Source organism: Natrix helvetica (genome assembly GCF_964273705.1).
Source record: "Natrix helvetica genome assembly, chromosome: W".
Classification (NCBI taxonomy): Eukaryota; Metazoa; Chordata; class Lepidosauria; order Squamata; family Natricidae; genus Natrix; species Natrix helvetica.
The window spans coordinates 38,732,105-38,876,283 of record NC_138555.1 but is presented as its reverse complement, the minus strand read 5'-3'; the positions used below and the strand labels follow the sequence as shown (position 1 = coordinate 38,876,283).

Sequence of the window (144,179 nt, the reverse complement as noted above, 5' to 3'; positions counted from 1 at the left end):
GGAGGGTGGGGAAATATATATGCATAATAAATTTAGAAGATGGGATTAATGAGATATTGCTACTTTAAGAGAAACCTGTTGTGGCCCAGCCAGTGCCGCTGTCACCAGACTCCGAGAGTGATACTCCATGCGAGTCAGCTACAGAAGGGATGTGCGATCCTGGACAGGATTCGGAGGCTGAGCAGGAATCCGAGAGTCTGGTCGGCCACCAGGTGGCGCCAGAGGCATGGAGCAGCGGTGAGAGCGAGAGGAGGAGGACTCCCGTTGCCCTGCCTTGGAGCAGCGGAGAGGATAGTGACTCAGGACTTAGTAGGGCGTTTCGGGATGCTCGTTTCCGGCGCGCCCACAAACGCCAGGAGCGTGGGCGTAATTATAGGCAGTAAAGAGCTCTCAGGTGCTGTTGGGAGACGCCCTTTTTAGGTTATAAAAGGGTTGACTCTGGACAGGCTCTGCGTAGCAATCAACAAAGGACTTTGGACAGCAACTCTAGTCTGAGATCCTGGCAAGCTGGATTGCTGCTTTTGTGTGTTCTGTCTTTGTGAGTTCTGTCTTGGTGGCTTGCTGCCACAAAGCCTCTTGTCTGTTGGTGTAATAAACCTTGTTCCCTTGTACTGTTCCGGAGTGTGTGTACTGTGTGGGCAACGGAGGAAGGGGGGGGTCAGAACAGAAACCTATATTATGATTTATATATGTTTAATTAATTTAGATGATGGGGTTATTGGGCTATTGTTACTTTAAGAGAAACTTATACTATGATTGTTGGGAGGTGAGGGGGCACAATATTTGAATGAGAAATCTATTTTAAGACGGGGGAGGGGAGGGGGCACAGTGTTTGTATGTGATTTACATTATATGGCGGGGGGGGGGGGGGAAGGGGGAAAATTTGTTTGTATAAAACTTTTTCAAAAAAAAAAAGATGTATAGAGACAATGTATAGAGATGTTTGTCCACACATTGTTTGCATTCGGCCAGGGTTCTAGGTTGGATCTCCCAGCAGCGCTGGCATATTTTTAAAGATCCAGATGTATGGAGACTTTCATTAACACATCGTTTGCATCTGGGTGGGGCTCTTGATTCATCTGATGGTGGCCAGAATCTGAGGCTCTATTCAAAGGCACCCCAAACCTTGGCACAATGTCTTTTAGTACACATAAAACCAAGAGATCTCTAAATCTCACTTTCTGGGAAAATTGTGGGGACATCTATTTGCCACACAGCACCTGGGAGCCCTGTAGAAGGACTTCCAAAGGAAGTTTCTATCCTGTCTTTGGGTTGTTTTGTCACAACAGAGACAGGCTGCAGCAACCTGATTAACAACAGCATGTGTGCCTCTAACTACCGATCCCCGCAAACAACCTCCTCGACAATTCTTCCGGCAGGTCCCCTTGCCTCCCACTCTATCTAAGAGCCTTGGCGAGAAAAAATGTGTTTCCTCTTGCCTTTTGAAGTTCCTTCTTTTCTGAGGTTTTGAGCCCTTGTATGCTCATTCCACAAGTTCAGAGATGCCTTTCCTGGCCCCCATTTTTTTCCTAATGTCATCTGCAGAGTGACCAATGAAGATACAATACAATAGCAGAGTTGGAAGGGACCTTGGAGGTCTTCTAGTCCAACCCCCTGCCCAGGCAGGAAACCCTATACCGTTTCAGACAAATGACTATCCAACATCTTCTTAAAGACTTCCAGTTTTGGGGCATTCACAACTTCTGGAGGCAAGCTGTTCCACTGATTAATTGTTCTAACTGTCAGGAAGTTTCTCCTCAGTTCTAAGTTGCTTTAGTTTCCACCCATTGCTTCTTGTTCTACCCTCAGGTGCCTTGGAAAATAGTTTTTAACTCCCTCTTCTTTGTTGCTCTTTTCTGCACTCTTTCTAGAGTCTCCACATCTTTTCTACATCGTGGTGACTAAAACTGAATGCAAATATTCCAAGTGTGGCCTTACCAAGGCCTTATAAAGTGGTATTAACACTTCACATGATCTTGATTCTATCCCTCTGTTGATGCAGCCTAGGACTGTGTTGGCTTTTTTGGCAGCTGCTGCACACTGCTGGCTCATATTTAAATGGTTGTCCACTAGGACTCCAAGATCCCTTTCACAGTTACTACTGTTGAGCAAGGTACCACCCTATACTGTACCTGTGCATTTCATTTTTGTTGCCTAAATGTAGAATCTTACTCTTTTCACCATTGAATTTCATTTTATTAGATAGTGCCCAATGTTCAAGTTTGTCAAGATCCTTCTGTATCTTTAGCCTATCTTCTGGAGATCATATTGACCATTCTCTTATTTTCTTCAACCTCAGGATCTAATGTGGTATATTGCCTAAAGGTTTAGTAAATGCATTCTAGGAATTCCCCTGGATTTTCATCCTGTTTCTGTTGAATTTAATAGACCTTCCCTAAATTCTTAACTTTTGTTTGAATCCTAACAAAACTAAGGTCCAATAGTTTTGCAGCTGAATGTACTAGGTTCCTAATCTGGTTTCTTCAGTAACCATGTCCAGTCTGGATTTTTATTTTTTTATTTTTTACATGATCCGTCTGCAAAGGCTTATTCATGGTTACCTTTACCAGCCTTTTTTTCTCTGTGGTTAATAAAATTTCCATCAGACTTTTTATGTCAGCCCAAGCAGACTGGTGAGTTCAGAAAAATGGATGCAAAAAGGACATGCATCTCATCTGGATTTTCTCTATAAGCAGGAATTTTATTTTTCCAATTATATAAATCAGCCATTGAGAATGGAGCATATATCTACACCTTACGTAGCTCCCCCTCAGCTTCTGGCAATAAAATTCCCTTAGGGGCAACCTGAGTTTTTATCTCAACTGCTGCCTTGGACCAGGTTTGTGGTCCACTTGATCTATCCCTTAGATAACCTTTTTGGTTTTCTTTCTCCTGGCCCCACCTAATGGGACCGTTTGTTCTTTCTTTTTAACAAAACAAAAAAACACTTAAACACATCATCAAGGACAACCATGCAAGTTAAAACAGACAGGAACTAAATGTTTCGTTGAGACTCTCTCAAAGCTTTTTCTTTCCTCCTTGAGGCTTTTATAATAGGGGTGAGGATAATTTCTCTGCCAGAGACTTTTTACTAAAACTCTCTCAAAGCTTTTTTTTCCTCCTCAACATGTATTGGAGAGGCGTTCGAGGAACGCTCCCCACCTTCCCATGTTCTATTTCTAAGACACTGTCACCGACCTGGGGTGCCGGAATACCACGGTCGCCTTCAGGAACTGCGATGACTTAACCACCCAAACAAACCTAGAGCCTCATTAGGATACGCCGGTTCCATTTGGAAGGGACGCTATCCCGGGCTCAGGGGGGTGATCGGGCCCCTTCTTCCACTCAGGCGTCTTCTTTCTCAGCCGGCGTAATTTTTATTAACTTGTCCTGATCCTGGTCAGATTCTTGGATCGGTGGTGTCCTCCGGATGCCCAAGAGGGGTCATCGGCCCCCTTCCAGAGAAAGATCTCTGTGGCGCCTGAAGAAGGGCGAGATGGCCTCGATGGGGCACCGGTCGGTCCGTTCCGTCCTCAGCGAAACATCGCTCTAAGTCCTGCCGCCACGGTCGCCAGAATTGTTGCAGAAAATGACAGGCTTAGACTTCTCAGGATACAGGAAAAGTTTATTTGGCAGCCAGGTTCAGAAACGTTAGCCCATGGCTAACATTGCAAATTCTGAACAATCTTTATTATTGATGCACACATTCTTATACATTCTCAAAGACAGTGTAACACGGAAACACTTTACTCATTTCTTATTGGTTACCTTGAGGAAAAAGCCTTATAAGGAGATGGGGGTCTTACTTCTCCTTTAGTTACAGGTATGGACTACGTGCCATTAACAAACTTTAATTGAACCTTGTGGTTTTGGACTTTTGACATAGGGACATTTGCTGGAACATGTTGTGGTTGAAGGCTGATGACATTTCCCTGTCCCTTTAAGCAAGCTTCCAACTGTCCCTTTTATGCCACATCTCCATTCTTATATTTTAATCCATATTTTATTCTACTTTATGCCCACGACGCATTCTGACGTATTCCATTCCAGGCACTGAGGTATACAAAAAAACACGGACTTAAAATTCCAATTCTTAGCAAAGCAAGTCTTACAAAAGCAAAACAGCAAATTATGATCATGTCCCAATAAATCCACCTATTCCATTATTATGTCCCTACATATTTATATACTTTTAATACTCCATGTACTCTATGGCATACGTCAAATAAATAAATCCACCCATCTACCCATCTTTGCAGCCACAAACACCCCACCACACCACACCCAGCTCGACCGCAGCCTCCACCTTGGCGTGGAAGGCCATTCCCACAGTGCAGATGGTGGCAGCCCCTTCCCCTAGACCTCTTTTGCCAACACTCAAGATGGCTGCCCCACCCCTTCTTAAACAGCGGAGGGGGAGGAGGGGGAGTGCGTCACTTTCCCATCAGCCCTTCGGCAGCTGCAATCCGGATTGCGGGCAGCGGTTTCGGGCGGGGGTGGGTCGGCTGCCCGCCAGGACTCCCAGGCTTTCCGAGGGCAAGCCCAGGGCGATGGGCGCCAGGCCGCGGGGGGCATCCAGGGAAGGCGCGGGCTGTTGAACGGGGGTGCCACTGCCGAGCCCTGCCGCGTCCCCGGGCAGGAGTGCTGGAAAAGCGGGGTGACATGTGCAGGCGAGGCTTTATTGTGGAGTCCCGGCGGGTGAGCCTCGGCAGGGTGCTCCGCTGATTCTGCGGATGTCCCGGGCGAAAGAGGTGCTGGCCGGTTGCATCGGGGAGTTACGGGGCTGCAATGCCGCGGAAGAGAAATCGCCGGCCGGGTGGAGATAAAATGGGGGTTTCGGGGTCTCTTTGGCTGGCGGAGTTGCGGGTGTAGGCGTAGCGCGGCCAGTTTTGGAGGCAGAGCTAGATGGCATCATGTGGGATGCTCCCCATTTAGGGAGGGGTGACAGCTTCTTTTTCCTCTGGTGCAGTGGAGCTTTTTTGGGGGGGTGGGAGGAGGAGAAGGCGGGTCAATTTCTGATGTGCCAAGAGGCCTTGGGGAAATAGTTTTAATTAGCTGAGAAACAACAGCTGTTAATTGGGGTGCGGTGGTTTTCTCCAGAGGACGACCTAGCAATAGAAGGAATGCAGAGCAGAGGACGCAGTCGATCTGTGGCGGATCCACTTCAAGGCTTTTGTGGGTTAAAGGCTAGTGGGCATAGATATTCATTCTTCGTTACGATGGGTTTGTGGTTGGGAGGTGGGAGAGATAATCCTGTCCGTTTAGGTGCTTGTGAACCATGCCAGCTTTGTTTGTGAAAAATTAGGGCTTTTCAAATTTGACTTTAAAATGACAGTACCCTGTTATATATTTTTTGCGCTGCTGATGTCTCATATAATGCTTCATGTTCATTTAAATGGAGTGGAGATTTTGTAGTTTACAAAATCTATTCTCTTAATGTTATTTGGATAGTAAAAGACACTATATTGATTCCTATGTAAATATATTACTCATATGATTGTATGTTGATGTTTTTTCGATGGAAGCAACCTTTGAGTAGCTGGTTTGATTGTAAGCCTAAAGCAATTTATGACTGTTGAAGTGATTTATTATTGTTGAAAGTGTATCTATCCCTCCTATTCCATTATATTCAAACTGGGAAATGTATGAAAGACTTAATAATTGCTTCCCATTAATGATAACAATTTGATTGCAGAAACTTTATTTGCATTCCTGAGATATTACTTTTCTTGTTCTGGGAAAATATTTCTGTGGTGTGGAAGTGTGTGGGAAAATAGCTGTGGATACTCTCAGGAGATACCAAGTTTGAATAGTAGTCCTTAGGCTGAAAGATTTTGGGGTGGAACTATATAAGAAATCCTGGTCCCTTGCAGAATTACATGTCTGATTATTTAAAGGTCCTACTAAACTACTGAAAGAAACAATATTCCAATGCAAACATTCAACAGGGTAACTTTATTTCGTGAAGTGTTGTCAAATACTGGAGCAAAACTTATCAGGTTTTTTTAGGAATAACGCTCAACAAAGAGAGTGGTGGGTTTTTCCACCTTTAATGTTCCCCCAAGCCATGTCTGCTTTTGGGGATGCTCATGAATGGTATATGGGAGCTCTGAGTCGTCAGGAAGCAGCTGCATGTCTCCAGGGACACCGCCATGGAACCTTTCTGGTACGGGATAGTACTACATGCCCTGGTGACTATGTCCTCTCCGTCAGTGAAAACTCCAAGGTGATATTTTAAAATAATCCTAATATTTGGTGGGGAAAAAGAAACATAGAGACTCTTCTGGAGAGTTAGCAGGGAGTTCTGATACATTTAGAAGAGTGACTTTTAGACATTTGAACTTTAGTGTCCAGAATACTTGGCACTGGGGCATTCTGAAATTTGAAGTTGGCATACCTAGAGGGATGCATCCTAGTTGGTCAAGATTGATTGTTCTGTCATATGAATTTGATGAAGGTTTGGGATAGCAGGGTTATGTTTCTTTGCCATTCTGTCTCTTTCAGGTTTCACACTACATAATAAACAGCCTCCCTGGGCGCCTACGGATTGGGGAGCATGCATTTGATGGTTTTCCAGCTCTTTTAGACTTCTACCGCCTGCATTACCTGGACACTACCACCCTGGTAGCCCCCTTGGGACGCGTTGTAGCCCCTTCCTTTGCCCAGCCGTCTCCTGCTGGCGAGTGGGTCCGTGCCCTCTATGACTTTGTTGGCCGTGACCAGGAAGACCTTCCCTTCACCAAAGGGGAGGCTTTGCGAGTTTTGGCCAAGCCAGAAGAGCAGTGGTGGACAGCTCAACGTGCCGATGGGCGTGTGGGTATGATACCTGTGCCGTATGTCCAGCCTTGTCCATATGCTCATCCCAGCAGCCATGGCGCCCCCCAACATGCTCCCGTAATAGTCAGAGCAGTGCAAAGAAGGGTGCCTGGTGCCAGTGACAAGACAGCATTGGCTTTTGAGGCAAGTCACCAAAGGAGTAAAAATGAATGTCTTTAAAAAGGGTCAGGATAATCTTGATCATGGAGGGTGGTGGGGTGAATAAATATCTGGTTATTATGTATGTGAATGGGGATTTATGACCGTAGTGGTGATGTTATAGATCAGGGGAGTCAAACTCACGGCCCACGGTCCGGATGCATCACGCACTGGCCACCCCCACCCGTTTTAGCGAAGGGGGGGGACAGTTGCAATACATCATGTGATGATGTGACAATGTGAGTTTGACACCCCTGATATAGATTAATGATGAATCTTGAACAATGCTTTTGTTGCCAGGAGGCATGGAATTATGGCCTGCCTCCCCTTTACCTTTAAAAGTTATGTCAGGGGGAAGAATGCAAATTATGCTGATAGGATTATTCAGCAAAATGTTAAGTAGAACAGCTTTGCTGGTGAAAGAATCCAGGCTACAGACTTCTGCCCCTGCTGTTAAGAAGCCCATTGCAATTATCAAACTATTTCCTAGGACTGAGGGATGTGCAGGGTTAGGGTTAACCAAGGATTCTTTGCATTCATATGCAAAAATACTGGCATCATGCCAGTATTTTTGCATATTGGAAATGTGCTGGCCTAGAACCTATTCCTCATTTGAGATGACCACTAAAGGACCGTAAAATCCTCATCTGTCAGGTGTTGGGGAAAATAAGTCATTTTTTCACCAGCTTGATGCCCAGCAGTTGTGGAAGTTGTTTGGCTATGTATTACAGGAGTTATAATTCTAGCACAGAAGTTAGGAAAGTTTGAGATTATTTATTTATTTATTTATTTATTTGAACTTGTTAGTCGCCCCCTCTCCCCACAGGGACTTGGGGCGATGTACAGAAGCAACAATCAAAACAGTATCATATAGAGGAGGTAAAAATAAATAATTAAATTACAGTGCTTAGAAAAAGTTAAAACCCCAATAACATTAAAAATTTAAAAACTAAAATTAACAGTTAAAAAATGACCAAGGGGTGGAGAAGCTGTAGAGTTATGCCAGGCCGGCTAGTCGAAACAGGTAGGTCTTCAGTTTCATACGGAAGGAGCGGAGGTCGGTTGTTGTCCTAATGTCTGGGGGGAGGTCATTCCAAAGGGTAGGGCCCACCACAGAGAAGGCCCTACTCCTGGGCACCGCCCTCTGACACTCTCTGGAGGACGGCACCCGGAGGAGTCCCTCTCTGTGTGAGCGAATGGGTCGCAGGGATGTATGGGGCAGGACACGATCCCGCAGATAACTAGGCCCTGTGCCGTGGAGCGCTTTGAAGATGGTGACTAACACCTTGAAGCGCACCCGGTAGGCCACAGGAAGCCAGTGCAGCTCGCGCAGGAGAGGTGTTATATGGGAGAACCTCGATCTCCCCATAATTACCTGCGCGGCTGCATTCTGGACCAACTGCAGTCTCCGGGTGCACCTCAAGGGGAGCCCCATGTAGAGAGCATTACAGTAGTCCAGGCGAGACGTCACCAGCGCGTGAGTGACTGTGCGCAAGGCCTCCCGGTCCAAAAGGGGTCGCAATTAGCGCACCAGGCGAACCTGGTGGAATGTCCCCCTCGCCACGGCTGCCACATGATCTTCCATAGCCAGCCGGGCATCAAGGAGGACGCCCAAATTGCGCGCCCGTTCCACCGGGGCTAATTGCTCATCCCCGATGGCCAGCGATGGAATGTGCTGGTTGAACCGGGAAGCCGGAAGCCACAGCCATTCTGTCTTGGAGGGGTTGAGCTTGAGCCTGTTGTCACCCATCCAGACCCGTACGGCTTCCAGACACCGGGACATCACTTCGACGGCCTCGTTGGGGTGGTTTGGGGTGGAAATATACAGCTGAGTGTCATCAGCGTACAGATGGTATCCCACCCCGAAACCACGGATGATCTCGCCCAGCGGCTTCATATATGTGTTGAACAGGAGAGGCGAGAGGATCGACCCCTGTGGGACCCCACAAGTAAGGGGCCTCGGGGTCGACCTCTGCTCCCCTGCCAACACACATTGCGTCCGGCCAGAGAGGTAGGAGCGGAACCACCGTAACACGGTGCCTCCGACCCCCAACCCCTCCAGACGGCGCAATAGGATACCATGGTCGATGGTATCGAAAGCCGCCGAGAGGTCTAATAGGACAAGGATGGAGGAACAACCCCCATCCTTTGCCCTCCAGAGATCATCTACCAACGCGACCAAGGCCGTCTCCGTGCTGTGACCGGGTCGGAAGCCGGACTGGCGCGGGTCTAAATAATCAGCTTCCTCCAGGTGACGCGGGAACTGCTGAGCCACCACACTCTCAACAACCTTCGCTAAAAAAGGAAGGTTGGAGACAGGACGATAATTTGCTAGCTCCTTTGGGTCCAGAGAAGGCTTCTTGAGCAGGGGTCTCACCACCGCCTCTTTCAAGGCGGCTGGTAAAAGGCCCTCACTCAGCGAAGCGTTCACCAGTCCCAGTAGCCAGCCTCATGAGCCCTCCCAGGAAGCCAGTACCAACCAGGAGGGACACGGGTCCAATAAACATGTGGTGGCTCGCAGTCGCCCGCGCAACCTGTCCAAATCTTCGGTGACAACAGGGTCAAACTCCTCCCAGCGTGGTCTCTCAAGACTAGCCTCGGACGCCCCCCCGGAGCACTGGAGTGGGTCCATCCCCTCTGGATCTGATCAATTTTATCCTGCAGGTAATGAGATAATGGGAAAGTGCAGAAAAGTGGGCAGTCTTCTGATCTTGGCTTTGTGTCTTGTGATATTCCACAGGTGGGTGATCTCATTGCAGTCACCAAGATGAGTGTCAACGGGCAATGGGAGGGAGAGCTGAATGGGCACCGTGGACACTTCCCTTTCACCCATGTCAAAGTCCTAGACTCTGAGGAAACTAGCTGAACACCCAATGAAACACCTGAACTGCTGCTGACCCTCACAGGATCACAATGCTCTGAATTCCCTTTGAACTTCTTGAACTTTTTGATCTGAACATTAAATTATGACCTCCTCAGTAGACTCTTGTGATGATCCAGCTCAGTTCCTTGGATATGGGCGCTGTGACCATCTTCACCTCCTTGATTTAGGAAAGCTGCTCCTTGATAACATTCTTAAATGCTATTGTATTTGATTTGATATACTTTGATTTTTTCGGGCTTGTTCCTTTTTGCTTCCTAAGAACCTTACTGCTTTGGCCTTGTGATTTTCAATTATATGCCCTTGATGTTGCTTCATTTGCATCCTATGACCTATGAAACAAGAAGCTCTGAGCTTTCATGAGCAATCCTTTGCTTTCCTGTTTCCCTTGGGCCTTGCTTGATTGAAGAGAAGTGGCCATATGCTTGGCTTTGACCAGATAAACAGAACTGTGACACTTCTTATAAGACCCCTGCTCAACTTGTTGTCTGTTCCAAAACTGTCTTGTTAATTAAAATTTCCTGCTGATTATTTCTCAGCTGCTATGGAGTTCTGGGGAGGGGCTGGAGGATGCATCTGGGGAAAAAGTAACAGTGCTGCCATGGTAACTAGCATCACAACCCAGGCCTTGCAGGTTGCCATGGGGAACTGGATCACAGCCTATTGCTGCAGATAGGCTGAAGACTGTAGCAGTATGCACTACAGGTGTGGTTTGGGACCTCTTGCTCTCCACCTGTTGTTCCATCAAGCTTCCCTTTCCATGTGTAGGAACAGCTCCTCTGGCTCATTGGTGCAGTATTTTTCCTTACTAAATTATAAAGAAATATACCGGTGCTTGTGATCTCTGCTTAGCTCCCCCCTGCCCCCCCCCCCCAATATAATCGCAGCTTCCCTATATTGATTCATTTTCTGACAATATACATGGTGTAGCAGTTTCAAAATCCAGTGTTCTAGAACAGGGGTGTCATGTAACGTATCGGGACTTTTTCCCCCTTCACTAAACTGGGCATGGACATGGCCAGTGTGTGACGAATCCGGCCCACGGGCCATGAGGTTGACAGCCCTGTCCTAGAAGAAAGCTTCCCAATCTGGATCACAATTCTCAAAATGACTGCAGTGATCCCTTCAGTGTACATGGGTGGAGATGGCTGTATCATGTGGAATTAATATTTAGAAACTACCAGTAGACTGATCTGGTACATTGTAATAGATTGGTGATTACTTTGACACAAACCAGAGACAAATAACACATATATACAGATACATGTGTTCAAGGATGGGAGTAATTTAATGTGTTAGGCAGGATTTTTTCTGAATTCCTTTAGGTATATAAACATGTAAGCTGGTGGCAGGCATTTTGTGTGGCTGAGATAGCCTTTTAACACTTAAAAGAGGCCCAAGGACTCATTGCAGATGTACACTTAATACTCCTGTATTTTCTAGCTCACAATGATAGAAAACCTCAATTTTTCCCTCTGTAGGCCTAAGGAATGCGAAAGCAAAACTTTGAAGACAAATCTTCCTCTGACAGACAGGAAACAGATCAGAGGTTCAGTTTTTGATTTCAGGACTAGGAATAAGGGTTTGCTTATTTATTATATTTGTTTGCCACTGATCTCGTCACAAGGCGACTCTGGGTAGCTTACACCATTAAGGGTTGCTGGAAATTTAGATACTTCTCTTGTCCCTTCCATAAATTAAGGCTTCTCCAGACATATTAAGCAACACTGCATGGCCTGGTCTTATTTTTGGACATTGCTGCTCCTTGCTCATCTCTGAATGCATCCATTTCTCCTCTCATCCCCCGAGTTTGCACCAGTGTCTCTTGGGGAACCGCTCCAGAGAACTGACAAGTTTGCAGTGTCTTATGTAGTTCTGATAAAGCTATTGTGCATGTAGTATAAATCATACATTAATTTTGTCCAAGTTTGCTCCTTTCACTAAGCCACTAAGTAAATAAATCATTGCAATTGGTAAATCAATGTGCATGGTTTAGTACTTTATATTAACCCAAATGGCTTGTTTAAGCAATCATAGTTGAACAATTGAATAATATGATGAGTGAACCCCACCTGATAACACTAAGCCTGCACTGATTTGTCTTAAGAATACTGCACTTATATTAACAGGCAAAAATGTCCATGGCAAGTTTGTGCTTCCAACACGCAAAGCTAGCCTTTATTTATTTGCTGCAAAATTTAACATAGTCACATGTCTGGATAGTTTTACAAAATCCTGGGATCTACAGTCAAAATCTTAAGTAGAAAGACCTCAGATATGCATATTAAGGACAGAGCCAAGAATGGTCATCAAATGTTTAAAGAGTTATCCTGAAGGTGATTAGGATCAGATTCTCCCACTTGTTCCAGAAAATTACATTGTAGGTCAAAAATATAAATTAAAATGTTAGCTTAACATAGGAGTAATAACAACATAAGAATGAGTGTTTTAAAAACTGGAGAGCCTGAGGCTTTTGCCCAGAGTGCTATGCTTCAGTGAATCTAATATACAGAATATTTATTAGAAGTGAGTAACTTGTGGTATCAGAATTACACACATCCTAGGAGCTTTCTTGATGCTTAGAATGTCCTGATTCTTTGTGCCTGCCCTTCTTGTTGTGTTGCAGTTGGCAGCCTTGACCCATTTAACTCTCCGGTGGTTTAAAAATGCTGTTCCTCTCACAGGACAGTAGGTGGCATTGACAACCTTGGCATCCCCGGGCCAAGGAGCAGAAAATTGAAATACAGCAGAAACAGAAGTGATACTGAGAGAAGGTGATTTGGTAAGAGACCGTGGTGCCTTTAAGGCAGGACATACAGCGAGATTTGGACATAAGAGTGAACATGATACGGAGTCAGACTAGAAGATCTCCTGGGGTCCCCTTCTATCCCTTCTATCTCATTATACATTTTCTAGTCTTGAAGAACAGGAAATTCAAATGTCAAACCATGAAAGCTAACACCTGCTGTAAGTCAGTTGGAGGTCTCACTTGCTAGTCAGACATAGAGCTTAACCACACAAGTCAGTATGAAACTAGTGTTTCCTGCATGACACCTGCGGCCTAGACATGAAAGGGCAGCACGATATAATCTGCTTAGCCAATAGAAATGAGTTAACATATTTCCGTGTTTTGATGCTTTGAACATACTAGAAGAACGCATGTTTAGATTAGAACGCAGTTCAGATGTTAGAATTTGCTGTCTCTGTCTGAACTATTTGGCCAAATAAAGCTTCTCTTGATCTCGTAGTTCAAATCTCCTGATTTTCTGCAACATTTATGGTGAGCCAGCCAGGAGATTCAGGAGTGATATTTCGCTGAGGACGGCACGGACCGACCAGTGTCCAATTGAGGCCGTCTAGCGCTACCTTCAGGCGCCAACAGAGAGTTTTTCTCTGGAAGGAGACTCACAACCCCCTAGGGCACTTGGTGGACACCGACCGATCCAAGAACTACCACAAGATCAAGACAAGCCCATAAATAACACCGGCTGAGAAAAGAAGACGCCTGCAGGCAAGTATTGTGGGAATTGTAGACCCACTCTGTTGAGAGTGGAAGAGGGGGCCCGATCACCCCCCTGAGTCCAGGATAGCGTCCCTTCCTAACGGAACTGGCGTATCCTAATGAAGCTCTAGAATTGTTTGGGAGGTTAGGTCACCGCAGTTCCTGAAGGCGACCGTGGTATTCCGGCACCCCAGGCCATGCACAGTGTCTTAGAAATAGAGATGGGTGGTCAAGAGAGAGTTCTCCGAACGCCTCTTCAATGCATGTTGAGGAATTTTAAGAAAGGATTCAGTGGAGATTATGGGGATCCCAAGGCCAATCCCGGGGACTTAAAGAAATTCTGTGAGAATGAGTGGCCTACATTTAATGTCGGGTGGAAGCCTGAAGGCACTTTTGACCTAGACATCATTTCAAAGGTACACCATATCGTAACAGACCCAACAAGCGGCCATCCTGATCAGTACCAATATATTGACCAGTGGCAAATAGTAGTAAAGCAGAATCCTGACTGGCTTCGCAAATGCCGAGTAGAAGTCTTGCGAGTCTGTATGGCTCGAGTGAGAGGAAATCCCAAAGGTCGGGGCAGAAAAAGTCACCCTGAAAACAGACCTATCTTAAAGACTGTACCCTATGAAGATGAGAGTCCCCCTCCCTATGTCCCACTCTATCATCCAAGACAACAGCCAAATATTAACGATGACAATAGCCAACCCCGAGGTGCAGTAGGACATGAGGAACAGAGGGAAATACCTAAAATGGAAGGTGCCTCTCGTATGCCCCCTTCCCCTCCACCTCAGTGGACTTCTCCCATTGCTGCCCGGACCAGAAGTCAACTCTTGGCCCCACTCCGCCAAGTAGACCAAAGAGTTATAGATGCCCAGGGCCAGCCAGATATTCAGCCTCTGTTCCAATATGTCCCGTTTACAACAACTGACCTATTGAACTGGAAACAGCATTATGGACCGCTGTCAGCCAAACCTCAAGAGGTTGTGGACTTATTTAAAGTCATTATCAAGACCCACAACCCTACCTGGCAAGATTTGGAACAGTTGATGACCACTCTCCTTAATGATGAAGAGAGAGAGAGACTAAGTAGTGCCATTGGTAACATTCTGAAACCCACGGACGGGGGAAGCCTCCAGGCTGCACTGGACCAAAAGTTTCCAAGACGGGACCCACAGTGGGACCCTTACCAAGACATGACGTCCCTCCAAAATTAACAGGCATTGATTATCCAAGGGTTGGAACAGGCTGCTAAACCCCCAGTGAATATGTCTAAGCCTTCACTAGTAATACAGGGGGCTGACGAAAGCCCCGAGGCTTTCTTCCAAAGACTGGTTGAGACTTGTAAGACATACACCCCAATCAATCCGCTTGATCCTGAGAATGCATGCATGTTAGCTATGGCCTTCATATCACAAAGCGCCCTTGACATAAAGCGGAAACTCCAGAGGCAAGAGGGAGCCTTAGGCATGAATATGAGCCAATTAATGGAAATTGCACGAAAAGTATATGTGAATAGAGAGAGGCTGGAGGAAAGGAAGAAAGATGACAGGATGCAGCGTAAGGCTGAATTGCTGGCAGTTGCATTGTCAAACAATTCCAAACCCTGGGAAAAAGACCGATGTAATTGGTGTAAGGAAGAGGGTCATTGGCAACAAGAGTGCCCGAAGAGACTTGAAGCCGGTAGAAGGGGCCAGGGACGTGGACAAGATAGAGGAAGAGGCTGTGGCCATCTGACTCGAGAAGTCAAGATCTATGATTTTCAGGGAGAGAGAAGGGGAAGAGGAAAACGTCCCTATGGATTCCAAGGCAGAGGGCGAGGTCGCTACCAAGAACAGGCAGAAGCCATAGGCTTGGCCGCAGTTGACAAGTGGCCCGAAGACTGAAGGGGACCAGGGTTAAGCCAAGCCCCCCCCTGAACCCTTGGTCCGAATGAGAATAGGGAGCAATACTGTAACCTTCTTAGTATACACAGGGGCATCTAGATCTCTAATTACAAAGCCGCTGGCTCCCTTTTCCAATGATGTAATAAATATCCAAGGGGTTGATGGCTCCATAAATCGTCGCCCCATGCTGAAACCCCTGAAATGTTCCTTAGATGGAAGAGATATAGAACACCAGTTTCTCTACATGCCTGAGTGTCCAGTTCCTCTTTTGGGTCGTGACCTCCTATGTAAGATGGGAGCCACACTATCCTTTGATGAAGACCAGATGACGTTAGTAATGAGGCACCCCCCAGATGAAATGTGGCAAGTAATGTTGGCCCAAGAGGGTCAAGTCCCTGATACCTGGCAGGAGTTTGAAGTACAGGAGTTATGGGCAGAAGATAATCCACCAGGACATGCTAAACCGCCCCGAGTCCCTACGGGGAGAGGGGGCGGTCTATAAATTCAATAAACTTTAAACCTTAAACCTAAACACCATGTCAACGCCTAAGGCATTTCCATGACTACTATCAACTTGAGAAGGGGGGAAGAAATGCCATGCATACTTTTGGCCAGAGTAAAAGTCTCATATTTCTGTACTGGGATGTGAATGTGCATGTCCAGAACCCTGCCATAACGTCCTGTTGGAGAATGTGATTGATGACCTCAGCCAGAGGGGAGGGGGCACAGGGGTAAAGTTCAGACGCCATTAAGTGTGATTTAGTTTTCAGCTACACAGAAGTCGGTGCCAAGATGTTAGTCCTAATAAACGAATGTTGTTGTTTTTTTGAATTTCATCTCAGGGCTCGTAAATTAATTAGGCCAACTCTTGGAACCTTCACACACCATGCACCCATAATTATTCAAGTAAAACCTCTAGCAGTGCCTGTCCATCTCCGGCAGAGAAGCTATCCTCGCCCCATTGCACAGGCAATTCAAGATCACATTGTCAAATATTTAAAAGCGGACATTCTAAGAACCATTCAATCCCCTTGGAACACTTGAATTCTACCCATACCAAAACCTGATGGCTCCTTTAGACCAGTCCAGGATTTGAGGGTCGTTAATTTAGCCACAGTCATTGTCCATGCTGTGGTGCCCAATCCGTATACCCTTTTGAGCTTGATTCCAGCCTCAGCCAGCTGGTTCTCAGTGGTAGACTTGAAGGATGCTTTCTTTACTATCTCAATACATAGGGACAGTCAGAAATTGTTCACCTTTGAGTGGGAGGACCGAGCAACAGGTCGAAAGAGGCAATATGCTTGGACCAGGCTTCTCCAAGGATTTAAAAAGTCCCCTACCTTTTTTGGCGAAGCCTTAGCCTCAGACCTAGAAGACTTCCAACCTTGTGAAGAAGATGTATTACTCCAATATGTAGATGATATGTTAGTAACTGGACAGATGAGAGAGACTTGTTGGGACAATACCAATCAGCTACTCTTCCTGTTAATGGACAAAGGATATCGTGCCTCAAGGCAGAAAGCCCAGTTAGTGAAATCCCAGGTCAGGTACCTGGGTTACATTATAAATCAGGGCCAGAGATCTATCAGACATGAGAGGAAGGAAGCAGTTTGCCAAATTGCAGAGCCCAATAACAGGAAAGAACTGCGAGGCTTTTTGGGAACTGCGGGCTACTGCAGGATCTGGATCCCTAATTTTGCCTTGTTAGCCAAACCTCTTTATGAGCCTACCAAGGGGGGAGAAAAAGAACCCTTGGTCTGGGAGCGGGAACAGAAACAAGCATTTGAAACCTTAAAATCAACATTGTCTCAAGCTCCCGTCATGGGGCTTCCCTACCTCAAGAAACCTTTTAATCTCTTTGTTGACTCAAAGAGCAATACAACACTGGGAGTCCTAACACAGGAAAAGGGCAGTTGGCAGCAGCCCGTAGCTTATCTGTCAAAACAGCTGGACGGAGTGGCGAAAGGATGGCCTCATTGCCTTAAAATACTGGCTGCAACTGCTCTTCTAGTGGAGGAAGCTAATAAACTGACTTTCAGGCAGCCAACTACTATCTTTACCAGTCATGCCATTCGTGGAGTTTTAGAGACCAAGGGCCACGTGTGGTTGACGAACTCCAGGATTTACAAGTACCAAGCTCTCCTCACTCAGAACCCCCAAGTGACCCGAAACAAACAAATGCTCTAAACCCAGCCACCCTCTTGCCAGTAACTGGTCCTGAAATTGAACACAACTGTATGCAAACTATTGAGAGTCAGTTCTCATACAGACCTGATTTAACTGATGTACCACTGAAAATAGCAGACTATAATTTGTTTACTGATGGGTCAAGCTTCATCTCAACCAGAGAGCGTTATGCAGGCTATGAAGTAGTTACGCTTCACCAGGTCATTGAAAGTGGACCACTCCCAAAAGGCACTAGTGCTCAAGTAGCAGAGTTGTGGGCTTTGATTCGGGCACTAGAAAGGACAAAGAATGAAAGTGTAAACATTTAGACTGATTCTAAATATGCCTTCCTCACGCTGCATGTTTGTGCTGCTGTGTACAGGGAGAGAGGACTCTTAACAGCCTCAGGAAGGGAAATTAAACATCCCTTTCTAATTGAGAGACTAATAGCAGCCATTAAAATGCCAAAGAAAGTCGCAGTTATGCATTGTAAGGGACATCAGAAGGAGCAGGATGAAATAGCTCGAGGGAATAGAGCTGCTGACAAGGAAGCAAGGTTATCTGCAACCTGAGATGATCAAGCATACCCTGACATGACAGCTTACGTGGCCTTAGAAATGCCAAGGGGGCTGAGTCCCAGATATTCTAAGGCAGAGGAACTCCAGGCAGTGGTAGACTTGAAGGAGCATAAACAGGGAGAGTGGTACGCCCTACCAGATGGAAGGATTTTTGTACCAGCCAACTTAGCCTGGCCAGTAGTAAAAGAATCTCACTCAACAACTCACATGGGCAAGAGTGCATTGGCTGTAGCACTTCAGCGCATTGCGTACATCGACCGCCTCCATTCTCTATGTGCCCATGCCAGTGAGAGATGTAACACTGGTGCCCAAGTTAATTCCAGACAAGGACCTAGGCTCCCGCCTGGAAGTCAGCCCAAGGGATATTATCCTATGGACTCACTAGTCATTGATTTCACAGACATGCCCAAATGTGGACTCTACAAGGCAATGCTACTTAAGGTGTGCAATTATACGGGATGGCCTGAGTGTTTTCCCACTAAGACAAAACAGACACGTGAAGTGGCTAGAATCCTATTAAAGGAAATTGTGCCCCGATATGGAGTTCCCTCATTCATATCATCAGACAATGGACCTGAATTCGTACACCAAGTAATCCAAAAGCTAGCAAAGTCCTTAGGGACACACTGGAGATATCACTGTTCTCTTTGGCCGCAATCTGCGGACCGCGCTGAGAGACAAAATAGGACCATTAAGGAAAAGGTGACCAAGGTGTGTCTTGAAACCCACCTCAAATGGGTGGATGCGTTACCACTGGTGCTCTGGTCTGTGCGGTGTACTCCACACAAAGGAATTAAGTTATCTCCTTTTGAAATTATGTTTGGAAGGCCACCAGTCATAAGTACTAACTTGAGAAACCATGTAGGGGACCTAGGCCAAATAGGGGCCTCATGGGTGAGTCACATGGTGGGGGAACTGAATAAGCAGATGCAAGAAATTCAGCAATACTGTGTGTCCCTCAGCCCTCCATTTCTGACCACCTCTAGCCATAATATTCAAGTGGGAGACAGAGTTTGGGTGAAACACTGGAAAGGGGAAAACTTGAAACCTAGATGGAAGGGCCCGTATACTGTGGTCATGTGTTCTCCACTTGCAGTAAAAGTGTTGGAATCCAAGTCTTGGATTCACTGCACTCGAGTTAAGCCATCTGCTGACGAGTCTTGGGAGGCAAACCTAGATGAGGCCCGACCTCTAGTGGTATACTTGAAGAAGCGCCCCCTATACCTGTCCTACCGGCAACGGATAAGCTACACACGGGGCAGAAGAGGCCTTACTGGTGTCACCCCTGGAAGCTGACGTCTTTATGTATGGCCAAAGATTGGAGGAGGAAGACAACGTTTCATTTATTAGATATAAAATACATTAGAAAGTCTGGGCACCTGTCAGGGAATGGAAAGTCGAGCATACATAGCCATAACTGCATTATCTGTTGCTCTAGTGAGTATGCTTGCCCTTATTGTGATTTGCTGTGTTGGATAGTCATTCTACTGGAATTGCCCCCTCCCCAGAAAGGCAGGTGCTGAGTCAAAAATCATTGATTGTGACAGAGAGTCGTACGAAACTCCTGGAGATTCATAATCCAGACGGATGCCAGTGATGTAGCAATAGCTGCAGTGCTACTACAAAAAAATAGAGAGGGCCACCTCTTACCATGCGTTTACATCTCCAAGAAACTCACCACTACTGAAAGGAGGTGGGCCATTTGGGAGAAAGAAGCATTTGCAATCAGGTGGAGCATGCTCACCTGGAGACATCTCCTGGAAGGGGGGTGGTATGCCGTTCGAGGTCTGGACTGAACATAAAAACCTCGAGTTCGCTGGGCACAATACTTCTCCTCTTTCATTACTGTGGGTGCTCTTCTAACTCATTCAAGAACCGGACTTTTTTTTTTTAACTTGACATACAAAAAAGATACAAAAAGTAACAAAGAAGATTGCAACAATAACACTGCTACTTGGAGGATGGAGGTTTGTGAAACGAAACACTCTTACTTTTCTCACTGATTATCCTGGCTTGGCACTTCAAGGTCTCACTGCTTGTTTATAGAGAGTGATAAGAAGAACAGCATACAGATGTCCCTTTGAAGTATATCTTTAACCAGAGAAAGGTGAAAATAAAACATTATTGTGAATCTATGCTTAATCTTGTTAAAACCTTCCAAGCTAGAGCAGCAGTGTTAGTTAGCTGGAGATAATGGCACAATTTTAACAGCAGAAAGAAATTTTAAGTCTGCAAAACATATTCTCAGAAATACAGAAATTATCAAATACATATGAGAGGATAGAGAAGAAGTTGGAAGACTTAAAGTATTTAACAGTAAAATATGATGAAGTAGTTGGAGATGTTTATCAAATGGAAAAAGTGGTGGTTAAAATCCTAAACATTGAAGAGGAAAATGAATATAAAGAAATTAAAATTGCTGATATTTATGGTGATTGGTTTGTCTTTGAAAATGGAAAGAGTGGAATACTGAAAGAGGAATTAAATGGAGGGGAAATCTACCCCAGATGGCAAGATACAGAAGAAGAGAAAACAAAAGAATTTATGGATTTAAAGAGAGAAATTTTATTAGCAATATCATTGATAACACTACCGACAATCAAAGATAAGCTGATTAAGGAAACAGAAGAAGGGCATCGAAATTATATGAGAGATTTTATAAGCAAGGAGTTGCTAAGAGGAGTCCATACAAAGTTGATTAAGGACATGATTAGAGGACTGACACCACAAATGGCAGAAGATATGCGACTGTTTTGCTACTGGAAAGATACAGGTTGATAGATGGAAGAGTATAATTTAAAACTAGTTAAACTTAGTGAAATTTAGTGACAATAGATATAGTTAAATAAATAATTCATAATGATAATAATGTATACAATGTGTAGCGTTATGATAAGTAATAATTGGATATGAATATTGAATGGTATCCATGAAAGGAAGATTAGAAATCCTTTTGGATTATATATAAAGATTAATAAAAAAGAACTAAGTTAGATACAGTTAAGTCTTGATTATTAGGGGGGAAATGTTATGATGCAGGATATAGTTAAATGAAGGAGGGATAATGATAACAACGCATATACAGGTATGGGTACAACATAAGGAAACTCGATGTAAATTGTAAACAGTGATTTGGAAAGGAGGATTAGAAAACTTTGTTATTAAATATTATGGATGTTTAGCTAGAATAGGATATAAGGATCCAGTGTTATTGGAGGATTTTAGAAATAGTAAATGAAATGCCAGTATGTGGTTATGTATTAAATCTTGGTATATTTTATGATGAAGGACGTTTAAACAATTATAGTCAAATGAAAATGGAGGTATGATGATAGTAACAGGTATAAATATCTGAGTTAAAATACTTGAGTTAATATGAATTATTTTTGTTGACTGTGGAATAGATGCACGAAAGCCTTTTTGTAACCAACTGATACACTTTCTACAGTATGTAAAGAAGGATGTGTTGTGTTTGTTTTGAAAAAAAAAAACTTAAAAAAAAAAGAAAATTGATTATCGGCTTTGAGCCATTACCACCGGTGGAGGCAAAAGGCCACCCAGGAACAATTTAACCCAACAGCCCAGACCGTCTGGAACCTGCAGCACCTGCAGCAGACACCAAACCCCCAGGAATCCAACAAGTACCAAAAGACTACTGGGACTTAGCGGGGGTGTTCAGTGAGGAAGGTTGCAACTATCTTCCCCCTCACCGGCCCACAGATTGCACAATAGACTTCAAACCTAGGGCTACTTTACCAAAGCCGAAAATGTACTCCATGACTCCCAAAGAGATGGTTGAATTGAGGAACTACACCAACATCAATTTGAAATGGGGATTTATTGAACCAGCGAAGTCAAAAGTAGCAGCCCTGGTGCTCTTCAGAGAAAAGAAAGATGGCGCAGTTCATCTCTGTGTTGATCTGCGAGCCTTGAATGCGGTATGCGAAAGAACACTTATCCCCTTCCCCTCATGAAAGATATGTTGAACCACTTGGCAAAAGGCAGGATCTTCACCAAGCTGGACTTGAGAGAGGCATAGTGGAAGACCGCTTTTAATACCCCCCTTGGCAGCTTTCAGTACAAGGCCATGCCATTTGGGCTACAAGGAGCACCTGCAGTCTTCATGCAGTACATAAATGAGGTGCTACATGAGCACCTGTACCGCGGAGTGCTCGTTTATCTAGATGACATCTTAGAACAGGGATGGTAAACCTTTTTTTGGCTCGCGTGCCACAAGTGGGGGGAGCGCAGGGGGGTCGTGTGCAGGCGTGTCACACACATAATGCAATGCGTGACCCCCCCAGTGCGCATGCGCGCACTACAGGCGCTCCCCCCATTTTTACATGCTTTTTTCGCCCTCCCCAGGCTCCAGGGGCTTTATAGGAGCCTGGAGACGGCGAAAAGAGCCTCCCCCGCCCTCCTGGAGGCCCTCCGGAGGCATCAGGGACCGTCTGGAGGCTTCCCTGATGCCTTTCGAGCACTCAAAATGACCCTCCGTTCCCTGAAGCCTTCGGAACGCTTAAAACGACCCTCCGAGCAAACCGGAAGACACTTCCCATTTGCTCAGAGGGTCGTTTTGAGTGCTCTGAAGGCTTCAAGGAAGCCTCCGGACGGTCCCTGCTTCAAGGGCCTCCGGAGGGGCGGGGGAAGCTCTGTTCGCCCTCCCCAGGCTCCTATAATGCCTCTGGAGCCTGGGGAGGGCAAAAATCGCTTTAAAAAAGGGTGAAGTGCGCTGGCCAGCTGACAGGGCAGCGCCTCATGTGTCCTGACAAATGGCTCCGCTTGAAACCTGTGGCACGCGTGCCATAGGTTCACCATCACTGCCCTAGAAGAACATGTGAAGCTGGTACGGCAAGTCCTGAAAAAACTTTTGGCTGCCAAGCTATACGCAAAGTTGTCAAAGTGTGAGTTTCACAAGACCTTACTAGATTACTTGGGTTATCGCATATCCAACGAGGGGATAGAAATGGATCCAGGAAAAGTGAAAGCTGTGTTAGACTGGAAGCCTCCAAGCACTCACAGACAACTACAAAGCTTCCTTGGATTTGCCAATTTCTACAGGTAGTTCATTCCGACATTTGCGGAAATTGCCCTCCAATTGACTGAGCTCTTAAAAACGGGGCCTTCCCCAATGAAGCCAAAAGTAAACCAACCTCTGAAATGGACAATGGACTGTCAAAAAGCCTTTGAGAAATTAAAACGGCTCTTTGCCCAAGAGCCCATACTGCAACACCCTGACCCAAAGTGACCATTCATAATCCAGATGGATGCCAGTGATGTAGCAATAGCTGCAGTGCTACTACAAAAGAATAGAGAGGGCCACCTCTTACCATGCGTTTACATCTCCAAGAAACTCACCACTACTGAAAGGAGGTGGACCATTTGGGAGAAAGAAGCATTTGCGATCAGGTGGAGCATGCTCACCTGGAGACATCTCCTGGAAGGGGGGGGAATATACCGTTCGAGGTCTGGACTGATCATAAAAACCTCGAAGCTCTCAAAACCCATTGAAGGTTATCCCCCAAACAAGTTCGCTGGGCACAATACTTTCAAAGGTTTAAATTTGTAATTAAATACATCTCTGCAGGGAAGAACTTTTTGGCGGATGCTTTGTCGAGAAAACCGCAGTACGACAGTAAAAAGGAAGAAGTTGTTCTTCCTCCCACCAATAGATGGCCCAGGTCACCACCCGAAGTCAGGATAAGCTGACAACAGAGTTCAAAGCAGCACTCCCACCAGACCCGTTGTTCAACAATAACAAGGACATCCTAACGATGAGCGGTGACTTAGCTTGGAAGGGGTCCAAACTGTACGTCCCTGCGGGATTGAGGCTGGAAGTCCTACAGTGAAGCCATGATGCGAAACTAGGAGGCCACTTTGGATTCCTTAAAACACTCCACCTTGCCAGGCGTTAATTTTGGTGGCCAAATATGAGATTGGAGGTGGAAGATTACGTAAAAAGCTGTGCTACTTGCGCAACGATGAAAACACGGCAGGGGAAGCCCCCTGGACTACTACAACGAGTGGCCAGCCCTAGCCGACCATGGGAGGAGATTGCAATGGACTTTATCATTGAGCTCCCAGATAGCAGCTGGAATAAAGTGATTTGGACAGTTATTGAATTGTTTTCCAAGCAGGCGCATTTCATCGCTTGCTCAGGGTTGCTGTCCGCAAAGAAATTAGCGAAACTGTTTGTGAAACACATTTATCACCTGCACAGGGTACCCCAAAGGGTAATTTCAGACCATGGAGTTCTGTTCACCGCCATGTTCTGGACAGAGTTCCTGAGATCCATTGGGTCCACACAAGGACTCAGCTCAGCGTTTCATCCCAGTACGAACGGTGCAGTGGAGAGGGCCAATGCGATGGTGGAACAATACATCCGGTGTTACGTGGACTATCAGCAAGACAACTTACTACCCTTTGCCGAAGTGGTGTACAACAATGCGATCCACAGCAGCACTGGATTAATTCCTTTCCAGATTACCAGTGGCATGGAATTTGTTCCCATGCCTGAACTGCCTAGAGAACCTCCCTCCCCCATGTCTCTGAATGACTGGATGGGACACACTAAAGAAAGGATGGGAAAATATGAAGAAAGCTCTAGCAGACGCAGCAGAAGCCTACAAGAAGCAAGCTGATAAACACCGCTCGCTCAAACCCCCCTTTTGTGTGGGGGACAAAGTTTTTGTATCTACCAAAAACATGAGATTAAGAATGCCTAGTAAGGAATTTGGCCCAAAATTTCTAGGACCATTCCCAATAGTGAAGATAATTAACCCAGTTACAGTTCGACTCTGTCTACCCAGAATTCTAGGGAAAATTTACCCAGTATTTCATTGTACCTTGTTGAAACCAGTAATTGGGTCCAGCATAAGACCGTCCACCCAAGCTCCCCCTCCTCCTGTAGTGGTAGAAGGGGAAACACATTATGAGGTGAAAAAAATCTTAGACTCCAGGCTGTATAGAGGTCGCTTACACTATTTAGTGTATTGGAAGGGGTACCCTTTGTCTGAAGCCACTTGGGTGAAAAGTTGGGACCTAAAAGCGGATAGGTTAGTGAAACAATTCCTCGAGAAGTTTCCCGATAAGCCAAGTGGTCCCCCTGGGGTGGGGTGGGGGAGAGGAGGTTAATTTTGTTATGTTAACTTTTATGTTTGTCAGGGTGGAATTTCAGCCCTGTTCCCCTCCTAGGGTAATTGTATTTAATGAGGGATGAACCGTGGTTTTTCCTTGAAGTATACTTCAAAATTAAGAAAAAATAAACCCGAGATATATTCTAAGAAACACATTTTATTGTAAAGAAAATGAAAAGAAAACTTACTAGCTAATGATTACAGTTTGGCAGCCTTCCTACCTACCTTCTTGGTAGGCGAACAAAGAAGAATAATGTGAACATGCGTAGTGAGCTTAGTGATAAGAGTAAGATCAGTCTACCGTATGTCTCAGAGTTTAAGCACAGCTGGCAAACAAAAACCTCAATGACAATGTTATTCTCTTTTCAGGAAACATTTTTCTTCTGAGGAAAGGCCACCTGTCAGGCCTGCAGTTATATTCCTTTTAGGATCTTTGGCCTGCCACACACTCTATTATTTTTCTATGCTGTTTCATTAGTGGGGTAATTGGGAGGGGGAATAGTAAGGAGTAGAATTGTAGAATGTGTTGTTGTCAAAATAAAACATTCCTTTCTAGAAGCCCAAGGTCATCTTTTGTCTCCGCACCTCTGCACCTGACCGGAACTAGATGGGTGGAAATGCCAGCGTGGCAGACGAAGATTGGACCATGTAATGGACTTGTGGGTGTGGGGGCAAGGTTTTGAACTTTCAACTGGGTGGAAACCCAGGAAGCTTTCAGATTCGGGTTTCCACAGATTGTACCAACATGTCTCTCTTATTAAATTGGAACTTTGATGAAAGCTATGCCTTGAACTTTGATTTAATTCTGGATGATATTTTGAACACTGACAGCAGGAAGCTATGGATGCCTGTTAAGCTCATCAACAGATGAACAGAAGCAAATGGAAGGTCCAGTAGGTAAATATTAGGAATAATAATTGAAGCATGTGATCCAGTGGTGGGTTTCAAAATTTTTTACTACCTATTCTGTGGGTGTGGCCTATTTTGTGGGCATGGCTTGTTGGTCATGTGACTGGCCAGGAGTGGCTTGGCAGTCATGTGACCGGGTGGGAGTGGCCAAGTCGATGTCACTGAATTCTTTGCCCCAATGAATGACCTACAAAAAGAAGATATAAAAAAGGAAATTTATTATTTTGTGCACTTACTACTTAAATAAGAATAAAATAAGTACACAAAACAATAAAAGAGCTACTTACAGAAAGATGACTGTCCTTGCCTGTCTTCAACATCACTGACCACCTTGCTCCAATGACATGCACAAAGAAGAGACACAGAAATGAACACTTCAATTGCATGCACTGCATTAGGATGAAACCAGCACACAAAACAATAGAGAAGGAAGATGACTGTCCTTTTGTGTGTCTTCAACACCACCACCTCACCACTTTGCTCCAATGAATGGCCTCCACAAAGAAGAGACAGAGAAAGGAAGACTTTAATTGCATGCACTTACACCTTATATAAGAATAACACAATGAAAGAGATACACTCAAGTACTTACTTGTGTTATTGGTTTTTGTGGTTGAAGGTGTTTCCAGATTGTTCTTAGGCTTCTGGACTCCTCAGTTGCACTTCTCTTCCTCTTCACTCGTGGATCATCAGCCGTGTGATGGTGTGCTCTGAGCCACTTTTTGACTGTAGGAATTGGGTCCCATCTTTTAACAGGCATGCCAACAACGCTTATTGTCATCAGATTACTAATGTTTGGAACAGTTAGGTGGGTTCTTTGTTCTGAACATATGAGGTTCATGTTTCAGAACCCCCTTTCCACCTTTGCTGAACTTACAGCAATTGTCCTGACAATATCTGTAGCTTTTTTGATACTGTCAGGAATTTTGTAGTTCTTCGGATCTTTGAGTACATTTTCCAAAAAATCTCTGTAGTCGTTCAAATCAATTTCATAATTAAACATTTCATCAAATTCAATCAATCCTTCCTCTGCTTCTGCCCATGGAACGACTACAACTTCAATGTTCCAGTAATCCGGCTCCAAATATATGAGAAATTCTAATTTGTTTGCGTCTGGCAATTGGCTACCTGTTTTTAGATGTTCGCAATCCATCAGCCTTTTCTTTAAATTGGTGATGATGCTTGCCAAAAGATTTTCACAAGGAACGGCAACAAATTGTTGATTTTGAACTAATTTTATGTTTTGGAAGGCTTCTGAAGCTATCATTCCATCAACCATTTTTTCATAAGGGCCCTTTCTCCGTCTAAGCATTTCAAATGCTTTAATTGATTGCAATACCAATTTTTCGGCCTTGATGATGTCTGTGTTTCTCCCCTGCAGGGCATTTGACAGAAGAGAAATCTCATTTAGAATATCAATCTTGAGGGCCAAATCAGTCAAAAAAATTAAATTTTCAAAACGGGCAGCCATGCCTGGGAATGCCCAGAAAAACTGATGTAGCACTGGATAAGCACGCCACACAGCTGTGGTTGACCTTAAACTACAGGCAGCCCATCTTCATCCCAAAATTTTGCCAATCTTCACAATTTCAATGCCCAGTTGTTCAGAGATTTGGAAAAGTTCCATCTGGCTCTTGCAGGATTTATGGAAAGTGGTGTGTATCTTGTCAAGGGTCCCCCTGGGGAGGTGGGGGGAAGAGGTGGTTAATTTTGTTATGTTAACTTTTATGTTATTCTCTTTTCAGGAAACATTTTTCTTTTGAGGAGAGGCCGCCTGTCAGGCCTGCAGTTATATTCCTTTTTAGGATCTTTGGCCTGCCACACTCTCTCTTATTTCATTATGCTGTTTCATTAGTGTAGTATTTGGGAGGGGGAATAGAAGGAGTAGAATTGTGGAATGTGTTGTTGTCATTCCTTTCTAGAAGCCCAAGGTCATCTTTTGTCTCCGCACCTCTTCACCTGACTGGAACCAGCTGGGTGGGGATGCCAGTGTAGCCGAAGAAAATTGGACCATGTGATGGGTTTATGGGTGTGGGGAGAAGATCATGAACTTTCAACTGGGTGGAATCCCAGGAAGCTTTTAGAATTGGGATTCCACAGTTTGTTGAGAACATGTCTGACTTATTAAATTGGATCTTTAAGGATAGTTTTGCCTTGGACTCTGATTTAATTCTGCATGATATTTGGAACGCTGACATTATGTTTGAGGAAACCTGGGAGTGAGCTCTCTGTAGTGCTGTATTAGACATAGGACTGTGGACATTGTATGTTGCAAACAAGGGATGGTTTTGTGGAACACCTAAGACTGAAATTGCCCTTTCCCAAGTCACATATAACCCTAATCTTCTTCCTAACGTGGTGATTTTGTAGATTAAGGGAAGTGTGATTGTATAGATCCTGTGTAAAGGACCATTATGAGCTTTTTGTGGCTTTGGCTGTTATTGGCAAAGGGCCTGTTGAGTGATAACATCCTGACCAGTAGTTCCCAGTGTTGTGAGAATGCCCGAGTGACCCCCCTTGCCCTTAAGGGAGGATCCGGGGATGTTGAGAATCTCAAAGAGCAGGATAGGACCAGGGCACTGAGCATGGGAAGTCTGGAGTTGGTGGAAAAGGAAGTATTGGGCCAGGCTCGCTCCCGCCAAAGACGCATTATTGATCGGTGAGGTCGAGATCCTGGACCCAAGCCAACCCCAAGTCCTAAAGACAAGCACCTGACAATCCCATTAAAAATTGGGAGAGAACAAAGGGAGAATGGGTCCCTGCAACAATTGAGAAAAGTGAACTACATGTTAAAAATACTGGAATTGGGTCAAAGCCTAATTAATCAGACTGATGCTGACCTAGGTCAGAAGTGCTGGTTGTGCTTGTCTGCAACTCCTTCATCCTACAATGCTGTTCCAGTGGTGCCAGACCTTTGGGCAAAGACCAGGGCTACAATGGTCCTTGAGAAGGGTAGTAGAGGGAGAACCAAAACGGCAGGAGCCAAATTGCAAGGTGACTTTTATAATGCACTCAAAAGGCTGGGGATGAGCTGCCTCCCCATTGTTGGCCCCATTGCTGTGGGTGTGGAAATCATAGGGTCACCCTTCTTGTGCGCCAAACGCTATCAGGAACCTGGCATTCCTGTGTTTCCATCTGAAATGTACCTTAGCCCTAGAAAGACACTCATGGACGTAAAGTTAACCCACAGTATGTCTCCATCTGCCTACAACGTCTTCCAACAGAAGGTCACCTTCTCGCTTCTGCCCCCCCCCCCCCTCATTCTGCGTTGGAAGGGGAATTTGACTACTGAAAAATGCCCAAGGCCATTTCAGCCACCCCTATTCCCAATTTGGCTCTCGCTTCAGTTCACCACAGGATTATGTGTTCATTTTCCCCCTGGAAACACCAGTTCCCACTATCTTTTTGAAGGTCCAGTCCTCAGGGATAAGCGAAAGGACCCTAAACAAGAAGCACCATTACAACCACTTACTGGCATGTTCATGGCAGGGACCTTGCAGGCCTGGACTAATGAAAAGAACCTCCGAGCCCATGCCTTTTCCATGAACATAGGTGTGTGTGTGTGTAGGAGAAAATGGAGTCTTCTTCTTATGTGGGAAAAATGCATATTTATGCTTGCCTAGCAATTGGACTGGAACATGCACCCTGGTACACCTTTTTCCCAAGATGGGTGTGGTCAGTGGGGAACACACTATCTCTGTCCCTCTCATGAGGCATGTTCAGAAAAGAGTGCCACTCTTAATCCCATTATTAGTAATCCTGGGGATAGGAACAGCAGTGGGTACAGGGGTAGGTGGAATGGCACACTCCATGATACAGTTTAAACAATTATCTGAGGAATTCCAAGAAAGCCTGAATCAAATTGCTGGGTCCTTAGTGGAGGTGCAAGACCAAACTGATTCTTTGGCAGCAGTGGTCTTACAGAATCAGCGTGCCATAGACCTCTTGACAGCTGAGAAAGGTGGGCTGTGTGTACTCCTGGGTGAAAATTGTTGCTTCTACATGAATAAATTGGGGGTGGTTAGAGAGGTTGCCAGAGATTTGCAGGACTGGGCTTCCAAGATTGGACAGATGTTACAAGGAACGGACATGTGGTTTTCTTGGTTACCTGGAACTGGTTGGATTAAACAGATGTTATTTCTGCTGTTATGTGGACATGCAGGCCTAGCCTTTATCCCTTGTGCAATCCCCCTGCTCAGGCAGCTTGTTATGAGATCAGTAAAGGAGATAAGGGTTGAGAAGGAGTTGGTCCTGATGGAAAGCCTCATTGACCGTAAGATTGTCTCTGACCCCTTCAAAGAAGATGAAAATTCAGATACAGGAACGTATGTGCAACTTGCACCCTGGGGACTAGAGAAGGTGCCTTAACAGACTTAATTTTGATATAGGTTTTACTTGTCTTTTTCTTTTTACTGATATGTATCATTATCATAACCTGATTGTATTATGTGCTTGCATTAACTAATATGTACTGCTGAGATATTAACCTTGCCATATGCAATGCCAAATATAATAAGACACAATAAGAGGCAAGACTCAATTGTAGCTAAAAATAGAGTCTTTAAGGGGGGGGGGGGACTAAGGCAGGACATAAAGCGAGATTTGGACATAAGAGTGAACATGATACGGGGTCAGACTAGGAGATCTCCTGGGGGGGCCTTCTATCCCTTCTATCTCGTTATACATTTTCTAGTCTTGAAGAAGAACAGGAAATTCAAATGTCAAACCACGAAAGCTAACACCTGCTGTAAGTAGGTCAAGTCATTTGGAGGTCTCGCTTGCTAGTCAGACATAGAGCTTAACCACACAAGTCAGTATGAAACTAGTGCTTCCTGCATGACACCTGCGGCCGAGACATGAAAGGGCAGCACGATATAATCTGCTTAGCCAATAGAAATGAGTTAACATATTTCCATGTTTTGATGCTTTGAACATACTAGAAGAACGCGTGTTTAGATTAGAACGCAGTTCAGATATTAGAATTTGCTGTCTCTGTCTGAACTATTTGGCCAAATAAAGCTCCTCTTGATCTTGCAGTCCGAATCTCCTGATTTTCTGCAACACCTTCATAGTGGAAGGGTTTTTTGCACATGGCAGGGAAAACTTGGAACAGGAGGATCTGCTAACCAAGTTGAGAAGGAATGGAAAGTTTCCCTTCCCCCTCGATCGAGGTGCGGATCGCCAGCCCTCCTTGTTAGCATATCTCTTGATAAGAAATAAAACCCGATAACATGTTCTAATTAAAACAAACTTTAATATGAAAATAAAAATAAAACAAATCTATCTAATTGTTACATTTTGGCAAGAGCAATTGTCGCCCACCTTCTTGGCAGACGAACAGAAGATCAGAAGTCTCTGGAATGTGTGATGTATTAAGAAACGTGTTAAGAAGCATGCACAGTAAATCACTTGCTGATAAGGCCTATGACCTGCGCAGTAAATCTTCAGCTTGGCTAGCAAACAACGCAGTGACACAAGTGTCTCTGCATGGGGGGCCTAGAGGGCTCCAAGTAGGAAGGGGTCCAAAGAACATAAAGTGTTGCAACTGAGCGATGCCCCCTTGGTGAGGGGAGGCTGGCCCTCGGCCCTGTCACCCCCCTCGCCCCGTGATCCTCTTGCTGTTCCTTGCTTTGCAGGGAATGTCAAGAGCCTTGTGTTTCACCTGCGCAGGTCTATATTTAGCCTGCCCGGCAAAAGGTCAGGACTTGGGTAGAAGGTTAGCCTGGCCCCGCCCAGTGATTGCTCCCTCTTTTTATAGTCCTCATCTGGTCTTTGCCTCTTACCAGTCAGCAAGCACTCTCCGGAGCTGTCTTGTCTCACCAGAGCCCCCTGCTGTACCCATGGTAGGGGGGGAGGGGGAGGGGGGAAGCCGGGATTTCACATTACTGTATAGTTTTAGAGGGGAGCAAGGATGGTGAGAGCAGAGGCTGGCAAGAGAGAATTCGGCTTTCTGCTGGCATTTTTCTCCATAGGAATGAGCTGGGTGGGGGTTGGAGAAAGATGGTGGTACGTTGCAATCGGAGTCCTGGGGAGGTTATAGGTCACAATGGCTGTTCTGGAAAAATTGAATAGGTTAGCTGCAGATCCACTGTGCAAGTAAATTATTTCCAGCTCAAAACTATCCATCTCATATTTTGATTATCTTTTTTTAACAGGGCCCTAAAATGTAGAGGTTTTTTTTTAAAAAAATGTTATTTTTTGACAGCCAAAAGCTCTCTTTCAATCCTCTAGTCTAGGCCATTCATCTTTACTTCCCTTTTAGGGGTTTTAGATACAGTACTTTGCGTGTGTTGCCTATTTGAGAACATTTAAGTTCCTGTTTGGAATCTCATTTCTCTGCTCCTTTTGGGCCCAGAAGTTTATTGTTTGCACCTCAAACCATGCATTAGCTAACATTATCTAAGACAGTTGTTTATTCCTTTTGATTGGTATGACTGGAAAAAAGTACAAGTTGCTGGTTTGAGGAAATGCTGCTCACACAATTTCCTGCTCTGCAGACCATGAATGGTTGTGTCTCAATGTTTTCTCTGCATTCGTGAGGTATCTAATCTTTTTGTCTGTAAATGTATGTCACCTGCAACCTATTTTGCACTTTCTCTTTTTTTCCTTGTTTTTAAACATCTTCCATCCTTGTTTTGCCTGGATGGTTTCCATGTGGAATAATTTATATTGCTCCTTGTAGAGCATCTGTAACTCATTTGGAAAAAATATCTATAGGGCTGAACACACACCATTGAAATAAAGATAATTGATTTCACACTCTAAGTATGTCCATGCCTCAATCCAACCCTTAAATGCAATGCATATTGTCATTGTTTTAAATGTGCCCATAGCTTTCTATCCTACATTAAAATCCATTAATGTTCCAGACTATATTTTTAGATATCACTTGTACAAATGATTCATGAAAATGTGAGAAAGACTGTCTACATTTTTGGCTTACTAAACCATTAGCTTGGTGTTGTGGCCCAGCAGGAGCCGTTGGAGCTGCCACCAGACTCCGACAGCAAGGGTCCCTTTGAGTCGGCTCTGGAGGATGTGGAGGACCCTGGACAGGGTTCCGACTCTGAGCAGGGATCAGAGAGGCTGGTTGGCCACCAGGAGGCGCCTGAGGCATGGAGCAGTGGTGAAAGCCAAAGGGAGTGTGCTCCTGATGTCATGCCTTGGAGCAGTGGGGAGGAGACAAGGGAGTGGTTTCTGGATGCCAGGCAACAGAGAGCTGATAGACAGAGAGAACAGCTACGCATTTACAAGAGATAATTGGATGCAGGTGCTCGTAATCAGGCTCCTCTCAAGGCTATTTAAGGAGGAACTTTCCGACAGTTGTTTTGCAGGAATCAACTGATCATTAGAGTTGGAGACGCTCTCAGATCTGTGTTGTACCTCGGCAGGCAGGATTGCTGTCAAGGTGGTATCTGGACCTCGGCAGGCTGGATTGCTGCCAAAGTGTTTTCTGGATTTCGGCAGACTGGATTGCTGCCTAAGTATTCGCTGTACCTGGATTGCTGCCAATGTGCTATCTGGACCTTGGCAGGCTGGATTGCTGCCAAGGTTTAAACTGTCTGTAATAAAACATCTTGCAGAGACCTTGTTTCGGAGTGATTTGGTATATGAGAAGGGGGGAGTCAGAACAGCTTGGTATACCTTTATGGATGGCTTGCTAGCCTGTTATGTTAAAAAGACTTTGCAGTAGATCTTTCTAAATGATCTATGTTGCTTTTATTGGCTTTACTGAAGTATGAAAATCAGGAATAGTTTTGCATAAGAAGCTGCACAGGTAGCACCTTTCTTCAATTATCCTTGAGTCCCTGTCACAATCTTGGAGTAGAACTCTGTACTATAGTTTGTTGCAAGACAATCTTACAGCAACTTACTGTGTTACGTGTTTTTGGTGCCAGAGTCCATTTCATTCAAATGATAAAACTGTTTTTATTTCATGAATTTGATGTTCTTGCCAGTCTCCAGAGAAGCTCTGTTGAAGCTGAAGATGAATGCATTGGATTTATGTGTTTTCCTCCCCCAGTGCACTCACTCTGGAGCCCCCTACCTTTTATTGAAGCACTGGTGGGCTCAGCTGTTTACACTCTTGCTTAAGCCAAGCTATGAGAGGAACCTTGGGGGCTGGGAACAGTGAGTCAAGTTACTAGGTTTTATAAATCCTTAAACCAATCAGAAAATATTACAGCATTGTGGGTTGGTCAGATTGCTGACCTCTCTTGTAGGTCTCAGAAATCCATCACAGCAGGTGGTGTCCAAACTGTCTGTCTGCCTTACGCAGAGTTTATTTGGCTTTTATACAGTTTTAACAAGCAAAGCAAAAGCAGGGGTAGCAACAGCATCTTATTGGTACATTCACCTTGTCAATATCTAAGACCATCCCAGCCAGAGTAGAATCTTCACATTGTGAAGTTTCCAAGAGTTGGCCTAATTAATTTACGAGCCCCGAGACAAAGGTCAAAACAAAACCATTCATTTATTAGAAGTAACATCTTGGCACGGAGTTCTGTGTAGCTGAAACTAAATCACACTTAATGGCATCTGAACTTTACCCCTGTGCCCCATCCCCTCTGGTTGAGGTCATCAATCACATTCTCCAACAGGATGTTATGGCAGGGTTCTGGACATGCGCATTCACATCCCAGTACAGAAATATGAGACTTTTACTCTGGCCAAAAGTATGCATGGCATCCCCCCCCCCTCTTAAGTTGATAGTAGTCATGGAAATGCCTTAGGCATTGACATCCGGCTCCCCTCACTTCCTGAAAGCGACCTGTATAAAACAAAGCAATTTGAGTACAGGTGTATAACTTAGGGGTGTGTCCCTCCCACAGGCTTGCTTGGATTTTCTGCATGGAATTTTGCTATAAGGCGATCAGGCTCGATATTTCTACTTTTCACCCAAGATGCGTCTGACAAGGGGTAGCCCTTCCATTTGATTAAGTATTGGAGTTGTCTCCTGTGCCACCTTGAATCAAGGATACGCTGAACTTCATAATGGGTTTGGCCCCCTATGACCATAGGGCCCGGGGGCTCCTGGGGTAGTGGTCTCAAAGTGGATCCAATCACAGGTTTTAAGAGGCTGCTATGAAATGCTGGGTGTATCTTCCCCAACAATTGAGGCAGTTTCAATTGCACGGTGACTGGGTTGATGATCTTTACTATGGGAAATGGTCCCATAAACTTTGGCCCCAGTTTCTTGCTAGGCAGTTTTAATCTCAAATATTTTGTGGAGAGGTAAACCTTCTCTCCCACCCGGAATGGCCGTTGCAGAGCCCAGTGTTTGTCTGCCTGTTTCTTATAGGTTTGTGCCGCTTTAGCCAGTGCCTTTTTGACATTTTCCCAGGTCGCTTTCAGCATCGACATCCAGTCAGCCAAGCTGACTGAGGAGGGGGGATCCCTTGGATACTCAGGCATTGGGACAAAGTCCATACCGCTCACTATTTTGAATGGCGTGAGTCCTGTGCTACTGTGGACAGCATTATTGTACGCGACCTGAGCAAAAGATAAAAGGTCTGCCCAATTGGACTGCTGATAGTTCACGTAACACCTCAGGTACTGCTCTACCATGGCGTTCAGTCTCTCTGCTGCCCCCTCTGTTTGAGATAATTCTTTGAGGTACTCCATGCAGTCGGTAGATATGCTTCACAAACAGTTTAGCCAGCTTGTGAGCTGAGGGTAGTCCACTACAGGGTATGAAGTGTGCCTGTTTGGAGAACAGGTCTATTACAGTCCAAATCACTGTGTTTCCTCCACTTTTTGGCAACTCTACTATAAAGTCCATTGCGATCTCCTCCCACGGCCTTGTTGGCTCTGCTACTGTTTGCAGTAGTCCAGGGGGTTTTCCTGGTCGTCTCTTCATTGTGGCACAAATGGTACAACTTTTCACGTAACTATCCACATCTTTCTTCATGTCAGGCCACCAGAATTGCCTCCGGGCTAAGTGTAAAGTCTTTAGGAACCCAAAGTGGCCTGCTGGTTTGGCATCATGACTCCTCTGGAGAACTAGGGTACGTAGGGATTCTGGGACATAGAGTTTTGTCCCCTTCCATGCAAGGTCATCTCTGTTTGTCAAGATGTGTTGGTTGGTTTGGAACCAGGGGTCTGCTAGCAGTTCAGTTTTGAGCCTCGTGGTTAGGTCGCTTGCAAGTTGGTTTTGCCGGTCATGGCGTTGCTGTCTGGTGGTCACTTGGGCAGCGGTTTGAGTAGAAGGAATGATGGCGTCCACTACGTGCTCCTGTTTGCATTTGTACTGAAGCATGCGGGAGAGGGCATCAGCTAGGAAGTTCCTCCCGCCTGGAATGTGCTTTAAGATGAAATCAAAACGGTTGAAGTATTGTTTGGGTGATAGCTTCCGTGGGGTCCTAAGCGCCTCTAGATTTTTGTGGTCGGTCCAGACTTCGAACGGTTTCTGCCCCCCTTCCAACAGGTGTCTCTAGGTAAGCAGTGCCCATCTCACTGCGAAAATCTCCTTTTCCCACGCGGCCCATCGTCTCTCTGTGTCTGAGCTTGCGGGAGGTGTAGGTGCAGCGTTGTAAGTTTCCTTGGTTATTTTTTTGGAGTAGCACTGCTCCCACTGCCATGTCGCTGGCGTCTGCCTGGATCACGAAAGGTTTAGCTGAAACTAAATCACACTTAATGGCGTCTGAACTTTACTCCTGTGCCCCCTCCCCTCTGGCTGGGGTCATCAATCACATTCTCCAACAGGACGTTATGGCAGGGTTCTGGACATGCGCATTCACATCCCAATACAGAAATATGAGACTTTTACTCTGGCCAAAAGTATGCATGGCATTTTTCTCCCCTTCTCAAGTTGATGGTAGTCATGGAAATGCCTTAGAAGTTGACACACATATCCAGATGGTCCCTGGTACTACCTGGTTCTCATAAACAGTTGAGGTAATTGGTCACTGAGATCATGGAGGCTTGCTGCACATGTCTGTATGTAACCTTTCCTCTCTACTTACATCTGGTTCTGCTAATTAGGTGAGCTCATAGGTTAAGAGGTAACCAGCTACTGAGATCATCGCATTTTACTGCACATGTCTTTATGTAACCTTTCCTCTATTCCTACACTCTATGCCTTGCATCTATTAACGTCATCAATAAAAGGTAAAGGTAAAGGTTCCCCTTGCACATATGTACTAGTCATTCCCAACTCTAGGGTGGGACGACTCATCTCCGTTTCAAAGCCAAAGAGCCAGCACTGTCCAAAGACATCTCAATGGTCATGTGGCCGGCATGACTAAACGCCAAAGGTGCACGGAACGCTGTTACCTGCCCACCAAGGTGGTCCCTATTTTTCTACTTGCATTTTTTACGTGCTTTCGAACTGCTAGGTTGGCAGAAGCTGGGACAAGTAAGGGGAGCTCATTCCGTTATGCGGCACTAGGGATTCAAACTGCTGAACTGCCGACCTTCTGATTGACAAGCTCAGTGGTCTTAGCCACTGAGCCACCGTGTCCCTTAATGTCATCTATAGAAACTCCCAAAATGTATAAGAATAATTGCATGCAATATAATTATCTTTCAGATTTAAAAATAAAGATGCCATTGTAGGGCAAAAATATGGCAGCATCCCTGGAGCAGCTGTCTCCAAGTTGCATCTGTTCTTCAAAAATGATCCTTTAGTTTTGACAGGGCTACAGAAAGGACCATAAGTGGCAGGGATAAAAGGAGGGGGCTCCCCACTGTCTCCTACTGCTTGCTACTGAGATCCTGCACAGAGCCTGTGACTCAGCAGTTACTGTAATCATCCCAAAAGAAGCCCACTTTGGATTCAGTCTGGTTTAGGCTAGGCTATCACTAAAAAAAAAAGTTTTAGGTAGGGTTTGAGAAATTCAGGCAACTGTCGGAGGAGGAGCCAACGTCGTGATGATACGGATGTGCGGTCTCGATGCTCCGAGACCGCAGGCGAGTCTTTTGCCGCTGGGTGGTCCAACAGGACCTAAACTGTCCCGCAGAGACAGTGAACAGGAAGAATACGTCTTGCTGATCTCAGGGACATCGCAAAGTCCTTGATCGATGCAAGAGAAGTTCTTCAAGCCGGCGACAAAAATTCCAGCCAAGGCTGATGAAGTCGGGGCAGCTCCAAAAGGGAAGGATACGGAAAGAGAAAGTGTTTCCAGCTGGTGAGGAATTTTTACCGTTTTAAAAGAGACTGCCTATAAAAAACTTAAAGTTAATTTAAATTTGAGAACAGAAGAAATAAGCGGGGGAATTAAGCTTTGAATGGTTTTGGACAGTGGGTTATTTTACTTTTTAAATGCTATGTTCATGGATGGAATTTATGCAAGCCTTTTAAAACGAATGGATTAAGTTTTCTTCTTCTATTTTTTTCTTTTATTATTCTTTGTAACCTATGGACTAAAATTCTCCTCTTTCATTATGGTGGGTGTTTCTCTGACTCATTCAAGAATCGGACCTTTTTTTAACTTGGAATATAAAAAAGATACAAAAAGAAAGAAAGAAAATTGTAACAATAACACTGCTACTCGGAGGCTGGAGGTTTGTGTATTGGAAATGAAACACTTTTACTTTCCTTACTGATTATCCTGGCTTGGCACTCCAAAGTTTCACTGCTGGTTTATAGAGAGTGATAAGAAGAAAAGCATACAGATGTCCCTTTGAAGTAAAGTAGAATAAAATATGGATTAAAATATAAGAATGAAGACATGGCATAAAAGGGACAGTTAGAAGCTTGCTTAAAAGGATAGGGAAATGTCATCAGCCTTCAACCACAATATGTTCCAGTAAATGTCCCTATGTCAAAAGTCCAAAACCACAAGGTTCAATTAAAGTTCGTTAATGGCACGTAGTCCATACCTGTAACAAAAGGAGAAGTAAGACCCCCATCTCCTTATAAGGCTTTTACCTCAAGGTAACCAATAAGAAATGAGTTAAGTGTTTACGTGTTATCCTGTCTTTGAGAATGTATAAGAATGCGTGCTTCGATAATGAAGGTCGTTCAGAAATTCGAAACATTAGCCATGGGCTAACTTTTCTGAACCTGGCTGCCAAATAAACTCCTCCTGTATCCTGAGAAGTCTAATGCCTGTCATTTTCTGCAACAATTCTGGCGACCGTGGGGCAGGACTTAGAGCGATATTTCGCTGAGGACGGAACGGACCGACCAGTGCCCATCGAGGCCATCTCGCCCCCCTTCAGGCGCCATGGAGATCTTTCTCTGGAAGGGGGCCGATGACCTCTCTTGGGCATCCGGAGGACACCACCGATCCAAGAATCTGACCAGGATCAGGACAAGTTAATAAAAATTACGCCGGCTGAGAAAGAAGACGCCTGCAGGCAAATATCAAAAGGATTGTAGACCCACTCGGTTAGGAGTAGAAGAAGGGGCCCGATCACCCCCCTGAGCCCGGGATAGCCTCCCTTCCAAATGGAACCGGCGTATCCTAATGAGGCTCTAGGTTTGTGTGGGTGGTTAAGTCATCGCAGTTCCTGAAGGCGACCATGGTATTCCGGCACCCCAGGTCAGTGACAGTGTCTTAGAAATAGAACATGGGAAGGTGGGGAGCATTCCTCGAACGCCTCTCCAATGCATGTTGGAAAAAAAAAACTTTGAGAGAGTTTTAGTAAAGTCTCTGGCAGAAAAATTATCCTCACCCCTATTGTACAAGCCTCAAGGAGGAAAGAAAAAGAAAAAGAGTCTCAATGAAACATTTAGTTCCCGTCTGTTTTAACTTGCACGGTTGTCATTGATGATGTATTTAAGTGTTTTTTTTTCTTTTGTTAAAAAGAAAGAACAAACGGTCCCATTAGGTGGGGCCAGGAGAAAGAAAACCAAAAAGGTTATCGAAGGGACAGATCAAGTGGACCACAAACCTGGTCCAAGGGAGCAGTTGAGATAAAAACTCAAATTGCCCCTAAGGGAATTTTATTGCCAGAAGCTGAGGGGGAGCTACCTAAGGTGTGGATATATGCTCCATTCTCAATGGCTGATTTATATAATTGGAAAAATAAAATTCCTGCTTATAGAGAAAATCCAGATGAGATGCATGTCCTTTTTGCATCCATTTTTCTGAACTCACCAGTCTGCTTGGGCTGACATACAAAGTCTGATGGAAATTTTATTAACCCCAGAGAAAAGAAGGCCGGTGAAGGTAACCATGAATAAGCCTTTGCAGACGGATCATATAAAAAATCCAGACCGGACATGGTTACTGAAGAAACCAGATTAGGAACTTAGTACATGCAGCTGCAAAACTATTGAACCTTAGTTTTGTTAGGATTCAAACAAAAGTTAAGAATTTAAGGAAGGTCTATTAAATTCAACAGAAACAGGATGAAAATCCAGGGAAATTCCTCGAATGCATTTACCAAACCTTTAGGCAATATACCACATTAGATCCTGAGGTTGAAGAAAATAAGAGAATGGTCAATATGATCTCCAGAAGTTAGGCTAAAGATACAGAAGGATCTTGACAAACTTGAACATTGGGCACTATCTAATAAAATGAAATTCAATGGTGAAAAGAGTAAGGTTCTACATTTAGGCAACAAAAACAAAATGCACAGGTACAGTATAGGTGGTACCTTGCTCAACAGTAGTAACTGTGAAAGGGATCTTGGAGTCCTAGTGGACAACCATTTAAATGGCTTCTATGCATGCCCAAGATGATGTCCTGTCGCGTTTGAGGAGAGCTTTGGGGAGATGATTGTCCTTCTTGGGGCTTGCAGGGGTACCCTATCCCATCGTTGGTTCCAGGTCCAGCTATGAGAATTTCCTGGGACCTCGGGGATACCCTTGAGCTGCGATGTCCTGCCTTATAGCCGGAACATCGTGAGTGAAATGGAGCGGTTGGCGGTGAAAGGAGAATAGAGAGCGTCGGCGGCTGCTGGCATGGGTGTGGTCAGCAGCTGCAGCGGGGCGCCCAGCCTGGTGTCTCTGCAGCCGGCGTGGGTGTAGTCAGCAGCTGTGGCGGGACGCCCGGTCTGGGGTCTCTACAGCTGCCGCTCCCCACGCCGTGGTGTTATCCCGGTTGCTCCCCCCCCTCCTCCTTGCTTATGGACATGATAAATTAGATCAGCGGGGAGTGGCTGAGGCAGCTGGCACGGATACTAACGCCAGCGGAAGATGGCTTCGGGAGTTGGTGTGGGCGCGGTTGGAGTGGGGGGGGTCCTTCGTTGTGCCCCCCCCGGTATCACTGCCGTTTCCTGGGCCACCGTACTGTGCCATTTGGCCCCTCCTCCTGTGATATTATGGACTGGGTCAACGGAGTGTGGCCCTGGCGATGGATATGAGTGCGGCTGGTGTGGGCGGAGCTTAGCTGTTGGAGTCGGAGTTGGAGCAGCCGCCGATGCCACTGCTGTCCTCGTTGCCACCATCACTGGCCGCTTCACCACCTCGCAAGCTAGCATCTGCTGCGATTTTGGACAGCTGGCCATTACCCTTACATATTGTCCCCAACACCGACTATTTTTATGATGGACATAAGCTTCCTGCTACCCCCTTGAACACTGCCAGCTGCCACACACACACACAGACACCCCGAGGACATGTCATCTTCTTGTTCCATCTCCCCATGATGTCATCCTGTTTGGTTGATGGCACACTCTCCTCTATGTTATACTGCAACAGAACTTTATTCCCTCCGGGAACTCCCCCTTTCCCGGGGATGGCTTTCTGGCTATCAAGACGCTTCCTTAATGATGGATCTTGGGATCCCGAGAGGTGGCATGCGAAGAAAAGATTTCTTAGGGGTTTTTTACAGGGGCTTTTAAACCAAATTTTAAGGGGGGGAGGGGTTGGTTGATTCAGATGGCTCAGACAGGCTTGTGGGGGAGTCTGCCAGGGCACAGGCCACAGCTAACTAATGGGCGCATGTTGGGAGGGCTGGGAAGGGTTGGGATTCCAGGGGAGACATTAAGCCATTCCATTGAGGGGTTCACCATCTCTACTGTTTGTGGGAGAGGCAGATATGGTGGGGGCCGAGGGCCAAATGATGTTCGGAGGACACGGGTTTGCTGTTTAAGAGCGATCGCGCGTTCGACCCTCATCGCCCTTCTCGCACCCCTGGGTGCTCGGGATTAAAGGACCCTGGTCTCTGGCTGGTGTCGCTTAACGCTAGGTCCATGGTACATAAGGCTCCCCTCATTTACGACCTCATACAAGAGGGTAGAGCGGACCTGGCGTGCATTACGGAGACCTGGTTGGGCCATGAGGGGGATGTTCCCCTTAGCGAACTATGCCCACCAGGCTTCCGGGCATTTCACCAGCCAAGAGCCCAGGGCAGGGGCGGGGGTGGGGGTGGCGGTGGTTATTAGGGAAAGTCTCAGACCTCAGGAGGTCACTGTGCCTCAGATAGGCGGGTGTGAGTCCCTTTTTGTGAAGTGGGGCATTGGAGCTCAGTTGCGCCTTTTTCTTACGTACCTGTCTCCCTGCTACGTTTCATCAGCCCTGCCAGAGCTGCTGAATGTGTTAGCTGGATTGGCGGTTGATTTCCCCAGGCTTATGGTCCTGGGGGATTTCAATCTGCCTTCCATTGGCGAGACATCCGAGTCAGCTCGGGAGTTCATGGCTTCCATGACAGCTATGGACCTAACTCAGTTAATTCAAGACCCCACCCATAATGGGGGACACACGCTCGACCTGATTTTTGTCTCTGTGCAGTGGATGAATGATCTAGATTTAGGGGATATTTCTATTCAACCCTTGTCATGGTCTGATCATTTCCTCATCAGGCTTGATTTCCATACTGCTACCCCTCGCCGCAGGGAGGCGGAACCAACTAGATGGTTCCGCCCCAGGCGCCTGATGGACCCCGAAAGGTTCCTGATGGAGCTTGGGACTTTTCCTGAATCCCTTGCTCACAACTCGACCGAAGCCCTAGTGGAAGCCTGGGATCGGGCGGCCGCTGGGGCCTTGGATCGCATTGTGACTTTGCGGCCTGTGACCCGGTGTCGATCCCAAGTGGCTCCCTGGTTAACCGAGGAGCTCTGGGAGATGAAACGCCAGAAAAGACGCCTAGAGAGTGGCTGGAGGGCCAGCCGGTCCGAATCTGATCGAACACTAGTAAGAATTCATCTTAAATCCTACTTAGTGGCGATAGAAGCGGCAAAACGGCAACATTTTTCCGCTCTTATCGTGTCCGCAGATAACAACATATATATGAAACCGCTGGGCGAGATCATCCGTGGTTTTGGGGTACGGTATCATCAATATGCTGATCAGTGACGTGCGGTGAGGTTTATGACTGGTGAGGCACTGACACAGTGCTGGGTTTCAAATATTTTTAGACTTGTGGACTTCAACTCCCAGAATTCCACAGCCAGGCATGCTCAGTTCCAATTTAAAGCGACAGCATTTGTTTTTCTCCTTTGCTCCTTCTTTCTTTTTCTTTTTCTTCTCCTTCCCCTCCTTCCTCCCTCTCTCCCTTCCTCCCCCTCTCTTAAACACACACACACACACACACACACACACACACACACACACACACACACAGAAGTTGGATTGGACTATCTCTCCTACCCCTTCCCTCTCTCACTCACTCTCAAACAAACCCCCCCCACACACAAAAGTTGGATTGGATATCTTTTCCAGTGGCTTGAAAGCAGCTCCTCTGCCATCCCCCCCCCCCATTCCCCTGCTGCCTTTCCCAAACACCTCCACCATTGCAAATGCAGCCTGCTGTCTGGGTGGGAAATGCCTGGAACACAATAAAGCCCACCCACCACCTCCTGCTGGCAGTCTGGGGTGAGAGGAGAGGCAGAGAAGCCGGAGGGAAGCCACGCCGAGCCTTCCAAAAGAAAGAGGCTGGGGAGAAGTGTGTGTACTACAGCATGACTCTTTGCCTGGCTTCCTGCCTCCTCCTGTGGTCTCCTCAGTGCTCACTTGTGCTCTCCCTCCCGAAGTGTAGTTTGATTTGGCTCTTTGCCTGGCTTCCTGCCTCCTCCTGTGGTCTCCTCAGTGCTCACTTGTGCTCTCCCTCCCCAAGTGTAGTTTGATTGCAGGTGGAGCCACGTTGCCTTTTCAAACTTGTAATCAGTGAAGCTGGGCTAGATTTTTATATAGTTTTATCCAGCTGTGTGTGTGTGAGAGAGAAATGAATGGGGGCCTGGGGAGGAAGTCACTACACTTGGGGAGGGAGAGCACCAGTGAGGTTAAGCAGAGTCATCCACGGTGAGGCAGCAACTAGCTCAGCTTTTTCCTTTTACTTTTTTTTTTCATGATGAGAGTGGTGAGGCTGTGCCTCACTTGCCTCACCTGACTGCACGTCACTGATGCTGATGATACCCAACTTTTCATCTCTACCCCAAACCACCCAAAAGATGCCCTAAACGTGATGTCCTGATGCCTGGAGTCTGTGCGGATCTGGATGGGGAGGAACAGGCTCAAATTCAATCCCTCCAAGACTGAGTGGCTGTTGTTTCCGTCATCCCGATTTGTGCATCTTGTTCCATTTTTGATGATAGGGGGAGAAATTTTAGCCCCCTCAGAAAAGGCCCACAATCTGGGAGTCCTCCTGGATACGCGGCTTAGTTTAGAAGAACACCTGATGGCCGTGACCAGGGGGGCCTTTTGCCAGGTTCGTCTCATACGTCAGTTGCGCCCCTTCCTGGATCGGGATGCTCTGTGCACAGTCACTCATGCCCTCGTCCTTTCTCGCCTGGACTACTGCAACGCTCTCTACAAGGGGCTGCCCTTGAAGAGCACCCGGAGGCTTCAGCTGGTCCAGAATGCGGCCGCGCGGGTTATCATGGGGGTACCTAGGTACTCCCATGTTACACCCCTTTTGCCGGTTGTTTTCCAGGTGCGATTCAAGGTATTAATTATGACCTTTAAAGCGCTCCATGGCCTAGGCCCAGGGTACCTGCGAAACCACCTACTGCCACCAGTAGCCTCCCACCGTCCAGTACGATCCCACAGAGTTGGCCTCTTCAGGGTGCCGTCGGCCAGACAGTGTCGGCTGGTGACCCCCAGGGGGAGAGCCTTCTCTGTGGGAGCGCCTTCCCTCCGGAATGAGCTGCCCCCGGAGCTTCGCATAATCCCTGACCTCCGGTACTTCCGACGCGCCGTAAAAAGTTGGCTTTTCCAGCAAGCCGGCCTGGCCTGTTAATTTTATCTCATTTTTAAAATGTTATTGTCCTATTAATTGGGTTAGTTTTTTGGATATGTTTCTAATTTCTTTTTAACTTTCGTGATATGTGTTGTTTTTTTTATAATAATTTTTTATATTTCTTTAAAAACGACAAAAAAACACATACATAACAAAGTTTTATTGGCTTTTTAGGGAAAGAAAGGGAAAGGGGTGGTGGAATGGGTTACTAATTTTGGCAGTTACAATATGTAGAAGGTGTCCCCTCCCCCCGTACTCATGATATTCATTTAAACATAAACTTTAATACTAAATAGCAATATTTGTCAGCATATAGATTCAGGTAATAATTTCAATCAATTTTTATCAAGCAGATTTTCCTGTTCATTTTTGTGATCTGAGTTTTCTTGGTATTGCCCCTTCTCCCTCCGCTAGCAGCGCTCCAGCCCCTCCTGTGTCCTGTAGTTCTGGTGTAAGATCATCAGTTTTATCTAGGAGTGCTTTGTTTTTTTCCATAAAGGCCTGAGCCTCTGTGGTTGTGCTAATTCTAACTCTAGTATCCTCCCAGAAAATTAGCATACCTTCAGGCATCAACCATCTGAACCACACCCCCTTCTGGTAAAGCTTCTTTGCTAATTGCGAATAATTTTTTTTCTCTCTCACTTTCTTGGGGATCTGTTTCAGAATGGTTATTTCTCTATCTTGATATTTCAGAGCTTGCCCCCTTTGTGCACTCAGAATCTCATCTCTTGTGGTCTTTCTAAGAAATTTAATGTGTACCTCCCTGGGTACATTATGTGTTCTAGCATATGCTGAGTTTACTCTATATACCAGATCCAGTTCCCACCCCATCTGTTGTTTTTCTTTTTGAATGTATTCAGCCAAAATGTTTGTCATGATGTCCCTTAAATCCTCATCATCTGCCTCAACCACATTTTGGAACCTAAGGAAAAAAGACATTCTTTCAAATTCTGTTTTCATCTGGTGGGACTCAAGATCTTGGTTCCCCTTCTGCACCCCTTTCATCTCCCCCCTCATCTCAGCCGTTCCCCCCCTCCAAAAGATCCAGTCTCTGTGAATTTTTGCTCATCTGGTCCTGGTTCTCTTTAAGCTGCTCTTTCATCTCCTTTAATTGACTTTTTATGTCCTCCTGTCCCTTTAAGATTTGTTGAAACATCTGTTGAAAATCCGTCTCTTTGAGGCTTGGGCTGCATCAGAGATGTTAGAGTTTGTTGTCCACTAGGACTGGATACTGTAGATGTCGGGGCAGAGACAGCAAAGCCCGGCTTCCCCGGGGGTGGTCTTTTAGGTGGCATTATATTGAGCAGAAAGAGTTCAAAGTCAATACAGAGAGGAAACAATTAGGGAGGGCAACCGCCAAGAGAGATCGGGAGGCAAAGAGTCCAAGCAGAAGGGAGTTCTTTCTTTCTAATTGCAACTTCTGGCAATAGAGTAGTAAAATCCTTTGTTCCAGGAGAGTCCAATACAGGCAAGAGATTTATCTGAGTGTCACGGAGACAAAGACAGTAAGCCTGAAGTTCTATGGGTGGAGTCAAATTTCAATGTTTATAAAGACAGCGGAAGCAAGCCATCTTGCCCTGCCAGCATCGGAGTTAAGGGGCATGAAAAAAGTTTTCAAAGTTCCCAAAGTTTCCAGATCATCACCTCATTTATAGAATAACAATCCAAAATCTGCCTTCGTTATGAGCGTGAAATCATTGCATAGCTCTCTCCCTTCCACCTACTCTGGGGCCGAGAGCAGAGTCGTTTCTAGCCGCCTGTCCGAGGGGGGGGGGAATCCCCCTCCCTCCAGTCACGCTTCTCCGAGCCGAGTTGAAAACAGCTCTAAAAGCAGCTGGCAGTCTCTCTTTTTTTTTTTTACAAGCAAAGGAACGGAGGGAAATCCCATACTTTATAGAATTGCTCATCGTCTAGTTCTCTAATTTCAAATGTAAGTTTACTCATTTCAGCACAGTCCATCATTTTCCGAATAATTTCTTCCTCTGTTGGTAATTTCTCATTTTTCCAGTTTTTGGCAAATACAATCATAGCAGCTGTTAACACATTTATGATCAAATATTTCAAGTCCTTGTTGTATATTTCTGGTATTATTCCCAATAAAAAGAGTTCTGGTTTTAAGTCTATATGTTTATGTATCATTTTCTCCAACCACATGTGTATTTTAGTCCAGTATCTTTTGGCTTCAGAACAAGTCCACCACATGTGGTAGAATGTGCCCGGCGTATGTTGACATTTCCAGTACTTCCGACGCGCCCTAAAAAGTTGGCTTTTCCAGCAAGCCGGCCTGGCCTGTTAATTTTATCTCATTTTATAAATGTTATTGTTCTATTAATTGGGTTAGTTTTTTGGATATGTATCTAATTTCTTTTTAACTTTCATGATATGTGTTTTTTAATGTTGTACGCCACCCTGAGTCCTTTGGGAGAAGGGCGTCATATAAATCCAATAAAACAAACAAACAAACAAACAAACAAACAAACAAACAATATGAGCCAGCGGTGTGCAGCAGCTGCCAAAAAAGCCAACACAGTTCTAGGCTGCATAAACAGAGGGATAGAATCAAGATCACGTGAAGTGTTAATACCACTTTATAAGGCCTTGGTAAGGCCACACTTGGAATACTGCATTCAGTTTTGGTCACCACGATGTAGAAAAGATGTGGAGACTCTAGAAAGATATAGGGTTTCCTACCTAGGCAGGGGGTTGGACTAGAAGACCTCCAAGTTCCCTTCCAACTCTTCTATTGTATTGTATTCTATCTTCATTGGTCACTCTGCAGATGACATTAGGGAAGAAGGGGGGGGGGTCAGTAAAGGCATCTCTGAACTTGTGGAATGAGCATACAAAGTGTAGATTAATTAGGGCTCAAAACCTCAGAGAAGAAGGAACTTCAAAAGGCAAGAGGAAACACGTTTCTCTCTCTCCAAGAGTCTTAGACAGAGTGGGAGGCAAGGGGACCTGCCGGAAGAATTGTCGAGGAGGTTATTTGCGGGGATCGGTAGTTAGAGGCACACATGCTGTTGTTAATCAGGTTGCTGCAGCCTGTCTCTGTTGTGACAAAACAACCCAAAGACAGGATGGAAACTTCCTTTGGAAGTCCTACAGGGCTCCCAGGTGCTGTGTGGCAAATAGATGTCCCCACAATTTTCCCAGAAAGTGAGATTTAGAGATCTCTTGGTTTTATGTGTACTAAAAGACATTGTGCCAAGGTTTGGGGTGCCTTTGAATAGAGCCTCAGATTCTGGCCACCATCAGATGAATCAAGAGCCCCACCCAGATGCAAACGATGTGTTAATGAAAGTCTCCATACATCTGGATCTTTAAAAATATGCCAGCGCTGCTGGGAGATCCAACCTAGAACCCTGGCCGAATGCAAACAATGTGTGGACAAACATTTCTATACATTGTCTCAATAAATCTTGATCTTTAAAAATATGCCAGCATGGGCTGGGAGATCAAGATAGAAGGGTTTCGATCTTTAAAAATTAGAGATCCAAATTAGAAACGGAACCCCCCAGGGAGGAGACAGGTATTAACAATCTAGTGCTTAAGGAGATAGAACAACGGGCATAACTTTGAGCAAAAGTAAGAAATTTAGCAGGTAATAAAAAAAAATTGAAGACTTAAAGGGACAGACCCTCCCCCAGGCCTGAAAGTGTTGTTTCAGGGTATTTGTGCATGTAGGTCTGTGTGGATTGAATAAAATGGAAATTGCATGAAAGGTCTTTGTGAAAAGTAGAAGAAAGAAAGAGAGATGACAGGATGCAACGTAAAGCTGAATTGCTGACAGTTGCATTGTCAAATAATTCCAAAGCCCAAAGCAGAGGTCGATGTAATTGGTGTAAGGAAAAAAAGGCCACTGGCTACAAGAATGTCCCAAGACATGCTTGAATGCCCAGTTCCTCTTTTGGGTCGTGATATCCTATGCAAAATGGGAGTTAAACTGTCCTTTGAGGAAGATAAAATGGCTCTAATGATGAGGCACTCCCCCAGATGAGATATGGTGAGTAATGGTGGTTCAAGAATCCACCAGGCCATGCGTATCATCATGCACCTATAATTATACAAGTAAAGCCTCTAGCCATGCCTGTTCGCCTATGCATTCTTCACCATCTCAAATACATAGTGACAGCCAAAAACTGTTTGCTTCTTAGTAGGAAAGACCCAGTAACAGGTCAAAAGAGGCAGTTTGCTTGGACTAGGTTTCTCCAAGGATTAAAAAAATTCACCTACCTTTTTGGCGAAGTCTTTGCCTCAGACCTAGAAAGTTTCCAGCCTTGCAAAGATGGAGATGTGCTACTCCAATATGTAGATAATATCTCAGTAACCTGACAGATGAAGGAGATTTGTTGGAAAAAAATACCAATCAATTGCTTCATCTGTTAATGGACAAGGGACATTGTGTCCCAAGACAAAAAGCTCAGCTGGAAAAGCCCCAAGTTAAATACTTAAGGTACACCATAAGTCAGGGACAAAGAGTAATAGGACATGAACGAAAAGAAGCTGTATGTCAAATTGCGGAACCCATGACCAGGAAAGAGTTGCGAGAATTCTTAGGTGCAGCAGGATATTGCCGAATGAGGATTTCAAATTTTGCGCTTCTAGCCAAACCTCCTTACGCATCTACAAAGGGAGGTGAAAAAGAACTCTTTGTTTGGGGTTTAAAGCAGAAAAGTGTACAAAGCCCCTAAAGTCAGAATTATCTCAGGCTCTGATAAGAAAAAGGAAGTTGGCAACAACTTGTGGCTTATCTATCTGAACAGTTGATGCAAAAGGCTGGCTGCTACTACTCTCCTAATGGAGGAAGCTAATAAATTAACTTTCAGACAGCCTACCAATATCTACACCAGCCACACAATTCAAGGAATTTTAGAAATGAAGGGACATTTATGGTTAACAATCCCTATAATTTACAAATATCAGGCACTCCTGACTCAAAATCCACAAGTGACCTTGAAGCAAACAAATGCCCTAAACCCTGCCACCCTTTTGCCAATACCGGGACCCGAAATTCAGCATAATTGTATGCGAACCATTGCGAGTCAGTTCTCATACACACCAGACTTAAGGGACGTGCCGTTGAAATCTGCAGACTATAACTTGTTCATTGATGGATCAAGCTTCATTATGCCTTCCTTACTTTGCATATCAATGCTGCTGATTTTAGGAAAAGAGGTCTTTTAACGGCCTCAGGAAAGAAATTAAGCAAATGTGTGAATCGCACTGTTAAGGAAAAGATAAGGTGTGTTTTGAAACCCACCTTAAATGGGTAGATGCCTTACCCTTAGCTCTCTGGTCTGTGAGATGTACTCCATGTAAAGAACTTAAATTATCTCCTTTTGAAATGTTTGGACGGCCACCGATTATAAGCCATAATTTGAAAAATCACATAAGGGACCTAGGACAGCTGGCGTCCTCATGGGTGAATCAAATGGTGGGAGAATTGAATAAGTAAATACAATAAATCCAACAGTATTGTGTCTCCCTTACCCCACCATTTTTAACAACTTCCAGTCATAATATTCAGATAGGGGACAGAGTAGGTAAAACACTGGAAAGGGAAGAATTTGAAACCTAGATGGAAGGGCCCATATACTGTGGTCATGTGTTCTCCACTTGCAGTAAAAGTGTTGGAATCCAAGTTTTGGATTCAGTGGACTCGAGTTAAGCCAGCTGCTGATGAGTATTGGGAGGCAGACCAGGAAGAAGCCTGTCCTCTAGTAATATGCTTAAAGAAACACCCCCTAAAAACTGCTCTACAGGCAATGGGCAGAATATACGGGGCAGAAGAGGCCCTACTGAAGTCACCCCCTGGAAGCTGACTTCTCGACGTAAGGCTGAAGATTTGGAGGAGGAAGACAACATTCCATTTATTAGATATAAGATGTATTAGAAAGTTTTAGCACCTGTCAGGAAATGGCAAGCCAAGTATTCATAGTCATAACTGTACTATCTCTCGCTTTAGTGAATGTACTTATTTGTTGTATTGCATATTCATCCCTCAGGAATTGCCCCCTCCAGAGGAAGACAGGTGCTGAGGCTAAAATCATTGACTGTGACAAAGAGGAGTGCGAATCTTCTGATGACACTTATGTTTGGGGAACCGTGAGAATGGGTTCTTTGCAGTATAATAGGGGTTTTTGGATTGTGGGTGATATGTTTAGCAAATAAGATTTGGTTTTGTGGATTTGGTTTTGTGTTAGGAGAAGTTTTGCGTGAGGGACGATTATGAGCCTTTTGTGGCTCTGGCTGTTATTGGCAACGAGCTTGTTAAGTGATAACGTCTTGAATGTTGCGAAAATACCCGAGCAACCCCCCTTGCTCTTGAAGAAAGATCCGTGGATGCTAAAAATCCCGGAGAACAGGGTGGAATCAAGTTACAGGATGTGGAACAGGTCCGCTCCCGTATTTATGCTTGGGGACGGAACCGTAAGTCAATCGCAACATCTAAAGTCAATTATCTGACAAACCCTGTAAGAAAAAGGGCAGAGCATAGGGAAAACGGGCCCCTGCAACAATTGAGAAAAGGGGACTATAAAGAGTGCTGGAGTTTGGTCAAAGCTTAATCAATCAGTCTGATCCTGCCCTGGGTCAAAAATACTGGTTGTGTCTGTCTGCTGAATCTTTACCTTATCATGCTGTTTCAGTTGAGCAAGATCTTTGAAAACAACAACAACAACAAAGCTAAGATAGTCCTAGTGCATCAAACGATATCAGGAACCTGGCATTCCTGTGGGGTCACTATCAGAGGAACAATGCCCATCTGAAATGTACCTTGCCCCCGGGAAAACCCTTGTAGATGTGAAATTAACTCGCAGCATGTCTCCCTCTGCTCACAAACTCTTCCAACAGAGGGTCACTTTCTCGCTCCCAACCCCTACTCGTTTTTAACCATTGGGAGGGGAATCTGACTACTGGAAGGTGCCCAAGGCCATTCCAGCCACCCCGACTTCCCGTTTGGCTTTCAATACAATCCACCATGGGATTTTGTGTTCATTTTCCCCCTGGAAACACCAGTTCCCACTATCTCTTTGAAGGACCAGTTCTCAGGGATAGGCAAATGGACCCTAACCAAGAAGTTCCATTACAGCCCCTAACTGGTATGTACTTGGCAGGAACCTTACAGGTCTGGACTAATGAAAAGAACCTCCGAGCCCATGCCTTTTCTATGAACATAGGAGTGTGTGTAGGGGAAAATGGAGTCTTCTTCTTTTTTTTTTTTTCAAAGAATTTTATTGGTTTTTTTAACATTTATAAGGAAAAGGGTAAATGGAAGGGTATACAAATTTTGGCAGTTGCAAGTGTGGCAGGCGCCCCCTCCCTCCAAACTCATAAAATACATCTGAGTATAAAACATTAGTACATAATCATATAAAATCAGCATATTAATTCTAAAAATATTTTCAATCAGTTTATATATTGTAATATATAATCTAAATATAATTTCATTACTACTTTCGGTCTATTTATAACAATGTGGTTTTCTTATTCATTTTTGTGATCTGAGCTTTCTTGGTATTGCCCCTTCTCCCCCCGCTGGCAGAGCTCCGGCCCCTCCCGTGTCCTGCATAACCGTTGTAGAATCTTCTGTTTTTTCTAGGTTTGCTTTGTTTTTTTCCATAAAGGCCTGTGCCTCTATGGGTGTATTGATTCTAATTCTTGTCTCCTCCCAGAATATCAACATACCTTCAGGCATCAACCATCTAAACCACACCCCCTTCTGGTATAATTTATTCGCCAATTGCGAATAATTTTTCCTTTTTTCCCTAATTTTTTGGGGGATCTGCTTCAAGATGGTTATTTCCCTATCGTGGTATCTCAATGCTTGCCCCCTTTGTACACCCAGAATTTCGTCTCTTGTGCTTTTTCTAAGGAATTTAATATGGACCTCCCTGGGTACATTGTGTGTTCTGGCATAAGCTGAATTCACTCTGTAGACCAGATCTATCTCCCATTCCATCTGTTGTTTTTCTTTATGTATGTATTCAGCTAAAATGTTAGTCATAATGTCCCTTATATTTTCCCCATCTGCTTCTATAACATTTTGAAATCTAAGATAAAAGGACATTCTCTCAAATTCTGTTTTCATTTGCTGGGTATCAAGTTCTTTGTTTCCCTTCTGCACTGCTTCTACCTCCCCCCCCTCACCTCCGCCACCCCACCCTCCACAAGGTCCAGTCTCTGTGAGTTCTTATAGATTTGGACTTGATTCTCTTCAATTTCTTCCTTCATTTCCTTTAATTGTTTCTTAATTTCTTCCTGGCCCTGTATAAGTTGCTGAAGCATTTGTTGCAAATCCATCTCTGTACTCTTAGGTTGCATCAGTTCTGTGATCTTTGACTGTGTGGCAGGACTGGATGTTGCAGATGTCGGTGCAGAAGTAGCAAAGCCAGGTTTTCCAGGGGGTGGTCTTTTTGGAGACATAGTTTATAAAGTAGAGAGATCAGTCAGTATGGAGAATGGACAGCTGGAGAAGTAGAGCAGACAGATGAGTCCAGGAGGCAGAAGATCCAAGCAGAGGGGAGTTTCTTTAGTCAGTCTGGCAATAGAGAGAAATTTTTCCCCCAGAGAGTTCAAGAAAATAACAATCCACAAGAGATTCTTCTGGGTGACACGGAGACAAAGACCGGAAGCCTGAGTTTTAAAGGTGGAGTCAGGTTTCACAGTTCATGAAGACAACGGAAGTGTGCCATTTTGCCCTTCCAGCTTTGGGCTCAGAGGCATAGTAAAGTTTTAAAAGTTCACAAAGTTCTCAGGTCATCAATAAATTATGGAGCTAAATCCAGTGAAAATCACTTTTACAGGGGTGAGGCATCATTGGTTGGCTCTCCCCCCTCCTCCTTCCCCTGAGGGCGAAAGCAAAATTTTCCCAAGCCGCTTGTCCAAGGGGGGGGGAATCCCCCTCCCTCCAGCCGCACCTCCAAAGAAATCCGAGAGTTTAACGTTTTAAATTGCTGAAAGGTCCATCAAATCAAGAAAAAGGGAATGAAGAGAGGAAGCGCCTCACCACACCGCCGCTGCTTCCTTCAATTTTACATCGTCCGATCAGCCTGAAGCGAGACGCACGCGCGCCCTCCGAGACTGCTCCTCGATGCCTGGAGCGAAGCGGAGAAGCCCCCACCAGCCGCCGCCGATGCTAGGGTCCTCCGCGAAGCCGCTCCTTCGGCAGGACGCCTCTCCGGGGCGTCCTGTGCCCCCCAGAAGCGGGGAAGCCCACCGGGGAGCAGGAGCGGGCAGCTGCCGGAACCGGAAGTGGAGTCTTCTTCTTATGTGGGAAAAGATTGCTGTTTCTATATGAATAGATCAGGGGCAGTCTGGAGGTTGGTCCAAGAACTACGAGTTCAAGCTTCCTCTATTGGTCAAAAAGTACAAGGAACAGATGTGTGGTTCTCTTGGCTACCGGGAACAGGTTGGATCAAGCAAATGCTATTTCTTTTATTATGTGGAATCGCAAGTGTAGCCTTCCTCCCTTGCATAATACCCTTGCTTAAACAACTCGTTATAAGGTCTGTAAAAGAAACACGAGCTGAAAAGGAGTTAATATTAAATAGAGATTTTAAGCATTCCGAAGTCTTCAGGGACCATCTGGAGGCTTCCCTGAAGCCTTTGGAACGCTTAAAACGACCCTCCGAGCAAACCGGAAGTCGACCGGTTTGCTCGGAGGGTCATTTTGAGCGCTCCGAAGGCGTCAGGGAAGCTTCTGGACGGTCCCTGAAGCCTTCGGAGGGCCTCCGGGGGGGGCGGGGGAGGCTCTTTTCGCCCTCCCCAGGCTCCTATAAAGCCCCTGGAGCCTGGGGAGGGCGAAAAAAGCATGTAAAAATAGGGGGGAGCACCTGTAGTGCGTGCATGCACACTGGGGGGAGCGCATTGCATTATGGGTGCAGCACGCCCGCACACGACCCCCCTGCGCTCCCCCCACTTGTGGCACGCAAGCCAAAAAAGTTTCGCCATCGCTGTCCTACAGGATCTTGTTGCCAAGCCATTAACACTTCCTGCATTTCTCTAGTTTAGTCATTCAATATGCCTCACCAATACCCAGCCTTGACTCCAGAGCAGAAGAAGGAGCTGTCAGAAAATGCTCTCCGCATTGTGGCAACTGGCAAAGGCATCCTAGCAGCTGATGAGTCTACTGGTAAGAGCCAAAGGGGTACAATTGAGAGGGGTTGGGGAGTCAGTGGGAAAAAAATGGGGCAGGACTTTGAAAGGATTGCAGGCCTCAACTTGAGCATTTTGACACAAATATCTGCTTTGTCTTTTGCCTCTTAGGCAGTATAGCAAAACGCCTGCAATCCATTGGCACTGAAAACACAGAAGAAAACCGCTGCTTCTATAGGCAACTGCTCTTCACCGCAGATGACCGTGTCAACCCTTGCATTGGTGGTGTGATCCTCTTCCATGAGACCATGTACCAAAAAGCTGATGATGGGTGTGTCTTCACAAAGGTCATTAAGGACAAAGGTGCCCTGGTTGGCATCAAGGTAAGCATTTGTTGTGTTTTAATTAAGGGTTTGCAAAACCTAAAATTGGAATGGAATGGTTTGAACAAATCTGGAACATAATGCGAGGAACAGAACATTTGATTTCACCCATGCCTAATTTTCTTTTACTAAATCGCATAAGAAAAATGGTGATAGATGCTAATATTCATTGTCACCATTGAACTCTTTGGATGGAGCTGATTGGAGTCGTGATCCAAGATATATGAAGCCACTGGATTGGAGAAAATGGGTTTAGATAGTCTCTCTCATACCTAGATATTGTTTCTGATACTGCATTTTATGATTATACTGAACATAATTCCCCTTTTTCCCAGTTTAATGATGGACAGGAAGCTTTTTGGATACACAGAGTAAATACTTGGAATCTTTTTAATGTGTTTAATGGGGAACCAACAAGAAAGGAGAGAAAGGGTGGCTACAAAGTTTTGCTATTGAAACAGGAGAATGACAACCGTAACATATTCAGAGTGGTGCCTTTATAATCTTTTCATTTGGATCAGCTATTGTTTCCTATATCTACATTCGGTTAATTTGATAGATTAGAATTCCAAGGGCTTATATACTTTCTGAAAGCTAAGTGAACACCACTCTTGTTAAGCGAACCAATGGTCCTCTATTGGCATGGTTTTGCTGAAAAAGAAGTAGAATGGGTCACATGACTGCAGTACGCTTCAAACAGCTGTAAATATAGCCATAAACGTGGCCAAATGTTGATAAGCACCTTAAGTTTGGTCATATAACTGCAGGGGGAGGTACTATCAGAACTTCAAATTCAGGTAGTAAGCCCCAAGGTAGGTTTGTTGTAAATTTGAATGGTCACTAAGTCACAGGTCATAAGTTGAGGATTACATATATGAGAAGTTGGACCTGAAGGATGAACTAGAGAGGCTGTGAAAAGTAAAGGCCAATGTGGTTCCAGCGGTGGTAGCAGCACTCCGGACTGTGATTCCTAAGCTGGGAGAGTGGCTCCAACAGATTCCAGGAACAACAACATAGTTCTCCAGAAGAGTGAAGTGCTAGGAACAGCTAGGTTTCTGTGAAGAACCTTCAAACTCCCAGGACTCTGGTAGAGGACCCAAGACTGAAGAAGGCACAGCAGACCACCCATAGGGGTGAAAAGGGAATTTATATATTTTTGCCCTAATCACTCTTGGAAACTACTGTAGGGGTGTATTGTTGAGAATTGAGCAATTGGTCATCAGTTTGACAGATATTCTTCCTTTCTTCCCACCATGCAGGTTGACAAAGGTGTTGTGCCTCTTGCAGGAACTAATGGAGAGACCACCACCCAGGGTGAGTAAATATGTGCAAGCAGATTATAAGAGGTAGCCGACATAATGGACTAAACCTGGATTCATGTAGCAATTGAAGGTTCAAGTTGAGGCATTCAAAGAAGTTTATTCTTATAATCTCTAAATTTGTAGGTCTGGATGGCTTGTCTAAACGCTGTGCCCAGTACAAGAAGGATGGTGCTGATTTTGCCAAGTGGTGCTGTGTCTTGAAGATCACTCCCACCACCCCTTCCCACCTAGCCATCATTGATAATGCCAATGTGCTTGCTCGTTATGCCAGCATCTGCCAGCAGATGGGCACACAGCGACATTAGAGGAATCCTGGCCATCATTGCGGGCACTTTTTTTTTCTTCAACGATGATTGATGCACCCACTGATATTTAATGGAGGGAAAGCATCATAATGGAGCAAATGCAATTCATGGAACAGAGCCCAAGTTTGATCTCTCATTAAAAATTCTTAGCTGGCTGGGTTGGTAGACAGGCTGGGTTTCAGTTAGCCTGATACAGCTCTGTGGAGCAGAACTCCTTAAATTAATGTCATCATTTAGCTGCCAAGTATGTCTCAAGAGGGTGGTATTGAAATTGCTGTTTTGTAGTCTTCTATCAACAGAAATGGTTCTGGGCAATTTTGCAATGAAATGCAATGTCCTTATTTTGCCGGTGGCTGGAGTTATATACGTGATTGTAAATTTTCCCTGGGGTGTACTTCAATAAAAATCCCCAAACATATTATGCTTCACTACTTACAATCTCACAGACAGCATGGACAGATTGGAAAGGAATAAGAGTTTGGGTTGTTTTTTTCTCTCCTGAAAATAGATGGTTGTTTACAGCAGGGGTTATAATCTGTAAACTCCCACATTTCAGGTTTTTCCAAAATTGCCATCTATCTGTAATTTTAATATTGTTTGTTTGTTTGTTTTATTGGATTTATATGGCGCCCTTCTCCCAAAGGACTCAGGTCGGCGTACAGCATTAAAAAACACATATTACAAAAGTTAAAAGAAAATTAGAAACAATCCAAGAAACAAACTGAATTAATATAACACTAACATTTTAAAAATTGGATAAAATTAACAGGCCAGGCCGGCTTGCTGGAAAAGCCAACTTTGTAGGGCGTGTCAGAAGGACCGGAGGTCGGGGATTATGTGAAGCTCCTGGGGCAGCTCATTCTAGAGGGAAGGCGCTCCCACAGAGAAGACTTTCCCCCTGGGGGTCGCTGGCCGGCATTGTCTGGCCGAGGGCACCCTGAGGAGGCCAACTCTGTGGGATCGCACTGGACTGTGGGAGGCTACTGGTGGCAGTAGGTGGTCTCGCAGATACCCTGGGCCTAAGCCATGGAGCGCTTTAAAGGTCATAATTAGTACCTTGAATCGCACCCAGAAAACAACCGGCAACCAGTGCAGGCTGCCTAAAAGGGGTGTAACATGGGAGCACCTAGGTACCCCCATGACAACCCACGCGGCCGCATTCTGGACCAGCTGAAGCCTCCGGGTGCTCTTCAAGGGCAGCCCCATGTAGAGAGCATTGCAGTAGTCCATGCGAGAAAGGTCAAGGGCATGAGTGACTGGGCATAGAGCATCCCGATCCAGGAAGGGGTGCAACTGACGTACCAGGCGAACCTGGTAAAAGGCCCCCCTGGTCACGGTCGTCAGGTGTTCTTTTAAACTAAGCCGCGTGTCCAGGAGGACTCCCAGATTGCAGGCTCTCTCATAGGGGGCTAAAATTTCTCCCCCTATCATCAAAGATGGAACAAGATGCACAAATCGGGATGCAAGATGCACAAATATGAAGAAGGGAAAAGAACCCACTGGGAATAATCATATTAGCTTTATTAAATTTATATCCTATCTTTTTGCTTGGGAAAGAAGTCAAGGGAGCTAAGAAATAAAAACTGCTAATTTGAAAATCTGTGTAATTAAAAGCTAGGTAGTCCGTGACTTATGACCATAGTAGAGTCTTCCTCCATGATTGTAGTTGTGACAGTGGAAAACAGATTGGTCACATAAATCAAGAGTTCCCCAACCTTTCTGGCTTTGCAGAACAGCAATGGGGGAGAGGGGATGGTTCTATGTGAGTGGTGGGCACATGTGCCTACTGCAGGCAAATGGAGCATGTGCATGCATTCGCCACTGCTTCTGTGAGTGGGGATTTGCACACTCGCTCACCTACCACTTCTGCGGCCCAGTTCCAAACAGCTCAAGGCCTGGTAGTGGGGTGCAGCCCAGGAGTTGGGGACCCCTCATGTAACTGACTGAATTTTATGGCCTTTTTTGCCATGGTTTAAAAAGCTAGTGATTTTCTAAATAATGTGAGGGGGGTGGGTGAACAAGTTTCTCAAGAGCAAAGTGGCTGCAGTCTCTCCAACAGAGAAGGACACAAAGGAACAGCATGACGTTTTTAATGGCCAATAGATTTGTGAGAAGAAGGGGGAAACCCTTCAGATAGTGAAGCCCTCAGCCATTTAGGATTAACGCCAGCACCTTAAAAAGTGCTTAGGAAGCAACTGGCAGTTGGTGTAGTGCTGCACACTATTCCAAAATCGAACATAGCCTGTGATTTGAAAATGGGTTGCATTGGTTTCTGAAATGGGATTTTATAAAATTTTGTGCATTGTCAATTTGGGGTTCTAATCATTGATGGCTCTCCTTTCCCTGAATCGCAGAATGGAATTGTTCCTATTGTGGAACCAGAAATCCTTCCCGATGGTGACCATGATCTCAAACGCTGCCAGTATGTGACAGAGAAGGTGAGTGTGATGACCCGGAGCGTGGCACAAAAGCAACACAGCCAGAGAACAGGTCTAACTCCCCTTTATTGCTGCAACTTTGCCCCCAAATGTCCCCACGTTTAGTACAAGTCCTGCAGCAAAGCTCTCACACGCACCTTCAGCAGCCTCTGGCTGCGAGTAGTCCAGTAAGCAAGGTTAGCCAAACAGTAACCAGAGCAAGAAATTCAGCAAAGCAGGCAAACTGGGCAAGCCACACAAGACAGAGCACAGTAATCTCCAGGCTTTGGCAAGTGCACACAAGACTCCACAGATACAGCGCTTGTTCCCAACAAATGTCCCTCCCACCGGCACCTCCTTATATCTCAGTCCCCAGGTGTGCCTTGTGAAGGGGGGCGAGGCACTCTCTTCCCTCGTAGCCAGCTCAGTCTGTGTTGTTCTTGCCTTCTCTCTTCTCTCCATGCTCTAGGATCAGGAAGGGGTGGTCCTTGCTCTTCAATGTTTCTTTAAGGAGCAGCTCTCTGTAACCTCACACCCACCCACCCACCCCCCTTTTACAAATGCGGAGGAAATTTTAACACAGGGAGAAGCAAATTCTCCGGAACTATGGATCACCAAAAGCAAACGCAGGAGACGTTGTTGAGGTAAAAGGGCAGGAATTTTAAACAGACTAAGGAATAGGGGAAATAAAAAACCCGTTCCCTTCAAACTTCTCTGACTAATTCACGTTCACTTGCTAATAAGCTGGATGAAATACTCCTTTTAAATAGATGCAATTCTGATTTTTACAACACATCTACCCTATGCTTTATGGGAATCCTGGCTAAACAAAGGAATTCATGACAACAGCATGCATATACCAGGGTTTCAGATACTTAGAGCAGACAGGATTGCAGAATCATCAGGTAAAAAGAAGGGAGGAGGCTTATGTATATATATCAACAACAATTGGTCTCAGGATATAACTACAGCTGTGTGAAAAGGCCTGCACGTTTTCAGTTTTAAGCTGTATTTATATGTTTAATCAACTTTTCGCTCATAGAAACCACGTAAAATTAGTACTTTGATGAAAATTTCTGTAGTTGGGTTGAGATGCATAATTTTTATTAATATAACCAAAGTCTTTTTAAGGTTTTGAGTGAGTCTATGTGCTAAAACAAACACAACTTGAATTTTCAAGAATGTTAGGATCGAAAGTAGCCAATCAGCAGCGAGCTTTGACTGACCAATCAAAATGCACAGAGGCTAAATCTATGAGCCAATCAATGTTGTCATACTCTCTGACTATAAATAGGCATGAAAAGCATCGAGAAATTTAATTTAGCTCTGGCTGCGGGCAAGGATGAAGGCCTTTGCTTTCACCAGTACTGAGCAGCGGCATCGCATCTTTGTGCTTCATGAAGAGGGTTACTCCTGTACAGAAATAGCCAAGAGAGTGAAATGCCATCGCACCACACTGAGCAGAGTGGTTGAAAAAAAACCAAATAACTGGTTCAGTTGATTACAGGCTCTGCTCTAGAAGACCAAGAAAGTTGACAAAATGGCAAGATCGGGCTCTGCAATGCATTTCGATGGCCGACAGGAAGCTCACCTCACCTCAGATTACAATAATTTGGGGTGAAATGTGATGTAAACGTGTGCACAAGCACAGTGCATCACAGTCTGCTTGCCAGAGGGCTCAAAGGCTGCAGGGCTTGAAGTAAACCTTTCCTCACAGATGCTCACTGCTCTTGTCGACGTGCGTGGGCCAAAAAGTATGCCAAGTGGACCAACGAACAGTGGGCCAAGGTCATCTTCAGTGACGAGAGCAATTTCTACTTGACTGGGAATCAGTGCAATAAGTATGTCAGAAGATTTCCAGCTGAAGAATTTAGGCCGTACTGCCTGAATCTACCTGTGAAGCATGCATTGCACGTGATGATCTGGGGCTGTATCACTGCTTCTGGTATTGGTGGGATACAAATCGTGCAGGGAATCATGAATTCCAAGCAGTATGTTGAAGTCCTGGAAAAGACCATGCTTCCTTCAGCTCAGCAACTTGTAGGGAATGACTTTTACTTCCAGGATGACAATGTGCCTTGTCATCGAGCCAAATCCATCCAGCAGTGGGTGAAGAAGCATGGTGTTCGACTCCTGGATTGGCCAGCTCAGAGCCCAGATTTGAACCCAATTGAGAACTTGTGGGCCAAGATTGGTTACGAAATAAGCAAGAAGCATCCGAAGTCCAAGCAAGAGCTGATTGAATCCATTATTGCAGCCTGGCACCACATTGTCACCAAAGATCATGTGCAAAGGCTTATACAGTCTATGCCGAAGCGATGCCGCCTGGTGATAAGCAATAAGGGCTGGCCAATTTCATATTAGTAACCATGTTTGGTTACCTAAACAGTCCTTTTCAGGGCCACAAACAATAAAAATGTTAACAAAGCACTAGAATCGGCCTTAGTAATTGCAACACATATGCCACTGGGTATGCATCAGTTAATCTGTTTTCATAGTCATTGTAAGCATGCATTGTAAGCATGCAAGAAAATTCACAATCCCCATCCAAACAGCACCAAATTGCAAAAAGCTTATGCTTTTCACTTAAAAACCACCAGTATTTATTTAAATATAACAATATTTGCATAGCAGTTAGCATAAAATATCATAAAATCAATGGCGTATCCAAAAAATGTCGTAAACTGTAAAGCGTGCAGGACTTTTTCACACAGCTGTATAATACATAAATTCTGTGATAAAAACTTAAGAGTCTTTACTTATCAACTGCAAGCCTTTTTATTCTCCACAAGTGTTTTCCTCATTTCTCCTAATTGCTGTGTATGTGCCTCCACAGACTTGTGTAAACAAGGCATTACGAACTCTAGCTGATCAATTTATGGAGGCTGAAGCCAAATACCCAGATTCACTGGCCATTATTCTAGGTTATTTCAACAAGGGTAACTTAAGGAAAGAGCTTCCAAAATATTTTCAGCATGTCAATTGTCCCACCAGAGGCAAGAATACTTTAGACCATTGCTATACAAGACTAAAAGATGCTTATCGGTCCTTACCACAAGCAGCTGTGGGCCACTCTGATCATTGCATGATTCACCTTGTACCTACTTACAAAGACTGAAAGCCACAAAACCAACAATTAAATCAGTGAGGACTTGGACTGAGGAGGCAAAGTTAAAGCTACAGGCTTGTTTTGACTGCACTGACTGGAATATTTTTGAAGAAACCTCTGCAGACCTGGATGAACTCACAGATACTGTAACATCATATGTCAGCTTCTGTGAAAACCTGTGTGTACCGACCAGGAACTTATGAATATACAATAACAATAAACCTTGGTTGAAAAGAGAATTCAGCGTCGCCAGCGGTACGACGTGTTCTCCAGATGCTCCGAAGAACTGCTGAAATCCTTGCTGTCCTGGGGGTTCCCTGATGATCATAACCGTCTCTACCTCTTCATTGTCTCTCCCCCCTACTTCCTTCCCTTCTTCCTTAAATACCTACTTCTCTGAATTCAGAATTCTATTTAGGCTTGATTTTAATGATTTATGCATTTTTTAAAATAATTTCACATAGTTCTTCAAATTTCCACCTTTCCATAATGTCCAGTCCCAAAGTTACAGTTAGTTATACAATTCTTATTTCAGAGTTCTGGTCCACCTTAAATTTATCTACTTCAGCTGCTGTGGGAAAGAGCGACGGGAGCCATATTGGTCTTTTGTTCTTCCTTAATGTCCAGTTCCAAAATTGCAGTTAGTGATACCAATCTTATTTCGAAATTCTGGTCCACCTTAAATTTAGTTAATTCAACTACTGTGAAAACGGAAGAGAAGCTGGAGCCATCTTGATCTTTTGCAGACAAAAAAAAAAAAAAAAAAAGACTTCGTATTTCCCCAGTTCTTGATTTTTTTATTATTTTTTCCTTGGTACTTTCTGCTTCTCGTTGGTTATAATTGCTCAAAATATATTAATTGGAACAAACTTGCATACAGCCAAATTCCGTCCTGCTTTTCCAAGTTCTGATTTATGAAAGTTGGTTAATTAAAATTTCCCACACAGTCAAGATTAGGTTATCAGTTGTCAGTAAGGAGATGGTGTTTTTTTCTTGATTTTCTCCCTTGTATTCCAGTTCTCATTAATTGGAGTTGCTTAAGATACTGTATGTTAGTTAAAAGGCACTCGGACAAAGCAAATCTTCACGCTCCTAGACTCCTTTAAAAACACAAACTTTTCAAGTCCAAAACCAAATTTAGAGTTTGTTTTTAAGTTGGTTGTGTTTAAGTGGGTTTGTCACTTCTCTTCTTTCTCCTGTCTGTCCAAATTATTTCAAGCAAATAGTTCTCTTTGGGGCTAATGATTCAACCCTCCATTTCCCCCCTTCTTTCTTTTCACAAAAATCCCAATCTGTCCATCAATATTATTTATGCTCTCAAGGTTCTTTGCCTTTTCCAAATTCTGATTTATAACTGTGGGTTAATAGATCTTACCAGGCTTTCATCTTGCCTCTGCACACTCCTGTTCAGCTGCTTTGGCCTGGAGCCAGCTCTTGTGCAGCATGTTGCCATGCTGCTGCCCCAGCTCTGATTCAGAGGGCAAATCTCTGACCTATGAGGGACCTGTTGCACTCCCTCTGGGTCTGATGAGATGCTGCCCCTTCTTCACCCCCCCCCCCAGGGGGGTTCTGATCCAAAAATGGATCTCGCAGACAGTTTGTCAGACAGGGTTCATGCGAGACTCTTCAGAGCTCACATCCCCCACGTCTGTCCAGCTGGAGAACTTCAGGTCAACTTGACTTTGAGAAATGTTGTAAGAATAGAAAGCAAATTGGAAGGAGGATTTTTTTATTGTTACTTTGTGACTTTAAAACTGAGTGATTTGGAAAACTCTGAGATTTGCTTTCAGAAAACCTGAGCTTAAAGGCTGATATGCTGAATCTAACTGTCTGCACTGCCATCTAGTGGTATTAGAAAGGAATTTAACAATATTAAACAAAACAGAGAACAAAGCACTGGAACTGAGTAAGCAGTTTGATGATAAAAAAAGTCCTGCTAAAAAAGACCAGCTGTGTAAACACTGTACTATTGTTTTTTATTTTTTTATCATCTTACATGGACGGTTGGAACTGCTTTTTTTTTGTTTTTACTTAACCTTTCCTTTTGAAGAGAACTTGGATAATTTGGTTAAAAGTTTTTCTTTTTCCTCTTTTTGGTTTCTTTTTTTCCTTTGCCTCTTATAAGGGGTGTACATTACCACTGTGGATTAATTTTGTGGCCTCTTTTTATTGCTTTTTTGACCTTATTTTTAATTGGCTTTTATTTTTTAGGGGAAGCTTTGTCTTTGTCTTTTTTTCTTTTCTTTTTCTTCATACTGCCGTTAAAAAGCAGGTGGATTTAGGTAGCAAGAACCTGAAGATTGTGACCTGGAGCAGAGATTGGTCTACTTGGGGTTTGAGTTTGGCCAGTGAGGTGACCTCAGGATTACAACTAAATTTGAGTCCCAGATTATAACATTCAAATATAACTTAAATATAAGAAGCAAGTACCAAGATGAAGTAAATAACATCATATGCATCAGTGACAGTGACATCTCCCAGTTCTGCATCACAAAAAGGAACAAACTCGACAACACAACAAGATAAAATCACTTTCTAGTTAAAAAGCATGCTACAGGCCATGCATGAGGATCTTAAAGAGCAAATAAGTAAAGTAGAAGAAAAAGTGGGCAAAGTGGAAGATGAGCTAAAAGAAGTCAAGGAAATGATGGGAAAAAGCTAGCAGCGACTGCAGAGAGTGGAGGAAAAGGTGGAAACAACAGAGGAAAAAAGTAGAGGAGATGGACTATAGATTGATAATAACTGATAAGAGCCAGGAGAGAAATAATATACTATGGGAAATGGACAAAGCTGACTATTATTTAAGATTCCAGAATATTGAAGAGGAGAAAGGAGAGAATCTAGCAGAGAAGGTCACAGAGATTCTATCAGAGGCCATAGAGGAGAGTAAGGAAAAGATATTAGATGGGATTGATGAAATATTTAGAGCACACACAAGATATGCAATAAGAAATAATTTGTCTAGAGAGGTACATGTAAAATTTACTAAGAAAACTTTGAAGAATGAAATATTGCAAGCGTCCAGAAACACTACAATAAAATGCAAGACTAGAGAGATAGTGGTGCTGAAGCAAGTGCCAAGGAAGGTTAGAGATATAAGAAAAGTATACCACTTCCTGACCAAGATTTTGATTTAAAAAGGGGCGTGTTTCAGATGGCTTGTGCCCGAAGCGATCTTGGTAACCTGGCAAGAACAAAGACACAGATTAGACTCCCTAGAGAAGGCAGAGTTATTTTATGAACAATACATAGGATTGCAGGAGGAAGAGAGGGTGAGAGAAGAGGGAGGAGCTAAATGTCAGAAAGTCAAGGAGAAATATCAGAAAGAGGCAATGAAAGAGCAGGAAGAAAAAGTGTTAAGAGAGCGGGCAAGAGCAAAGGAGATGAAAGAACCAATGTTCCCTCTAAGGTGCGTGGCTGCGCGGCCGCGCACATGGCAAGAAAACACCGTGCAGCAGTTTTCAACTGCCGCGCAGTGATTTCTATTGCCACAGGCTCCAGAAGCTGGGGAGGTCCTTTGCAGGCAGCTAGAACGGGCCGCCCGCAAAGGACTTCCCCGGACTTGCTTTGATGAGCACGGGGCGACTGAGGGTAGTTGTGAAGCCCCAAAGCCCTCGCAGCCACCAGAATAACTGCTGCCACCTCCTCCTCCTCTAACAGCACTGCCGGATTTGCCGCCCGGCGCTGGGGCTGAGGTGAAGCCGCCAAAGCTCCAGCCGGCATCCCCGCGTGTGGCAGCGGCGCCTCCCCTCCGCTCGGAGCACCTGAGCTCAGCGCCATGTTACCCCTGCCCCCTCCTCCTCCTCCGTGCTTTTGAGGAGCCATGAGGCTGCGGGAGCCAGTAGGAAGGCGGGGGGGAGCAGGGGGAAAAAAAGCCTCATGGCTCCTCAAAAGCACGGCGGAGGAGGAGGGGGCAGGGGTAACGCGGCGCTGAGCTCAGGTGCAAATGTGGTGGTGCTGTTGGAGGAGGAGGAGGTAGCAGCAGTTATTCTGGTGGCAGCTCGTTGGCATTTTCAGCAGCAGCCCTGCCCACGATGAAGAAACCAAAGATGGAGCAGATCCACGCAGATGACGTCGCTGCAACATGACTGGAGGAGGAATTCTGGGAGTTGAAGTCCCCAAGTCTTAAAGCTGTCAGGTTTGAAGACCCCTGGGGTTTTTTTCCCCTAAAGGGTTAGGGGTGCAAGGATCTTGTAACTTGACAGCTTTAAGACTTGCACACTTCAAATGCCAGAGTTTCTGAGCCAACATGACTGGAGGAGGAATTCTGGGAGTTGAAGTCCACAAGTCTTAAAGCTGTCAGGTTTGAAGACCCCTGGGTCTTTTTTCTAAAGGGTTAAGGGTGCAAGGGTCTTGTAACTTGACAGCTTTAAGACTTGCGTGCTTCAAATGCCAGAGTTTCTGAGCCAACATTTTGGTTGCTAAGCAGGAGCGTTGTTAAGTGATACTGATATTATATAACACTTTTAATTAAGCGGGTACCTTGAAGAAACATAACTTTGACTTTCAAATAATACTGATTTCATTGTTGTCTTAGGTGACATCTGTGAAAAAAAATCAGGTGCTCAGGCATGAAAATGTGCCGCTCAAACACTATACTTTTCTGCTCACATTGAAAAAAAATTAGAGGGAACATTGGAAAGAACAAAGGGAGATAGATAAGAATGACTAGATCAACTAAACCCACAAATAAGTAAGACATGGAAGAAGAGATAAAAAGTAATTTCTATCAATATAAATGGAATAAATTCGGCAATAAAAAGAAGAAGAATATTTACTAAATTAGAGAAATTAAAATTGGACATTATATGCTTACAGGAAGTACATATTAGAAAGCAGCATAACAAAATTTTGGAACATGCAAAATTGGGCAATTTATATACGGCATTGGATGACCAAAGCAAAAGAAGGATAGCATTATATATTAAAAGGACAATACAATCAAATCAAATATTTGGATATGAGGAGGGGAGAATACTGATGGTGGAAATAACAGTGAACTATAAAAAGACATTATTAGTGGCAATAAATGCTCCAAATGAAAATCAAGAAGATGTCAACTCTCCATGTTGACATTCCACGCATACCGTCGGCAGAGCCAGATCTCAGATTACAGTAGCTGGGTTGAGATGGGTGTATCTCTTCTCTTCTTGTATCTATTGGGTAACATGATTTATGACACAGACTGAGGGGAGGAAAAGAACAGGGGCAAAGTTCAGAAGCAGATAAAGAGAGCAAAGAAATGGCTGCGAATAAATATTGCCTAATGAAGGATGCCTAATGAAGCTGTTAATAAATCACTGGTTTTTGTATCAAGACATTGGCTCGCTTATTGTGAATCAGGAATAGCATCGTTAGGAAACTTTACAGACAGCCATATCTTGCTTTTGTATATCGGGGGTGCCTAGAGAGAACTCAGAAGACCATGGCAAAAGGCCACCTATCCGAAGAAAGACTGATTGCAGCTGGAGTGCAGCCTGACCTCAGACATCAAAGCCAAGATGGGCAAAGCAAGAGGAGATGAGTATTCAATCCCTAAAACAGCTAAAGCTGAGCCCCCACCCCCACCCCTATGCGCAGAAAAAGGGAAAGACCCTAAGCGAGCTAGGAAGAGTGGTGGGGATGCTGGACTGGAATCAAGCCAGGCTCCCAAAGCCCCAAATGGAGCCCCTGGGAAGTTCCATAGAGCAACGGAGGGAGGAATTTGTCTGGGTCACCCTTTGTGAAGAAAGGCCATTATGCATGCCAAAAGAGAGGGGAGGAGCAGTGGATCCTCTTGAGGTGACAAGAAGCACACTGGAACGCAGCCCCCCTTCTCCACCCATTAGAAGGAAGATGAAACCAGTGCCTCTCCCATGTAGCAGGCAGGCTGCCCAGGGCAGACAATCTCCCCCCTCCCTCCGAACTAGAACTGAGGAGTATCTTCAGACATATCAAACGCAAGCATACAGAGGCTGACAGGAGGAGGGAAGGGCAGTGCTGATTGAATCACCCCGGTTCAGAGAAAAGTTTGATGGGGGGACTCAGACCAGTTAGCGCGATTCCTTGACTCAGCTGAGATCCACCTGGAATGCTATGGACACCTCTACTCATCCCCCAGAGCCATAGTGAATACTATCGCAGAGGGACTAGAGGGAGAAGCAAGGGAATGACTAGCAGCCCTCCAGAAGAGGAGAGTCCCCCAACTGCAAGGCGTAGATGACTTCTTACAACTGCTAGAGGCCAGATTTGAGGAGGTGGAGGAGGATCTGCATGAGGAAGATGAGCTCAGCAACCTAAAGCAGAGGGGCCGCCCCATCAAAGAGCACTGAAATGCTACAGATGCAGGGGGGTGGGCCACATGGCATCTGTGTGCACAACCCCAACCCCGATGACAAGGCCAGGGCCGCTACCCAAGGCATGACTAAAACAGGGCCACAAACGGGCCACCCATGCATCCCAGAAGGCTCTCCAGGCTGCAGAGGTCCCTCCACACCTAGATGAAGGGGGGGGGGGACCCCAGGCAACAGCGACCAATCACCAGAATCCTATGACAGTGATGACAAGGGTGAAAATGACCCAATGGTGAGGGGAATAATTCGCTCTATCCTTTTTCCAACATGCCGCCCGTAATCATAGATATCAATATGTGACCCAACTCCCTCCCCCTAGTAACCTCATCCACCAGTCCAATCCGCACACCCCACAGGTGTCATGTGGGCTGCAGATTCAAAACCCATCATCAGGTTGGTATGCCGGACGGTTGGCCTTGGTGATAATTCTACTATCTGCAGCATGCGCAGTAGATGGTGAGAAAATCACTCCCTTCTTCATTAACTCCTGTGCTTAAGCTTCCCCTCCCAAATACCATGTTATCTCCCCCCCTCCCCGTTTCAATGGCAGTCGAAAGCAAGCAGCAAAGCAGAGGCTGACAACGGGTCAAGGCGCCAGTCCTGTTCAAAGAAAAAAAAAGATTGAACTTTGAGACTGTGGACTTTAGAGGAATCAATGCAGTATGCGTACACAATCTATACCCCCTCCCCCTCATGAAGGACATGCTATCTCACTTGGCCAAGGGAAACGTCTTCACCAAACTAGACCTCAGAGAGGCATACTACCGAATATGGATCAGGGAAGGAGATGAGTGGAAAACAGCATTCAACTGCCCCCTAGGGAGCTTCCAATTCAAAGTGATGTCTTTTGGACTGCAGGGAGCCCCAGCAGTATTCATGCAGTTAATAAACGAGGTGCTGCATGAGTACCTCTACAAGGGGGTCCTCGTCTACCTGGGTGACATCCTCATCTACACAGAGACTATGAATGACCACATACCCGTGGTCTGACAGGTACTGGAAAAACTTCTGGCAGCCAACCTGTACGTCAAGCTATCAAAATGTGGATTCCACCGTACACAACTAGACTACCTGGGCTACAAAGTGTCAAATGAGGAAATAGAGATGGACCTAGCCAAACTACAAGCCATCCTAGGCTGGCAACCCCCTTGCACCTGCAGACAGCTACAAAGCTTCCTAGGGTTCACAAACTTCTATAGGCAATTCATCCCCTCCTTTGTGAAGATTGCCAAACCCATGACAGACCTCTTAAAGACAGGGAGCCAAGGAACAAAACCTAGCCCAGGACAACCTCTACAGTGGGACCTAACCTGCCAAAAGGCATTCGAGACACTAAAAGAAATGTTTGCAAAGGAACCGGTGCTGAAGCATCCTGACCCTGTGCAACCCTTCATGATCCAAGCAGATGCCAGAGACACGGCAGTGAGATGCCTAATGAAGCTGTTAATAAATCACTGGCTTCTGTATGAAGACATTGGCTCGCTTATTATGAATCAGGAATGGCATCATTAGGAAACTTTACAGAAGATTTTTTGGGGAAATTGCACAGAAAGATAACAGAATATGAATATGTATGTATACTAGGAGACTTCAATGCAATTGAATACAATGAATTAGATCATAAATCCTTGAAAATGAATGAGAAATTGAGGAAAACCCTCCCCAAAGTATTTCTTACAATGGTGGATGAATTAAATTTGCAAGATGTTTGGAGAATAAGACACCCGAAAGAAAGACAGTACCGTATTTTTCGGAGTATAAGACACACCGGAGTATAAGACGCACCAAGGTTTTGAAGAGGCATTTTTTTAAAAAAGTAGGTAGTAGATAGAGGGAGAGAGAGATAGAGAGATAGAGAGATAGAGAGATAGAGATAGAGATAGAGATAGAGATAGAGATAGAGATAGATAGATAGATAGATAGATAGATAGATAGATAGATAGATAGATAGATAGAAACAGAGTAGGTAGGTAGGGAGAGAGAGGGGGGTAGGTAGGTAGAGAGAGAGAGAAATAGAAAGAGAGAGAGAGAGAGAGAAATACAGTAGATAGGTAGGGAGAGAGAGAAAGAGAGTAGGTAGGTTGGTAGGTAGGTAGAGGGATAGAGAGAGAGAAATGCAGTAGATAGGTAGAGAGAGAGAGAGAGAGAGAGAGAATAGGTAGGTACGTAGGTAGATGGAGGGGGAGAGAGAGAAATACAGTAGATAGGGAGGGAGGGAGAGAGAGCAAGAGAGACAGAGTAGGTAGGTGCGTAGGTAGATAGAGGGATTGAGAGAGAGAGAGAGAGAGAGAGAGAGAAATACAGTAGGTTGGTAGGGAGAGAGAGAGTGAGTAGGTAGGTAGGTAGATGTTTCCAGGTGTATTTTTCCATGTGCTGGAGAAGGAAATCACTGACAATCTGCAGCACCTAAGACTTTGTTTCTGCTGGCACAGCACTTGATCAATGTAATTCTCATCAATCAGTTAAAGAGCTTTCCAAAAGGAAAATAAAAGTTTTTGCACTCTGCAAACCTCCCAAAAATGGCCCGTTTTTCATGAAAACAGGCTCATTTTTTGTCAAAACAATTGCATACATAGCCTTATGGAGGCTTATAAAGTGCTGCTGGGGGGGCAAAAAACGGCCCGTTTTTGTGCCCATTTCTGCCTTCCCCAGCCCCCAGGAGCTCTCTGAAAGCCTCCGTAAGGGTATGCACTGCCATTTTGGTGAAGGGGAGGGGCTTCGGGAGGCAAAAAATGCTGTATTTGATGTATAAGACACACCCAGATTTTCAGCCTCTTTTTTGAGGAAAAAAGGTCCGTCTTATACTCCAAAAATATGGTATACTTTTTACTCAAATAGACAATGGTGTGGTCAAGAATAGATATGATGTGTATGTCGACAGAACTAACACTTAAAACACACAAGATTGACATAGAAACAAGCACTTGGGCTGGCCATAATCCAATAAAAATGACCTGGAAGGGACAGAGAAAAAGCGTGAGATGAACATTAAACTCAAAAATACTGAATGATCAAAATTTCCAGCAATATATGGAAAAAGAATTGATATATTTTTTCAAGGAAAATAGAAAAGAGGATGCATCACTACAGAATGTATGGGATACCTGTAAAGCTTATATCAGAGGACTTGCAATGATATATCTAGGAAAGAAGAATAGGCAGAATAGACAAGTGCAAAAGAAATTGGAACAGGAGTATAAGAGGCTGGAAACAGAGTTACAGAAAAATCCACAAAATAAAAAAAATAAAAAACATGATGGAACTGCAAAAACATAATAGATAGAAAATGAAGATCTGGCAAATAAAATAAAATAAATAAAATAAAATAAAATAAAATCGAAAAAACAAAACTTCTTTGAAAATGCAAATAAACCAGGGCGCTGGCTGGCATATAAAGTGAAAAAAGAGAAGGGGGGAAAAAAACCTGATAAGCCAACTGATGGACGAAGAAGGGAATCTACAACACTTAAATGAGAAAAAGAAAAATAATAATTGAGAATTATTACAAAAAGCTGTACCAACACGAGAGGGTTCCTGAGGAAAAAATACGACAATACCTAGAAAAAACTAAAATAATTAAGATTCCAGAAAAATTTAAGAAGGCCCTAGAAGAAAGAATAACAATGATGGAGGGAATGGAGGGAATTAAAAGGCAAAAGAAGGGGAAAACACGAGGACCAGATGGATTACCAGCAGAACTATACAAAACCTTACAAGACGTATTAAGTAATGTAATGTTGGAACTATTTAATGAGCTATTAGGGCAGGCAAAGATGCCAGATACATGGACTGAGGCATATACTCTTATACCAAAAGAAGAGTCAGACTTACAGTAAGTAAAGAACTACAGGCCAATTTCATTAGTAAATGTGGATTACAAAAATGTTGCATCAATAATGGCAGAAAGAACAAAGAGACTCTTAAACGAATTTATACATATGGACCAAAATGGGTTCCTACCTAAGAGACAGTTCATAGACAACATGTGGATTGTACTGAACACATTAGAATACTATGAAGCTCGTCCAAAGAAACAAATGGTGCTGCTATTCTTGGATGCACAAAGGCTTCTGACAATGTGAACTGGCAATTTATGATAATGCAGTTACAAATGATGGAGTTTGGTGAGAGGTTTATAACCATGATTAAAACAATAATAATCAGCAAAGGTGATGGTAAATGGTGATATGATGGAAAAGGTAGCAATCACAAAGGGAACGAGGCAATGGTGCCCATTATCACCACTATTATTTATATTGAAACTAGAGATCCTGAACAGAAAAATAAGACAGAATAAAGAAATAAAAGGAATGAGGATTAAAAAAGAAGAATAAGCTACAAGCATTTGCTGATGATTTGGTGTTTATTATGGAAGATCCGATAGAAACAGGACCAAAACTAATTGAAATAATAGAGGAATATGGAGAAGTAGCAGGGTTGAAAATAAACAAAGAGAAAACAAAAATTCTATACAATAATACAATAGTAGAGTTGGAAGGGACCTTGGAGGTCTTCTAGTCCAACCCCCTGCCTAGGCAGGAAACCCTATACCGTTCCAGACAAATGGCTATCCAACATCTTCTTAAAGACTTCCAGTGTTGGGGCATTCACAACTTCTGGAGGCAAGCTGTTCCACTGATTAATTGTTCTAACTGTCAGGAAGTTTCTCCTCAGTTCTAAGTTGCTTCTCTCCTTGATTAGTTTCCACCCATTGCTTCTTGTTCTGTCCACAGGTGCCTTGGAGAATAGCTTGACTCCCTCTTCTTTGTGGCAACCCCTGAGATATTGGAACACTGCTATCATGTCTCCCCTAGTCCTTCTTTCTCTTAAGCTAGACATACCTAGCTCCTGCAACCGTTCTTCATATGTTTTAGTCTCCAGTCCCCTAATCATCTTTGTTGCTCTTCTCTGCACTCTTTCTAGAGTCTCCACATCTTTTTTACATCGTGGCGACCAGAACTGAATGCAGTATTCCAAGTGTGGCCTTACCAAGGCATTATAAAGTGGTATTAACACTTCACGTGATCTTGATTCTATCCCTCTGTTGATGCAGCCTAGAACTGTGTTGGCTTCTTTGGCAGCTGCTGCACACTGCTGGCTCATATTTAAATGGTTGTCCACTAGAACTCCAAGATCCCTCTCACAGTTACTACTATTGAGCACGGTACCACCTATACTGTACCTGTGCATTCCGTTTTTGTTGCCTAAATGTAGAACCTTACTCTTTTCACCATTGAATTTCATTTTATTAGATAGTGCCCAATGTTCAAGTTTGTCAAGATCCTTCTGTATCTTAAGCCTATCTTCTGGAGTGTTGGCTATTCCTGCCAGCTTGGTGTCATCTGCAAATTTGATGAGTTCCCCATTTATTCCCTCATCCAAATCATTGATGAAGATGTTGAAGAGTACTGGGCCTAAAACAGAGCCTTGGGGTACTCCACTGCATACTTCCCTCCATGTAGATGCAGTTCCATTGAGGACTACACGTTGAGTGCGGTTGGTCAGCCAGTTACGAATCCATCTGGTGGTGATGCTGTCTAACCCACATTCTTCTACTTTATTTAGTAGTAGGTTATGGTCTACCTTATCAAAAGCCTTACTGAAGTCCAAGTAAACTATATCAACGGCATTCCTCTGGTCCACTAATTTTGTCACATTATCAAAGAATGCAATAAGATTAGTCTGGCATGATCTGTTTTTGACAAATCCATGTTGACTTTTGGCTATTACTTTTTTTGCTTCTAGGTGTTCGCAAATTCGTTGCTTGATTATTTTTTCCAGAATCTTTCCTGGTATTGAGGTCAGGCTGATAGGTCTGTAGTTTCCTGGATCTATTTTTTTCCCTTTTTTGAAGATGGGAACCACATCAGATCTTTTCCAGTCCTCTGGTAGTTCCCCGGTGTTCCAGGATCTCTGAAAGATATAATTCAGTGGTTCTGAGACCTCGTCTGCTAGTTCCTTCAGAACCCTGGGGTGTAATCCATCTGGTCCTGGTGATTTGAACTCATCTTGGGTAGACAGGTGCTCACTTACCATTTTCTTCCCTATTTCAATTTGTGTTCCTAATCTGATTTTTGTGGTGCTGCTTTTGACAGGTTGGACTGTTTTATCCCTTTGTGTAAAGACAGATGCAAAACATGAGTTAAATAGTTCTGCTTTCTCCCTGTTGCTTGTCACCTTCTTGCCACTTTCTCCTAGCAATGGACCAATTGTTTCCTTAACTTTTTTCTTGTTTTTAACATGTTGGAAGAAGCTTTTTTTTGTTAATTTTTACTTTTGTGGCAAGCCTTTCTTCATTGTGAGCCTTAGCTTTCCTCACTTCATCTTTACATGCTCGGGCTGTTTGCTGATATTCTGCCTTAGTTATGTCCCCCTCCTTCCACTTTTTATACTTACCTTTTTTGTCTTTCAGTTTGTCAGATAGTTCTTTATGCAGCCATGCTGGTTTCTTTTGGGAGCTGATATTTTTCTTCTTCATTGGTATTGTGCTAGACTGGGCTTTTGTAATCTCATTTTTCAAAATTTCCCAAGCTTCTTGAGTTGTTTTCCCCTTGAGGATTCTCATCCATGGAATTTTTCCCAAGCTCTCTCTAAGTTTATAGAAATTAGCTTTCTTAAAGTCCAAGACTCTAGTTTGGCTTTGTTCTACTACTTGTGTTTGGATAATGTTGAATTCCAATATTGCATGGTCACTTGCCCCCAGGGTTGCTATGGCTTCAACACCTTCTATCATTTCCTCTCTGTTAGTGAGGATTAAGGAAAAGGAAAAGAGAGTTAATGGGAAAATTGGATATACAGGTAGTGAAAAAAAGAGAAATATCTGGGTATCCAATTGACATCAAGATGTGTAACAATAAAGGAGGATAACTATTATAAGGTGAGAAAACAAATAGAATTAGACTTGGTACGATGGAGAAATTTACAATTATCATTAATGGGAAGAATAGCGGTAATAAAGATGAATATATTACCAAGAATTTTATATCTATTTCAAACAATACCAATAAAGCTAGAGGAAAAATACTTTGAAAGTATGAATAGAATAGTGGGGAAATACATATGGCAAGGGAAAAAAGCAAGAATTAATATAAAAATGCTACAAAATGTAAGAACCAGAGGTGGGTTTGGATTACCAAATTGGGAATTGTACCATCAAGCAGCTGTATTAACTTGGATGAAAGAGTGGATTTTATTGAGAAATACAAGATTATTGACCTTGGAGGGACATGATTTGCAACTAGGTTGGCATGCATTTCTGTGGTATGGTAAAAGTAAGGTACATGGCTATTTCCAGAGACACTACATAAGGAATGGACTAATAACAATATGGGAAAAAGTAAAAGCAAAACATTACTTAGAAATACCAATGTGGCTTTCAACAATGGAAGTGTTGACACATTCAAATATTAGTAGTATGAAGAATGTTACAAAGATATTTTAACAGAAAGGGGGGAATTAAAACAAAAACAAGAGTCAGAAGAACAAGGGATTGATATAGGTTGGTTTCCACAATTGCAAATACAATCAAGATACGAAAAAGACAAGAAGGAGTATGGTTTTAACCTGGGAACTTCAGAGCTGGATAAGATACTTATGGGAACAGAAGAAAAAACCATTAAGAAATTATATAGCTATTTATTAAAAATAAGATTAGAAGAAGAAGTGGTTAAGGACACAATGATAGCATGGGCAAAGTGTTTTGGTTATACCAGGGGTCAGCAAATTGCGGCTCTGGAGCCGCATGCGGCTCTTTCCTCCCTCTGCTGCGGCTCTGTCATCGGTTGGCGGCAGAATTTTGAGAGGCGCTTCCGGGGGGGGGAGAGAAGCACAATGCGCCAGGAGAAGACTCTATGGCAAGGGGAGGGTTTTCCAGTTGTCTCCACAATTGATAGGGCTTTCGGTTATGACAGGTAGAGGAAAAAGGACTCCATGCTAGGAGGAGACTCTATGGTGGGGGAACTGAACTTCCGGTCAGCTCCAGAATTGAACAGGGGGCTTCCGGTTAGGACCTTTGTGGCGCCCGGTGTTTTCTTTTCTGTGGGAAATGGGTCCAAATGGCTCTTTGAGTTTTTACGTTTGCCGACCCCTGGGTTATACGATTGAGCTAGAGAAATGGCAGCAACTACGGAAAGGAATTACAAATTAACCATGTCAACAGTGTACAAAGAAAATTTATACAAAATGTTTTATAGATGGCACATGTCACCCGAAAAGCTAGCAAAGATATTTAAAAATAAATCAGCGAAATATTGGAAATGTCAACAAATGTACGGGTTCATATTATCATAAGTGGTGGACATCTGCAGAAGCAAGGAACTATTGGATTCAAATAAGAACATGGTTAGAAAAAATGTTACCCCTCCACTTCTCGTCTCTCTATACAACAATGACTGCATCTCAAACAATCCATCTGTTAAACTACTGAAGTTTGCAGATGATACAACAGTGATTGGTCTCATTCGAGACAACGATGAAACCGCATACAGACAGGAGGTTGAACAACTAGCCTCGTGGTGTGACCAGAACAATGTGGAACTGAACACACTCAAAACCGTAGAAATGGTGGTAGACTTTAAAAGAAACCCTCCCATACTATCACCTCTTACAATACTAGACAACACAGTATCAACAGTAGAGACCTTCAAATTGCTAGGTTCTATCATATCTCAAGACCTAAAATGGACACCTAACATAAAAAATGTCATCAAAAAAGCACAACAAAGAATGTTCTTTCTGTGCTAACTCAGGAAGCTCAAACTGCCCAAGGAGCTGCTGATACAATTCTACAGAGGAATTATTGAGTCTGTCATCTGCACCTCTATAACTGTCTGTTTTGGTTCTGCAACCCAACAAGACAGACACAGACTTCAGAGGATAATCAGAACTGCAGAAAAAACAATTACTGCCAACCTGCCTTCCATTGAGGACCTGTACACTGCACGAGTCAAAAAGAGGGCTGTGAAAATATTTACAGACCCCTTGCATCCTGGACATAAATTGTTTCAACTCCTACCCTCAAAATGATGCTATAGAGCACTGCACACCAAGACTAGACACAAGAACAGTTTTTTCCCCGAACGCCTTCACTCTGCTAAACAAATAATTCCCTCACCACTGTCAAACCATTCACTAACGTTGCATTACTATTAGTCTTCTCACTTCCTATCACCCCTCTCCTTACACTTAAGACTGCATGACCGTAACTTTGTTGCTTTTATCCTTACGATTGATATTGATATTGATTGTTGACTGATTGCTTATTCGTACCCTATGACTATAATTAAGGGTTGTACCTTATGATTCTTGATGAATGTATATCGTCCTTTTATGTACACTGAGAGCATATGCACCAAAGACAAATTATTTGTGTGCCCAATCATACTTGGCCAATAAAGAATTCTATTCTATTCTATTCCATTCCATTCCATTCTATTTTGACAACGGAAAGCTTACAAATTATATCTTCCCTTGATTTACTCTACGGACAGGTTCTGGCTTCTGTGTACAAGGCCTTAAGTGACCATCATATCTACCTGGAGGGGACCCTGCTGAAACGAAACATGGTAACACCCGGCCACGCCTGTACCACCAAATACGCAGCTGAGGAACTTGCTTTTGCCACTGTGACTGCCCTGTGCCGCACGGTCCCTCCAGCAGTGCCTGGTAAGAAAAATCAAACTTCTAACACCCCAGTTTTCTACCTGCTTCAAATCCCAAAGCGGGTTATGTAGACACATGCACAGCCATAGTGCATTTGGGGTTCCCTGTTGCATTTTATAATAACAAAAGTTATTAACATGTTAGTTTCCTCATTCTGGGGTTCTTCAGTTTTGTTGGGATTGTGGGGCTGGAACTCTGGGAATTGCAGAGCCTACACAATCCAGAAAGCTGTCCTATGAGATTATTGATGATATTTTATACCACGTAAAGAGTGGAAGTGGTTCGATTGCTACTGGAGTCCTGTAGTAATGTATTCCCCCCTTTATTAGCTAACTAATGGGTGCGGGTTGGGAGGGCTAGGAAGGGTTGGGATTCCGGGGGAGACATTAAGCCATTCCATTGGGGGGTTCACCATCTCTACTGTTTGTGGGAGAGGCAGATATGGTGGGGGCCAAGGGCCAAATGATGTTCAGAGGATGCGGGTTTGCTGTTTAAGAGCGATCGCGTGTTCCGACCCTCATCGCCCTTCTCGCACCCCCGGGTGCTCGGGATTACAGGACCCTGGTCTCCGGCTGGTGTCGCTTAACGCCAGGTCCGTGGTACATAAGGCTCCCCTCATTTACGACCTCATACAAGAGGGTAGAGCGGACCTGGCATGCATTACGGAGACCTGGCTGGGCCATGAGGGGGGGGTGCCCCTTAACGAACTATGCCCACCAGGCTTCCAGGAGTTTCACCAGCCGAGAGCCCAGGGCAGGGGCGGGGGGGTGGCGGTGGTTATTAGGGAAAGTCTCAGACCTCAGGAGGTCACTGTGCCTCAGATAGGCGGATGTGGGTCCCTCTTTGTGAAGTGGGGACTTGGAGCTCAGGTGGGCATTTTTGTTACGTACCTGTCTCCCTGCTACGTTTCATCGGCCCTGCCGGAGCTGCTAAATGTCTTAGCTGGATTGGCGGTTGATTTCCCCAGGCTCATGGTCCTGGGGGATTTCAATCTGCCTTCCATTGGCGAGACATCCGAGTCAGCTCGGGAGTTCATGGCTTCCATGACAGCTATGGACCTAACTCAGTTAATTCAAGACCCCACCCATAATGGGGGACACACGCTCGACCTGATTTTTCTCTCTGGGCAGTGGATGAATGATCTAGATTTAGGGGATATTTCTATTCAACCCTTGTCATGGTCCGATCATTTCCTCATCAGGCTTGACTTCCATACCGCTACCCCTCGCCACAGGGAGGCAGAACCAACTAGATGGTTCCGCCCCAGGCGCCTGATGGACCCCGAAAGGTTCCTGATGGAGCTTGGGACTTTTCCTGAATCCCTTGCTCACAACTCGACCGAAGCCCTAGTGGAAGCCTGGGATAGGGCGGCCGCTGTCCCTTTGCGGCCTCTGACCCGGTGTCGATCCCGGGTGGCTCCCTGGTTTACCAAGGAGCTCCGGGAGATGAAACGCCGGAAAAGACGCCTAGAGAGTGGTTGGAGGGCCAGCCGGTCTGAATCTGATCGAACACTAGTAAGAATTCATATTAAATCCTACTTAGTGGCGATAGAAGTGGCAAAGCGGCAACATTTTTCCGCTCTTATCGCGTCCGCAGATAACCGCCCAGCCGCCCTGTTTAGGGTGACCCGCTCCTTACTTAACCAAGGAACTGGGGAAGACCCCTTGCAGGGTAGGGCTGAAGAATTTGTTCAGTATCTGCAGGATAAAATTGCTCAGATCCGGACAGGCTTGGACTCTGACTGGGTAGATTCGGGCGAGCCGACGGGGATGAATCTTGAGGAGACAATCTGGGATGAGTTTGATCCTGTGACCCCCAAGGGCATGGACAGGATTATGGGGAGACTCAGTGCTGCCACTTGTGTGCTGGACCCGTGTCCCTCTTGGTTAGTTTCGGCTTCCCGGGAGGTGACACGAGGCTGGCTCCAGGCGATTACCAATGCTTCATTGAGAGAGGGGTTCTTTCCCACCGCCTTGAAGGAGGCGGTGGTGAGGCCCCTCCTCAAGAAGCCTTCCCTGGACACAGCTTCTTTAGCCAACTATCGTCCGGTCTCCAACCTTCGCTTTGTAGCGAAGGTTGTTGAGAGTGTGGTAGCACGTCAGCTTCCCCAGTACCTGGATGAAGCTGTTTACCTGGATCCGTTTCAGTCGGGTTTCAGGCCTGGGTACAGCACATTGGTCGCGTTGGTCGATGATCTCTGGCGGGCCCGGGGCAGGGGCTGCTCCTCTACTCCTGGTCCTATTAGACCTCTCGGCGGCTTTCGATACCATCTACCATGGCATCCTACTGCGACGACTCGGGGGGTTGGGAGTGGGGGGCTCCATTTTACGGTGGTTCTCCTCCTACCTGTCAGATAGGTCACAGTTCATGTTGACTGGAGGCCAGGAATCGACCCCGAGGCGCGTCACTTGTGGAGTGCCCCAGGGGTCGGTTCTCTCACCCCTCCTGTTCAACAAATATATGAAACCGCTGGGCGAGATCATCCGTGGTTTTGGGGTAAGGTATCATCAATATGCTGATGATACCCAACTTTTCACCTCTACCCCAAACCACCCAAACGATGCCCTCCACGTGATGTCCCGATGCCTGGAGGCTGTGCGGATCTGGATGGGGAGGAACAGGCTCAAGCTCAATCCCTCCAAGACTGAGTGGCTGTGGTTTCCGTCATCCCAATTTGTGCATCTTGTTCGATCTTTGATGATAGGGGAAGAAATTTTAGCCCCCTCAGAGAGGGCCCGCAATCTGGGAGTCCTCCTGGACACGCGGATTAGTTTAGAAGAACACCTGACGGCCATGACCAGGGGGGCCTTTAACCAGGTTTGCCTGGTACGTCAGTTGCGCCCCTTCCTGGATCGGGATGCTCTATGCCCAGTCACTCATGCCCTCATCCTTTCTTGCCTGGACTACTGCAATGCTCTCTACATGGGACTGCCCTTGAAGAGCACCCGGAGGGTTCAGATGGTCCAGAATGCAGCTGCACGGGTTATCACGGGGGTACTGAGGTGCTCCCATGTTACACCCCTTTTAGGCGGCCTGCACTGGTTGCCGGTTGTTTTCCGGGTGCGATTCAAGGTACTAATTATGACCTTTAAAGCGCTCCATGGCTTAGGCCCAGGGTACCTGCAAGACCACCTACTGCCACCAGTAGCCTCCCACCGTCCAGTGCGATCCCACAGAGTTGGATTCCTCAGGGTGCCGTCGGCCAGACAGTGTCGGCTAGCGACCCCCAGGGGGAGAGCCTTCTCTGTGGGAGCACCTTCCCTATGGAATGAGCTGCCCCTGGAGCTTCACATAATCCCCGACCTCCGGTCCTTCCGACACGCCCTAAAAAGTTGGCTTTTCCAGCAAGCCGGCCTGGCCTGTTAATTTTATCTAATTTTTAAAATGTTAGTGTTATATTAATTCGGTTTGTTTCTTGGATTGTTTCTAATTTTCTTTTAACTTTTGTAATATGTGTTTTTTAATGCTGTACGCTGCCCTGAGTCCTTTGGGAGAAGGGCGGCATATAAATCCACTAAAACAAAAAAACAAACAAAAGCAGAATAGCACATTGCTTCACTTTCCTTGCCTTACTGAACTCATGGACAGCCACAGCAGAAACTGAGGTTAGCTATTGAAGTAAAGTCCTTTCTCTTGCTGAGAGGAGACAAAGAACTGCAAGGAATCTAACTTTCCCACAAACCTCTTTTGTGGCAGAATTGCTGGCAAATACAAGACCACTCCCATGTTCAATCTCTTTCCCGCAAAAGGCTCTTTTGACCACCAGAATGATATAGCAATAGCACTTAGACTTATATACTGCCCCAGAATGCTTTATAGCACTCCCTGGGATGTTTACAACATCACCATTATTTGCATATTGCCCCCAACTATCTGGGTCCTCATTTTACTGAATTTGGAAGGCTGAGTCAACCTTGAGCTCATCAGGATCGAACTCCAGGCTGTGAGCAGAGTTTACCTGTGATGCTGCATTCTAACCACTGCACTACCAGGATTCTTGTGATATGCAACATCACAAATCATTCCCACTAAATTTGTTTCACTATTCTGCTTTTTCACTTTATCTTCTTGCCTCATCTTAATTAAAAAGTATGTCGAAAACTCTGTATGCTTAACTTTTGGGGAAATTGAATAATTTTAACTCTCTCATTCATGAATTACTCATACTTTTCAGCAGTCAAGACACCTCCTTGCTAAACCCTGCTAGATGAAACATACCAAAGCACGCTTGACTTATTCCTCCTGAGCGTTCTTCATGTTTTCTTTCTTGTCACTCCAGGCCTTGAGGGCAGAAGCTTGCAGGGCACGGCCATAAGAGAAGGCCCATGGCTTGTGCAGAGGGCACTTATTGATGGCATTCAAATTGATGGAAGCCTTTTCTTCACTCTGACCTCCAGAGAGGAAGGTGATTCCTGTGACAAGAAGAATGTGAGTAAGCCAGGCAGAACCAAACATGGGTTTAAGGTCTATGAAAAATAGTTTTAAGAAGAGGAATTGTTTTTATGGGGGAAATTCAGCACTGAGAAATCCGGGAGAAATTCAAGGATTCACGCACTCATATCTTCAGAAATTAATGTATACTTTGGCCCTTTAAGGAAATGGTTCCAGTTATATGCATGGAGTGCATCTTGACAAAATGAGGAAGTCCCCAAGTTGTTTGTTTGTTTGTTTGTTTTGTTTTTCTCATATTTAAATGGTTGTCCACTAGGACTCCAAGATCCCTTTCACAGTTACTACTACTGAGCAAGGTATCATCTATACTGTACCCGTGCATTCCGTTTTTGTTGCCTAAATGTAGAATCTTACTCTTTTCACCATTGAATTTCATTTTATTAGATAGTGCCCAATGTTCAAGTTTGTCAAGATCCTTCTGTATCTTAAGCCTATCTTCTGGAGTGTTGGCTATTCCTGCCAGCTTGGTGTCATCTGCAAATTTGATGAGTTCCCCATTTATTCCCTCATCCAAATCATTGATGAAGATGTTGAAGAGTACTGAGCCTAAAACAGAGCCTTGGGGTACTCCACTGCATACTTCCCTCCATGTAGATGCAGTTCCATTGAGGACTACACGTTGAGTGCGGTTGGTCAGCCAGTTACGAATCCATCTGGTGGTGATGCTGTCTAACCCACATTCTTCTACTTTATCTAGTAGTAGGTTATGGTCTACCTTATCAAAAGCCTTACTGAAGTCCAAGTAAACTATATCGACGGCATTCCTCTGGTCCACTCATGAAGCAGTTCTCAGACAATTCAAATAACAGTTATAGGAGAACACCTATTTTGTATTTTGAAGTGGGAGTAAAGTAAAGGGTTAACATAAGATGTAAAGTTAAGCCGGACAAGAATGCCACGAGCCTTATCCATTCCACAGGGGATTAAATACCTTATCTACCTGACTAGGTCTAGCTAGGAAATTGATATTATTCTATCCTCATAAGGCAATCAAGATATCCTGTCACTAGGGTTAATGTGTACAAGGCATACGTGACACGGGAAGAATGTGTATTTAGGAGAATGATCAATATCCTGCCTGATAAAGTATAAAAATCTGTAACAAACTGCCCTTTGGGGTTCAGATTCTGCTTGAGCTATCGCTGCTGAACCTTGCACAATAAACCTTTCCCTTCGACAAAGAGCTGGTTTGGTCTCATTTCTGCAACATTTCTGGCAACACACGAAGGGACTGTCAGGCGATCTTTCGCTCCGGACAACTAGGACCCCGCCCCGGCGAAGGAATCCGAGCCCCAGGTACCTCAGGCGCCACGTGGCTCTTTGCTTCGGAGGAACGGGGAAAGGACGCCATTTGCTGCCGAGGGCACCTCCAGTCAGTCCAAGGACCCTTTGTGTGTAGGGAAAGGAGAATGAATCCTGGCCAGGACGAGAGGGTGAGGAAAACCTGCTGGCAGGCGAGTATAATATAGTGTTGTGTACCTACTCTGCTTGAGAGTAGAAGAGGGCGCCTGATCACCGCCCTGGACTCGGGACGTCGATCCTAAAGAAGTCTGTGTTAGGTTGTGCGGGAAGTTAAACCACAGCAGTTCCTGTTGAGTGACCGTCGTGTGTCTGGCACCGCAGGTCAGTGGTAGAGTTTTTAGAGCATGGGTGGGGGAGGGAGTGTTCCAAGAACACCTCTCCAGTGTATGTTGAAGAATTTTAAAAGGGCAGAAAAAGGTCCTCTAAGGATGCAAATTTGAAGCGGGGAATACAAAGCGGCAAGCCCGGCTAGGACAAAGTGAGCCCCACATCTGAGCGGGATCATGGGAAGTGGTAGCTCATGGACGGCCACGGAAACCCTCCTAGGGGAGCTGTTGGGGGCCTGGGACGAAAAGCAGATGCCCGTCCTGGCTGGAATGAGAAAAAAAGAAAAGGAAAGCAAACAGATATGTAGAGAAATGGGCTTTGCTGAAAGATGATACAGGAAAAAAATAATTTGGCTACATAAAGGTACTTAAAAGAAAAGGGAAAATGGTGGGGTTTCTATTTTTCTCTTGTCTGTCTCTTTCTCTGTCTTCTATGCAACCACGTGGTTTGTTTGTTAAGATTTGTGCCTTCCCTAATTTAACAGATTTGTGCTGGGAATGACTAGGATGCGTAAACTTGAGAGTTCTTTCCCCTCCTCTTTTCTCCTTGTCCTTGTGTAAATGTGTGTCTAAGTCTTTGTGCACCCTCAAGGTAATTGTAACTAAAATGTCTCTAATCCATAAAGACAAGAATTTTAAATTGTTTAAAGAAAGAAAAGAGTAAACTGGAAGAAATTGCTTTTGCTTAGTTTGTTGGTACCAGAAAACTGAGTGAAGGGGGGGAGTCTTTACTTTGTGTTTGTTTGGCCAACAGGAACAGAGTAAAGAGAAGTATTCTTTCTTCCTTCCTTCCCTGTACCTTAAAGTAACGACCCAGGAAATGTTTTAAATTCATTTACAAGAAAAGTTCATCCTTGCATTTATTGTGTGTTTAAATGATTTTACCTGTTCATTTCTTTCCTGAAGCATGTGAATCCAGACCCCATTTCTCATCTGTGATATCCCCATAATGTTACCAGTTTATCTGTTTAGTAACTGATGGTTTTATTTTTCAAACTCTGCCTGCAAGCTATCTACCCCCCACGCCCCTCCCTTACCTCTAATCTCCCAACAATGCCTTTTCTGTGGGGGAGGGAACCTTATTCTCATGTCTTTCAGCACTGGAAGATTGTACTCTTTGAGGTGAGTATAGATTTTTTTCCCTTTTGGGGGGAGGAGAGTGTTGCCTTGTGTGTGCATGTATGAGATGAATGAAATTCCTACTAAAGGTTTGCCTTCAACCTGAGTAAAAACTCTTTGCACATTTATCTGACCAACCTACTCTCTTGGTCCTAAAGTAGAAACCTGGCCTCCAGAAGGCAGTTTTGATTTTGATTTTGTCAACAAAATTGCTGATTTCTGGCCACCATCAGATGAATCAAGAGCCCCACCCAGATGGAAACAATGTGTTAATGAAAGTCTCCATACAGCTGGATCTTTAAAAATATGCCAGCGCATACTGGGAGGTCCAACCTAGAACCCTGGCCGAATGCAAACAATGTGTGGACAAACATCTCTATACATTGTCTCTATACATCTTGATCTTTAAAAATATGCCCGCGCTCACTGGGAGATCAAGATAGAAGAGTTTGGATCTTTAAAAATTAGCCAGCGTCCCACTGGCAGATACAAATTAGAAACGGAACACCCCAGGGCAGAGACAGGTATTAACAATCTAGTGCTTAAGGAGATAGAACAATGGGTGAAACTTTGAGCAAAAATAAGAAATTTAGCAGGTAATAAAAAGGTAAAGCCTATTGAATGGGAAGACCTAGCTAATTGGACTTGATTAATTTGATGTAATTCTGTTGAAATTCTTAGGTGTGTATCTATACTAATAACATGTAGAATTGAATGGTGTTGAATTGATTGTGATATGTTTGACCAGCTGGCAAAATAAGTAAACTTCTCAGCTTGGGCTTGAAGCTATGGGGAAGGGGTTGTAGTTAGGATTTAAACTGCTCTCTGAGTTTTCCCATGCTTGGAGAATGAGCCATGTTTCCCAATAAAAGAAAATTGAAGATTTAAAGCGACAGGACATCCCCCAGGCCTGAAAGTGTTGTTCCATGGTATTTGTGCAAGTATATGTGTGTGTAATCATTTCCAGACCTGGAGGGAAGTTGAGATCCTTTAATAATAGAAAATGGAGCTCATTGGCTTATGTACAGCTCCCTGAAATAATTGTAATAATTGCTTTGCATGAAGAAAGAATGAAATGGGATATTTGTACGTGAAATTAATTTACACAAGCAGTCTGATTGCAGTGCAAATGTGAGTATGTTGATGGTAAAAGTTGGTATGAATGTACTCTGATTCCCTTTCATATTAAGAAACAGTAAGTTGCAAGTTTGTTTAATGGTATGTGTGTGTATGCATGTGTGTTACCATTTCCAAACCTGAAGGGAGGGTGAGAACCTCTAATAAAAGAAAATGAAGCTTGGTGGCTTATGAAAAAAAGCTCCCTGAAATACTTATTATGATTGGTTGGCATGAGCAAGCATGAAGATCTGATTGCAGTATGAATGTGAGTATGTGTCCCCGATGCCCCAGGGAGTGATAGGTGAAGGGATCCAGAGACCTGTGATTGCCTGCATGAATCCCCCCCCCCTTCCTTCTGGGTCATTCTTTGGAGGAAGCAGGAAAGGCGGGGAGAGTGTCTGAGTGTCTGCTCATTTTTACCATGAGTGTGTGTATGAAATGCCCCCAGTGATACCTGTGAATGCCTCTGGGCATCCCCCCTCCTTCTTTCCCTCCTTCCTTTTGGGTCATTAAAGGCGGCTGCGGGTTTTTCTGCTCACTTTAACCACTTTTTTCTCTCTCTTCTGAGAAATTTGGCATAAATGGGTGACCTGCTCCTGCACCTTTACCTTTCACTGTTGTGATCTTTTCATCTGCATATAAAAGTTATGCAGTTACAGTTCCTTGTCTGCTCTGAATAAAATTTTGATTTTTTTTTCTTCTGGAAATTTTTGAGGTTTAAAATGTTTAATTAAACCTATAAAAAGAAATGGTTTTGAGATATTTTGCTTACATTTGTAAATGTTTTAACATACTTAATGAGAATTTCCTTCCATCTGAATGGAATCTGATATTTTGGAGTGTTAACTCAAAGTAGCTCTCTTTGTAATTGCATTTTTTAAAAACTGTTCTTCTTCCCTCCCTCTTTTAGGCTTGAGTGCATTTTTAAATGCTTATGAGTCAAGGTGCTCTACCCTATGATATTTTGCTTGTTTGTTTGCAACACAAGTTGTTGTCCCTTTTGGAAATTTACTCATCTTACTGCAAAAGTGTTTCAATCATAGAGGCAGTGGGAATGTCATGTTCCATGAAATTTACATCGTCTGCCTTCTGAAACAATGTTTGGATTTCCACACTTGGACAGAATGGGTGAGATTCCACAACATGAGACTAAAGATATGTCTGTAAAGAAGTGTATTCTTCGCCTCTCTTTTTTTTACCTTAGAAACAAAGGACTGCTAGCTCAAACTAAAGTAGAATAAAATATGGATTAAAATATAAGAATGAAGACGTGGCATAAAAGGGACAGTTAGAAGCTTGCTTAAAGGGACAGGGAAATGTCATCAGCATTCAACCACAACATGTTCCAGCAAATGTCCCTATGTCAAAAGTCCAAAACCACAAGGTGCAATTAAAGTTCGTTAATGGCACATAGTCCATACTTGTAACAAAAGGAGAAGTAAGACCCCCATCTCCTTATAAGGCTTTTACCTCAAGGTAACCAATAAGAAATGAGTTAAGTGTTTCTGTGTTATGCTGTCTTTGAGAATGTATAAGAATGCGTGCTTCGATAATGAAGGTCGTTCAGAAATTCGCAACGTTAGCCATGGGCTAACTTTTCAGAACCTGGCTGCCAAATAAACTCCTCCTGTATCCTGAGAAGTCTAAGCCTGTCATTTTCTGCAACAATTCTGGCGACCGTGGCGGCAGGACTTAGAGCGATATTTCGCTGAGGACGGAACGGACCGACCGGTGCCCCATCAAGGCCATCTCGCGCTTCTTCAGGCGCCACAGAGATCTTTCTCTGGAAGGGGGCCGATGACCCCTCTTGGGCATCCGGAGGACACCACCGATCCAAGAATCTGACCAGGATCAGGACAAGTTAATAAAAATTACGCCGGCTGAGAAAGAAGACGCCTGCAGGCAAGTATCAAAAGAATTGTAGACCCACTCGGTTAGGAGTGGAAGAAGGGGCCCGATCACGCCCCTGAGCCTGGGATAGCGTCCCTTCCAAATGGAACTGACGTATCCTAATGAAGCTCTAGGTTTGTGTGGGTGGTTAAGTAATCGCAGTTCCTGAAGGCAACCATGGTAGTCCGGCACCCCAGGTCGGTGACAGTGTCTTAGAAATAGAACATGGGAAGGTGGGGAGCGTTCCTCGAACGCCTCTCCAATGCATGTTGAGGAAAAAAAAAACTTTGAGAGAGTTTTAGTAAAGTCTCTGGCAGAGAAATTATCCTCACCCCTATTGTACAAGCCTCAAAAAAAGAAAAGAGAGAAAAGGGAGTCTCAATGAAACATTTAGTTCCCGTCTGTTTTAACTTGCACGGTTGTCATTGATGATGTGTTTAAGTGTTTTTTTTCTTTTGTTAAAAAGAAAGAACAAAGGGTCCCATTAGGTGGGGCCAGGAGAAAGAAAACCAAAAAGGTTATCGAAGGGACAGATCAAGTGGACCACAAACCTGGTCCAAGGGAGCAGTTGAGATAAAAACTCAAATTGCCCCTAAGGGAATTTTATTGCCAGAAGCTGAGGGGGAGCTACCTAAGGTGTGGATATATGCTCCATTCTCAATGGCTGATTTATATAATTGGAAAAATAAAATTCCTGCTTATAGAGAAAATCCAGATGAGATGCATGTCCTTTTTGCATCCATTTTTCTGAACTCACCAGTCTGCTTGGGCTGACATACAAAGTCTGATGGAAATTTTATTCCAGAGAAAAGAAGGCTGGTGAAGGTAACCATGAATAAGCCTTTGCAGACGGATCATGTAAAAAATCCAGACTAGACATGGTTACTGAAGGAACCAGATTAGGAACCTAGTACATTCAGCTGCAAAACTATTGGACCCTAGTTTTGTTAGGATTCAAACAAAAGTTAAGAATTTAGGGAAGGTCTATTAAATTCAACAGAAACAGGATGAAAATCCAGGGGAATTTCTAGAATGCATTTACCAAACCTTTAGGCAATATACCACATTAGATCCTGAGGTTGAAGAAAATAAGAGAATGGTCAATATGATCTCCAGAAGATAGGCTAAAGATACAGCAGGATCTTGACAAACTTGAACATTGGGCACTATCTAATAAAATGAAATTCAATTGTGAAAAGAGTAAGGTTCTACATTTAGGCAACAAAAACGAAATGCACAGGTATAGTATAGGTGGTACCTTGCTCAACAGTAGTAACTGTGAAAGGGATCTTGTAGTCCTAGTGGACAAACATTTAAATATGAGCCAGCAGGAGGGTGGGGTGGCGGAGGTGAGGGGATGAAATCTCCATACATCTGGATCTTTAAAAGTATGCCAGCGCAGGCTGGGAGATCCAACCTAGAACCCTGGCCGAATGCAAACAATGTGTGGACAAACATCTCTATACATTGTCTCTATACATCTTGATCTTTAAAAATATGCCAGCGCGGGCTGGGAGATCAAGATAGAAGAGTTTGGATCTTTAAAAAATTAGAGATCCAAATTAGAAACGCAACACCAGGGCAGAGACAGGTATTAACAATCTAGTGCTTAAGGAGATAGAACAACGGGCATAACTTTGAACAAAAGAAAGAAATTTAGCATGCAATTTTTTTAAAAAATGAAGTCGTAAAGGGACAGACCCTCCCCCAGGCCTGAAAGTGTTGTTTCAGGGTATTTGTGCATGTAGGTCTGTGTGGATTGAATAAAATGGAAATTGCATGAAAGGTCTTTGTGAAAAGTAGAAGAAAGAAAGAGAGATGACAGGATGCAACGTAAAGCTGAATTGCTGACATTTGCATTGTCAAATAATTCCAAAGCCCAAAGCAGAGGTCGATGTAATTGGTGTAAGGAAAAAAAGGCCACTGGCTACAAGAATGTCCCAAGACATGCTTGAATGCCCAGTTCCTCTTTTGGGTCGTGATATCCTATGCAAAATGGGAGTTAAACTGTCCTTTGAGGAAGATAAAATGGCTCTAATGATGAGGCACTCCCCCAGATGAGATATGGTGAGTAATGGTGGTTCAAGAATCCACCAGGCCATGCGTATCATCATGCACCTATAATTATACAAGTAAAGCCTCTAGCCATGCCTGTTCGCCTACACATTCTTCACCATCTCAAATACATAGAGACAGCCAAAAACTGTTTGCTTCTTAGTAGGAAAGACCCAGTAACAGGTCAAAAGAGGCAGTTCAGACAGCCTACCAATATCTACACTAGCCACGCAATTCAAGGAATTTTAGAAATGAAGGGACATTTACAAATATCAGGCACTCCTGACTCAATATCCACAAGTGACCTTGAAGCAAACAAATGCCCTAAACCCTGCCACCCTTTTGCCAATACCAGGACCCGAAATTGAGCATAATTGTATGAAAACCATTGAGATTCAGTTTTCATGCAGACCAGACTTAACAGACGTGCCGTTGAAATATGCAGACTATAACTTGTTCACTGATGGATCAAGCTTCATTACTATGGGAGAACATTATGCAGGCTATGCAGTAGTCTCTCTTACCCATGTCTTTGAGAGTGGACCTCTCCCAAAAGGCACTAGTGCCCAAGTAGCAGAATTATGGGCTTTAATCCTTGCATTAGAGAGGACAAAGAATGAAAGTGTGAACATCTGAACTGACTCTGTATGCCTTCCTTACTTTGCATATCAATACTGCTGATTATAGGGAAAGAGGTCTTTTAACGGCCTCATGAAAGAAATTAAGCAAATGTGTGAATTGCTCTGTTAAGGAAAAGATAAGGTGTGTTTTGAAACCCACCTTAAATGGGTAGATGCCTTACCCTTAGCTCTCTGGTCTGTGAGATGTACTCCATGTAAAGAACTTAAATTATCTCCTTTTGAAATGATGTTTGGATGGCCACCGGTTATAAGCCGTAATTTGAAAAATCATATAAGGGACCTAGGACAGCTGGGGTCCTCATGGGTGAATCAAATGGTGGGATAATTGAATAAGTAAATACAAGAAATCCAACAGTATTGTGTCTCCCTTACCCCACCATTTTTAACAACTTCCATCATAATATTCAGATGGGGAACAGAGTGTGGTAAAACACTGGAAAGGGAAGAATTTGAAACCTAGATGGAAGGGCCCATATACTGTGGTCATGTGTTCTCCACTTGCAGTAAAAGTGTTGGAATCCAAGTTTTGGATTCACTGGACTTCAGTTAAGCCAGCTGCTGATGAGTATTGGGAGTCAGACCAGGAAGAACCCCATCCTCTAGTGATATGCTTAAAGAAACGCCCCCCTAAAAACTGCCCTACCGGCAATGGGCAGAATATCCGGGGCAGAAGAGGCCCTACTGAAGTCACCCCCTGGAAGCTGACTTCTCGACGTAAGGCTGAAGATTTGGAGGAGGAAGACAACGTTCCATTTATTAGATATAAGATGTATTAGAAAGTTTGAGCACCTGTCAGGAAATGGCAGGGCAAGTATTCATAGTCATAACTGCACTATCTCTCGCTTTAGTGAATGTACTTTATTTGTTGTATTGCATATTCATCCCTCAGGAACTGCCCCCTCCAGAGGAAGACAGGTGCTGAGGCTAAAATCATTGACTGTGACAAAGAGGAGTGCGAATCTTCTGATGACACTTATGTTTGAGGAACCGTGGGAATGGGTTCTTTGCAGTGTAATAGGAGCTTTTGGATTGTGGGTGATATGTTTAGCAAATAAGATTTGGTTTTGTGGATTGCCCAAAGCTGATATTACCCTTCCTCAAACTATATATAACCCCTGCCTTCTCCCTGACATGGTGATTCAGTAGGCTAAAAGAATTGTGTTAGGAGAAGTTTTGCGTGAGAGATGATTATGAGCTTTTTGTGGCTCTGGCTGTTATTGGCAAAGGACTTGCTAAGTGATAACGTCTTGAATAGTAGTTCCCAATGTTGTGAAAATACCCAAGCAACCCCCCCTGCTCTTGAAGAAAGATCCGAGGATGTTAAAAATCCCGGAGAACAGGGTGGAATCAAGTTACAGGATGTGGAACAGGTCTGCTCCCGCCAACGGCGCATCATTTATGCTTGGGGACAGAACCGTAAGCCAATTCCAACACCTAAAGTCAATTATTTGACAAAGCCTGGATTGCACACTAGCTAAACTCAATTTGGCCTCACTAAAATAAGAGCTAGGGCAGGTTCAAGAACCATCCCTTCGAAATGGGCAGCCTGTAACTTAAAGGAAAAGCATGGCTGTGAGGAATTTTGGGACTTCTGCTTGCTTGAAACCTGTCTGGAAGCTCACAGAAAGTGATATCTGACATTAATTGGCATGGAAATTTGGATACTGTAAATTTCTTTCCAGAAATTGTGCCCTGGTTGCTAGACCTTCATGGTTGAAAGCTCTCTGGGTGCCACTGAAGGGATCCTTCTGCTGTCTCTCTCAATGCCTTTCCATCAGAAAAAAAGCAGAACTTTTAGCTAGTGTGCAATCCAGGCTATTTAGTTTTTTTTTAAATTACACACAAGGCTCTCCCCCTGGGGGTCACCACCCGACACTGCTTCGCCGACGGCACCCTGAGGAGGCCAACTCTGTGGGATCGTACTGGATGGTGGGAGGCTACTGGTGGCAGTAGGTGGTCTTGCAGGTACCCTGGGCCTAAGCCACGGAGTGCTTTAAAGGTCATAATTAACACCTTGAATCGCACCCGGAAAACAACCGGCAACCAGTGCAGGCTGCCTAAAAGGGGTGTGACATGGGAGCACCTAGGTACCCCCATGACAACCCGCGCGGCCACATTCTGGACCATCTGAAGCCTCCGGGTGCTCTTCAAGGGCAGCCCCACGTAGAGAGCATTGCAGTAGTCCAGGCGAGAAAGGATGAGGGCATGAGTGACTGTGCACAGAGCATCCCGATCCAGGAAGGGGCGCAACTGGCGTACCAGCCGAACCTGGTAAAAGGCCCCCCTGGTCACGGCCGTCAGATGTTCTTCTAAACTAAGCCGCGTATCCAGGAGGAGTCCCAGATTGCGAGCCTTCTCTGAGGGGGCTAAAATTTCTCCCCCTATCATCAAAGATGGAACAAGATGTACAAATCGGGATGCCGGGAACCACAGCTACTCAGTCTTGGAGGGATTGAGCTTGAGTCTGTTCCTCCCCATCCAGATCCGCACAGCCTCCAGGCATCGGGACATCACGTCGAGGGCATCATTTGGGTGGTTTGGGGTAGAGATGAAAAGTTGGGTATCATCAGCATATTGATGATACCGTACCCCAAAACCACGGATGATCTCGCCCAGCGGTTTCATGTATATGTTGAACAGGAGGGGTGAGAGAACCGACCCCTGGGGCACCCCACAAGTGATGCGCCTGGGGGTCGATCTCTGCCCTCCATGTCACGACGTTAAAAAGTTTGCTAGACATGAACTGACTGAAACTGACACTAAAGAGTTATACTGAGAAAGAGTTATTGCGCAGGTCATAAAAGTTATCTGACAATGATTTATTGCGCATGTCTTCACACATTCCAGGAGACGAAGGAGAGAGAAAGAGAAAGCTACTGCTGAACTTTTTGTCCAGCTGCCAAGCTGGCAGACGGGACATTCTTATCAAAATGTAACAATTAGTTAGCTTCTGTTTTATTTACTTTTATTATTTTCGTATTAAAGTTTGTTTATTAATTAGAATATGCTTCCCAGAACTTTTATTCTTTTCTTCACATCTCAATGCATATGCTGTTGGAAATCAGCCCGGTCCATAGACCTCATTTTTCTTCAGGGTGATTTTTCCCCTGACAATTTATGGTAGCAGAGACGGTTAATGCTAACAGAGTTAATTGTTGGAAGCTGAAATGGCTATAATTTACGGCTGCTTCTCCTTCGAGCTATCTTAAGATGACCGACTAAGCTAATTAGCCATGCCAAGGAAGAAAAGAAAAAAACACAGACATGGAAAGCGCTCGAAAGAATCCATTCCCTCAGACACAGAGAAGCAAGATCCTTCAGAATTACTTCAAGAGCAACAAACTTCTCCAGGTGCCGAGCCAGATGTGGGGGAAGGAGCTACAGAAGGCGAGATCTACGGACTGAGGTCAGTAAATCTTCCTCCTTATCAAGAAACAATTGATGAACGGCAAAAGCCCCAATGGCAACTGCTGGCAGAGAAAAAATACTCCCACGCAGAAAGCGAAGTTTATGAATCCTTCCCAGGCACTGGGGAAGAAATGCAAAGCTATCATGATCAGATAGAACTGTTCGAAAAATATGCTAGGGAAGCGAGAGAATGTTTTGAGGAAATGAAAAGAAGTAGGAGGGGCTCCCCCACTCCCAAAATGTCTGAGGACGCCATCTTGTCTTCCTCAAAACAACAGCCTAAGACACACCCCACAGAGTTATTAGGTGAATCAGAACAAAGAGATATGTACACGTCACCGAGGTCACGTGATCCCTTTGGTTCCATTGAACTTCCGGCCACGTATAGAGGGCTGCAGCCAAGAAGTGAAGCTGCACTGCCATCTGCTGGCGGAGAAAAATTATTAGAGCAAAAGATGAAGCAGCTTCGTCAAAGCTTTAAAGATTTATCTATGAGTTCTCTAGAAGCCAAAGCTTTGCCTCCAAAGGTTAAGTCTTCAACGCCCCCTGGTGGTGCTGAATCCTCCCTAGATGGAAAAAGGCAAAGCCAAAAGCGAATGCAAGGAAGTCAATTTGATGTTGCCACACAAAGGCCAATGGTGCAAATGCAGCACCCCCTGGTTCAACAACCAGCTTTGCAACCTGCTCAACAAATTGTTCCGATGCATATTCCTCAGCAGGCATTCACAGTCACTCCCTTGACTGGTGAGTCCAAATTAAAGGAGTCAGGAGAGAATTATAAAGCCTGGGTCAGTGAAATTGCGCTCTTGCTTCGAAGAGAAGGCACATACTGCATGATTTTTAATCCTCCTCCTCCACCATGGACACCTGCGATGAGAGACCTGGAAAACAGAGCAATCACGACTTTGCTCATGTCAATGGAAATTGAGATCCGGGTATCTTTCCACCTGATGCAACTGCCCAACAAATTTGGGCTATTTTGGAAGATTGCTACAGGCCCGTTTCAATTGAATCTTCATGTTTGCTCATGTCTGAGTTCCATGGTTCGAAGTTGAAACCTGGTGAATGAATTGGTGGACATTTGACCAAACTGAAAAGGATGAGAAGTGAATTGAGCCAAAATGGCCATGTAATCGATGATATCCAAATGATTAGCATCATCATTAACTCATTGAATTATGAATGGAAAGATGCTGTTGCAAAGATTAACTACGTGCCTATTGCTCAATGCACAGTTAACCACGTTTGCAGACTTTTAGTGGAAGAGGAAGCTATCAAGTTAGCTACGCCACATCTGCAACGACCCCCAGCATCAAAGGCTCCAGCCAGACGTCCCTTCCGAGGAAGAGGCTACGCTCCAAGGATGCCAAAATGCTACACCTGCAACCGTGTGGGACATGATACCCGGGATTGTCCCCAACGAGTTCCAGCTCCCGTCACATACCAGCCCAGAGGAACAGACTCCAGAGGCAGAGGTAGAGGCGGAAGACAAAGTCGTCGTGGTCCAAGGCGTGATCCACAAGCTCCACTTGCAACACTGGCCATAACCAACGTTCCACAACCTGATCCAAAGTTCGACAGACGTCTTTTGTGGACTTTAGATAGTGGAGCAGCTGTGCACGTTACCCACAGAAGGGAACTTTTCACAGAGATGGGCGAACCAGAGCCCGAGTATCGAGAACTGTATTCCTTCACCAACCACACTTGCAAGGTCATGGGAAAAGGAACTGTTTACATTGAAGAGCTCGATACACACATCCCTGATGTTTATTACAACACCTTCAGCAACCAGTAATTTGCTTAGTCAAAGTCACTTGTCTAGAGATTTAAAGTTCCAGGTTCACCACCTCGAAAAAGCAAGTTACTTAGTTAAAGATGGAGATATTGTTGCTGAAACTATGCTGTTTGGTGGTGTTTATTACTTAAAGCCAAAGACTAAAGGGCAAGCACAGGCAAGTATGCAAACTCCAAAAAGGCACAACACGGACCCAGAGAGAGTTGGCCCAGAGAGAGAAACCGTTACTGTGCCAAAGGCTCCTAAAGCCAACAAACAGAGAAAACAGAAACAGGTTGCTCAGAGCAAGCCTGAGGTTCCTCATGAAACTGTTAATGTTGAGAATTCACTAACTGGTAAACCTTTGCATTCCAGGTGTATCCATAAATGGCACAGAAGATTGGGACATGCCAGTTTCTGTGTTCTTAGAAAGATGCCGGAGTTCGCAAAAGGTTTGGATCTAAAGGGGTGTAAGGTGTTTTTGGATTGTGCGGTTTGCAAAAAGGCTAAATCCAAGGCAGCTGCAATTCCAAAACACGCTACACGCCGGTCAACACGCATTTTTGATTTGGTACACACTGACATAGTAGGTCCTTTCCCACCAACAATTGGTGGCAGAAAGTATTTTCTAACAATAGTAGATAATGATTCTAGATATGGATTTGTATATCCTATGAGAGAGAAATCTGAGACCTTTCAGATCTTTAAAGACTTTGCAGCTTTTGTTTCTACACAATACCAAGTTCGCATCGCCAGAATCCAGAGTGACCGTGGTGCAGAATTCATGTCTCAGCGTTTCCAGGACTGGATGCGTAAGAATGGAATTCTTCATCAGACATCCGCTCCATATACACCGGCTCATAATGGAGTCATAGAAAGAAGACAATGGGTTCTACAAACCATGATGCGTTGTCTTCTAGAAGATGCCAATCTCAGTAACATATACTGGGGTGAAGCAATCAAATATGCAAATTACATTGTCAACCGTACTTGGAGCAGTGTAATCAATCAAACTCCTTTCTACATGCTGTATGGCTACAAGCCTGATCTCAAGAACCTCCACATTTTTGGTTCATATGCTATGGTGAACACTCCCTTAAGTCAAAGAAGAAAGGGAGGTACAGTAGCAAAGAGACTGAGATTTATGGGTATTGATGACAATTCAAAATGGTGCAAATTCATTGATACTAAACATGTGATTGTCATTTCACAATCTGCTAATTTTGAGGAAGATATTGACTGGTCCAGGATTCATTCCAATGATCCTGAAGTTTATTTTCCTAGAGATGGTGTTCCAGATGCCACGCAGCCTGATGACAATTCGCAGGCAGATATTCTTTCTACCAGTAATTCACAACCTGATGTTCCGTCCTCGCAAGCCGCGGATGCTGATGCTAGCGACAAACGTGAGGACGAGGATGATGATGATGAAGAAGAAGACTGGTCTGTTGCTCCTAGACGTTCCAAGAGGGCCACAAAAGGAATCCCCCCACAACGTTATTCATGGCAACTGACAAAAACACCATTACCTTTGATTTGCAACGTTACTCTTCCTCCTGAGACATTCACACAAATCAAACAGCTTCCTGATTCAGAGCAAGACAAATGGTATGATGCAATGCAGGATGAAATGGACAGTTTAAAGAAACTTAATGTATTCACACCTGCAAAACCTCCAGCAAACAAGAAAGTCATTGGCACTCGATGGGTCTACAGAATCAAGAAGAAACCAAATGGTGAGTCTTTATACAAAGCTAGACTTGTAGCTCAGGGTTTCGCTCAACGTTATCCTGAGGACTACACAAACACTTACTCACCAACTGTCAGAACTGAAAGTGTAAAAATTGCTTTAACCACTGCAACTATTCTTGGTTTAGAAGTTTTCCAATTTGATGTGGACACAGCTTATCTACATGCAGACCTAGATGAAGAGATCTACGTAAGAAGCCCTCCAGGATTCCGAAAGCAAGAAGGGGATACCTGGTTCCTGAACAAAAGTCTTTATGGTCTGAAACAGTCAGGTTTAATGTGGTATTTATGTCTTACTGACAAACTAAATTCAATGGGCTTTATTAAGTCCGAAACTGATGAATGCGTGTTCACAAAAAGATCTAACAATGCATATGAGATAATTCTTGTTTATGTTGATGATATTGTTTATATTGGTCCAAATAAGAAAATGAGTGAGATTTTTGCCAAAAGTTTGCAGAGATACTTCACACTAAAATCTTTAGGACACATTAGCACTTAATTTGGTGTTCAAATTGAAAAGACACAGAAGGGGTTTAGTCTTTCACAAGAGGAGAAAATTGACCACATTCTGCATCATTGCAACATGAAAGATGCTAGCACAACAAAGACACCCATGCAAACAGATTTTCACAACTTAACACATGAACCAAGTCCTGAGTTCGAGGACCAAACACTTTATCGTTCAGTCATTGGTTCACTATTATACATTAGTAGTTGGACCAGACCTGACATTGCACTTAGTGTTAATCTTTTGTCACGACACGTAGGTAAGGCAACACAATTTCATTGGTCATGCATTAAGAAGTTGTTGAAATACCTGAAACACACTAAACACTTAAAGTTATTGCTAGAACCAACACACACTGATCATCCACAGTTAATTTGTTTTGCTGATTCTGACTGGGCAAGCGACAAGAAGTCACGCAAAAGCACTTCTGGTTACATGATGTTCCTAAATGGTTGTCCTGTTTACTGGCAAGTGAGAAAACAGAGTTTTGTTTCATGTTCATCTACTGAAGCTGAATATGCTTGTGTTTCAGATGCTTGTAATTCTCTAACGTGGTTTGATGCTTTGATCACAGATATCTGGACACGTCCGATTCGACCAATCACCGTGATGGAAGATAATGTATCTGTGGTTTATATTTCTGAGTCACATTTTACAGGTTCTAGGTCCAGACACATTGATATTCGTTATCAAAACACAAAGCAATTAGTTAAGCAAGGTTTTGTTAAATTGCAATATGTTTCTACACATGATCAGATTGCTGATATGCTGAACAAACCACTTCCTGTAAATCAACATGAGTATCTGCGAAAGAAGATGTGCCTTAATTGATGATTTGATGACGTCAGCCCAGACTAGCAAAAGAAGGGGTGTCACGACGTTAAAAAGTTTGCTAGACATGAACTGACTGAAACTGACACTAAAGAGTTAAACTGAGAAAGAGTTATTGCGTAGGTCATAAAAGTTATCTAACAATGATTTATTGCGCATGTCTTCACACATTCCAGGAGACGAAGGAGAGAAAAAGAGAAAGCTACTGCTGAACTTTTTGTCCGGCTGCCAAGCTGGCAGACGGGACATTCTTATCAAAATGTAACAATTAGTTAGCTTCTGTTTTATTTACTTTTATTATTTTCGTATTAAAGTTTGTTTATTAATTAGAATATGCTTCCCAGAACTTTTATTCTTTTCTTCACATCTTAATGCATATGCTGTTGGAAATCAGCCCGGTCCATAGACCTCATTTTTCTTCAGGGTGATTTTTCCCTTGACACTCCAGTCAATACAAACTGCGACCGATCCGACAGGTAGGAGGAGAACCAACCTAAGACGGTGCCCCCCACTCCCAACCCCCCGAGTCGTCGCAGTAGGATACCATGGTCGATGGTATCGAAAGCCGCCGAGAGGTCTAATAGGACCAGGACAGAGGAACAACGCCAGTCCCGGGCCCGCCAGAGATCATCGACCAACGCGACCAGTGCCGTCTCCGTGTTGTACCCTGGCCTGAAACCTGACTGAAACGGATCCAGGTAGACAGCTTCATCCAGGTACTGGGGAAGCTGATGTGCTACCACACTCTCGACAACCTTCGCTACAAAGCAAAGGTTGGAGACCGGACGATAGTTGGCTAAAGAAGCTGGGTCCAGGGAAGGCTTCTTGAGGAGGGGCCTCACCACCGCCTCCTTCAAGGCGGTGGGAAAGAACCCCTCTCTCAATGAAGCGTTGGTAATCGCCTGGAGCCAGCCTCGTGTCACCTCCCGGGAAGCCGAAACTAACCAAGAGGGACACGGGTCCAGCACACAAGTGGCAGCACTGAGTCTCCCCATAATCCTGTCCATGCCTTCGGGGGTCACAGGGTCAAACCCATCCCAGATAGTCTCCTCAAGAATCATCCCCGTCGGCTCGCCCGAATCTACCCAGTCAGAGTCCAAGCCTGTCCGGATCTGAGCGATTTTATCCTGCAGATACTGAACAAATTCTTCAGCCCTACCCTGCAAGGGGTCTTCCCCAGTTCCTTGGTTAAGTAAGGAGCGGGTCACCCTAAACAGGGCGGCTGGGCGGTTATCTGCGGATGCGATAAGGGCAGAAAAATATTGCCGTTTTGCCGCTTCTATCGCCACTAAGTAGGATTTAATATAAATTCTTACTAGTGTTCGATCAGATTTGGACCGGCTGGCCCTCCAGCCACTCTCTAGGCGTCTTTTCCGGCGTTTCATCTCCCGGAGCTCCCCGGTAAACCAGGGAGCCATCCGGGATCGACACCGGGTCAGAGGCCGCAAAGGCACAACACGATCCAAAGCCCCAGCGGCAGCTCTATCCCAGGCTTCCACTAGGGCTTCGGTCGAGTTGTGAGCAAGGGATTCAGGAAAAGTCCCAAGCTCCATCAGGAACCTTTCGGGGTCCATCAGGTGCCTGGGGCGGAACCATCTAGTCAGTTCCCCCTCCCTGCGGCTAGGGGTAGTGGTATGGAAGTCAAGCCTGATGAGGAAATGATCAGACCATGACAAGGGTTGAATAGAAATATCCCCTAAATCTAGATCATTCATCCACTGCCCAGAGACAAAAATCAGGTCGAGCGTGTGTCCCCCATTATGGGTGGGGTCTTGAATTAACTGAGTTAGGTCCATAGCTGTCATGGAAGCCATGAACTCCCGAGCTGACTCGGATGTCTCGCCAATGGAAGGCAGATTGAAATCCCCCAGGACCATGAGCCTGGGGAAATCAACCGCCAATCCAGCTAATACATCCAGCAGCTCTGGCAGGGAGACAGGTATGTAACAAAAAGGCCCACCTGAGCTCCAAGGCCCCACTTCACAAAGAGGGACTCACACCCGCCTATCTGAGGCACAGTGACCTCATGAGGTCTGAGACTTTCCCTAATAACCACCGCTACCCCCCCCCCCCGCCCCTGGCCTGGGCTCTCGGCTGGTGAAACGCCCGGAAGCCTGGTGGGCATAGTTCACTAAGGGGCACCCCCCCCTCATGGCCCATCCAGGTCTCCGTAATGCACGCCAGGTCCGCTCTACCCTCCTGTATGAGGTTGTAAATGAGGGGATCCTTATGTACCACAGACCTGGCATTAAGCGACACCAGCCGGAGGCCAGGGTCCTGTAATCCCGAGCACCCGGGGGTGCAAGAAGGGCGATGAGGGTCGGAATGCGCGATTGCTCTCAAACAGCAAACTTGCGTCCTCCGAACATCCTTTGGCCCTCGGCCCCCACCATATCTGCCTCTCCCACAACAGTAGAGATGGTGAACTCCCCAATGGAATGGCTTAATGTCTCCCCCGGAATCCCAGCCCTTCCTAGCCCTCCCAAACCGCGCCCATTAGTTAGCGCTGGCCTGTGCCCTGGCAGACTGCCCCCCAAGCCTGTCTGAGCCATCCAAATCAACCCCCCCTCCCTCCCCTTAAAATTTGGTTTAAAAGCCCCTGTAAAAAACCCTTAAGAAGTCTCTTCTTCACGACTTCCGGTTCCGGCGGCTACGGCGATGGGCAAGTTTCTTGCCCGCTCCCGCTCCCTGGTGGGCTTCCCCGCCTCTGGGGGGGGCACAGGACGCCCCGGAGAGGCGTCCTGCCGAAGGAGCGGCTCGCGGAGGACCCTGGCATCGGCGGTGGCTGGTGGGGGCTTCTCCGCTTTGCTCCAGGCATCGAGGAGCAGTCTTGGAGGGCGCGCGTGCGTCTCGCTCCAGGCTGATCGGACGATGCAAAATTGAACGAAGCAGCGGCGGTGTGGTGAGGTGCTTCCACTCTTCATTCCCTTTCTTTTGATTTGATGGACTTTTCAGCAATTTTAAAGTTAAACTCTCAGATTTTCTTGGAGGTGCGGCTGGAGGGAGGGGGATTTCCCCCCCCCCCTTGGACAAGCGGCTTGAGCAAATTTTGCTTTCGCCCCCAGGGGAAGGAGGAGGGGGGAGAGCCAACCAATGATGCCTCACCCCTGTAAAAGTGATTTTCACTGGATTTAGCCCCAGGACTTATTGATGACCTGAGAACTTTGTGAACTTTTAAAACTTTACTATGCCTCTGAGCCCAAAGCTGGCAGGGCAAGATGGCACACTTCCGTTGTCTTCATGAACTGTGAAACCTGACTCCACCTTTAAAATTCAGGCTTCCGGTCTTTGTCTCCGTGTCACCCAGAAGACTCTCTTGTGGATTGTTATTTTTTGAACTTCCTGGGGGGAAAATTCCTCTCTATTGCTAGACTGACTAAAGAAACTCCCATCTGCCTGGATCTTCTGCCTCCTGGACTCATCTGTCTGCTCTACTTCTCCAGCTGTCCATTTTCTATACTGACTGATCTCTCTGTTTTATAAACTATGTCTCCAAAAAGACCACCCCCTGGAAAACCTGGCTTTGCTACTTCTGCACCGACATCTGCAACATCCAGTCCTGCCACACAGTCAAAGATTACAGAACTGATGCAACCTAAGAGTACAGAGATGGATTTGCAACAAATGCTTCAGCAACTTATACAGGGCCAGGAAGAAATTAAGAAACAATTAAAGGAAATGAAGGAAGAAATTAAAGAGAATCAAGTCCAAATTTATAAGAATTCACAGAGACTGGACCTTGTGGAGGGTGGGGTGGCGGAGGCGAGGGGGGGGGGGTAGAAGCATTGCAGAAGGGAAACAAAGAACTTGATATCCAACAAATGAAAACAGAGTTTGAGAGAATGTCCTTTTATCTTAGATTTCAAAATGTTATAGAAGCGGATGGGGAAAATATAAGGGACATTATGACTAATATTTTAGCTGAATACATACATAAAGATAAACAACAGATCGAATGGGAGATAGATCTGGTCTATAGAGTGAATTCAGCATATGCCAGAACACACAATGTACCCAGGGAGGTCCATATTAAATTCCTTAGGAAAAGCACAAGAGACTAAATTCTGGGTGTACAAAGGGGGCAAGCATTGACATATCACGACAGGGAGATAACCATCTTGAAGCAGATCCCTAAAAAAATTAGGGAGAAAAGGAAAAATTATTCGCAATTGGCGAATAAATTATACCAGAAGGGGGTGTGGTTTAGATGGTTGATGCCTGAAGGTATGTTGATATTCTGGGAGGAGACAAGAATTAGAATCAATACACCCATAGAGGCACAGGCCTTTATGGAAAAAAACAAAGCGAACCTAGAAAAAACAGAAGACTCTACAACGGTTATACAGGACACGGGAGGGGCCGGAGCTCTGCCAGCGGGGGGAGAAGGGGCAATACCAAGAAAGCTCAGATCACAAAAATGAATAAGAAAAACACATTGTTATAAACAGACCGAAAGCAATAATGAAATTATATGTAGACTTTATATTATAATATATAAATTGATTGAAAATTTTTCTAGAATTAATATGCTGATTTTATATGATCATGTATTAATGTTTTATACTTAGATGTACTTAATGAGTTTGGAGGGAGGGGGCGTCTGCCACACTTGCAACTGCCAAAATTTGTACACCATTCCACTTACCCTTTTCCCTATAAATGTTTAAAAAAACCAATAAAATTTTTTTGGGAAAAAAAAAAAAAGAAGTCTCTTCTTCGCATGCCACCTCTCGGGATCCCAAGATCCGTCATTAAGGAAGCATCTTGATAGGTCAGAAGGCCATCCCCGGGAAAGGGGGAGTTCCCAGAGGGAATAAAGTTCTGTCGGAGTATAGCATAGAGGAGAGTGTGGCATCAACCAAACCGGATGACTTCATGGGGAGATGGAATGAGGAGATGACATGTCCACAGGGGGGCAGCCGGCAGTGTTCAAGGGGGTAGCAGGAAGCTTATGTCCATCATAAGAATTGTCGATGTTGCGGACAATATGTAAGGGTAACGGCCAGCTGTCCAAAATCGCAGCAGATGCTAGCTTGCGAGGTGGTAAAGCGGCCTGTGATGGCGGCAATGAGGACAGCGGCGGTATCGGCGGCTGCTCCAACTCCGACTCCAACAGCTAAGCTCCGCCCACGCCAGCCACACTCACATCCATTGCCAGGGCCGCACTCCGTTGACCCAGTCCATAATATCACAGGAGGGGGGCCAAATGGCCAAATGGCCCAGAACGGTGGCCCAGGCAATGGCAGTAATACCAGGGGGGGCACAATGAAGCACCCCCCCTCCAGCCACGCCCACGCCAGCTCCCGAAGCCATCTTCCACTGGCATTAGTATCCATGCCAGCTGCCTCAGCCACTCCTCGCTGATCTAAGTTATCATGTTCACAAGCAAGGAGGAGAGGGGGGGGCAACCAGGATAACACCACGGCATGGGGAGCGGCAGCTACAGAGACCCCAAACCCGGCGTCCCACTGCCACCGCTGGCCTTACCCATGCCGGTTGCAAAGACCCCAGGCCAGGCGTCCCGCCGCAGCTGCTGACCACACCCACGCCGGCAGCCGACCGACCCTCTCCATTCTCCTTTCACCGCCCCATTTCACTCACAATGTTTTATAGTTCTAACCCAGAAGATTTTTCTAAGACAACAGTTCATTTGTAACGGCAGCAGAAACGGGGGAAGAAGCGCCATTTTGGCTCAGCCCCCTCAGGAGATCAGAGAACAATCATTCAAAAAGTTTCCATTCATAGATTATTAGGTCAGTTCACTTTCTTTCTTTCGCAATTGTTCAAGAGAATCATTACCCCATTGCTTGAAATAAGTGAATATCAAAGAGGTTTTTTTCCCCAGTTCTCTCTCTCTCCTCCGAAAGAGGAAACCCCCCCCCTCTCCAATCTTAACACTTTGCCGAGATCAAAGAGTCTTAAGAAAGCTGCTAATCCTTGTTTACTTAGTTGTTCAAAGAAGTAAGAAAAAGACCCCGGGGGAATTCCCCCCTCACCACATTTCTGCTGTTGCCTTCACATGGAACGTTTTCTTCCGATCTCCTCAGGACGAAGGCGCGCATAGCAAGCGCACCCCCCAAAAGCCTCCCGGTGCCTAGGGCAAAGCTGGCAGCCCCCCTGCGGCTGCTGCCGCTCCAGGGGGCTCCAGCAAGCCGCCCCCTCGGCAGGACGCCCCTACAAGGCATCCTGTGCCCCCCCGTGAGTCAGGGGGGCCCCACCAGGATGGCGAGCGGCGGACAACAGAAACCGGAAGTGGAATCATTCCCCCCCCCCCAATTGTTGAGTAGCTTCTACATTCACTTCTGTATCTTTCGACAATATCTTTGTCTCTTTACTACAGTATCTCTTATAAATTCATGCAAATTTTTTAACATCAACAATGTTTTCTAATGTCTCTGGTGGATCCATTTTATAGTGATTTAATACCAATTGTAAAAAGTATATTTCTATTGTTCCAATATTTCAGTATTTAAAAATTTTCATCTTATAGTTCTCCAAATATGTATCTCCCAATTATCCAAGTTTTAAAATCTTATTTTCTTCTTCTCCCTTTTCTTCTGGTCCTTTTCTTCTTTTTAGTTGTCCAAATCCAAATTAGGCCACATCAATCCACTTGGTTTGTGATGGCAAACCTATGGCACGCGTGCCACAGGTGGCACGCAGAGCCATTTGTCAGGGCACGCGAGCCGTTGCCCTGTCAGCTGGCCAGCGTGCATGCGAGTGCTGGCCAGCTGACTTTGGCCTTCTTTTGAGGCCATTTTTCGCCCTATGGACAAACCGGAAGTTCAGGAACGGACTTCTGGTTTGCTCGTAGGGCCGGTTTTAGCCCTCCGGAGCATTCAGGGAAGCCTCCTGAAGGCCTCTGAAGGCTCCGGAGGATGAAAAAAAGCCCTACAGACAAACCGGAAGTCCATTCCTGAACATCCGGTTTGCCCGTAGGGCCGGTTTTTCGCACTCTGGAGGTTTCAGGGAAGTTCCTGAAGCCTTTGGAGGGCCTCCAGGGGGGGGCGGGGGAGGCTGTTTTCACCATCCTCAGGCTCCTATAAAGCCTCTGGAGCCTGGCGAGGGAGAAAAGAGTACGCCAAAAACAGTGGGGAGTGCTGCTCGTGCACGTATGCGCACTGGGGTCATGCGCATAGCATGGGTGTGGCACGCCCGCGCACAACCCCCCTGTGATCCCCCTGCTTTTGGCACGTGAGCCAAAAAAGGTTTGCCATCACTGCACTAGGTTCTTCTGATCTTTCCAATCCTTAGTCCAATAGTCAATTTTAGTAAAGTTCGCTGTTTGCAAATTAATTCCTTTTATAACTCTTCAAAAGGAAAAAGAAAGACCATTAACTGTTCTCAGATTTTCCCATTCGTCTTGTCACAGTCAAGGTCAGGCCATTCTCCAGATGTTGTTGCTTCTATTCTATGTTTAATCTTTGTACATATTAGATTAACTTCATTTAAATATACTGCTGCTGTAGTGTTGCAATACTTCTCTTTCACCAGTAGATGGCTCTCTTATTCTCAAATCCAATATTAAGCAGTCTGTTTAAAACAGTTAATTGTTGGTACATCCGAGAACTTTTAAAATGCAAATAAACAGATAACAAATAATTTCTCCCTGAAGTCACTTTCAAAATATTTGAGTATTTTTTCAAATCTTTCTGTATTTTATAGTTTCTTTTGGGCTTTTCCCACCTCTTCTCTTCTGGTTTTTCCCCTTTTTCTCTGTGTGATTGTTACGCAGCTAATTTAAGCTTAGGAATGTTATTTTCATATTCTTTTTGTTACTGCAAGCCATTGGAGTAAAAGTTGGTAATTATCTCACCCAGTTTCAATGCTGTGTCCATACACTGTGCCTGCATAATCTTGGTTCCTGGTTGTTCTGGCTTTGTGACTGCCAGCAATGGCGGTCGTGCCTGCTGCCACTCGGGTGAGCTTGCTTCAGACCAAACAAGGAATTTGTGGATTCCTCATGGTCAGCGAAATGCCCCACCTTCTTTTACCTCCCCTCCAAGGAGGCTATCACCCCAAAGGGTTTCCCAGCAGCGGTTACCAGCTGGATTTCACAGGGCACAGCTATGCCTGCTATTTCCCAGCTGTTCTCGCCGAGGCTGCAACCCGGAAGTCTGGTTCTTGTGAGTTCATGCCGCTGCTCATGGTTTGCAGTATTTTCCCCTTGTCTCCTTTCATTTTGTCTGGGAAGCAAGAATTCTGACCTCTGTGCCATGTTTCCTGCTCAGATGGGGCGAAGGCAGCATTCTGGCAAAAAAGGGTGGGGCAGATAAGAGACCAGAACTTTGGTTTTTAAACTGATGACAGACATAGCATGGACAGTAAAGAACTTAATGAGTTGTTTTTTAATTGAGAAAGACATCTACATTTCATTCATTGACTAGTTTGAGGATACTCTGGCTCCAAAATATTTAGATTTTATTGACCCCTTGAAAATGTCCACAATTGAAAAAGTAGTAGTTACAAGTCTATCACAAGATCTCTGGGAAGCACGTTGATCATCATTATGCCCTAGAAATAACTAATGATCCTCTTCTATTAGTCTGGTAAATATATAATAGCAAGAATTCCATAAAGGACAATGACAGAATACAGAATAACAGAGCTGGAAGGGACCTTAATATATAATTACTCTTCCTGTTCTACAAAAAGGAATCACTATAGATTTGGAGGTGAAGATGGAGGTACCAAATGCAGTAAGGATTGTATAACAACCCCAGTTTGGAATTATAAGTAGGTAGAAGTGACCCCCCCCCCCCCGGTTAAGTTCAATTGTGTCCCAACTCTCAGAGACTGGACAAGTCCCTGCAATTTTCTTGGCAAGGTTTTTCAGAAGTGTGTTGGATGGAAATTCCCAGGTTTGTTTCCTGCCAGGAAAACCCACAGACGCTGAAACGGAAAAAAATGAGAAACCAGCTGCCGGAAAGCAGGAATCATTTATTGAAGTGTTGGAAGAAATGTCCATCTGTGTTCAGTTCCAAGTGGGGAAAAAGACATTGGAAACATGGAGGCTGTTTGGAAAGATGGTTTAATGGTGGACAGGATCATATGCCTTGGAGATCCTGTGTGAAAAGGGGGATCACATCACAGGTGGGTTCCTTCCGGTACGCACTGGTACAGCCATACCGGTAGCGGAAATTGGCCGTACGTCAGTGAACCGGAAGCTGCGGAGGCCTGACCACATCCCTGTACTGGTACAGTCCCCTGGCCTGCCCCTACTCGCTCCCCCCGCCCGGTCACCAGCTCGCTTGCTCTCTCGCCCCGCCTGCCCAGTCGCCACTCACTCGGTCTCTCGCCCTGCCCAACTGCACCATGCTTGCCCCGCCTGCCTACCCGACCACCGCTCACTGACTCACTGGCTCACCGATCACCCCAGCTCTGAGAGCCCTATATATACCGCAGATGGCCCACTTACTACTTTTCCTGGCTTGGCTCTTGCGTCATCCCTTGCTGACTCGATCCTCACTGACTTGATCCTAGCTGACTTCCCACCCTGCCTGCCCTGCTGCTTTACTACTGCCTCCTGCTGCAGCTTCCTAAAGGTAAGTAAGTCTACCTAACCCGACTTCGCAGGGCACGAGGGAGGGGGGAAGAAGCTACCAGGAGTGCTCTCTGGCTTGCAGTCTACGCGAGCCCGGGGAGTGGCTGAGGCCTTCCTTTCAGCCACTCCCCGGGCTCACATAGATGGTGAAGCTGGACGGCACTCGGCTGAGGCCTTTCTTGCCACCCCCCCCCCCCACCCAGTCCCCAGCCTCGCCTGGCTGGCTAAGCCACCTCGGCTCCATGCCAGGCGTGCCTAGCTGGCTGGGTTGTCCCTGTTTGCCTCTAGTCCACCTTACCTTCAGCCGGAGCATCTGGCTTGGTCGCCTGCTGCCTGCATCCATCACATCGAAGAGTAGCTGATTATGCCTGCTGGTAAGTGACTGTGGATTTTTTCTTTATGCTTTTAATGTTTTTTTAAAAGGATATTTTATTGTTAATATTTTTCAGGAAATTTGGTTGCTTTTAGGAAATGTTTTTTTAAATTATTGTTTTGAGGAAATGTTTTTTAAAGAAATGCAATTGTTTTGAGGAAATGTTTTTTAAAGAAATGCAATTGTTTTGAGGAAACATTTTTTAAAATTGTTTTTTGGAGATTTTTTAATTTATTGTTTTCAGGAAATGTTTATTACAAGAAATGTTATTGCTTTTAGGAAATGTTTTATTTGTGATGCAATATGTTGCTTTTAAGTGTGCAGGTTGGTGCATGGTTTGCAAGATTTTGTGTGTTTCTCTAGTGAATTCATAAATTTTATGTGCCACAAAATGGCTGCTTTTATAGGGGCAGGATGGTGCAAGGCAGTTTTGCGAGATTTTGTGTGTTTTTGTGTGATACCTGGTTTTTGAGGTAATTGTGAGGTGGTTCCTTCTTGCAGCAATCACCTTTTCGGCTGCTTTCATATGTTGAGCTGTGTGCTGCTTTTAATTGTCAATTTATTTATTCCTGCACATTCTAATATTTTCTTTATTCATTTTCATATCTTTGTTTTTCCACTGTTGTGCAAACACAATTCCAGCAGCTGTTAACATGTGTAAAATTAAAGATGTATTGCATTCCCTTTTAAATACCCAACAAAATATTTCTGGTTTTAAATCCATATCTTGCTTTACCATTGCTTCTAACCATGACACCACTAACTGTTGAATAGCTACTTAGACTGACCTAAGTACTGAACCTACCGTATAAGACACACCGGAGTATAAGACACACCAAGGTTTTGAAGAGGCAAATTAAAAAAAAAATGTAGGTAGGTAGATAGAGGGATAGAGAGGGAGAGAAAGAGAGAGAAATACAGTAGGTAGGTAGGGGGAGAGAAAGACGGTAGGTAGGTAGTGTCACTGCGTTTATTTGGTTTGCCAGCTGTACCTGAATTCTGAGTTATACGGTAGAATGAACTGTTTCTTATCAGCAATGATTTACTGCGCATGTCATTACATCACATAACTCCTTCCTTCCTTCCTTTGTCTGTATGTAGGCAGACAAAGGAGCTCTGCCAAGATGTGATTAATTTAGTTAGTAAGTTTGTATTTTTACTTTATTTACATTAAAAAAAAAATTAGATTATGCCTCGGGTTTATTTCGCTTACTTCAAAGGTATGCTTTCAAGGAATGCCAAGATTCACACCTCGTTAATTCAGGGCGGAATTCACACCCTGACAGGTAGGTAGGTAGGTAGGTAGGGGGATAGAGAGAAATAGAAAGAGATAGAGAGAGAAATGCATAGTCTTGGAGTAGGTTGGATAGTTTGGCTTGGTAGTCAGACGTGTTCATCACCACTGTGGCGTTACCTTTGTCTGCTGGGAGAATGAATATGTTGTTGTCTTTCCTCAGGTTGGTGAGTGCTATTTCTTCTTCTTGCTGTAAGTTGCTTGTGGGTGGATTACTGGAGCAAAGGATGTTGGTGACTGCAAGTCTGATTTTATTGGCTTCATCTGGGTTGATTTTGGTGAGTGTAGCTTCAACTCCGCATATGATGTCTTCAGTGGGGATGCGTTAAGGGGCGACTGCAAAGTTGAATCCTCTGGAAACGACATTGGTTTCAACTGTGGTGAGGGTTCTGTCTGATATGTTATTTATTATTTATTATTTATTTTACCGTGCTTCTAGACCGCCCCCTCTCCCGAAAGGGACTCGGGGCGGTGTACAGTCCATATAAAGAATATATCAAAATACAATCAATAAAAGAATTAAGTATGTACAGTTAAATATGGAGGAGGTTAAAATCGAATTAAAAAGAACTGTACAGAGCAAGTATATATAAATATAATATTAAAACCCCTAGGACACACACAAATTAAATTAAAAACAATACCCCTAAAATAACCAGTTAATAGTACGTTTACCAGGAGGAACAGTTGTAATTAAGCCAGGCCTGCTAGTCGGAACAGGTGAGTCTTCAATTTTTGCCGGAAGGAGCGGAGGTCAGTGGTGGTTCTGATGTCTGGGGGGAGGTCATTCCAGAGGGTTGGGCCCATCACAGAGAAGGCCCTACTCCTTGGTGTCGCCCGTTGGCATTGCCTAGTGGATGGCACCAGGAGAAGCCCCTCCCTGTGTGAGCAAATTGGCCGCAGGGAAGTATGTGGGAGGATGCGATCCCGCAAGTAACTAGGTCCTGTGCCATGGAGCGCTTTAAAGATGGTAATCAGGACCTTGAAACGCACCCGAAAAACCACAGGTAGCCAGTGCAGCTCGCGCAGGAGAGGTGTTACGTGGGAGTACCTAGTACTCCCCATCACAGCCCGCGCGGCTGCGTTCTGAACTAACTGCAGTCTCCGGGCGCGTCCCAAGGGCAGCCCCATGTAGAGAGCGTTGCAGTAGTCCAGGCGGGACGTCACCAGCGCATGAGTGACCGTGCGTAGGGCATCCCGGTCCAGTAGGGGGCGCAATTGGCGCACCAGGCGAACCTGGTGGAACGCCCCCCTTGCCACGGCTGCCACATGGTCATCCATTGACAGCCGGGCATCAAGGAGGACGCCCAAATTGCGCGCCCGTTCCACAGGGGGCAATTGTTCGCCCCCTATGGCCAGCGATGGAATCAGCTGGCTGAACCGAGGTGCCGGTAGCCACAGCCACTCAGTCTTGGAGGGGTTGAGTTTGAGTCTGTTGTCCCCCATCCAGACCCCGACGGCTTCCAAACACCGGGACATCACTTCGACAGCCTTGTTGGGGTGGTTTGGGGTTGAAATGTACAGCTGAGTATCATCAGCGTACAGGTGGTACTCAACCCCAAAACCACGGATGATCTCACCCAGCGGCTTCACATATGTGTTGAACAGGAGAGGCGAGAGGACCGACCCCTGTGGCACCCCACAAGTGAGTGACCTCAGGGTCGACCTCTGCCCCCCTGTCAACACACATTGCTTCCGGTCGGAGAGGTAGGAGCCGAACCACCGCAGAACGGTACCTCCGACTTCTATCCCCTCCAACCGGTGCAATAGGATACCATGGTCGATGGTATCAAAAGCCGCCAAGAGGTCTAATAGGACCAGGATAGAGGAACAACCTCTATCTCTGGCCCTCCAGAGATCATCGACCAACGCGACCAAGGCTGTCTCCGTGCTGTGCCCGGGTCGGAAGCCGGACTGGCGTGAGTCTAGATAATCGGATTCGTCAAGGTGTCATGGAAACTGCTGCGCCACCACATTCTCAACAACCTTCGCTAGAAAGGGAAGGTTGGAGACTGGACAATAATTAGCTAGCTCCGTTGGGTCGAGTGAAGGCCTCTTAAGTAAGGGCCTCACCACCGCCTCCTTCAAGGCGGTTGGTAAGGATCCCTCACCCAATGAGGCATTCACCAGGCCCAGAAGCCAGCCTCGGGTCACCTCCCAAGATGCCAGTACCAACCAGGAGGGACACGAGTCCATTAAACATGTGGTGGGTCGCAGCCGTCCACGCAACCTGAACAAATCCTCGGGGGCAAAAGAATCAAACTCCTCCCAGGATGGTCTCACAAGACTCGCTGTTGGCGGCCCGTCCGGTCCACTGAAGGGGGCCCATCCGCTCCGGATCTGAGCGACTTTGTCCTGCAGATATTCCCCAAACTCCTCTGCTCTGCCCTGCAAGGGCGCCCCCTGCATCCTCTGTGATAAGAGGGAGCGGGTCACCCTAAACAGGGCGGCAGGGCAGTTATCAGCGGACGCAATAAGAGCGGCACAATGTCTACGTTTGGCCGCTCTTAATGCCACAAGGTAGGTCCGTAAATAGGCTCTTACCTGTGTTCGATCAGATTCGGAGCGTGAGGACCTCCACCTGCTCTCTAGACGTCTCCTATGGCGCTTCATCACCCTCAGCTCCTCGGTATACCAAGGAGCTCGGGTGGGTCGCTGCCGCAGGAGAGGTCGCAAAGGCGCAACCCGGTCTAAGGCCCCAGCCGCCACCCTATTCCAGGCGGCCGCTAGGTCCTCCGACCGAGCGCGGGTCAGGGCTACAGGTAATGGCCCAAGCTCCGTCTGGAACCTCTCCGGCTCCATCAGGTGCTTGGGGCGGTACCAGCTTGGACCGTCTGGTCCCGCCTCCTCGCGGTGGGGGGTAGCGCCAGGGAAGTCCAGCCGTTGTGTACTGTTTGTTTCATGAGTTGCTGTGGAGGGGGGTTGGGCTTCTGTTGTTTTTCTGGTCTGTGGAGTTTGTTGGTGTGTTTGTCTGTCTTGTAGGAGGTTTCTTTTTCGGCTCTCCAGAGGGCTAGTTGTTTGGATTTGTCCCAGAGTGCTGGGTGGATTTTGTTGCTGAGTTTGAGGTGAAGAGTGAGTAGGTCTCAGTTGATTTGGTCTAGTAGGAATCTTTTCCTGTGGAGTTCGTTTCTGATTAGGGCTAATTCAGTTCTTTTCAGGATCCTTTTGGTGGCTGAGGTTTAAGAATGGAATTTTAGTTGGAAGCATGTGGGGATCAGGCTTTTGTCTCGGAAGTTGCATAGGAATGTGAGGTCACATAAGATGGTGGCTCTTCGGACTTCAAGTTTCTCATAGGATCTGGTGAACAGGAAGGTTTCCTCCCCGTAGAGGTAAGATATTTGTTTTCGTAGATTTTCACGGGCGGGAGGTATCATCACATTTATTCATGTTGTGGGGGTGTTTCTCTATTTCGATAGCTTCCATAATTATTCTCTTGTTGAAGTATTCAGTTTTGGAGATTAACCTGGTTCGTTGCCAAGACAATCTCAATCTTACATGGGAAAAGACCCGAATACAACAAGACCATAAATATATATGAAGAGAGAGAGAGAGAGTAGGTAGGTTGGGAGGGAGAGGGAGAGGGAGAGGGAGAGGGAGAGAAAGAGAAAGAGAAAGAGAGAGAGAGAGAGAAATACAGTAGGTAGGGAGGGAGAGAGAGAGAGAGAAGGTAGGTAGGTAGATGTTTCCAGGTGTATTTATCCATGTACTGGAGAAGGAAATTGCTGACAATCTGCAGCACCTAAGACTTTGTTTCTGCTGGCACAGCACTTGATCAATGTAATTCTCATCAATCAGTTAAAGAGCTTTCCAAAAGGAAAATAAAAGTTTTTGCACTCTGCAAACCTCCCCAAAACGGCCCCGTTTTCGTGAAAACAGGCCCATTTTTTGTCAAAAAAATTGCATGCATAGCCTTATGGAGGCCTATAGAGTGCTGCTGGGGGTTGGGGGGGGCAACAAATGGCCCATTCTTTGGTCATTTCTGCCCTCCCCAAGCCCCAGGAGCTCTCTGAAAGCCTCCAAAAGGGTATGCACGGTCATTTTGGTGAAGGGGCGGGGCTTCGGGAGGCAAAAAATGCTCTATTTGATGTATAAGACACACCCAGATTTTCAGCCTCTTTTTTGAGGAAAAAAGGTACGTCTTATACTCCGAAAAATACAGTAATTCATATATTCCTGTTTTTTGAACTGAGGAATAAATTTCAGAAAATGAAATCTGTATTGCTCTGTGAATCTACCTATACATTCATTCTTCTTGATCTAACTTCTTAGATGAAACACTATATCTTTCCTGCTTGTTGGGGGACATCCTTCCTGAAAAGACTGTACTGTACATTGTTGAGTGAAAACAGAGGTCCCTTCTGTTACCTGCAGTCCTCAGCTTACAACCACAATCAAGTCCAAAGCACAATATTGTTCTATTTCTTTTGCAGTTAGTATTATTTAACAGGATGAAGAAGAGGCAACAGAGTATGACTGCTTTCTTCACCAAAAAACCAAGACAGACATAATCAGCTGATCCACAACAGTCACCAGCACCACCAGCACCAGCAGGTGGACCAGCACCACCAGCACCAGCACCACCAGCACCACCAGCACCACCAGCACCAACAGCACCAGCACCACCAGCACCAACAGTGCCAGCACCACCAGCACCAGCACCACCAGCACGACCACTTCCACCACTTGAAGTCAGAGAAAGCAGCAAATCCATCTCCTTCACTGAAAGTCTTCGATAACTTCCTGACTGCTGGAGTTTGCAGCAATACAGAAAGTTCAAGGAGAAGTATGATGGACTGGCAGTGTCCGACAAAAAGTTAGGTTGTGAGTACTGTGCGAAACATGGGTTCGCATTAGAGAAAGGTGTTCATGTTTCCAGAGAATGGAAAAATTTCCAGGTTGAGGCAGCAGGGACAAATAAGGATAATCAGCAATCATCTCTCAGAAAAAAAATGTAGGAACGTTTTCAATCAAAATCACGCACCATTTGTAGAGAGAACATTAAACAATGGGAGCAGGATGCTTTAACCAAATTCGTAGATAAGTCAACTGGCAAACATTTATTCACTACTAGCACAATTTTTTTTACAGTTTACAATCTGGCACAAAGATGTAAATCATTCTCAGACATTGAAGGGCAGGTAGATTTGCTAAGTGCAATTGAGTAGATCTGGGAGTAGGCTTGCATTCACAGAGATCCGCAGTGAAAATAGATGAATTCATTGCAAACAAAATTAAAACCACCGTGTTTGCCAGCATTATTGCAAAGAATCTGAAAGTGTGTTTGATAATTGATGAAGCCTCAATGCTATCAATGAAAGCAGTTGTGATAGTTTTTGTGAAAGTTTTTTTTTTTCCCAAAAAAATTTTATTGGTTTTTTAAAACATTTATAAGGAAAAGGGTAGGTGGAATGGTATACAAATTTTGGCAGTTGCAAGTATGGCAGACGCCCCCTCCCTCCAAACTCATAAGATACATCTATGTATAAAACATTAGTACAAAATCATATAAAATCAGCATATTAATTCTAAAAAATTTTTCAATCAGCTTATATATTATGATGTATAGTCTAGATATAATTTCATTATTACTTTCAGTCTGTTTATAACAATGTGATTTTCTTATTCATTTTTGTGATCTGAGCTTTCTTGGTGTTGCCCCTTCTCCCCCCGCTGGCAGAGCTCCGGCCCCTTCCGTGTCCTGTGTGACCGTTGAAGAGTCTTCTGTTTTTTCTAGGTTCGCTTTATTTTTTTCCATAAAGGCCTGAGCCTCTATGGGTGTATTAATTCTGATTCTTGTCTCCTCCCAGAATATCAGCATCCCTTCAGGCATCAACCATCTAAACCACACCCCTTTCTGGTATAATTTATTCGCCAATTGCGAATAATTTTTTCTTTTCTCCCTAATTTTTTTGGGGATCTGCTTCAAGATGGTTATCTCCCTGTCGTGATATGTCAATGCTTGCCCCCTTTGTACACCCAGAATTATGTCTCTTGTGCTTTTCCTAAGAAATTTGATATGGACCTCCCTGGGTACATTGTGTATTCTGGCATATGCTGAATTCACTCTATAGACCAGGTCTATCTCCCATTCCATCTGTTGTTTATCTTTGTATATATATTCAGCTAAGATATTAGTCATAATGTCCCTTATATTTTCCCCATCTGCTTCTATAACATTTTGAAATCTAAGATAAAAGGACATTCTCTCAAATTCTGTTTTCATTTGCTGGATATCAAGTTCTTTGTTACCCTTCTGTAGAGCTTCTACCCCCCTCCTCGCCTCTGCCACCCCACCCTCCACAAGGTCCAGTCTCTGTGAGTTCTTATAAATTTGGACTTGATTCTCTTTAATTTCTTCGTTCATTTCCTTTAATTGTTTCTTAATTTCTTCCTGGCCCTGTATAAGTTGCTGAAGCATTTGTTGCAAGTCCATCTCTGTACTCTTAGGTTGCATCAGTTCTGTAATCTTTAACTGAGTAGCAGGACTGGATGTTGCAGATGTTGGTGCAGAGGTAGCAAAGCCAGGTTTTCTAGGTGGTGGTCTTTTTGGAGACATAGTTTATAAAACAGAGAGATCAGTCAGTGTAGAGACTGGACAGCTGGAGAAGCAGAGCAGGCAGATGAGTCCAGGAGGCAGAAGATCCAAACAGATGGGAGTTTCTTTAGTCAGTCCAGCAATAGAGAAAAATTTTCTCTCCAGAGGGTTCAGGAAATAGAAATCCACAAGAGATTCTTCTGGGTGACACGGAGACAAAGACCGGAAGCCTGAATTTTAAAGGTGGAGTCAGGTTTCACAGTTCATGAAGACAACGGAAGTGTGCCATCTTGCCCTGCCAGCTTTGGGCTCAGAGGCATAACAAAATTTTTAAAAGTTCAGAAAATTCTCAGTTCACCCATAAGTTCTGGAACTAGATCCAATGAAAGTCACTTTTACAGGGGTGAGGCATCATTAGTTGGCTCTCCCCCCTCCTCCTTCCCCTGGGGGCAGAAGCAAAATCTTCTCAAGCCGCTTGTCCAAGGGGGGGGGAAATCCCCCTCCCTCTAACCGCACCTCCAGCAAGAATCCGAAAGTTTAACTTTTAAAAAACGCTGAAAAGTCCATCAGTTCAAAAGAAAGGGAATGAAGAAAGGAAGCCTCTCACCATACCGCCGCTGCTTCCTTCAATAGTGTATTGTCCGATCGGCATGGAGCGAGACGCAGGCGCGCCCTCCGAGACTGCTCCCCGGTGCCTAGAGCGAAGCGGAGAAGCCCCCACCAGCCGCCGCCGATGCCAGGGCCCTCCGCGAGCCGCTCCCTCGGCAGGACGCCTCTCCGGGGCGTCCTGTGCCCCCCCAGAACGGGGGAAGCCCACCGGGAGAGCGGGAGCGGGCAAAGGATTTGCCCGTTGCTGTAGCCGCCGGAACCGGAAGTCCAGTTTTTGTGAAAGTTGAAGATTCAGAATGCCCAGCAACCATTTTCGTTGAGCTGGTGGAATTGGAGAAACAAGATGCGGAGACCATATGTTCTGCAGCTATGGGAAGCTTAAATAAAGATGGGTTTACCACCGAATATCTGCGGAAGCATTTAATAGCATTCTGCTCCAATGGTGCCAGCGTTATGCTTGGGAGAAAATCTAGAGTCAGCACCACAATAGCTAAAGACTTCCCAAACATTGTAATCTGGTAATCGCCTCCAACTTGTGCTGGATGATTCCATAAAACAAATCAAACAAGTTAACCACTTCAAGATATTCCTTGACAAGATACACACCACTTTCCATAAATCCTGCAAGAGCCAGATGGAACTTTTCCAAATCTCTGAACACCTGGGTATTGAAATTGTGAAGATTGGAAGAGTTTTGGGATGAAGATGGGCTGCCTGTAGTTTAAGGTCAACCACAGCTGTGTGGCGTGCTTATCCAGTGCTACATCAGTTTTTTCTGGGCATTCCCAGGGATGGCTGCCCGTTTTGAAAATTTAAATTTTTTGACTGATTTGGCCCTCAAGATTGATATTCTAAATGAGATTTCTCTTCTGTCAAATGCCCTGCAGGGGAGAAACACAGACATCATCAAGGCCGAAAAATTGGTATTGCAATCAATTAAAGCATTTGAAAGCTTAGACGGAGAAAGGGCCCTTATGAAAAAATGGTTGATGGAATGATAGCTTCAGAAGCCTTCCAAAACATAAAATTAGTTCAAAATCAACAATTTGTTGCCGTTCCTTGTGAAAATCTTTTGGCAAGCATCATCACCAATTTAAAGAAAAGGCTGATGGATTGCGAACATCTAAAAACAGGTAGCCAATTGCCAGACGCAAACAAATTAGAATTTCTCATATATTTGGAGCCGGATTACTGGAACATTGAAGTTGTAGTCGTTCCATGGGCAGAAGCAGAGGAAGGATTGATTGAATTTGATGAAATGTTTAATTATGAAATTGATTTGAACGACTACAGAGATTTTTTGGAAAATGTACTCAAAGATCCGAAGAACTACAAAATTCCTGACAGTATCAAAAAAGCTACAGATATTGTCAGGACAATTGCTGTAAGTTCAGCAGAGGTGGAAAGGGGGTTCTGAAACATGAACCTCATATGTTCAGAACGAAGAACCCACCTAACTGTTCCAAACATTAGTAATCTGATGACAATAAGCGTTGTTGGCATGCCTGTTAAAAGATGGGACCCAATTCCTACAGTCAAAAAGTGGCAAAGAGCACACCATCACACGGCTGATGATCCACGAGTGAAGAGGAAGAGAAGTGCAACTGAGGAGTCCAGAAGCCTAAGAACAATCTGGAAACATCTTCAACCACAAAAACCAATAACACAAGTAAGTACTTGAGTGTATCTCTTTCATTGTGTTATTCTTATATAAGGTGTAAGTGCATGCAATTAAAGTCTTCCTTTCTCTGTCTCTTCTTTGTGGAGGCCATTCATTGGAGCAAAGTGGTGAGGTGGTGGTGTTGAAGACCGGCAGGATAATCATCTTTCTTCTGTAAGTAGCTGTTTTATTGTTTTGTGTGCTTGTTTCTGTCAGGGGAAGATATTACCCTGAACTAGACGAGGCTTAGACCGCGGCATTTCCAAACTGCATTATCTTTATGGTGCGAAGAAAAGAAATAAAAAAAATCCGGAAAACATATTCTAATGAAAAAACAAGCTTTTAATACAAAAATAAGAAATGGAAATAAAACAAAACTATCTAATTGTTACATTTTGAAAAAAGCAATTTGTCTACCAGCTTCCCGGCAGACGGACAAAGATCAAAAGGGAAGAGAAGTCTCTGGAATGTGTGAAGTAATAAACATGTTAAGCATGCGCAGTACATCATTGTCAGATAAGAACTTATGACCTGTGCAGTAACTCTTTCAGTAATTATTGAGTTCAAGCTAGCAAACAATTTAACGCAGTGACACCCCTTCTTTTGCTAGTTGGGCTGACATCATCAAATCATCAATTAAGGCACATCTTCTTTCGCAGATACTCGTGTTGATTTGCGGTGAGTGGTTTGTTAAGCATGTCTGCAATCTGATCAGTTGTAGAAACATATTGCAATTTAACAAAACCTTGCTTAACTAATTGCTTTGTGTTTTGATAACGAATGTCAATGTGTCTGGACCTAGAACCTGTGAAATGTGACTCAGAAATATAAACCACAGATACATTATCTTCCATCACGGTGATTGGTCGAATCGGACGTGTCCAGATATCTGTGATCAAAGCATCAAACCACGTTAGAGAATTACAAGCATCTGAAACACAAGCATATTCAGCTTCAGTAGATGAACATGAAACAAAACTCTGTTTTCTCACTTGCCAGTAAACAGGACATCCATTCAGGAACATCATGTAACCAGAAGTGCTTTTGCGTGATTTCTTATCACTTGCCCAGTCAGCGTCGGCATAGCAAATTAACTGTGGTTGATCAGTGTGTATGGGTTCTAGCAATAACTTCATGTGTTTAGTGTGTTTCAGGTATTTCAACAACTTCTTAATGCATGCCCAATGAAATTGTGTTGCCTTACCTACGTGTCGTGATAAAAGATTAACACTAAGTGCAATGTCAGGTCTGGTCCAACTACTAATGTATAATAGTGAACCAATGACTGAACAATATAGTGTTTGGTCCTCGAACTCAGGACTTGGTTCATGTGTCAAGTTGTGAAAATCTGTTTGCATGGGTGTCTTTGTTGCATTAGCATCTTTCATGTTGCAATGATGCAAAATGTGGTCAATTTTCTCCTCTTGTGAAAGACTAAACCCCTTCTGTGTCTTTTCAATCTGAACACCTAAATAAGTGCTAATGTGTCCTAAAGATTTTAGTGTGAAGTATCTCTGTAAACTTTTGGCAAAAATCTCACTCATTTTCTTATTTGGACCAATGTAAACAATATCATCAACATAAACAAGAATTATCTCATATGCATTGTTAGATCTTTTTGTGAACACGCATTCATCAGTTTCGGACTTAATAAAGCCCATTGAATTTAGTTTGTCAGTAAGACATAAGTACCACATTAAACCTGACTGTTTCAGACCATAAAGACTTTTGTTCAGGAACCAGGTATCCCCTTCTTGCTTTCGGAATCCTGGAGGGCTTCTCACGTAGATCTCTTCATCTAGGTCTGCATGTAGATAAGCTGTGTCCACATCAAATTGGAAAACTTCTAAACCAAGAATAGTTGCAGTGGTTAAAGCAATTTTTACACTTTCAGTTCTGACTGTTGGTGAGTAAGTGTTTGTGTAGTCCTCAGGATAACGTTGAGCGAAACCCTGAGCTACAAGTCTGGCTTTGTATAAAGACTCACCATTCGGTTTCTTCTTGATTCTGTAAACCCATCGAGTGCCAATGACTTTCTTGTTTGCTGGAGGTTTTGCAGGTGTGAATACATTAAGTTTCTTTAAACTGTCCATTTCATCCTGCATTGCATCATACCATTTGTCTTGCTCTGAATCAGGAAGCTGCTTGATTTGTGTGAATGTCTCAGGAGGAAGAGTAACGTTGCAAATCAAAGGTAATGGTGTTTTTGTCAGTTGCCATGAATATCGTTGTGGAGGGATTCCTTTTGTGACCCTCTTGGAACATCTAGGAACAACAGTCCAGTCTTCTTCTTCTTCTTCGACCTCGTCCTCACGTTCGTCGCTAGCATCAGCATCCGCGGCTTGCGAAGACGGAACATCAGGTTGTGAAGAACTCGTAGAAGGAATATCTGCCTGTGAATGTTGGTCATCAGGCTGCGTGGCATCTGGAACAACATCTCTAGGAAAATAAACTCCAGGATCATTGGAATGAATCCTGGACCAGTCAATGTCTTCCTCAAAATTGGCAGATTGTGAAATGACAATCACATGTTTAGGATCAATAAATTTGCACCATTTTGAGTTATCATCAATACCCATAAATCTCAGTCCCTTTGCTACTGGTCCTCCCTTTCTTCTTTGACTTAAGGGAGTGTTCACCATAGCGTATGAACCAAAAATGTGAAGGTTCTTGAGATTAGGCTTGTAGCCATACAGCATGTAGAAAGGAGTTTGATTGATTACACTGCTCCAAGTACGGTTGACAATGTAATTTGCATATTTGATTGCTTCACCCCAGTATATGCTACCGAGATTGGCATCTTCTAAAAGACAACGCATCATGGTTTGTAGAACCCATTGTCTTCTTTCTACGACTCCGTTATGAGCCGGTGTATATGGAGCGGATGTCTGATGAAGAATTCCATTCTTACGCATCCAGTCCTGGAAACACTGAGACATGAATTCAGCACCACGGTCACTCTGGATTCTGGCGATGCGAACTTGGTATTGTGTAGAAACAAAAGCTGCAAAGTCTTTAAAGATCTGAAAGGTCTCAGATTTCTCTCTCATTGGATATACAAATCCATATCTAGAATGATTATCTACAATTGTTAGGAAATACTTTCTACCACCAATTGTTGGTGGGAAAGGACCCACTATGTCAGTGTGTACCAAATCAAAAATGCGTGTTGACAGGCGTGTAGCGTGTTTGGGAATTGCAGCTGCTTTGGATTTAGCTTTCCTGCAAACTGCACAATCCAAAAACACCTTACACCCCTTTAGATCCAAACCTTTTGCGAACTCCGGCATCTTTCTAAGAACACGGAAACTGGCATGCCCCAATCTTCTGTGCCACTTGTGAATAAATAAGAATAAAATAAATAAGAATAAAATGAGTACACAAAACAATAAACGAGCTACTTACAGAAAGATGACTGTCCTTGCCTGTCTTGCCTGTCTTCAACATCACTGACCACCTTGCTCCAATGACATGCACAAAGAAGAGACACAGAAAGGAACTCTTCAATTGCATGCACTGTGTCTCTTCTTTGTGCATGTCATTGGAGCAAGGTGGTCAGTGATGTTGAAGACAGGCAAGGACAGTCATCTTTCTGTAAGTAGCTCGTTTATTGTTTTGTGTACTTATTTTATTCTTATTTAAGTACTAAGTGCACAAAATAATAAATTTCCTTTTTATATCTTCTTTTTGTAGGTCATTCATTGGGGCAAAGAATTCAGTGACATCGACTTGGCCACTCCCACCCGGTCACATGGCTGCCAAGCCACTCCTGGCCAGTCACATGATCACCAAGCCACTCCCAGCCAGTCACATGACCAACAAGCCATGCCCACAAAATAGGCCACACCCACAGATTAGGTAGTAAAAATTTTTGAAACCCACCACTGGATCACATGCTTCAATTATTATTCCTAATATTTACCTACTGGACCTTCCATTTGCTTCTGTTCATCTGTTGATGAGCTTAACAGGCGTCCATAGCTTCCTGCTGTCAGTGTTCAAAATATCATCCAGAATTAAATCAAAGTTCAAGGCATAGCTTTCATCAAAGTTCCAATTTAACAAGAGAGACATGTTGGTACAATCTGTGGAAACCCGAATCTGAAAGCTTCCTGGGTTTCCACCCAGTTGAAAGTTCAAAACCTTGCCCCCACACCCACAAGTCCATCACATGGTCCAATCTTCGTCTGCCACGCTGGCATTTCCACCCATCTGGTTCCGGTCAGGTGCAGAGGTGCGGAGACAAAAGATGATCTTTGTTAGATATTAACATATATCGTGGCAAGTCTCCTCTCTGGTCCGCTGCTACCGCGGGAAACAGGTATCGTTCTGATTGGTCGAGAGGCGTACCCGATTCCTATAAAAGGGGAACCCTCTGGCCACAGAGCAAGCTGGATCACTACTACTACTAATAAAGAGCTGTTAAGTCACTTCGTGTCCGCAGTCTGTTCTCTCGTTGCCCAGATCTAACATTGGCGACGAAGGTGGGATCGAGAGACAGATAGGACGAAGATCGCTACTTCAGAATCTCCGGATTTGATCCAGCCCAGGAATTCGGCAGAAATTCCGGCAGCCATCTCAGGACACCGCAGCGCGGCAAATTCAAACGAGGAAAATGGCGATGCACACTCCCCCCGCTCCATTCGACCCAGCAAATGATGAATGGGAGGCATTCATGATTCGGTTCGAGTGTTTTCTTGAAGCGAACGAATACACGGGGATAACCGACGCACGAAAGAAAAATATCTTCCTCGGATACTGTGGAAAAGAAGTCTTCAATACGGCCAGAGACCTCACCGCACCTACTCCGATACAAGCGGTATCATGGGCGGCGTTGCAACAGACTCTACAGACTCATTACATGCCAAAACCTTCCCGCCACGTTTGCCGCCAGGAATTCAACACGAGGAACCAGAAGGCGGGAGAATCAATCAATCAATACGTTGCAGCCCTACGTAAGGCATCAACTAACTGCGAGTTCAGGGATCTGGACGAGCATATCCTGGCACAATTTGTTTGTGGGTTGAGAGACATTTCGCTACAAAAATGGCTGTTGGCAAATCCAAATTTAACCCTACAAATAGCACTAAACGAAGCAAGGGCATCCGAGTCAGCAGAAAGATCATCGGAAAGCATACAACGCGGGTTCAACACAAGCCAACCAGCACCCAGACAAACCAGAGTCCACTACGAGGACACCAACCCCGACTACGAGGATCCCGAGTTCGAGGACAGTCACCTGATGCGGAGCAGTCACATGAGGCCTGGGGGGAGACCCGGATTCCGTTTGCCGCCCTGCGCAAGCTGCGGAGGGAATCACCCCCGGTCTACCTGTCGGTTCAGGAACGTTGTTTGTTCACTCTGCAACAAACTTGGGCACATCGCACGAGTGTGCCGGAGCGGAGTCCCTGCCTCACGGCAGCCACCTACGTACCGCCAACAGAAGCCCAACCCAGGGGCTTGGCGAAACCAAAAAGGGCGCCCAGAGAGAAATCCACAAGTGTTTACCCAGAGAGAAAATCCCCAAAGAGCTGAGCGAACGTATTCCCAGAGAGATTACACACCAAGAGCTGAGAGAGCGTTCTATCAAGACGCTCAACGAGAGTATTTTCAGGATACAGATGCTGAGATAGAGTTGACCCAGAGAGAGGAGTTGCGAACGTATCTCACAACAATAAGTCAGGTCCGCACCAAGCGGCCTAAAAAGCTGAAAGTCACAGTCCTCTTGGAGGGCTCACCTTGCGAGCTGGAAGTTGACACAGGATCGTCCCTGACGATCATTTCATGGGCATCCATGAAACAGGCTATCCCTAGCCTCAAAAAGAGCCAACTACGCGCTCCAGACATCCTGCTACGAGACTACCAGGGGAACCGAGTCCCCATCGTGGGCCAAGGCACGTTCCAGATCCGTTTCAAGGACATCGTAGCCCAGCTGCCCGTGACCATCGCCAGCACACCGTTACAAAACCTCCTAGGACTGGATTGGTTCGAATCCTTGGGGCTAGAAGTCACCGGAATCAACGCCGTGGAGAACAGCAGCGCTGAGCAGATTTTTAAGGAGTTCGAGGATGTGTTCAGCCCCGGTCTTGGTAAGTATGTGGGTAAACCAATCTCATTCAATTTAGACCCCAAAGTGGCGCCAATCCGACTTAAACCAAGACGAGTGCCTTTTGCACTCCGCCCAAAAATAGATAAGGAGATAGATAAGTTAGTGGAGCAAGGAATCCTTGAGCCGGTGGATCACGCGCGCTGGGAAACTCCCATTGTGACCCCAGTCAAGCCAGACGGATCAGTCCGCATCTGCGCGGACTATAAATGCACAATTAATGTCGCGCTACAACAAAGCGCATATCCTGTGCCAGTAGTACAACACCTATTGCATTCGTTGGGGCCAGGAAAGATATTTGCTAACTTAGACATGGCACAAGCTTACCAGCAGTTGCCCGTGGATAGCGCCACAGCGGAGGCCCAAACTATAGTGACGCATAGAGGAGCATTCAAATGCAACCGGCTACAATACGGTGTGAGCATTGCTCCAGGTCTGTTCCAGAGCGTCATGGAACGGCTTTTGCAAGGGATACCGGGAGTCGTCCCCTATATCGACGACATCTTGGTATCCGCTGCAAACGAGGAGCAACTATTAAAAAGAGTCAGAACTGTTTTGGCCAGAATCAGAGAAAAGGGTCTCCGCCTCAAAAAGGAGAAATGCCAAATTAACGTGCCTAGCGTAGAATTCCTGGGATATAGAATCGATGGTCAGGGAATACACCCCACTTCAAAGAAAATTAAGGCGATCCAGGACGCCCCCACACCACGAAATCAGACCGAGTTTCAGGCCTTCCTCGGACTACTTAACTTCTACAGCGTTTTTCTGAGACAGAAGGCGACCGTTGCTGAGCCATTACATCGACTACTCCAGAGGAACGCAACATGGAGATGGGGACGATCCGAAGCAGCAGCTTTTGCCGCAGTAAAGCGCCTGCTCACCACTGACTCGCTGTTAGTCCAATACAGCCAGACGCTACCGCTGGTATTGACCTGCGACGCATCACCTTTTGGAGTTGGCGCAGTCCTCAGCCACAGGATGCCAAACGGGAACGAAGCACCCATCGCCTTCTACTCCAGGACTCTTTCATCGGCCGAAAGGAATTACAGCCAGATGGACAGGGAAGCGTTAGCTGCCATAGCTGGAGTAAAACGTTTCCACAAATACCTCTATGGCCGCAATTTTGAACTAATTACAGATCACAAACCGTTGTTGGGACTTTTGGCGGGAAACCGCCCCACTCCCGTCTCCCTTTCTCCACGCATGACCAGGTGGACTGTTTTCCTGGCTGCGTACTCATACAAGTTAATTCATCGACCGGGCTCCACTCTAGGACACGCAGACGCACTCAGCCGTTGCCCTCTACCGGACCTTTTGCCAGACCCCACTCCCGAAGTACCGGTGCTGCTCATTGACTGTTTGGACTCAGGACCGGTTTCTTCCTGCGACGTTGCAAGGTTCTCCTCTAAAGACAATATAATAAAGCAAGTTCAAACTTGGGTTTGGAGGGGGTGGCCGAAGGGAAACGTGGGCCCGGAATTCAAAGTGTTTTGGTCAAAACGGGATGAACTCTCAGTGTTACAAGGTTGTTTATTGTGGGGGGATCGAGTTGTTATTCCTTATGCGTTACGTAGAAATGTGTTAAATGCATTACATGTTGGTCATCCGGGGATTGTTAGGATGAAGGCGTTAGCAAGAAGTTACGTTTGGTGGCCAAACATGGACAAAGAGATAGAGGAATGGGTGGCCACTTGCGATCCATGCCAAGAATCGAGACCAGCACCCCCGGAAGCGCCCGCCACAGAATGGGAGAAGCCGAAAGCACCCTGGTCGAGAATACACATCGACTTCGCAGGGCCAGTTCAAGGTCAGACTTTCCTTATAGTTGTGGATGCATACTCCAAATGGCTAGAAGTAGTCCTAATGACTTCAACCACGGCAGAGGCAGTCATTAAGGTTCTACGGCGACTTTTCGCCACTCATGGCCTACCCGACCTCCTGGTCTCCGATAACGGGCCCCAGTTCACGGCCATGCAATTCGAAACGTATTTAGCAGGTCAGGGAATTCGGCATGCCCTCGTCGCGCCATTCCATCCGGCATCAAACGGACAGGCGGAAAGAATGGTGCGATCTGCAAAAGAGGCCCTCGCTAGGATGGGTCCAGGTGATTGGCAAACACGCATTGACCATTACCTATTAATCCAACACATTACCCCCAGCTCCACAACGGGTAGGAGCCCCGCTGAACTACTCATGGGCCGCCGTCTACGGTCTCACCTGGACCGTCTTCACCCAAATTACTCTGCCACAGAACCCCCAGACTCCACAAGCAAAATTCGGAGTTTTAGCATAGGGGATTCGGTATACGCCCACAACTATGCAGGGGGAACATTGTGGATGCCGGCAACGGTCATTGGCATCACGGGTCCACGATCGTATCTGCTAGAACTGGAAGACGGGCGGAACTGGAAAAGGCACATCGACCAACTACGGGGTCGCCTGGCTCACTCAGACCTACGAACCGAGAACGAGAGCTACCTGCCAATACAGAGTCAACCACTCGAGAGCCCAAACACAGAGAACTACGACACCTGCGAGCCCAGGACAGAACAAGAGGTCAAACGTGCAACGGAACAACGCCAAGGCAACGAAAGCCAGCAGATCCCCGAGCGCCAAAGCAACGAAAGCCTACAGACTCCCGAACGCGAAATAGAGAAGGAAACCGATCCTGCAACTACTTCCGATCAACCCGAACTGCGACGTTCCACTCGCGTAAGGCAAACACCAACGTACCTTAGAGACTATATAACAAACCGCAATGTGCCGTCTAAGAGGGGAGGGGTGTTAGATATTAACATATATCGTGGCAAGTCTCCTCTCTGGTCCGCTGCTACCGCGGGAAACAGGTATCGTTCTGATTGGTCAAGAGGCGTACCCGATTCCTATAAAAGGGGAACCCTCTGGCCACAGAGCAAGCTGGATCACTACTACTACTAATAAAGAGCTGTTAAGTCAATACAATAATACAATAGTAGAGTTGGAAGGGACCTTGGAGGTCTTCTAGTCCAACCCCCTGCCTAGGCAGGAAACCCTATACCGTTTCAGACAAATAGCTATCCAACATCTTCTTAAAGACTTCCAGTGTTGGGGCATTCACAACTTCTGGAGGCAAGCTGTTCCACTGATTAATTGTTCTCACTGTCAGGAAATTTCTCCTCATTTCTAAGTTGCTTCTCTCCTTGATTAGTTTCCACCCATTGCTTCTTGTTCTACCCTCAGGTGCTTTGGAGAATAGTTTGACTCCCTCTTCTTTGTGGCAACCTCTGAGATATTGGAATAATGCTATCATGTCTCCCCTAGTCCTTCTTTCTCTTAAGCTAAACATACCCAGTTCCTGCAACCGTTCTTCATATGTTTTAGTCTCCAGTCCCCTAATCATTTTTGTTGCTCTTCTCTGCACTCTTTCTAGAGTCTCCACATCTTTTTTACATCGTGGCGACCAGAACTGAATGCAGTATTCCAAGTGTGGCCTTACCAAGGCATTATAAAGTGGTATTAACACTTCACGTGATCTTGATTCTATCCCTCTGTTGATGCAGCCTAGAACTGTGTTGGCTTTTTTGGCAGCTGCTGCACACTGCTGGCTCATATTTAAATGGTTGTCCACTAGGACTCCAAGATCCCTTTCACAGTTACTACTACTGAGTAAGGTATCACCTATACTGTACCTGTGCATTCCGTTTTTGTTGCCTAAATGTAGAACCTTACTCTTTTCACCATTGAATTTCATTTTATTAGATAGTGCCCAATGTTCAAGTTTGTCAAGATCCTTCTGTATCTTAAGCCTATCTTCTGGAGTGTTGGCTATTCCTGCCAGCTTGGTATCATCTGCAAATTTGATGAGTTCCCCATTTATTCCCTCATCCAAATCATTGATGAAGATGTTGAAGAGTACTGGGCCTAAAACAGAGCCTTGGGGTACTCCACTGCATACTTCCCTCCATGTAGATGCAGTTCCATTGAGAACTACACGTTGAGTGCGGTTGGTCAGCCAGTTACCAATCCATCTGGTGGTGATGCTGTCTAACCCACATTCTTCTACTTTATCTAGTAGTAGGTTATGGTCTACCTTCGTGTCCGCAGTCTGTTCTCTCGTTGCCCAGATCTAACAATCTTGGGCTTTTGAAAGGAATGTTTTATTTTGACAACAGCACATTCTACAATTCTACTCCTTACTATTCCCCCTCCCAATTACCCCACTAATGTAACAGCATAGAAAAATAATAGAGAGTGTGGCAGGCCAAAGATCCTAAAAGGAATATAACTGCAGGCCTGACACCTGCATTTGCTCTGGGTATCTGTTAACAAGTTAACAAGCTCTAATGGTTTTGTTGGCCGCAAGCCCAGGTTTTCAATCTAGTTTGGCATTTCTGTTAAAAATGGGCTTATTTGCTTCAGGCTTTTAACAGGGAGAAGCTGTGTTTGCATTATTATTTTGGTGAAGTGTTTCTGTCTCAGTGGAGTATACTTCCTATACAGGTGTGGGTTTCAAAACTTTTTACTACCTATTCTGTGGGCGTGGCCTATTTTGTGGGCATGGCTTGGCGGTCATTTGACTGGGTAGACATAGCTAACTTGATGTCAGTCACCAGGAGATGTCATGGATTGGGTAAAATGTGGTGAAATGTTGGACTAGATGACCTCTGAGTAGCCTTCTAGCCCTTAATTGCTCCCTTCCCTCTGTGGGAAGCAACACCCCCCCCCCCCCCCAAATAACTGCTGAATGTCACTTTGCAAACCTCCTTCCAAACAGCTTTTCAATTTAAAGCAGGACTCCGAAGTTTGCAGTTTTAAGACTTACAATACAATAGTAGAGTTGGAAGGGACCTTGGAGGTCTTCTAGTCCAACCCCCTGCCTAGGCAGGAAACCCTATACCGTTCCAGACAAATGGCTATCCAACATCTTCTTAAAGACTTCCAGTGTTGGGGCATTCACAACTTCTGGAGGCAAGCTGTTCCACTGATTAATTGTTCTAACTGTCAGGAAGTTTCTCCTCAGTTCTAAGTTGCTTCTCTCCTTGATTAGTTTCCACCCATTGCTTCTTGTTCTGTCCTCAGGTGCCTTGGAGAATAGCTTGACTCCCTCTTCTTTGTGGCAACCCCTGAGATATTGGAACACTGCTATCATGTCTCCCCTAGTCCTTCTTTCTCTTAAGCTAGACATACCTAGTTCCTGCAACCGTTCTTCATATGTTTTAGTCTCCAGTCCCCTAATCATCTTTGTTGCTCTTCTCTGCACTCTTTCTAGAGTCTCCACATCTTTTTTACATCGTGGCGACCAGAACTGAATGCAGTATTCCAAGTGTGGCCTTACCAAGGCATTATAAAGTGGTATTAACACTTCACGTGATCTTGATTCTATCCCTCTGTTGATGCAGCCTAGAACTGTGTTGGCTTTTTTGGCAGCTGCTGCACACTGCTGGCTCATATTTAAATGGTTGTCCACTAGAACTCCAAGATCCCTCTCACAGTTACTACTATTGAGCACGGTACCACCCTTTGCACAGTCACTCATGCCCTAGTGACTTCTCGCCTTGATTACTGTAATGCTCTCTACATGGGGCTCCCCTTGAGATGCACCCGAAGGCTCCAGCTGGTCCAGAATGCAGCCGCGCAGGTTATTATGGGGAGTACTAGGTACTCCCATGTAACACCTTTCCTGCGCGAGCTGCACTGGCTACCTGTGGCCTTTCGGGTGCGTTTCAAGGTGTTGATCGTCATCTTCAAAGCGCTCCATGGCTCGGGACCTAGTTATTTGCGGGATCGCATTCTACCCCACACATCCCTGCGACCAATCCGCTCTCACAGAGAGGGCCTCCTCCGGGTACCATCCGCTAAACAGTGCGGGCGGGCGGTGCCTAGGAGTAGGGCCTTCTCTGTGATGGGCCCAACCCTCTGGAACGACCTCCCCCCCGATATTAGAACCACCTCTGATCTCCGCTCCTTCCGCAAGAAACTCAAGACCCACCTGTTTCGAGTAGCTGGTCTGGCCTAATTACAATTATAATCCTAACTGTATTTAACATCTATTCAAACCTTCCTGGATGGCTTTTTAAATTTTATATTGGGGTTTTAAACGGGTTTTAAAATTGTTTTTAAGTATTTAAATTGGTTTTGGGATTTTACATACAGACAGTGTGTGTGTGTTGTTTCTGTTCTATGTCTTATGTTATTTTTTGTTGTTTTGATTATGAATGGTCTGTACACCGCCCCGAGTCCCTACGGGGAGAGGGGGTGGTCTATAAATTAAATAAACTATAAACTATAACTATAAACTATACTGTACCTGTGCATTCTGTTTTTGTTGCCTAAATGTAGAACCTTACTCTTTTCACCATTGAATTTCATTTTATTAGATAGTGCCCAATATTCAAGTTTGTCAAGAAACTTCTGTATCTTAAGCCTATCTTCTGGAGTGTTGGCTATTCCTGCCAGCTTGGTGTCATCTGCAAATTTGATGAGTTCCCCATTTATTCCCTCATCCAAATCATTGATGAAGATGTTGAAGAGTACTGGGCCTAAAACAGAGCCTTGGGGTACTCCACTGCATACTTCCCTCCATGTAGATGCAGTTCCATTGAGGACTACAAGTTGAGTGCGGTTGGACAGCCAGTTACGAATCCATCTGGTGGTGATGCTGTCTAACCCACATTCTTCTACTTTATTTAGTAGTAGGTTATGGTCTACCTTATCAAAAGCCTTACTGAAGTCCAAGTAAACTATATCAACGGCATTCCTCTGGTCCACTAATTTTGTCACATTATCAAAGAATGCAATAAGATTAGTCTGGCATGATCTGTTTTTGACAAATCCATGTTGACTTTTGGCTATTACTTTGTTTGCTTCTAGGTGTTCGCAAATTCGTTGCTTGATTATTTTTTCCAGAATCTTTCCTGGTATTGAGGTCAGGCTGATAGGTCTGTAGTTTCCTGGATCTATTTTTTTCCCTTTTTTGAAGATGGGAACCACATCAGATCTTTTCCAGTCCTCTGGTAGTTCCCCGGTGTTCCAGGATCTCTGAAAGATATACTTCAGTGGTTCTGAGATCTCGTCTGCTAGTTCCTTCAGAACCCTGGGGTGTAATCCATCTGGTCCTGGTGATTTGAACTCATCTAGGGTAGACAGGTGCTCACTTACCATTTTCTTCCCTATTTCAATTTGTGTTCCTAATCTGATTTTTGTGGTGCTGCTTTTGACAGGTTGGACTGTTTTATCCCTTTGTGTAAAGACAGATGCAAAACATGAGTTAAATAGTTCTGCTTTCTCCCTGTTGCTTATCACCTTCTTGCCACTTTCTCCTAGCAATGGACCAATTGTTTCCTTAACTTTTTTCTTGTTTTTAATAATAATAATAATAATAAATTTTATTTGATTAGCCGCAACCCTCTCCCGAAGGACTCGGGGCGGCGTACAATCAAAAGGATAAAATACACATAGGACACACATACATACGAAAAAACAAGGACAATTACATTTGTGCATGAAGGAGAGTAGACTTGTAAGTGAAGGACAATAAACACAGCTAAAAACACAATTAAAACACAGTTTAAAATCCCCTTAAATAAAATTGCTAAATTAAAAACCCCTCAGGAGCGTAACGAAGTTATGGTTGAGCCAGGCCAGATATTTGAAAAAGGTGGGTCTTGAGCTTAACACGGAAGGAGCGGAGGTCTGTAGTGGTCCTAATATCCGGGGGGAGGTCATTCCACAGGGCTGGGCCCGCCACAGAGAAGGCTCTGCTCCTAGGCGCCGCCCCATGGCATTGTCTAGTGGACGGCACCTGGAGAAGTCCCTCTCTGTGCGAGCGAATAGGTCGTAGGGATGTGTGGGGCAGAATACGGTCCCGCAGGTAACTAGGTCCTGAGCCATGGAGCGCTTTAAAGATCGTGATCAAAACCTTGAAACGCACTCGATAGACCACAGGAAGCCAGTGCAGCTCGCGCAGGTGTGGTGTCACATGGGAGTACCTGGTGCTCCCCATAATCACCCGCGCGGCCGCATTCTGGACCAACTGTAGTCTCCGAGTGCATTTCAAGGGAAGCCCCATGTAGAGAGCGTTGCAGTAGTAACATGTTGGAAGAAGCTTTTTTTGTTAATTTTTACTTTTGTGGCAAGCCTTTCTTCATTGTGAGCCTTAGCTTTCCTCACTTCATCTTTACAGGCTCGGGCTATTTGCTGATATTCTGCCTTAGTTATGTCCCCCTCCTTCCACTTTTTATACTTACCTTTTTTGTCTTTCAGTTTGTCAGATAGTTCTTTATGCAGCCATGCTGGTTTCTTTTGGGAGCTGATATTTTTCTTCTTCATTGGTATTGTGCTAGACTGGGCTTTTGTAATCTCATTTTTCAAAATTTCCCAAGCTTCTTGAGTTGTTTTCCCCTTGAGGATTCTCATCCATGGAATTTTTCCCAAGCTGTCTCTAAGTTTATTGAAATTAGCTTAACTTGTGGACTTCAACTCCCAGAATTCCACAGCCAGGCATGCTCAGTTCTGATTTAAAGTGACATTTGTTTTTCTCCTTTGCTGAATGTCCTGGCTGAAAAGTGAGTTTCTTTCTTTCTTTCTTTCTTTCTTTCTTTCTTTCTTTCTTTCTTTCTTTCTTTCTTTCTTTCTCCCTTCCTCCCTCCCCCCCTCTCTCTCTTACTTTTTAAAGCTTTTTTTCCCTTGCCTGAACCGGCAGGGGGGAAAACTTTTTTTTTTTAAAGCTCCTGACGAAGCTTCTGACAGGAGAACAGGTTCGGGGGAGTGGCCAAGTCACCATTACTACTGGTCCTATCCAGTACACCAGATTTTCACTACCTCTTCTGGCGTAGCGGACCGTACCAGGAGGAACCCACCTCTGTTCCTATAAGTGGTTTGCCATTGCCTCCTTTCTACGGCTGAGAGTGTTATCAGTTATCTAGCTGGCCCACAGTTATCTAGCTGGCTTTGTGCCTAAGGCAGAACTAGAACTCAAGGTCTCCTAGTTTTCCAGCTGGATGCCTTAACCACTACATCACACTGGCTCTAGAACTGGAAAATTACAGTCTCCTAAAAGATATCTACCCCCACTCTCTTTTAAACTAAACAAGCTGAGCGCAGGATCAAAATAGGCAAACACTGGGCAGTCACCATTTCTGAAGAGGCAATTTCAGGATTGAACTAGTAATCTGACTGTAACTGCCTGTTATACTTGGGAAGACTTTCCATTCCTGTTCTAGTGTTTGGATGGAAAGAAAGTTTCCCTCGCTGGGTTCGAATTGCCCGGCTGAGAGAACGTCACTTGTGTGGTGAAAGAATTTGGACCGAAGCGAGCTGCGTGAAAGCCGGATATTTTTATTTTTCAGGAAAGCAAGTCCAGCAGTGGCGTGGATCAGCATTCCTGGGTGAGCTGACACTGATATATAGTAAGTATACGTTTTTATACTATTTTCTTCTTTGAAGTTCTTTGTTTTCTTTGGGCTAGTGTGTGTTTCCCTTTTGTGTGTATGCTTGCTAATGGTTTTAATCCTGTCTTGCATTTGTTATTCCTCTACCCTATGAGTAATTTCTGTGGGGTGGGAATGAACCCTAGTGTCTTCTGGTGTGTCAGTTATGTGTCTAATGTGTTCCCTCTTAACTTTTTATGATTAAATCTTCGTATCTCACCCTTAGCTAATCAGTTCTTTGTGGTCGTCTTTTGTTAACACCCTGACCTTCCGTTTGTTTTAAAAGTAGCTTAATAACTTTCCTTCCTGCATGTCCTGACTCTTTGTACTATGTTGTACTCTGCAGCTGTTTCTAATGGTTCTGATATCCTTGTAATTATTCTTAGAAGGTTCTTTTAAAATGCTCACAGTTTCTATTTCTCTGGCTTGGGTATTTGTGAGTCAAAGTTTGTATTGGTATTCTAGTGGTTTGTACTTTGGTTTTTGTGGCAACACTATTTAGAGGTTTCTGGCCTGGTTTTCCTAGCACAACACTGTCTCAGTGTAGTTCCCTTCCTACAATCTTTCTTATTTTTTTTCTAATCTATGTGTTTTTCCTTCCCTTCTTCACTAACTAGGGCTGTGTCTGAGTATATTTGGTATTCGTGTTCAATTTGGATCATCATAAGGGCTGCCTGGTGTCTGGTAGTATCTGGTAGGGAGGGAGTAGGTTGGCAAGTTTTTAAATAGCCAAGGCAAAGGGGAATGCAATGGCAGAGACAACACATGAGGGCCCCTAAGACACAGATAGTGACAATGCCTGCTATGAGGATTTTGAGCCAGTGGAAGTCTGGCAGCCAGGAAAAGAGTCAGGAAAAATCCAGGGATGATTGGTTATGGCCAATATTCTGGGCCAGCTCTTTCAGATGATGGATGTTCTTATCCACAATTTCTGAGCTTTGTTCCAGATCAAAGCAGCACAACCCCCTAAATTCCTCACAGCCATGGTTATGTCTCAATAATAGGTAATCTATTGCTGCACAATTCTCCAGGGGGGGCCTCTCTGACCTGTCTGAATTCCTTGTTTAGGGCATCCAAGGCATGGGAAGTCGAATTTAAACCTTTGGCTAGGGTACATGCCAGGCTATTCAAATTTCTGGAATTTTGTACTGCTAGCCCTGGCACTCCCACTAGTGATACAGCCAATGAGATGTATTCAGCTTTTGTGAGCAGGGACACTTTGGAGTCACAGTCTGAGTCTAAAGTGTGAAAGGCCCTTCTGTGTCAACTCTGTAAGGAGGGCATTAACATGGTTAATTTGCCCAAAGTGCAGGGTCCCCCTGTGGAGTTGGCGGGTAAGTACCCTGTTTCCCTGAAAATAAGACCTCCCCGGATAATAAGCCCAATCGGGCTTTTGAGCGCATGTGCTAAAATAAGCCCTCCCCCAAAGATAAGCCCTCCCTGAAAATATTGCAACACAGCAGCAGCCATGAGATGACCACACTCACCACCTCCTGCACTATCAAAAGAAAATAGGCCTACACCCAGTGTGTTAATTGATCTCTACATATGCGGGCATATTGGTATCCATTTGCTTTTGGTAGCTGTATATAATCCATTTGTAGCCTTTCAAATGGTCTTTGCGCCTATGGTCTGCCCCCTTCATGAATGCTCTTCCTGGATGTGCTGTTATTGACTTGGCATGATTGACAGGTTCTTGCCACCTTTGTTGCTTCACTATATATTCCGGGTGCATGCCACACCCTTCTCGTGGCATCCACTATTGCTTGAGTCCCACAGTGGACTTTTGAGTGTAGCCCCTGGCACAGATGTGGGTTCTTCACGGCATGGTATGGTACGCCAGAAGAGATCGTGAAAATCTGGTGTACCGAACCGGTAGCAATGGTGGCCTGGCCTCTCCTCTGAAGCAGCGCTGCGGCTGCTTTCTTCTCTTTGAGAAGAGCCTTGCAAAATGTCAGAATTTCCCCATTTTGCAAGGTGCTTCTCAAAGAGAAGGAAGCGAGTGCGGGGCGTCTTCAGAGGAGCCAAGGCTGGAGGGGGCTTAAATGTGGCTCTGGCGTCAGCTCCTTTGAAGAAGCCCTGCACCCGTTTCCTTCCCTTTGACAATTGCCTTGCAAAATGGGGAATTTTTTGACATTTTGCAAGGCGCTTCTCAAAGAAAAGAAAGCGGCCGTGACGCTTCTTCAGAGGAGAGGCAGTGGCGGGTCCCGGAACTCCCAGGGAGTTTTCCCATGAGGCTTTGGCCAGGATATGGTGAGCAGCAGCCTGAAAAGCCGGCAGGGTCCCCAGCGCCGCAGAGCAGAGTCAGGACTGCCTCTGCCAAAGGCTGTCTGCCCTTCAGGTGCGCTGGGGACCCTGACGGCTTTTGGGGCTGCTCCTCACCATATCTTAACCAAAGCCACACATTAAAACTCCCAGGGAGTTCGTGGATGCCCTGCTGCCACCAGCTGCCAAAGCGCCCAAGCCGCATGCTAAACCTCCGCAGGAGTTCAGGGATGCCCCACCGCCAGTGCTGCCACCAGCCGCCAGCCACCAGTGTGCTCTAAAACTCCCCACCACCAGCTCTACAGCCCCTCTCGCCAATGAAAACAACCGGACCATGCTTCCCACCACTGCCACCACCCCAGGTATGGAGAGCTCCAGATTGGGACTTGGCACAAAGGGCATTGCTGGAGCTGAAGGGGCTGGCCTTCCCTCTGCCACCAGCTGTGGAGGAAGGTAAAGCCAAATCTTGCCCAGGCAAGAGTTGCTGGCAGGGGTGGGTGAGGCTGCAGGGCAAACCTGGCTGGAAGTTGTTTGTTAATCTCCCCAAAAGAGGGAGGGGAGGAAGTTTCACCTCTGTCCAGGTTAATTTTATAATAAGAGAAGACCTGGGTACATTTTTATTAGACAGCCTTTCCTAACAAGACTGATTTTTGCTTGTATCACTGTTGGTCTCAAACTCATTGCTTAATTCATTTGTTAAGTCCCCATAATTCATAATTATGTTTATGAATTGCTAATATCACCATCCTGAGTAATTCGCTTTGGAGCACTTTCCATTTTGACAATTTAGGAAACAAGTGTTGTCTTTGGGGTTTACCTGAATGAAATTCAGGTGTAGGCATCAGGGGAGGTTTAATTTGAAAATGAGCAATAAAAGAGAACCACATTTCTGTTCATAACAGAAAGGAAAGGAAAACATTGAGAAGTGTTGAGGAGCTGAGGTGTGTGTCTGTGTGTGAGAGAGTCAGGGAATTCCAGACCGGAAAGATTGTTTTGTATTCCAATTGAATTAGAACAGGTTCTTTGTGAAGGATCTGTGAGAATTTTGAAATATTGCAATCAGCCCCCCCCCCAAATAAAGCAGAAAGATTTAATTAAAAGAGAAGAGAAAGAATGGTAAAACATCCACTAACTGCTTTGAAAATGCCTTTCTAATGTGTTTTCAATTGTAGGATTGGAAATATTTGATTGACTGTATGCTTTAATGTTCAAAAAGAATAATCTTCATCAGTATAAGCAGAGGTGTATTCTTCAAGCTTTAATGCAGTTTGCAAAAATCATTGTAGTAAACTGAATACCCTTGTAGAACACCATTTCTCTTCCACTTCCACCGGGTCACATGACTGCCAAGCCACTCCCACCAGTTACATGACTGCCAAGCCACTCCCACCCAGTCACATGGCTGGCAAGCCACTCCCACCCAGTCACATGGCTGGCAAGCCACTCCCATAAAGCAGGCCACACCTACAGAAGAGGTTCTAAAAAAATTTGAAACCCACCACTGGGGTGGTGCTACCCCAAACAGACCCTGTGCGTAATTTGGGGGTTCTCGTGGACTCATCACTGCTGCTTGAAGAGCAGGTGACGGTCGTGGCCAGGAGGGCCTTTGCGCAACTGTAGAGTGTGTGCTGTTAACGCCCTTTCCTGGATCAACAATCCCTACTCACAGTCACTCATGCCTTAGTTACTTCCCGTCTTGACTGTTGCAATGTGCTTTACATGGGACTGTCCTTGAAGAGCATCCGGAAGCTCCAGTTGGTGCAAAATACAGCAGCTTGCATGGTTTTGTGCAGACCCTGGTGTGCACATGTATCACCTCTCTGGGAGCTGCATTGGCTGCCGATTTGCTTCTGGGTGCAATTCAAGGTGCTTTTTGTCACCTTTAAAGCCCTTCATGGCTAGGGACCAGGTTATATGAGGGACCGTCTCTTGCTGGTCACATCTACCCAACCCATTAGAGTGGGGAGGCAGGGAATGCTGCGGGTCCCATCCCTGAGTGAGATACACCTGGTGGGACCCAGAAGAAGGGCCTTCTCAATTGTGGGTCCCTCTCTCTGGAACATCATTCCCCCAGAGATTAGAATGGCCCCCACTCAAATTCTACCGGAAGGCTCTGAAGACCTGGTTCTGCCAGCAGGCCTGGGGAACCCAGAGTGGGATGGACCCCATGAAATGGCTCATGCAATCTGCTGTTGCTGGGGAGGGGGAGGGGGGTGATTTTATGATATTAATTTATCTGATTGTTTTATTAGTTTTATTGTTTTTAATGTGGTTTTAGATTATGTAAACCGCCTTGAGTCACCATGGGCGAATAGGTGGCAATATAAATTTAATAAATAAATAAATAAATAAATAAATAAATAAATAAATAAATAAATAAATAAATAAATAAAGTAGAGAGCAGAACAAGAAAGTGCAAAGAACAGAGAGAAATAAGAGCGACCAGAACAATAAGACCTATCTACAAGTAAAACTATGGAAGATGAAATAAAACTACTGTTGATTAATATAAATGGACTGAATTCTCCTATGAAAAGGAAAAGGACTTTTAACAAACTAGGAAACTTGAAATTAGATTTTATTTGTCTTCAAGAGGTCCACATCAAAAAACAACATAATAAATTATTGGAATATCCTAAAATTGGGAAACTATACTCCTCATTAGCACAACAAAAGAAAAGAGGTGTGGTTTTATATATTAAAGAAACAATAAAAGCAAGACAATTTTTTTCAGATGAAGAGGTGAGAATATTGATGGTGGAGGTAACAGTGAACTATAAACAAATACTTTTGGTAGCAATATATGCACCAAATTTTAAACAAGAAAATTTTATGAAAAATTGCTGAATTGGAATATGAAAAAAATGTGTGGTAAGAGATTTTAACGCAATTGTAGATGCAGAATTGAACTATAAAAGTAGTAAAGTAAGTAAAAAATCTAGAAAAACGCTTCCAAAAATATTCCTTAAAATGTTGGAAGAAAGAGGTATTCAAGATGTATGGAGAGAAATAAATCCTAAAAGAAATCAATACTCATTTTACTCAAATAGACATGTCCTAGTCAAGAATAGATATGATATGGATGTCACCAGAGTTAAAGTCAAATGTGCAAGAAATAGAAATAGAAGCAAGCACTTGGGCAGATCATAATCCAATTGGAGTTAAGTGGAAACGGCAAAAGAGAAAATGGAGATGGGCATTGAATCAATCAATACTAAAAGTCAAAGAATTTATACAAAGTATTGAAAAAGAAATGGATGTGTCCCTTAAAAAGTGATGCGGTGGCTCAGTGGCTAAGACGCTGAGCTTGTCGATCAGGAAGGTTGGCAGTTCAGTGGTTCAAATCCCTAGTGCCACGTAACGGACTGAGTTACTTGTCCCAGCTTCTGCCAACCTAGCAGTTCGAAAACATGTAAAAATGCAAGTAAAAAAATAGGGACCACATTTGGTGGGAAGGTAACAGCGTTCCATGCACCTTTGGCATTTAGTCATGCCGGCCAAAAGACACAGAGACATCTTCGGACAACGCTGGCTCTTCGGCTTTGAAATGGAAACGAGCACCACCCCCTAGAGTCAGGAATGACTAGCACATATGTGTGAGGAGAACCTTTACCATTACCTTTTATGGAAAAAGAAATGGACTTTTTTTTCAAAGAGAATAGAAAAGATGAAACCTCATTACAAAATGTATGGGACACTGCTAAGGCATACATTCGGGGATTAGCTATATCATATACAGGGGGAAAACACAAGAAAAAGAAACAAAACCAAAAGATGTTAGCAGAAGAACACAAGAGACTGAAATTAGAATTAAAGAAAGAACCAAATAAGAAGATTTTTAGAAATCAAATGGAACTAATAAAACATAAAATAAATCTACTAGAAAAAGAAGAATTGGCACCCAAAAAATCAAAAATGCTAAACAGAACTTTTTTGAAAATGCAAACAAGCCAGGAAGATGGTTGGCATATAAATTGAAAACAGAGAAAGAAAAGAAATTGATACATAGGCTGGTAGATGACAAAGGAACTTTATACTTCCAAAATGAGGATAAAAATAATAATAATTCAAGATTATTATGAAAAGCAGTATGAGCAAGAGAAAGTTTCAGAAGAGAAAATTAAAGAATATTTGGAAAAAGCGGAACTACCTAAAGTACCAGAAACAGTGAAAACTATCTTAAATCAACAAATATCAATGATGGAATTGTCAGGACCAGATGGGCTACCAGCAGAATTTTACAAATGCTTACAAAATACTCTAGGCCCATCAATGTTGGAAGTCGATTGATGCGAAGGTACCAAATTCATGGATGGAAGCAAATATTACTCTGATTCCTAAAGAAGACTCAGATTTAATGCAGATAAAAAACTATAGGCCCATATCTTTACTAAATGCTGACTATAAAATATATGCTTCAATAATGGCAGAGAGACTAATAAGGTTTCTAAATGAATGTATACATCCAGACCAAAATGGCTTCTTGCCTAAGAGACAGATTAAAAACAATATGATAATGATTTTAAATACATTGGAATATTATGAAGCACATCCTGGAAAACAAATGGCATTGATCCTCCTAGATGCGCAGAAAGCATTTGACAATGTAAATTGGCAATTCATGCTATTACAACTAAAATCTATGAACTTTGGTGAGAGATTTATTAACATGATAAAGGCAATATATCATAAACAAACAGCAAAGGTGATGGTAACTGGAGATACGACAGAGAATTTTAATATTACAAAAGGCACAAGACAAGGATGTCCACTGTCTCCTTTACTATTTATATTGATATTGGAAATGTTAAATATAAATATTAGACAAGATACAGAAATTAAAGGTGATGTCACAGCGATTTCAGACACACAGAACGGGTCTCCGCACTCCCTGTGCTGAGTTCTTCCTGTTTGTGGGCTCCAGAGGGAGCCAAAGCCGCCCTATAGGGGTGGTGAAGCAAAGAGGGGCACCCTGTGAGGTCAAGGGGAGTCGCAGATCCCCTGCCTGACCCGGGGTTTTCTTTCCCTCTCAGCCATGGCAAGAAGAAGAGACAGCCTAAAGATGGCTGCCACAAAGCTGGGACAACCGAAGAACAACTAAGACTGGTGCTGGAGCGAAGTAGGTGGATTGTGTTGTAACTGGGGGAGAGAATTTCCCTCCTTCACCTCTCTGGCTCCAAAAGATGTCATTTGGAAGCATCTGTTGTACTTCTGGACAGCAGAAAGAAAGTGCTTTGCCACTGGATGCTGGTGGGTGTAAAGGCTGTGTAAGGGTTCAAAGGTGGTCCAAAGGTAGGGACCAAAGGTGGTCCCTATTTTTCTACTTGCATTTTTACATGCTTTTGAACTGCTAGGTTGGCAGAAGCTGGAACAAGTAATGGGACAAGTCGCCCTGCCTCCCATATTCCTCCCTTTCATCTCTGTTTCTATTTATGTCTATTTCCTGAATATTTGATCTAAGTACTCCTCCCATATCCACCCTCTTCAATTGCCTGGTTTCAAAGCTTCCTATCCCAGCCCCTTTCTTCCTTTCCAAAATACCATCCAATCTTCTCAATATATTTCCCCCCAGGTTTACTTCATCCATCCCTATTGTTTTTATTAATATCTCCTTTTTATCTTCTTCCTTCTTTTTTTGTTAATTCCTCCCTTTCTTCTATTGGCTCCTCTTTTTCCAGAAGAATTTGGTCTTCACTTATTAGTCCTTGTATGTTTTCTATTTTTTCCATAGCCTCTTTAAATACTTTCTCCATCCTGTCTGTTGCATTTTGCAAGAGTAAATCCAATTCCTTTGCTATTCCAGTAATTTCTTATGAATCTACAAAATTTATATCCAACCAATTGTAAATCTCCTGGTAGAAGAATTAGCTGCTAAAATATAAAAAAAATATTCAATTTGAAACCTCTGTATTTCCCAGTTCCAGTTGCTCAATTGTTCATCTGCTATCATCCATATCAGTCAGAGGGCTGCAGTATTTACAATTTCCACTGTTTCCGCTCTCTTCTCTGTAGTTCTTCTATAAACAATTCTCAGGTGCAAACAGATTATCTAAATCTCCTAGTAATCTTGCAACAATGTTCCAATAAGCTGCCAAGGTCAAACTTATTATGTCCACTTTCAATTCTATATTTTCCTTGACTTTCCACCTGGATCTTTCTTTAACCAGAAGATGTGGCTGTTGAGCTATTCCTCTATTAGTCCTCTCGCTTAACTTATTTTGCATACACCATGCCCCCCCCTTTTTTTTTTAAGATTCCGGAACCAAGTTTAAGTCCAAAAACTAAGTTTTAAATCAATAATTCCACTTAGTTAACTTCTTCTGTGGCCAATCAAATTTGTCTTCTTTGGCATTTAAAACATCCAATAAGCCAAACCCTTCAAAGTTCTTATATAAATCTCTTTCTGCTTCATATTTCTCCACCGCTATTTCAGGGGGTGAAAGATCAACAAATCACCCCCTTTCTTTTTCAGCTCCA

The 144,179-nt window shown here is 44.7% G+C and overlaps 2 protein-coding genes across 2 annotated transcripts; both read left to right on the top strand.

The window, feature by feature from the left end:
* The first annotated feature begins 4,442 nt into the window (after positions 1 to 4,442).
* Positions 4,443 to 10,387, top strand: LOC309400474 (crk-like protein). The gene is made up of 3 exons (XM_081968992.1): positions 4,443 to 6,226; positions 6,505 to 6,960; positions 9,716 to 10,387. Exons 1-3 carry the CDS (start codon positions 6,053 to 6,055, stop codon positions 9,839 to 9,841), a joined length of 756 nt encoding a protein of 251 aa, XP_081825118.1. The 5' UTR covers positions 4,443 to 6,052; the 3' UTR covers positions 9,842 to 10,387.
* A 21,459-nt stretch (positions 10,388 to 31,846) lies between these two features.
* On the top strand, positions 31,847 to 84,597 carry LOC309400279 (fructose-bisphosphate aldolase A-like; the record flags this gene model as incomplete). Its single annotated transcript, XM_081968693.1, has 9 exons — positions 31,847 to 31,879; positions 55,116 to 55,241; positions 55,376 to 55,587; positions 56,847 to 56,901; positions 57,033 to 57,194; positions 59,570 to 59,652; positions 78,561 to 78,735; positions 83,012 to 83,160; positions 84,448 to 84,597. The coding sequence occupies exons 2-9, from the start codon at positions 55,130 to 55,132 to the stop codon at positions 84,595 to 84,597; spliced, it is 1,098 nt and encodes a 365-aa protein (XP_081824819.1). The 5' UTR covers positions 31,847 to 31,879; positions 55,116 to 55,129.
* Positions 84,598 to 144,179: the final 59,582 nt, after the last annotated feature.

Bases quoted from the DNA above. Each gene is read 5' to 3' on its own strand.
- LOC309400474 (XM_081968992.1), top strand. From the start codon at position 6,053: ATGTTCCCCCAAGCCATGTCTGCTTTTGGGGATGCTCATGAATGGTAT. The intron at 6,227-6,504 runs GTGATATTTTAA...TGTCTCTTTCAG, and splicing joins CCGTCAGTGAAAACTCCAAG to GTTTCACACTACATAATAAA. The intron at 6,961-9,715 runs GCAAGTCACCAA...GATATTCCACAG, and splicing joins AGACAGCATTGGCTTTTGAG to GTGGGTGATCTCATTGCAGT.